The sequence below is a fragment of the Citrus clementina genome, unplaced genomic scaffold (assembly GCF_000493195.1).
Source record: "Citrus clementina cultivar Clemenules unplaced genomic scaffold, Citrus_clementina_v1.0 scaffold_2, whole genome shotgun sequence".
In the NCBI taxonomy this organism is placed as follows: Eukaryota; Viridiplantae; Streptophyta; class Magnoliopsida; order Sapindales; family Rutaceae; genus Citrus; species Citrus x clementina.
The window spans coordinates 23,726,281-23,862,465 of NW_006262688.1; the positions used below are offsets into that span (position 1 = coordinate 23,726,281).

Below are 136,185 nucleotides of genomic sequence, written 5' to 3' on the forward strand. Positions count from 1 at the left end.
AAATTTGAACTTTTTCAATTAGTAATCATCAGAAGGTTTATGGAATATTCTTGGTGTACGAATGAGAGCGAAGCGTGAGAAAAATGGCAATGATGTGGTTGGTTTTATGTCCATATTTAGTGCAAAAGGAAAAATGAGTAAATGAGTCAACTATTAATTCCAATTAATTAACTTTGTATTGCTTACCATCATTATATTTTTGTGAACTAGATCTAGTGGTATTGAGTGCCACACATACCATGAATTAATTTGACAGATTTCCCACTCAATTTTATTGATAACACTTTGGTCATTTAGTCTATTAGATAATTATTAAGGGGAAAAAAAAAATCGTTCATAACATTCTAGAACAATTAATCCATTATCTGCAAAGTCTGCAATGTGGATATCAAGCGTGAATATTACGATTACGTGCAAGACTCTTTCACCTAAAGTAATAATGCATTGCATTATTTAAAATTTGTATTTTAAAAAAAAAGTGAACATCCTTAGCTCTCTTATAATTTTATGATTAGTAATTTATATGTTTAATCGTATATATATAGTTATTCTCTAATGAGGACATCCTCACTTTATTAAAAGTTAGGATATCAGTAAAATATAAAAAAAAAATTATAAAATTCAATATATTAGAGACTGTGGTTGATGTTTATTAATAGCATCTTCATTTTGTTAAAATAAAGATAATTCACTAGAAAATTATTATTATTATTATTATTATTATATATTCACTTTTTTGACTTTGTTGATATTGCCTCTCCCTGTCTAGCCTGTATGCATGGCAAACTTTATATTTATATGCTCGAGCTAAAATTATTCTATTTTTTAATAAAATATTTCTTTTGTTTTTTTGACAAGAAGGTCGATATTATATTAAAAAAAATAACAATAAGAATCACACATTCGTTTTAGCCACCAAAACATTAAAAGGGAAGGCCAAATGGAAGTACTATATTGAAGAAACATTCGCAAATAATTAAACCCAAATAAGATAGGAATTTATGACACAATATATATTAGATGTGATATAACTACAACACAATGTTAAGTTATAACCAGATACGATTGTAGCCTCAAATTTTAATATTCAACTGTACAGATGTGGCACCAGAGAGCTACTGATAAATTTGAGTGGAAGAGAAAATTGACAAAACTTATAATGAATAAGGGAAAAATATACTGTTAGAAATTAAGAAAAAGTTTTGCAAGATTTTTTAAGCTTTAAATCCCAAGCTTTTCTTCGTTTTCTCTTCTAGGCAATCATAACTATAATGTAGCTAGTGGAATAAAAAAGTTGTAGTAACCAATAATAATTCTGAAAGTACCAATGAAAGAAAGATACCATATCAAACAAATCTCTAAAGAAAAAATAGAATGCATTAATAATAAAGTACCTTTCTGGAACTCCTTTCAACTTTCACTTAATATGTTGTTTTGCTTAACCAACAAGGCTTGGAATTTGCTAAGCTTTAATTCCCACAACACTTCTTTTTCGCACATTTTAGAATAAAGCTGAAAATGACAAGCAAATTAAAGTAAATTTTCATTGAGTATTGAAAATGACTGACCAATAACTCATCGAAGAGTACAATTATATGTAAATGTAATCATATAATAATTACATTTTCCAAATATTGGTGCTGATAATAGCTTTATTTTTTTAATGTGTTACGTTAGTCCACGCAGACATACAAGAAAGTCATTTAATCCAAGAACAAAATTAAAATCTATTCAATCATTATTACAAGCATATGCATACATATATATTTATATATAGAGAGAGAGAGAGAGAGAGAGCTGATCTGGTCAGGATTTTAAATTTTATTGAAGTTTCAAAAAATTATTAAACTATATAATTTAATAATATAATGTTATTACACTATTAAACTATATGGTTTAATAATTTTTTTGGACATTAATGAATCTAGGATTTTAGATTGGGATATATATATATATATATATATATATATATATATACCAGAAGGAAATAGGATTGAATGATGGATGTGTTTTCGTCAAAACTCTTTATTGTTTACTTTTAAAGAAATAATTGAATCGCGGTTGGTTTATTTTAAAGAAGCTTTACCAGGTTTGATTATGGAGTTCTTTGGATCATACAGTGATCAAACAAATTTGAACGCGGTTGGTCAAATTTTTAATAACTAATTGGTACGTGGCGTTGTTAAACCAGATCGATGCTACACAAAGTGAAGCCTTTGGACCCAGATCTGACTTAGAACAGATCAATAGTCCGCACGTTCGGGTTTCCAGCCGATATACCAAATCAGTTTTATTTTACCAAATAAAGTTAAGTTGCTTTAAACGTGGTTGATTCTTTTTATTGGGTTACTATCATATTTAGATTAGGTTCTTTTAGAGGTTTGGGTACATACACAGTACCAGATCCGGAATCCCGGAAATGGTGCTCTGAAGGAATGGAGGGAGAAGAGAAGATTTACAACTGAGGATCGAGATCCGGTCTCTTTGCCTCAGAGGAACGTAGAAATTTTATGGCAAATCTGATAAAAACCAGTCTGCAAGCATGCTTTGATTGTTGGGAACTTCCAAAAATTTCTAAGTAAGCGCCTTAAGTGGTATCAGAGCCAGCCAGGGTTCGAAACTCGGGGGGGAGGAATGGGCTTAATATATTATCCCAGTACTGGAACTGGGGCCCGCACCCTTGTGGTGACTCCTGTAAGGCCGATGTGGGGTCACGATGTCGTGGCATAATGTGGAGACGTTACCTGGTTTGGTCCGGGTGGCGCTTAAGTATAAAGTAGCGCCTTCTCCTAACAGCTTAAGCTTTTAGGACGAGTGGTAAGCGCCTTAAGTTTTATATATATATATATATATATATATATATATGTATGTATGTATGTATCAATCTGCTGACTCTCTCTCACGTAAAGTCAATAGCTCACCCATCTTGAATTTTTTCCCACTCTGTATATTGTGTGTTTTTTTTTTAAATTTAATTATGACATCTGATGTCAAAAAATTTAACCTGATAGAGAATTTTGTAACCAAATGATAATAACATCCACATGCATATCTATTTTCAAAATGTTCGGACTCTTATAGATGATGACCATTGCTTGCATACGCATTAAAAATGTACTAAAATTAACACAGACAACAAAATAACAACCACTGAAAGTTGATTTACCTCTACAAGAAGCAAATCCTCTCTGGAAGACAGAGATCTTCATGAGGTAGGAAGCAGCCCTTGAAGTACGACCAATGGCCGGTTTTATGAATCAATCTTAGTATTTCCTGTATATTCTAACGGAAAATTCTGTAATGCTTTGATTAAAATTATAGCATCAATGTTGTGATAAATATAAATTTTATAAATTATACATAAAATTAAAAAAAAAGGTAAAATAAGTAAAATAACATAAGAGTAGTAAAATAGTGTTTTAAAATTATAAATAAAAAAAAAACACTTACAAAAATAACATAAAACTTCTAAAGTAACATTAATCTTTAATTAAATAAAAAAATTTATTCATTTAATTTAATTATAAAAATTATTCATCAATTGCAAACAAAAAGGAATTATGTATGACAAAGAAAAAGACCAAATCTTTCCATAAATAGCTACTCACTAACAATAAAAGCTTCATAGTCAACCCATCGAAGTCAACAAAATCGATGGATACTAAGCATTGAAATGTTTACAAACGAAGACAGATGGAATCCTTTGGCCGACTCTTATGACTCTTAGTTGCATGCAACTTGAAGGTTCATAGTAATTAAGTTTTATCATTTTTTTTTTGTAAATAATGTGGCATTATTTGATTGGATTAAGTGATAATTAATAATTAAATTTTATTATTTTTTATTTAAATGATGAAATTTTATTATTAGCGACACATCAGTTGAGATCTAAAATAAGTATTTCAACTAAGGAGAAATTCTAAAATATATCCGAGATTCCATGTTATAATTTGATGTGGAACTACCAACAAATTATAAGACATGTGACGATATATGTTAAGAAAATTATAGAACAAAAGTTTTAAATTTTCCTCTTCTCATTATCCTTTAATATTTTAAAAGTTAAAAAAAAAGTAAGAGATAAAACATTAATGTTACTCTCTCTCTCTTACCTTATTCGCATTCGAAGTCTTTTCTCCCTGTTCAATTTTTATCTTTGTTTTGTGCCTGCCTTTTTTTAAACCTAGTAAAGAAGAATAATATTTTTGATGATCAAGATGATGTTGGCCCCCTTCACACATAAAGGCTAAAGCAAGAATGGTTTTGTGAAAGATGAAACATCTGTGGCTGCCATTGTTTATTTATTTATTTTTTATAGTGGCTGTCATAAGTTTTCTTTATTTTACTTTTTGGTTAGCCAATTATTTATTGACATTAAGAAATAATTTATTTTAATAAGCATCTATAAATTAATTTGAGGAGATTTCTCTTTCAATAATAGTGTGGCTTTTGAATTGGTACATATTTTTTTTAATGGTGAATTAGTACGATCTAAAGTACCTTTAACAATTCTACCAAGGTTTGGAACATATCGGTAAATCTTTATTCAATTTGTTCTATATCCTCGATACCATCAAGTCTTTATATTTTGTTAAGTAGCGATAAAATTCAATCACTCAAAAAGGATTTTCAAGAGTATACTATATACAAAGATGACACAACATAATCAATGCAAAATTGGCACTGAAAATAGATCCATTAATTTTAAATAGCATAATAAAAAATGTCCTCTTAGTAAAAATAAAACTAATGCCTTAATCACACAAAACTGATAGAAGGAGTATATTATACTAATGTAATCAATAAATCATATGTGAAATTTTAGAGAAAGGTTAAATCGACGGTAAACTGAACAAGCCTAATTAAACTGACCATTACATGATATAACATCTTTAACTCTAATGGAGAGAAAATATTGACAACAATCAAAAAAAAAAATTCATCTTTTTTCTTTGGTGGGCAAGTTCATGTCCCAGTAGATTTGGCTATTGATTCCCCTCTCTCATGGCCATACTTTAATCTATGATGACTTGAAATAGCATTTTACTGGGAGTTTAAATCTTTGATTCAAACACTGATGTTAAGTAAATAAAAGCACCAGGTCGGCCATGCTACTATTTCCGCCCCGGCATGGATCACCTCAGCCAAGTGGTATGAGCAGAACACGGGGATAAACATGAGCCAACTAGAGACGAGTACCGGCCAGGGTAATATACCGACCAGAGTCATATACTGAGCCGATACCAATTCCCCAAAAAGCGGGAACACGATCCCATAAAATCACGGTAGTTGCGCTTTTCTCAGAACCGTTGCGGGAGACGCGAGATCCCACGTTTGCCCACAATGTAGCAGTTAAAGTCCCATGATGGGCTGCCACTATCCGAAAAAGGGGGGATGAAGGGTAAATGGAAACGTGGGACAACGGCTATAAAAGAAGAAGAAATCGATGAAGAAGGAGACAGAAAAAACGGAGAGAAGGAAAATGATGCCAAATTGCAACCAGGTAATTTTCTTACAAACTTTGAATAAACTAGAAACCATTCTTAAAACCAAATTGTATTGTTTTCCTGTAAACACCTTGTGCTAACTTAGGCATCGGAGGGTTTACGCCGGCAAAACCACCGGTGTCTCTGATCCGTTTTTGGTGAACGCATGTCTAGTAAGAGAAAGGAGGGTGATTTCAACCCCAGTGGTTCGAGCAACAGTTGATAACATAAACGTTGGTGAAAGAATCTGGTCGGTCAAAGGGCGAGCAGATTTCAGCATCAACATTTTGGCGCCGTCTGTGGGGAGCTGGATAAAAAGCTACCACCGAATTAGTAGTTACCGGAGAAACAACGAACGATTAGACATGGATGTGCCAAGGAAGGACGCTTTGAGGGAGGATAACGAAGCTGGGGAGACAATCACTCTTCGGGAAATTACAAATGAAGCCCGGGAGAGGATGATGCAAGATCGATTGGAGCGGATGGAGAAACAAATGGAGACTCTCGCGACCATACTGTACGAGCTGAGGGATGAGCGGAGAAGGGATTGTGAAACCCTCGTGGGGAGAGATGATGTTGGAGCAGAACCCAGCCTCCGGAGGCATAGAGTCGAGGAAATCCCTCCGCCGGCAGACCAACCTAACGGGGTGCATCCCCACAGAAGCATTGGTCGGGTTCCAGGAGAACGAGTAGATGAATGGAGGGACCAACCTCTCCCCGGACGGGTACTGGAAGTCAATGGCCGAGGGGCCAGTGTTGATGAAGGAGAGCTCAGACAGCGGTTGCACAATGCCGAGCTGGAACGAGACCAGATAGCTGCACGTGATCCTGACCGTGCCGTAGAATTGGAAGGGGAGGTGCACAGATTGGCGCAGGTGATGGAGGAGATACAGAGCAAGAATGCTGGATGAAGAATCTTCGTTATCAACCGAGATCATGGGTACAGTAATCCCAAGAGATTTCCGCTTCCCCGACCTCAAATACTCCAGTTGAAGTGACCATCTGGTGTATATTGAGCGTTTCAACGACATGACCGGGGTGCAGGGGTTGACACCAGCTCAAAGGTGCAGGGTGTTCCCGTTGACACTCGAGGGGCGAGCCCGAGAATGGTACCGCAAGCTGCCCCGAGGAGGTATAAAATGGTACGAGCAGATGTGCCAAGAGTTGGCCGAACAGTTCCAATGGGCAGTAGCCCCAGAGGACGACATGATGGAACTGATGGGGATGAAACAAGAGGAGCATGAGTCCCTTCAGGATTTTGTAAAGCAATATCACCGGGCCGTGCTAGATTTGGGAGCTTTTAATCACCCACAGGCGTTAAGGGGATTAAAAGAAGGTGTAAAAATCGGTCGATTGTGGTATAACTTAAGAAGCCCCCTAGTGCAGAATTATTCAGCGGGGTATGAACAGGCGAGGCGAGATAGATTGAAATTGAAGAGGAGAAATCGGTAAGGATAAAGAGTGAACAGCTGGAAGAGCTGAGGCGAAAAGAACGGAGAGCCCCGAACAGGAGCAGATCGGGAAAGCGAGCTAGGGAATCCTCAGTTATGGGCTGAATATCAGCTCGGTCCTGCCCTTACCTCATAGCTCAGAGACCACAACAGTTCCAACATAGCCGGGCCCAACCTTCGCGCACCCTGTTCCCAGAGCGGTAACGAGAATTCAAGCAGATGGCTGCCCACCCTTATCACAACACTCCTAGAGCGTTACATGCAACTAGTTCCAGGGCTGGACGACCAGATCAGCTAGCGATTATACCAGCCCGAGATGACATTTATGATAGCCGAGCAGTTCAACTGGTAGACTAGAGCTTGGCATATAGACAGTACACTCCATTAAAGATCTCCATGGAGGAATTGTATGAGAGGATCGAGGGATAAGGCATGTTGTACCCTCCAGCCCCTATAACAAAACCGGCTCACCGACGGGATAAGAGCAGATTCTGTAAATTTCACGACACCCACGGTCACACTATCAGCCAATGTCGTGACCTGAAGATTCAGGTAGAGGATTTAGTGAGAAATCGATACTTGGATGAGTATGTAGATGGAGTGTCCCCTGTCATTGAATCACAGTACACGTGGGATGAAGGAGTTGAGAAGAGTCTGAAACGTGAAAAGCCGACCATCCGTGTGATAGCAGGAGGGTCAACATTGGCCGGGGATTCGAACAGAGCACGGAAGAACTATGGGAGATACGCCATGACTGGCAAAGAGGTGCTTCTCAATTTGCCAGCAGCCAAGAGAGTAAAAGTGTGGCAAGTTCCCATTATGTGGACGGAGGATAACGAAGAGGATATTTTGTATCCTCATGAGGATGCACTGGTAATTAAAGCATTGGTGGCTAGTACAGAATTGCGGCGAATACTGGTAGACACGGACAGCTCAGTCGATATTCTGTTTAAGTCGGCCCTAGATGATATGGGGATTTCAGATCTAAAGCTGGAGCGGACGAATACATCCTTGAAGGGATTTGGAGGAGGACGGTTAACTCCCATGGGGATCATTGAACTCCCGATTACTGTGGGGACAAAGTCGTTTGAAAGAACGATGATACTGGACTTTGTCGTGATAGAGGAAAGAAGCCCTTACCAAATGATATTAGGGAGACCGTTCATGAGGATAAGCCAATGCGTTATATCAACGCATTACTTGGCACTGGAATACAGAGTAAATGGAGTGGTTGGCGTAGTAAAATGCGACCAGAGGATGGCAAGGAGCTGTTATGCTACAGCAGCCAAGGAGACACTACAGGTTACTTCTCTAGATAATGCTGGAGATTCTAAAAAGGGTCGCCAAGAACCTATTGAGAAGCTAAAAGAGATTGTGGTAAGTAAAAGCAACCCGAGCAGAGTGATTAAGATCGGATCAGGATTGGTCGGGACAGTAAAAGGCGAGCTGGTAAAGTGCCTACAGTCCCATGCAGATATATTCGTCTGGTCTCACGAGGACATGCCAGGAATTGATAGCAGGGTAACTTGCCACAAGTTGGCAATCAAGAAGGGGGCGAGGCCGGTGATATAGAAAAGGAGATGCTTTAACCAGGAAAGGTGTGATGCCATAAACACCGAAGTGGAGAAGCTGTTGAAAGCAGGATTTATAAGGGAAAACAAGTATCCGGAATGGATTTCCAATGTAGTACTGGTAAAAAAAGCCAACGAGAAGTGGAGAATGTGTGTGGACTTCACAGACCTCAATAAGGCATGCCCGAAGGACAGCTTTCCCCTACCTAAAATAGATCAGCTGGTGGACTCAACAGCAGGTCACAGTCTGCTCAGTTTCATGGATGCCTTTTCTGGATACAACCAGATACCCATGGACGAGCAGGATGAGGAAAGCACCACTTTTATAACTAACATGGGTTTGTTTTGCTATATGGTAATGTCTTTCGACCTAAAAAATGCATGAGCCACCTATCAAAGGTTGGTAAACAGGATCTTCAAACCGTTGATTGGACACACTATGGAGGTGTATGTGGATGATATGATTACAAAGTCCAAAGAGCCAAGGGATCATGTGAAGCATCTAGAAGAGACCTTTGAATTGCTGAGGAAGTACGAAATGAAGCTGAACTCAGACAAATGTGCATTCGGGGTCAGCTCAGGCAAGTTCTTGGGATTCCTGGTAAGCCATTGAGGCCAACCCAGAAAAAATACGGGCGGTGACAGAAATGAGGTCCCCACGGACAGTTAAGGAGGTGCAGAGCCTTACATGGAAGTTGGCAGCATTCAACCGATTTATCTCGCGGGCCACAGATAAATGCCACTCTTTCTTCCAAACCATAAAGAAAGGGAGAAAGATGGAATGGACATCAGAGTGCGAGAAAGCATTTGAGCAGCTGAAGGAATATCTGACCCGCGCCCCGTTACTATCGACTCCGAGAGAGGGTGACCAGCTGTTTCTGTACTTGGCAATCTCTAAATGGGCTACCAGCTTGGTATTAGTCAGGGAAGAAGAAGGAAAGCAACACCCGGTATACTACACAAGTAAGGTCCTGGTAGACGCAGAAACTAGATATCCATTGATAGAGAGGTGGGCACTGGGTCTAATAACGGCAGCACGAAAACTCCGACCATATTTTCAGGCCCACCAGATTGTTGTGATGACTGACCAGCCCCTTTGGCAAACACTTCAAAAACCAGATGCATCTAGTCGGTTAGTAAAATGGTCCGTGCAGCTAAGTGAATTTGACCTCTCCTATAGGCCCCGAGGAGTAATCAAAGCCCAAGCTTTGGCAGAATTTATGGTTGACCGAGCTGAGCTAGGGGAAGAAATTCGGGAGGAGCAACCAATAGAGCAGGAGAAAACAGAGGGGGTGTAGTTGGTAATGGTTGACGGATCATGTAGTGAGCAAGGATCCAGAGCGGGAGTTGTAATACGGAGCCCAGAAGGAACCGAAATAACGTATACAGTGAAGTTCGAATTCCAGCTCACAAACAACCAAGCTGAATATGAAGCCTTTATCACCGGGCTCGGACTTGCACACGCTTTAAGAGTAGAGAAGGTAGAAATTCGATCAGATTCCCAATTGGTATGTAATCAGCTCAATGATCAGTTCCAAGCAAGGGGAGAGAGGATGGGTCTTTATTTGAAGAAGGCGAAGCATATGGTCGGGCTTTTCCAAGAGGTGGAGGTAAAGCAGATATCCCGAAATGAGAATTACTGAGCGGATATGTTGGCTAGGATGGCTGCAATTGCAGATCCGAAATTACCTAAGTCGGTTCCATTAGAGGTAAGGACCTCGCCAAGTATAAGGGAGGAAGTAGAGGTGATGAGAGTAAGCACTGGTGAATCCTGGATGGACCCGATTCGCGCATATGTGCGCGATGGAGTTTTACCAGAAGACAAAAGGCAAGCAAGAAAATTAAAATGCCGAGCAGCGAGGTACACGCTACTAGATGGAATGCTGTACCGCCGAGGGTTCACCTTGTCCCTTTTGAGATGTTTGGATGACGAGGAGACAGATTATGTACTAAGGGAGATCCATAAAGGAATATGCGACAATCACTCGGGAGCAAGAACTTTAGCCTTCAAGGCACTCCAGTAAGGATACTTCTGGCCGACCATGCACCAGGATGCGAAAAAGATGGCAAAGAACTGTAAAACCTCCCAAAGCTTCTCTGAGATTCCTGCACAACCCCCAGAAAAGCTGACCACTATGACATCCCCGTGGCCTTTCGCTCAATGGGGAATCGACTTGATTGGTTCGTTACCTAAGGGCCGAGGAGCGGCGACACATGCAATTGTGGCAATAGACTACTTCACCAAGTAGGTAGTAGTGGGAGTCCTCAGCCAAATCACGGAGAGAAAGACAACGGATTTTATTTGGAAGAATATCATCTGCAGATACGGGATCCCCTATGTCGTCATTACAAACAATGGGAGGCAATTTGACAACAGTAACTTCAGGGAATTTTACCGAAATTTGTGGGTGGACCTGAAGTTCTGCACCCCCGCACACCCCTAGGCAAATGGACAAGTGGAGGCAGCCAACAAAGTGATAAAAAAACTCTTGAAAATTAGATTGGGAGAGAAGAAGGGAGCTTGGGTTGACGAACTACCAGGAGTATTATGGGCCTACCGGATAACTCACAAAACCGCCACAGGGGAAACCCCCTTCGCTTTAACTTTTGGTCATGAGGCGGTAGTCCCAGCAAAAATTGGAGTGGGGACACATTGAACGGAATATTTCACTGAGGAGCAAAACGACGAGCAAATATGCTTAAGCCTGGACCTGCTTGAGGAGAAAAGGGAAGGGGCCTCGCAGAAAGTGGCCCAGTGTCAGCAAAGGGTCATGTGTTATTATAACAAGAATGTACGCGTGAGGCAGTTTCGAGCAGGAGATTGGGTACTTAGAAAGGTGAACCAAAACACCAGGGATCCCAACCATGGCGTTCTTGGTCCGAAATGGGAAGGCCCGTACAGGGTGATACGGGCCACTGGACCAGGAGCTTATAAGTTAGCGTACCAAGATGGACGAGACGTGAAGAGGTCGTGGAACGCCGAGCACTTGAAGAAGTATTTCCAGTAAGCAAAGTGCTATATTAAATCCTCATTTTGATAAGTTATTTCTGTTAACTACATGATGGCTTGTTGCGCATGTATATATCATGTATTTTTGTAATACATTCAAAGTTCAAATAAAGATGAATTCAGCATGAAATCCCCCTGCTAGCGAGCCCAATAACAATTTCCCTTAGGCAAGTAAGTGCCTACTTCTGCTCGGTCAACGAAAGACCAACAGTTAATTTTATGAGAATTTTACTAAGGCAAGTAAGCGCCTGCTTCTGTTCGGTCAACGAAAGACCAGCAGTTAATTTTACGAAAATTTTGCTAAGGCAAGTAAGTGACTGCTTCTGCTCGGTCAACGAAAGACCAGGAGCTAATTTTATGAGAATTTTACTAAGGCAAGTAAGTGCCTGCTTCTGTTCGGTTAACAAAAAACCAGCAGTGAATTTTACGAGAATTTTACTAAGGCAAGTAAGTGCATGCTTCTGCTTGGTCAACAAAAGACCAGCAGCTAATTTTACGAGAATTTTACTAAGGCAAGTAAGTGTTTGTTTTTACTCGATCAACGAAAGGCCAGCAGCTAATTTTATGAAAATTTTACTAAGGCAAGTAAGTACTTGCTTCTGCTCGGTTAACGAAAGACCAGCAACTAATTTGACGAAAAGTTTACTAAGGCAAGTAAATGCCTACTCCTGCTCGGTCCACTAAGGAACCAGCAGGCAAAACTAGATAAGTTGTCCAATTATTTTTCAGAAACAATCTATGAGCAAAAACCAGACAAGAAAGCCAATAGAGAGCATCTAAAAATTTATAAATGTTCAATTATTTACAAAACAAATGCGAGTTTATACAAAAAATGAACTTAAAGATTAGGAGAGTCAACGGCTCCAGCAGCTGAAGGATCAGCAGTCTCAGGAGGTGGGAGATCAGCAATACCGGGAGGAAGAGGCACGGACCCTTGACCCACTTCGAAAGCACGTCCCCCAGCTTCCCCCTCCTGCACCCCATCCAAAGGAGCCTCCACCTACTCCTGCTCACCCTGCTCCTTATCTCCCTGGCCGGCCCCAGCCATATATCTCTCCACCCCAACCTCCAGCTTGCTCATGTCGAGCTCAGGGTATTCTTCCTTAAGCATAGACATGATGCATTTATAGCTGAAAGCAACCCCGGAGTTATACTCGGCATCCAGCCGATCATCCACATCAGCGGATTTGCCTTTCTCCTCAGCCAGCTGTTCATTCAGGGATTTGATCTCTCCCTCAAGGGCGGTCCTCAGAGTATCTCTTTCACTTTGAGTAGCCTGAAGATCGGACTTCAGATCACCCAACTCACCCTCAAGGTTGGAGGAAGTGGACTCAGCAACCGCAACTTTCTCCTCCAGCTCCGTAAGCTACTTGTTCAGCTCGGCCAGCTTCTCCTTGGAGCGATCAGCATATTCAACTTTCTTCCTCAACTCCTGATTGTCAGCTTGAAGCTTCCTCTCATGGCGGGCGGACCCGGTCTTGTAACATGAAACCATGGTGGCCAGCCTGAAGGAGACCCTTTGAACAGAAGCAGCTAACTCGGAGAGGTTCATACTCTCGATGTCCTTCACCATCTTGGGCCCCACCGATTTTTTGTAATCCTTCTGATACGGGCTCAGGTAGTCACCTTGATCCCGAGATGGTAGAGGAGAAGATCGGTCCCCAGACTGGAAGCTGACCTCAGGACTCTTGTCGGAAGTTTTCTCCCCACCACTCTTACGGGGTGGGGGAGGGGGTAGAGCAGCAACAGGAGCCTTGGAAGGACCGACGCTGGTTTTCTTCGGAGGAGGAGGAGGGTTGCTGGAGTTGCTTGGAGCCCAACCACGTGTTCTGCTCATCGCGCTGAGGATCTTGTTATCCATTCCAGCAGCAATATCTACCAAGCCCGAACCGACCAAGTTTGTTAGCGATAGGAGGTCTTGGCAAGTAGACGCGTTCACCAGAGCAGTTTCCACCTGAACCAAAGGTTGGTCTTCAAGATCCTTAATAAAACCCCACGATTCTGAAAAACAAACAAGGTTAAAGAACCCAATAAGTGGCAATTGGAAAAAAACATAGGCAAAAAATAAACGACCTTGGGTGACAAAATGCGTTGGAAGGTAAATATCACCACCCAACGAGTGGGCCGCTGGACACCAATTTCCTCCAGCAAAGAAGAATTTGTTCTTTTGATTTTTGCACGAGGAGGGGAAGTCGGTGATTGGCTTCCTCTTCGCAGAGCTCGACACTGATCCACACCTCTCCCATAATACAAACATAGCTGAGAGAACCCTCCACCCATTCGGATGTAACTGACCTGGGGCCAAGTGCATACCCCCCAGTATCTTGGCAAAATAACGCTGAAAGGGCAGCCGAGCTCCTAGTCTGAAACTCTCCAGGTGCATTGTCACATACCCCCGCGGAGGCCGACTAGGAACATCACCCTTCCCAGGGACTACAAGGAGAACCTCCTCAGGAATGTCATAGAGATTCCTAAGCTTGAACAGATCAGTTTGGGTGGTGGCACAGGCTATGTAATCGATTGGATAAGAATCCGTCTCCACCCTATGGCCAAGGTTTCTTTTCTGAGGAGGTCGGGTCGGCTTGGAACTGCTTCCCTCACCATCACCCACTTCTTCAGGGACCTCTACCCCACCAGAATTGTGGTTCTCACCAGAGCTCAACGCAGGTCCACCTCTATTCCCTACAAGCTCTAGTTCGGGGGAGGGAGAAACAGCCAAAGGGCGTGGGTACTCAAGAGTATCCCTGCCATGGGAGGGGCCTACACTACCCAAGGGACGTAAGAAATCGGTGGGTATTGACAAGTTAAGGTCTGAATCCCCTGCTTCTTCGTCACTCTCATCGACAATTAACCTCCTTTTCCGATTTGACATATCGAAATCCCAAGAGAATACAAAGAAAACTCGAGTATATGGACACAAAAAGGGCAACACAGAACCCAATCAACAACAACCAGAGGAGAAGTTAAAAGCAATACCTAGATTGAATTGGCACTGATAGCGCGGCCGTGATAGAGAAAAAACCCAGCAAGTGGATACTCCAGACACGAGGAGTGTAAGCAAAGTTCTGAGAGGGGGTTAGTTAACAACGGAAAGATGAATAACAAAACGATGAAGATGTAAGTCTAGGGATTTGAAACGAAAAGGGGAAAATGAAAGCATTTAAGTGATGAGGATGCCAGCTCACTCACCAAATATCGAGGTCAGATAGCCCGTCGTTTCAAATTTCAAATACGAAGAGTCTGGAGATGCCACGTCACTAACCGTTACAAGAGGCCAGGATAGATGTAAGCCCAGATATGCAATGGACATGCTCATTTAGGCCCATGCTCAGGTCGGAATCTCCCCAGAAGAAAAATGGTACCTCAGCCCGTCCCAGTAAACAGAAGATCAGATGAGAAGCTCCCCGGGTTGGTGAGATTTGACTATCAGTTTATACTATTAACTCATTTCACTCGCAAGACCAGAAACTGGGGGACTGGTGTTAAGTAAATAAAAGCACCAGGTCGGCCATGCTAATATTTCCGCCCCGGCATGGATCACTTCAGCCAAGTGGTATGAGCAGAACACAGGGATAAACATGAGCCAACCAGAGACGAGTACCGACCAGGATAATATACCGACTAGAGTCATATACCGAGCCGATACCAATTCCCCAAAAAGCGGGAACACGATCCCAAAGAATCACGGTAGTTGCGCTTTTCCCAGAACCGTTGCTGGAGACGCGAGATCCCACGTTTGCCCACAATGTAGCAGTTAAAGTCCCATGGGGGGCTGCCACTACCCGAAAAAGGGGGGATGAAGGGTAAATGGAAACGTGGGACAGCGGCTATAAAAGAAGAAGAAATCGATGAAGAATGAGACAAAAAAAACGGAGAGAGGGAAAACGCTGCCAAATTGCAACCAGGCTATTTTCTTACAAACTTCGAATAAACTAGAAATCATTCTTGAATCCAAATTGCACTGTTTTCCCGTAAACACCTTGTGCTAACTTAGGCATCGGAGGGTTTACGCCGGCAAAACCACCGGCGTCTCTGATCCGTTTTTTGTGAACGCAGGTCTAGTAAGAGAAAGGAGAGTGATTCCAACCCCAGCGGTTCGAGCAACAGTTGATAACATAAACGTTGGTAAAAGAATCTGGTCGGTCAAAGGGCGAGCAAATTTCAGCATCAACAACCGATATGGATTGTTATACCGCATTTAATATTGGCAACAAGGCAAAGCAATGGGTGCAGTATTCCCAATAAAGATGCAAATTGAAACAATGGAGCACATTTTATTGGTTTTATCGGGAGAAAAATCATCTTCATCATGAAAAAAAAAAATCTTATTCGTCTTCATTAGTTTTCAAAAATGGCAGTCACCAAAGCAAATATGAAGAGAGAGAGTAGCATTAATGTTGTATCTCTTACTTTATTGAAATTCCAAAATATTCAAAAATAATATATAGAGGCATAATGAAAAGAGGGAAATTTATAATTTTTGTTTTAAAATTTATTCAATATGTATCGCCATGTGTCCAACTATAATTAATTGGTGGTTTCATATCAAATTATGACATGGAGTCTTAGATGTATTATAGAATTTATCCCCAATTAATTATAACATTACTCTTCATTTAATATTGTTATTCTCCAAGAGATAACATACTTTTTTTTTCCCTTAATAGGAGAATAAACAAAGTCAAAATCAATTTTCTAATTTCCTACGTTCCTAAGACTCAAAATCGGATAATTAGCCAAATAATATTGTTCGAAAACCACCTGGTCGAGCACCCATGGGTCCCAACTTAGGATATCTGTTAAAATTAAGCTTTTGATCCCAAGTTTGCTCCAAAGTTGCTATTTGTCGTCCACATTGAGTTCAGTCTTCTCTGTCTTTGCTCAAGTTCAGCCATGCTGGTTCTTGCTTTTTCGTTTCCTTTGATATAGTGTTGGTCCTCATGGAGCCAATTTTATCGAATGTGACCGGCCGAATTTTAATAACAATGATTCATATAAAACTTGTGGTGGCCCCAGAAGCAGTAAAAGCGACTAAACAAGGATGAGAAAAGTAGGGGAGAACAACGGGAGATTGCCTTAACAGTCAATAATTCATCGGGATCAAAGAGGTGTGAGTGGTTCTTCCGTCTCTAGTAATTAGCTCCCAAATTAATACGTTATTGTCTGAGATGATGGGGATTTGAGTAACAGCATTCAGTGAAATTATAAACTTGCTTATAAACAATGTAATGAAGATTGTTGACTCATGCTTGATCAATTTCTGCCACTAGATCAAACTGGATTGATCCAATTGCCGACGATCAACATCCGCATAATTTTACAAGTGTGGAATTATGCGCAAGAGAAGCACTATGTGCACTCATACACACACATGCATATGAGTTAGGTTCCACTAAAGAATCTTGTACTTCAACTCAATTACAGAATCCAATGGTTTAATGGAACCTAACTCTGTAAATATATATACAATAAACCTTTAATGAATTAATAATATTGACACTATGAAAAGTTTATAAATTTAGTGAATATTAATATATCAATAAATTAATTATTCACTTGTGATAAAAAATTTTATTTCTAGAAAATATTATCACATTTATAATTTTTTTCTTTAATTTAGTATTTATTGTGTTTTATTTAATAGTAGTTAATTGTCTTACACCAGTAGTAATCAAATTATTGTAGAGCTAGAAATGATATTGACTTCTAAATTAATTTCAAGAAGCGACTAACAATACTGAGAACATATTTTACAAAAGTCACTTGACATATTATGTAAATTTAGTTTCAAAATTAGTAATTATTACCTTATATAGTAGGTAAGTCTTACAAGAAAATAGGATTTAAAAAAATCATTATTTTATAATTTATCAAATTATTAATTTATCACATTGACCTATCCCGAGTCACAAACAACAAAAATTATTATTTAATTGAAGTTGTCAATTTAGCAAGTGCTGCTATCATTGTTGTTGTTACGCTAAAAAAAAAAAGACTCAAAATGTAATTTTTGATTCATCAATTCCCAAAAACCTAACAGCTATACTCGTTGATTTATATTTAAAAACCTTGGACAAACTCTGGTTAAGATTTAAAAAAAAAATCCATTAATTGAGTGTTAAGCAAAACTTATCTCCACACTTAATACTAATCTGATAGATGCATATGCAGAAAAAGAGGGAGAGAAAAAAAAAAGGTGTGTAATATTGTGACTAGCCAACATTTTCTTTTTAAAAAACTAACTAATGTTTGTTCTTTACCAATTCATCTTGTGCAGGAAATATTTGCGGAAGATTAAAAAAAAAAAAGAATAAACACTAAAAATAGGAAATAAATTGAGCCACTGAGTTACGACAATAAGGAAAGGGGGCATAAAATTAGCTAAAGATTTGGTTGAAAATTTTTGTGGCATGAGCTTCCCTGAGTGCACTATAAAATGTTATCAGGAAGAAGCAAGATTTCATGCAATTCATCCAAAATCTCAAGTTAATTAAGAAATTAAATAAGTGCAGCTGAAACTAGAACATGGCGAAATCGAATATCCTGGCTTTGTTCCTATCATTACTGATGTTATCGGCTGCTGCAGCTTTGGACGTCGATGTGACAAAACACGGTGCAAAGCAAAATGCAGATATAAGCCAGGTAATAACTGAGCCTTAATTTGATGATTTGTGAGATTGAATATCCCCACTAGCTATGATTTTTTGATTTTTTTTTCTTTTTTAAAATTTAGCATTTATAAATAATGTTCTAGTCATCTTAATCAAATAATGTTTGTTGCTTCTTGTCTTAATTAGGCTTTAAGGGATGCTTGGAAAGAAGCCTGTGCAGCAACAACACCAAGCAAAGTGTTGATCCCGCAAGGGACGTATCAATTAAGTCCAGTGACCATGGAAGGCCCATGCAAGGCTGCTATTGAGCTTCAGGTTAAAGGCACCCTTAAAGCCCTAACAGATCCTGCAAATGTCAAGGACGCTGGCAGTTGGGTTTCATTCAATAAAATCGAACATCTGACGGTATCCGGCGGTGGAACTTTTGATGGCCAAGGAGCCGTCGCTCCTTCTGAATGTGAAAAGGATGATTATTGCAAGAAACGTCCCATTGTAAGTGTGTGTTTTCAATCCTGACAGGCTCAGCTTTATTTCTTTTACATTTATGTGCGTGTAGCATTTTAATTCACCATAGCTAGCTAACCAGAATGTACGTAATTAACTTTGTCAGAATTTGAGTTTCAACGCCATCACAAACTCGGTGGTACAAGACGTGACTTCACTGAACAGCAAACAGTTTCATATTAACGTAATTGGCGCCAAGAACTTCACCTTCCAGAGAGTTACCGTGACAGCACCTGAGGAGAGTCTGAACACGGATGGAATTCACGTCGGACGATCCAGTGGAGTGACGATTACGGATTCGAAAATCGGAACAGGGGACGATTGTATCTCGATTGGCGACGGCACCCAGCAAATGGAAATCAACAAGATTGATTGCGGACCCGGTCATGGAATCAGTGTAGGAAGTCTAGGAAAGTACCAAAATGAACAGCCTGTAGTTGGAATCAGGGTCAGGGAATGCAACATTAGCAACACCTCGAATGGCGTGAGAATCAAAACCTGGCCAGCTTCATATCCAGGCACTGCATCTGACTTGCATTTCGAAGACATTAAAATGAATAATGTCAGTAATCCTATCCTCTTGGATCAAGTGTACTGCCCCCACAATCAGTGCAATGCCAAGGTACATACGTAATACCTATTATGTACATGTTCTTTAATTAATCAGTTAATTAATTAAATTTAATGAGATTATTATTAATTATTTTCTTCAGGTCCCATCGCGTGTTAAGCTGGACAGGGTAAGCTTCAAGAACATACGAGGCACCTCAGCGACGGCGGTGGCTATAAAGCTGGCTTGTAGCGGTGGCGTGCCATGCGAGGGCGTGGAGCTTGCTGACATTAGTCTTACATATACAGGACCCGAAGGACCTATTAAATCCGAATGCACAAATATTCAACCCAAGACTTCTGGCAAAATGAACCCGCCTCCCTGCATCGCCAGCGCCACTCCCTCTGGCTCCGCCATCCCTGGTCGCCGCCGTCTTTCTTTTAATTTCTGATGCTGCAAGAAGGAGCAATATTCTTCTACGACCCCTTCATGTCTGGGTGCATGATGAGTGGTGGTGCGTGAAGTTTTTAATTTGCACTAGATCTAGTTTAACTGTTTAAGTTGATGACGGTTTCTCGCAATTTTATTTCAGAATAAGCTTGAATTAATTTTTCCAAGGGAATAGACATATTGTTTTATTTATTTCCTTTTATTCTTTAAAATTTTTCAATTTATTTATTTCTCGAACATTTTATATATCCGTTAAGACTTTTGCATTTTTACAATTCAACATATTATTAGGGTCTTTAGTGATAAAAATGAATTTTGAAAGAAATGAAAGTACCATTTACCCGATATTAATTCTCAATCCTACTTCAAAATCATTTAAATTTTTTTTACAAAAATTATTTTTCTAATATTGATTAGGATAGCTGAGTATTTGTTGAGAATACACCTAATATATTTTAGTATCTTCACACTTCTCATTGCACATGATTTCATCACTCATCCTCAGAGCAGAGTACATATATATATATATGATAAATATTTGTATGAATGTGGTTCATGTAAAGGAGTAAATATATAATAATTATCTAGAGAGGGCATCCTCATTTTAACAAAGTGAAAATGTCACTCATAAATTTAAAAAAAAAAAAACCCAGATTTTAATACACTAACAAGAACTCAAGTAGGGACTCAAATTTAAGGATCTCTAGCATTATTGCTATAGGTTAAGTAAAAGACTTCCTTATTATAAAATTACTCCTAACGACAATAATTTCAATTTATTTAATAAATATATAATTGAAATATTTTATAAAATGATTCTCCAACTCTAACTAAAAACAAAAAACAAATTGAATTGGGGACATAGGTGAAAATTTAAAAAATATATTCTTTTATGAAAAATTAAGGGGTATAAGCTAAATTTTCTTAAGGCGTTTGCAACCAAATTATTAAATATCTCACCCTTGAAGAAGTAATAGGTTAAAAAAATTAAATTCTTGGAATTAAATACAATTATTATTGTTAATTTACACAATTATAATTTAGGGTAACAAAATCCAAGTTATTGAATTTGAAGAAAGATTAAGAAAAAGAAGAAAAAAGATTACTTCAGCAATAATTTGTTCTCTAATTTGCATTAAGTTTGAAAACAGAAAAAATAAATAAATAAAGGGTCCAGTTATGTTGCAATTGGTCTAAGGTAGAACATGTCTTCAAAACTACACGATCAAAGTTATAACGTATTTTTTATTATTTATCACTTTGCGTGTGTGACCGTGATTTTTGTTCTACCTTAGAGCAGCTTCGAGATAGTCATTGCCCATAATTAAATCTTTGGCCAATATTGTGTAACATATCATTAATAGTTTCTGACATAAATTACATGTCGTACATGTTTATGATATATGTATGAATAATTGTTATATATTTAGATAAAATGTGACATGTCATACAAATTTAATTCCAAAGTAAAATTTATATGTCGTGTCTTTTTTCCCCCTCTCTCTTTCATAAGGTCTGTCATGTCATTTTAAGATAATTATATAGATGAAATCGCGTACAGTTACAGAAGTGGTATGACATAAACTTTACTCCCTCCAGATAAAATTTGTATGTGTTGTTTATAAATTCATTATAGAGATGACAAATTGAAATTTTTTTATGGATATTGTATGACTAGTCGTTTAATTTAATTAATTATTAAAATCAATTTTCATTTAATTAAATACTAATTTAAGTTTAATTATTATTTACTTATAAAAAATTTATTTGTATGGTATTATTTAATATTCAGATTATTAGCTAGATAATAAAGTAATCAAATATCTAAATTTTAATTTAAAATAATGAAATCATAAGTATATGTGTTCGGGGGGAAAATAGATGAAAATGTATGGATGCAACCTATCATTACGAACAAGGAGCGGTTGAGTATTAGGGGGAGCTCGGTTACCCCAATTATGCCAAGGATAAGTGAAATATTATAAGAAATACAGAACAGTAATATAAAGTCTTGGTTATAAAACCATGACCAGAGGAGCAGTCAAAACATCACTTTAGATATTATGACCAGAGCTGAAAATGCCCATAAAACCATGATGGCCTTGATCAAGCCTGGAGCTTCAAAGATGGTTAAATACTTTGGGTGGAAACCTCCTCCTGAAAATGTCTTCAAATTGAATACTGATGGGGCCTGCAAGAAGATGAACATGGCAGCTGCAGGGGGCTTGATAAGAAATGCAAATGGGAACTGGATTGCTGGATTCTGTGCGAACATTGGAATTAGTTCGGTTACAAATGCTGAGCTTTGGGGTCTATTCTATGGTCTTGACCTGGCTTGGAAGATGGGAATTCGGTCTTTGTTGGTTGAAGTTGACAGCAAGTGCATCACTGAGCTTCTTGCAGACACGAACAATAACCCAAGCAAATTTTCTTCTGTGATTCAAAGTATCCGAAGGCTCATAAATAGAGAATGGCATGTGTGCATTAGCCACATTTACCGCGAAGCAAACTTTGCAGCGGATTTTCTTGCAAATTTCGCAATGAGGCAACCTCTTGGTTTTCATGTCCTCCACAACCCTCCTAATGGTATTGTTAATTGTTTAACTTATGACATGTACGGGAATGCTTTCCCACGTTTTGTTTCGGTTTAGCCTTGTTTGGCTCCCTTTTATATATAAAAAAAAGTCTTGGTTATAAGTGCAATGTAAAAAGAAAATTAGATTATTCAGGATCACGTGAGAGGTTGTTATCACCTAAAGAGAATATTGTCTCTCTAGCTAAAAATGGGGAACTAATGAGTAAACAGACTGCCAAAAGGTTTGGAGGCAATAAAGGTCTACCATGTCAACAACTATAGGGCTGCTCTCACAGAGCTGCCGGGTTCTCTTACAAATTACATTAATAATGAGCAAAATTATTCTTCAAGTATGCTCCCTCCCAGGGTTTAAATGTTTGTAAGTATAAAAGGACAAGAACATCCTTGGCTAGAGAGGAAAAGTGCCATAAAAAACAACATTAGGTGGCATGGTGATCATAGGAATACCCCAAGCGCACTGCGTATATAGAAAATCATGTTTTCTCTCTAACTAAGCAACAATCATACACTAGAAAAGGTGGGGGCTAAGGCTCGTCTTCAACCTTGAGCTCACTTCATTATTGATGGTTGGCTAATTAACACGAAGGCGTAGTTAACAGAAATGGCGTCGCACTAGCCAAGAATGTGGTATTAACAAAATGGACTAGACTAGTTACAGCTTCAATGAAGTGCCGTAGCAGAGACATTGATATCACATTCTAGATATTTTCAAATAAAGAACTATGTCTCTGTTGTTTCTTGTTTCTGTAACAATACATTGACTCTGCATAAAAAAAAATACAGAATCAAATACACAATTCACCAATCACCATCACTCATTATGCAAGTATGCACGAAGGGACGCTTGGACAGTTTTTTTCTAGCATGAATATGAATAATATCTTGGACTACTACTTGGTCAGCATCTGAGGAAGCTCATGTATTCTTGAAGCAAGCACGCGGAACCACTCTGCCGGAAACTACAGGCCTGACGTTGGTACATTCTGAGAAGGCAGTGCCTTGTGGGGTATATGTCAAGTGAATGTTACCAATATGTACGTTCCTGCATTGTATGCCTGCACTACAAGCAAGCTTCACCTGCTAGATGAGTCACCGATGTTCCACTAATGTTGTTGAAGTTCACGTTGCTGATCCTAACACGAGAGGGTGCCTAGATACAGGATAGAATTTATCAATTCAATAACTTAATATGATTTTTCTCTTAATGCAATTTTAATCAAGGAGTTATTTAAGTATCTTAGCTTTGCATTCACCATAAGGGCAGTATTTTTGGTCTATTAGAATAGGATTGCTAACATTGTCCATGATGATGTCCTCAAAAGTCATTTCTGACGCAACACCACTAGGCGAATCTGGCCAAGTCTTGACTCTAACACCATTCATTGTGTTTTTGAGAGTGCAATTTCTCACTGTAACTCCATTAACGGGTTGCTCATCATGGTATCTCCCAAGGGTATCAACACTGATGCCATGGCCAGGGCCACAGGTCACTTTTTCAATGCTTATTTGTTGGCTTCCATCGCCAAGTGAAACACAATCATCCCCAGTTTTAATGTCTGCATCAGTGATGTGGACCCCGTTTGATCGACCAATGTGGATCCCAGCAGTGTTTAGGCTGTTTGCTGGTGCATTGATGCTAATATGCTGAAGGCTCAAGTTCTTGCAATTCAAAATGTTAATGTGAAACAGCTTGCTGTTAAGTGAAGTTACGTCTTGCATCTTCGAATTGGTGACTGAAGAAAATCTCAAGTTCTGTTTTCAAATAAAAAAACCATAGTCATAACTCATTGCATTAGCATTAACATGAGTTAAAAAAAAAAAAAATCCGGAAGCAATGTGTGTGATAGTGGCAAATACTTACTATTGGTAAAGAACTGCATTTTCCAGTTTTCCGGCAATCATTTTTAGCCCAAGCAGCTGATCCTTGACCGTCAAATGTTCCTCCTCCAGAGACTTGTAACCCATCAATGTCCTGGAAAACGATCCATCCGTCCTGTGAACTGAGCCTTTCTAATTCTACTGGGGCCTTCAGTTTTCCTTCAATATGAAGAGTTATAGGAGATTTGCAGGGTCCTTTGAACGTTACTGAACCAACCATGTAGTTTCCTTTCGAAATTACAACAGTGCTCAGATTTTCAGATGTGCATGCCTCTTTCCAGGCACTTGCAATAGCCTAAAGAAAGAAAAACAATCGGACAAACCAAGAAAACTTATTTGAAATTACTCAGAATTATAGAAATGTTTACACCTTACTATCATCTGAGTTGCCATCGGCCTTTGCTCCATACTTAAAACATAAAAAACTGCACCTTGTGATCGCGCGGCATCTGGTTCAGGTTGTCTGACAACAGTTAAAACCTTTTGAGGCCTCTGCTTCTGAGGCCTGTGCTTCAGGTTTTTGGAAATCCAAATTTGCTCCTTGTGACTCTATGACTAATGTCAGCCAGCACAAAAGCAATGCACCCACTACTTTCATCTTGGAAACTCTTTTTAATCCGTTCGTTTTTTTTTTTTTTTTTTTCAAATAAGGCCTTTTGAGCTTGGATTATCTTTTTTATTAAGACGAGATAATCTCTCAAAAAATGTTCATTTATAGTGAGATTAAGGGAACTTTACACTACAAACCTCCACCTAATTTTAGGTGGCTCAGGGTCAAATATTTGAAGAACCAAAAATGTTGACGGGAGATTCAGCTTTCCTGGAGGACATTAAACTCTAATTAGGGTAAATAATAATAAATACTAAACGTATTTGCTCACTGAGCAATTTTAGCTCGAACGCTCCATTCATTCACCTGGACGTGCAAGCTATTTAAAAGTAAACATTTCAGTCGTTCAGTGAAAGCTTTTTAGACGACTCCACAAAATATGAAAAATTCGAATTAATGCTGGTTTCAAATCAATGCTATATCAGAAAATATCATGTGAACAAAAGGACCCAAACCATGTGAACAAAAGAATCCAAATTTCAGACCGTGTGAACCTACAAAAGAAATGCTTCAACAATCACAGAAAAGGAAAAATGAAAAGGGATATCTTGTTGTTCCGAAATATAAATAAATTTAAATTATGCCGCAATCAAACTTTGACTTGATATAAGCAATTTCTGTTACAACCTCGACAGACATTTTCTTTGATAAACAGATATTTATTTGCTTATTAGGAAAAATAGAAACTAAAATTATTGTACACAGGCTACAACCATAAATTAGAAATATTTAGTTTCTCAAGTAGATAAATTTACGAGTAAAAAAATGTCGCTATCTAATGAAAATCGTATGTATTCAAATCCCTGTAAAAATATCATGTCTAAGAATTTCAAAGAACTTTACATTGTAGTTCTGTTTTCAGTGGCAGACTTGATTCTGCTGATAAAATCATCAACTTTCATGGTCCCAAGCTCTCCACCAAACCTAGATCTGACTGTAACAGTTTGTGCATCAACTTCCTTAGCTCCAACGACTGCCATTAATGGAATTTTCTGTTTCTCTGCATTTCTAATGAGCTTAGGCAGGCGCTCACCATGGCAAATTTCAGCTCGTATACCATTAGTTTTCAGTTTTTTTATCACCTCATTACAGTACTCAAGCTGGATAAATGCATCCAATTAGTTATTTTATAGCAAAGATTATATAAATCTTAAGTCACTTGCAAAACCGTAAATAGATTCATAACAATGGAAATCTGAGGTTCATAACAGAAGTAGCCATGTATACCTGTGTGTCTGTAACTGGTAAAACACGAGCTTGGATTGGAGAAAGCCACAAAGGAAAATCCCCAGCATAATGCTCTATTAGAACTCCAAAGAAACGTTCCAAGGATCCAAGCACTGCTCTGTGGATCATGATGGGACGCTTCTTTTCTGAGTTTGAGTCAACATACACAATGTCAAATCGCTGTGGTAAATTGAAATCAACCTGCTTACATTGAGAAATAAAATGTCACTCAATCAAACAGTTTTGCCATGGAAATAAATGAATGAAATCAATATGCCTTGATATGAATGAATGAAATCGATATGAATTGATATGAAGTTTTTTCAGAATCACTACAGCATAGAGAGAGAGAGAGAGAGAGAGAGACGAGGGCTTGTTACGAATGTAAGGAAACAGGACATGAGCTATAATGCAAATATTATAGCAGACATATTCTTACTTACCCAGTGAGAATCCATGTCAAAATTAGATATGGTATTTAAAGATATTAGGACTTGCCTGTATGGTTGAGCACTGCCACTTCCTTCCAAGAGCATCCTCAATCTTAAGATCAATCTTTGGACCATAAAACGCACCACCACCTTCATCAATTTGGTAATCCCATCCCTTATCATCCAAAGCGTCTCTAAGGGCAGATGTTGCCTTCTCCCATATATCATTACCTCCAACAGCTTTCTCTGGTTTAGTTGAGAGGTTCACTTCATATTTGTTGAAACCAAATTGTAGTAATATCTCTTCTGTAAGATCTAAAACAGCCCTAATTTCATCTTTTATTTGATCCTCTAAACAAAATATGTGAGCATCATCCTGCAAGAGCAAAAAGGGTGAATTTCATTCTGCTTACCTTGATTCAAGAACTATAAATATAGTGAACAATATACTAAAACATGTAGAATCATATACACACAAAGCTACCCTTAGTGTCAGACAAATGATGCAAAATTATAAGGCAAACCATTTCTACCTTGTCTCATAGCTAAGAATGTGTATAAACTTACCTGGGTGAAACCTCTTACACGGAAAAGGCCATGTAAGCTTCCAGACAACTCGTATCTATATACTGTTCCCAGCTCAGCAACCCGGATTGGAAAATCACGATATGACTGAAGCTTCCTCTGGTAAACCAAAATATGGTAAGGGCAATTCATGGGACGGAGCTGATAAAGTTCGTCTTCAATGTTCATCTGATCATACATATTCTCTCTGTAGAAGTCCAGATGACCACTAATCTTCCAGAGGTCCGCCTTGGCCACATGGGGAGTATATAGCAAATCATAACCATGTTCTATATGTGATTTCTTCCAAAAATCCTCAATGATGTGCCGAACAATTGAACCCTTTGGATGCCAAAATACTAAACCTCCACCAGCTTCATCCTTCACAAAATCATATCCGTTATATACAGTTATAGTATGCAATATAGCAATTATCAGTTTTGAAAGAAAGCAACCTGTATTGAAAATAAATCAAGATCTTGGCCAAGGCGCCTGTGATCCCTGCGTTTGGCCTCTTCTTTAAAGTGAAGGTAAGCTTTTAACTGTTCTTCATTCTCCCATGCTGTTCCGTAGATCCTCTGCAGCATTGGTTTTTTCTCATCTCCTCTCCAGTATGCCCCCGCAACAGACTCAAGTTCAACAGCTTTCTTGTTTATTTTACCAGTAGTTTCGACATGAGGTCCAGCACAAAGGTCCCACCATTCCTCACCTTAGGAGAACAAACAAAATTAAAATTTTTGTAAATTTGAATTCCCCTCAAAATCATTCCACTTTATTACCCTGGTCACCTAGGATGGAACACTATATAAACAATAAAAGAGAATCAGCCTGTAGCAGCATTGTTAGAACGACTTTAAACTAGCACAAATATTAACGACTAAGCAAATATGAAACCATAAATCAATATCTATAATCACAACCTAGACTTTACAATGTAGTTCGCATAGAAAAAATTCCAAAATGCAGAACCAAATCACAGAAGAATCTAACAGCTATATTAATGATGGTAATAACAAAATAGAGTAATAAATCTAATAATAGAGCTAGAAAATACCAATATGATAGATAGTGATAGGATCCTCTATGATACTTTCCAAAATCTCCATTTTGTAAGGTTCTTTAATAGCCATTATCCTGCTTTTAGCTTCATCTCTGGAGACTTCTTCTCTCACAAGTGGTAAATTTCGACCAATGATGCGATCCTACAGATGATGTAAGAAATAAATTCTGTACCCTGAAATCATAGGCCAATAAGCATTTTCCCAATCTCATGACCTTCCCCTACACTCGAAATCTACAACAACATTACTACTGAAGGACCAAGTGTACTCACCATCTCTTTCTTGATCCTCTTCAGATCCTTATCAGTCAAAGGCTCCATATCAAAATCATAGTAGAACCCATTTTCTATCCAAGGCCCTATTGTCACTTTTGCATCTGGGTATAGCTTTTGAACAGCCATGGCCATCACATGAGCACACTAGACCAGAAACAACATCACTTAGCCAGAAAAAAAGCAAAATTGAGTACATAAAAATTTTTCAGTTCATACACCAAAAGAAGCTCCTCAAAGTAATTTAAAGAATTCAATGAAATGATAAAAAATTAAATTGCAAGACTAATAAGAGCATTTATGTAGCTTCCCTGCGGCTTAATTTTGAAACACAGCAGATAAAGTAATACCTGAACACTCATTTTACTTGATAGCTAATGCTTATTAAACAGAAACAGCTAAACCCAACAGCTAATGATTTCATTTTACACCAGCTATGGATTAAAAGTAACAACAATTCAACCCCAACAACCAAGCTACAGGATCATATACGATATTAAAATTTCAAATTAAATCTCCTTTTTCTTCACAAATACCAAAACTCACCGTGTGGCGAATTCTCAAGAGCTGCTCATTGGACTCATTAGTGGGAAGCACGACTTTTTCAGTCTCAGAAGTCATCTGGGCCTGCTCCACCTTGCCGTTTTGAGTCACGGATGGTGTCTCAGCTGGCTCAGTGGCCACTGAAGTAGCAGAGACCACCGCCCCATATCTTTGCCTGAACTGGGCTGAGCTCGAAACGAATTGCTTTACAGGCAAGTGAAAAAAGAGTGAGGATGGTGACGGAGGCTTGGAGATGAAGAAAGAAGATGACAAGAGAGAAGCTGTGGCCATTCTCTGGACAATGAACCACATGGTTGCCGGCGCCTCACGGCCTCTTAACCAAACAACAGATGTTGTCTTGCTTTGTTATGTGGATGAGGTCGTTTGTTCTTAATTCGGGTGGGTTTTTTCTACCCGAATTTCATTGAGTTTGGATTCGGCCCATTTTGGGAAATACATTCCCGATCCAATACAGTTGAAATCTTTTTTACAGCCCATAACATTGTATCCGCATTGAAATTTGAAATCTTTCGTGAAGCATATCGCGTAGCTTTATTCGAGTTACAAATAGGGTTGGTAATTGAAGGGCTTGTGCCTGAGCTAAAGTGTAAGGACAAGGGTTTGGGTCAGGTTAACTGCATGCTTGGATTGAACTTGTTTTACTTATTTTTTTAAATTTTTTTTTAAATTGTTGTAAACTTTAAATGAGTTAATAATAATCAAGTTTAGGGATGGCAATAGATTGGATTTGATCTAATATCCACGTGATCCAAATCCAATCAGATCGAATTTATGTCAGTTTAAAATGAATTTGGATCGAATTTGGATATTGATGTGCGGATATAAGACGGATCTTGAGTAAGTCTGGATATATCTTAATATCTAAATCCATATCCATATCCACCCATATGTTTATTGTATTTTATTTATTTTAAAAGTTTCTTAACAATTGTGGAATTATAATGATAATAAATTTTATTCATAGCATATTAGTGGTATTTATCATTCATTTAAATTCTTAAAACTTAAAGGTTAGTTTTGTAAATTTAAAGGTCAGTCAGCCCCAAAGCATGTACATGCAATATTCAAATTGCGAGCCAAGTAATACAGCCTAGCAATTTATTTTATTATATTGACCAAATAATTTTTAAGGAATATAATTATTCATATATTTAGTCAAATATGGTCATAATAAAAATAATAAAGCATTGAATATAAATTATATTTAATTTATATGTCATTATCTAATGTTGTAGGAATGAGACTGGGTGTGCTGTGGATATTATAATGATAAAGAAGACAATAAAATATTAGATTGATCTTACTCCTGCAATTACTTTTGAATGATATTTTATTATTTTTCTTATTTGTTGTTTTGGTATAAAAGTATAAACTACAATATTTATTATATTTTTGAGAAAAATTATATAATTTATTTGTTATCAATACATTTTAACCTTCATTTTTTATTCTAAAAAATTATTACTTTTTATTGCTGAGTTTTAGAATTAATGATGGATCTAGAACATATTTGAATTTTAATTTCTTTTTGGATTTGGAGCATATATAGATATATATATTTTTTAGATTTGGATATGGAACGAAAAATATAGATTCATGACAGATCTGGAGCGGATACGGATTTTGATTTTTATTGTGGATCTGGATCTGGAGTAGGGTAGATCCAACCCATATATGCCCCATTGCTATCCCTAATCAAGTTGTTATAATTAACAATGAATTAAAGAAAATAAATATTTCAAAAATAAAATAATAAATAAATAAAATGAAATAAATAAAAGTTTAGAAATTTATTTTCTTTTTACTGAATTCTCTAATTCATGAATTCTCTAATTCACGAACTCTCTTAATTAATTAATATTTAAAAAAAAGTTTTGTATTACAATTTTAAGTATTTTGATTCATTATTGATATATAAATTAGGAATTAAAGCTTTCTTTTATATTTTTCCAGTATTTTTCATATTTGAATTTATTATTCTAATTTATAAATTTATTTTTTTTTTAATTAGAGGGCTTGGGGGCTCGGGTTTTTTTTTTCCTAAACTATTGTCCAGGCCCTCATGCGAAAGGCCCGAGCCAAAGCCCGTAGGAATGAATAAGACCAGCCCAGTCTTTTTTGCTATTCCTAATTACAAACATAACTTTTCATTACCAAAAAAAAAAAAATGGTCGTTGTTAAGGAAAGAAATAAAATAAAACAAAAATATTTTAAATAATAATCTTCTAAATAAACTCATGGTAGTTATTTATAAATAACAATAATTAAGAATATTAAAATAAAATTTTAGTTATCATTGATTGAACAAACTTGATTTGTGTAATTTGTTTAGCCGTATCAGGATTTATTTCATCAATCAAATAAAAATTGATTCAAATGTGGAACTAAATATGGCATCAAATAAAAATATTCAATAAAATTATACAGCAGTTAAAGAAGTATTAGGATTTAAGAAGAAAGATTTCTCTCTCCAATTTTTCTCTCTGAAAAAATTTCTCAGCAGACTCTCTCTTAAAACATTCATTTCTACTAACTCTCTCTTAAAACATTCATTTCTACTAACTTAAATTATAATATAAAATAGAAAGCCAAAAAAAAAAAAAAGAGAAAAGGCATTATATATAGATTGCATGTGATAAGAAATTATAGAGTAATTGATGTATCGTGGCAGTTTATATCAATTAAGTGTAGGTGTAGCCTCCATTCCGATTGGCTTTTGATATTTTTTTTTTTAAGAGGGATTTTGGATTAAAAAAGAAATATTTTAAAAAAAATCTAATTCCCATGGAGTAAAAGAAAAATTGTTGATAATTGAAGTTGTGCATTTATAAGAAAAACTAAACAAGGAAAATATTTGAATCCAAAAATAAATAAATAAAAAAGCAAAAAGCAAAACTTTCAAATGGTTTACAATATAAAAAGAGAGAGATTATTTAATTTGGTTAAAAAAGATTTTTTTAAAAAGGACGTAAACATAATTTATCTTAATATTTATAAACAAATTATAAATTAGAAATAGTACAAGGTTCCAAATGACATTTACCAATAGAAAACAAATTTTGGTGGACGGTACCCAGGTGGACCCTCTCATCCAGTATGGGTAACCTTCAGGATTTCAGGCATTCATAAAAGAAGAATAAAAAATAAAAAGCAAATATTTTTATTTTTTCAGCTGCAAAAAAAATAAAAAAATTCAGGTATTTTGACTCAATTTTCTACCATTAAATGAGGAAATTCGCCATTGCAAAAAAATATAACAATCAATTTAAAGATATCAAGATCCCGAATTCCAGATTTTAACGATAAGAATTTGAATAGAATTTTCAAAGTTCTGAAAATCTGGTATTTAGGGAAAAAGAACCAAAAAGTGGAATTTTCTTTTATTTTATTCTAAAGAGAAATTTTACCTAAAATAAAATCTTATAATAACACGTGTCAACCAGCCGATTGAGTTAAAATAAATAGTTATTGTCCTCGTTTGTTTATTGACTGTAAACCAACCACAAATACGAACTCATTTGAGGTTAAAACTCAAATTTTGACCGCTGTGTTACGCGCTCTCAAATCAGAAGAAACCGCCTCTGAAATCACGCTGACGTGTCTCCATTCAACAGAGAGTATACTACACGCGCAGAAGGATGAGAGTGGTAAAATAATCCTCTCTATTTATAACCAATCATCATGCTGTATGGGAGCAGCGAGCTTCTGTTGTTGTTTCATGGTTTTTGCATGAAACTGCAATTCTTCTTCTCCATGATCCCATTTTGCGGATTGGGTTCTGAAGTTTCTCCTCTTCTAAAACCCTAATACATAATCCAATCCTGAAGAAGAAATAGAAATAGTTAAAAAAAAAAAAAAGAATTTATTAATTAAAGAGATGAAGAAAAGAAAATAAATTTTAAAAAATTATTGTTTTGGAGGTCTGCATTTTGGAAGAAGAAAATGAAAGGCCTGTTCAAGCCCAAGCCAAAGACGCCCGTCGAGCTCGTCAAACTCACTCGCGAGCTTCTTCTTTACGCCAACCGTACCACCGAGACCCGCGAGAAGAAGCGCGAAGAAAAGGTTCATTTTTATCATTATTTTTAAAAAAATATTTTTTCTTTTTGAAAAAAATTAATGGCTTATGTTTGTAATATTGATATGGTGATCATAAGGAGGGACATGCTTGGAAATTTTTTTTTGTTGGTATTTTCAATTTGTTGTTTTTATTTGGTTTAAAATAAATTGATTTTTCCCCCCTCTTGTTGGTGCAACAAACCTTACGCATGCAATGTAAATGACTGCAAATTTTAGAACTTGCTATAAGTTATTTCTATTGATAAATATTAAAATTTTAAATAAAATACAATGGATTTTTTTTTTTTTGGGCTCCTTTTTCCCTAGAGCTGCTATGGATACTAATGCGAGAAAGTTTTAATTTTGTATTTATTGTTTAACTTATATAGAAAATATGTATTTAGTTTGGAATTTGTGGTACAGATGTCTGAGCTAAGTAAACTATTATTGGAGATGAGGACAGTTCTTTTTGGCTCTGATCAGTCGGAGCCAAATGCAGATGCTTGTGAACAATTGACCCGTGAATTCTTCAAAGAAGATACTCTCCGTCTTCTCATAGCTTCTCTTCCAAAATTAGCAATGGGGGTAAGCTCTAAATGAACTAATCGGGATGGTTTTATATCTAATCTCCTATTAACAATTCACTGATTGATGTCTAAAGTCAATCTATTTCTCTAATTAGTATCATGTGGGTTTTTTGTGGTTTGATGTCATGATCATGAGCATTTTTCGCTTGCAGCCTCGACGAGATGCGACTCATGTGGTTGCAAATTTGCAGAGGCAAAGGGTTGACACAAAGTTGATTGCCTGTACGTATTTAGAAGCAAACTTCGATATTATGGATACTTTGATTCTTGAGTAAGTTTTCTTCCTTTAAGTATGTTCAATGAATAGTGTTATATTGCTCATGAGACATAGGATTTTGGATGAGTAATTTACAGTTTTTCTTCATCAGTTATGAAGATGGGGATGTTGCTTTGACTTACGGTGCTATTGCAAGGGAGTGCATTCGTCATCAAAGTGTTGCAAGGTAAGCAACTTAGTTCAGTTTGAGTTGTTAAATGTTATCTTAACCAGTATTGAAAATCTTTCTTGAATGAATATTTCACAAACCATAAGTTAATCAACAGGAATTCGATTCTTTTATGATTGTTGGAAAATGATTCTTGGTCTAGTGTACACTATTCACGCTCTTGTCTACGAATGTTAATGCTCATTTGATGAGCTACTGAAGGTTAAGGACTTGCTAGACACGGACTTATTCCTTGTCACTTGTCGACATTTTGTTGTTAATTAAATTTGTTTGATTTGACAGATATGTGCTGGAATCTGAGCATATGAAGAAGTTCTTCAGCTTCCTACAGATTCCAAATTTTGACATAGCCTCAGATGCCCAAGCAACTTTTAAAGTTAGTAGCACTGACTTAAAACAACTTTATTCTTAGTATTCTTTTTCAAACTCAATTCTTTAAGACAGATATAATTTTTTTTAATTTTCTTTTGTACTTTATATGAAAGTATAGGAGAGAACAATGTACTTTCCTGAACCTTTATGAACTGTTCATATCATGCTTATGCTATGCTTTTTTTTTTTTTTACCCTCCTATTTTGATACAACTACTACAAGCATGAATTCTGATAGCACGAAGATTTACACAGGAGCTTTTGACAAGGCATAAATCAACTGTTGCTGAATTTTTGTCTAAGAATTATGACTGGGTAAGCATTGGAGTAATTGTCTATTTCTGTTGTGTTATGCTGATGTTCATCTTTGGTGATAACTAATTCTGGTAATAAATGCATATTGGGCTGATGATTGTACAATTTTTTTATTTTTTAATAAATGATTATTACATTCCATTTTAGCATGTTGATTCAAAATTCAACAATTCCTGAGGCCATGGTTGAGTGACAGATATCTTCATGCTATTCATATCTGGAAATTGATCTCGTAAATATCATTCATGATTGATTGATCCATGGGAACTTTATGCTAAAGTTTGCATTTCTTTAGGACTTGTTGCTGGCACAGCAATGGCCCCTACTCGCTTTCAAGTTTCTTGCTAGAGAAAGAACTTAGATTTTTAGATGACTCAAAAGTCTCGAACACTGCCCCTTTTGGTACTTGTTAGAGATTCCTGATCTTTATCTGAAGCCTTTTAATTTGTTTTTTGGTTCCAGTTTTTTCAAGAATACAATTCACAATTGCTGGAATCTTCTAGTTATATCACCAAGCGGCACGCTGTCAAGGTATAGAACAACAATGCTCTGTCTTTGATAAAAGGAACTACTTACCTCTAAAAGTTTCCATTGACAACATCACATTTAGTTGTTCAATCATTTTAGGTGTTCTAATCAGCATGCATTTGTTTTCTTTGTAGCAGAAGAATCCCATCATGAACTCTGCAGTTTTGCATTTTGTTTCGAATGTCAATATGGAATGTTTCACCTCACTGATTCATTTCTCTTTTTTATCAAAAAAAAATGAAAAAGAAAACATTTCTCTTTAAATTTTAACCACCTCAATCTATCAGCCCAAACCAAAAGGAATCAATTAATTTATAAAAAGAAAACATTTGTAGTACTAATTTTGCTGACATTCTACTATACGTCTTAGCTGCTGGGAGATATTTTGCTAGATCGTTCAAATTCTGCTGTTATGGTTAAGTATGTGAGCTCATTGGATAACATGAGGATCCTTATGAATCTTCTGAGGGTATTATCTCTCTCTCCCTGTTTGTTTTGGGATGATTTTTGTGCAATTTTTTCATTATAAGTCATCCAGTTCACCAATTTGCAGGACTCGAACAAAAATATACAGTTTGAAAGCTTTCATGTCTTCAAGGTATAGTACATAACCGTGACCTATCTGGATATTGCAAAATGCAAAATATTGCCTTTGATCTAATGTGGAGAAACTTTCATTCTCTCCTTTTTATTATTGATAGCTGTTCGTTGCAAATCAAAATAAACCTCCCGAGATCATCAGTGTCCTGATTGCAAATAGGAGCAAGTTACTCCGTTTCTTTAGTGACTTCAATATTGATAAAGGTAGATGACATTTGTTTACGAATATGAAATTCTTAGAACTTTTTCCTTTGAATTGTGATTGTGTTACTAAATTATGTTTTGCTACAGTGAACGAACAATTCGAAGCAGACAAATCACTGGTTATCAGAGAGATTGCTACTTTGGATCTAAATGAGACCCCATCCACCTATGGGGATGACGATGATGGCGAGACTAGTCCAAGTTAATTCTTATATGCTTATTTATTTTGTCCATTATTGTATAATACCTAAATGCTTTTTTTTTTCAGTGTATGTTTAGGAAAGTGTAAAAGAATACGGGCATAATTTTTCTGTGTAAATAAAGTTCATAGACCGCATTGGATTTGATATGGATTGCCAGAGCTTTTCCAAACAACTGCTTCAGGATATGCTGTTGTTATTTGTCAATGTTTATAAAAAACTAGACATTTTCTTAACATTCACATCAAGTTTTACTGGGATATAATAATAGTCAAGAAGAAACAAGAAGAAAGTAAATTTAAACGCTGTCCATAAGTGTGTATACATAAAAAAAAATTACAACCTAGCTATGCCAAAATATAGCAGTCTCCTCACAAATATCTAAGTATGAGTAACAACACAACAAAAAATAAAATACTCTCGCCGATGACATATAGGACTGAAAAGAATAAATGGTATAACACAATAGCAGAAATCCTAGAAAGTATAGTATACACAAACTAAGCCCCCTGCTGTGTTCTGGCACCATAGCCATTGGCTCCGTTAGCTCCATTAATGCTGTGATGGTGTTTCACAGAATTGCCATTTTTCCTCTTTAAAACAATAACCCAAGTTATGGCTTCCAACAGAGCAGCAACAGCGCCCAGGAATATGAGAATGCCAATGTATGCCCTCTTCCATTTCTTTTCAGGATCCAAGATATCGAAGCCTTCAAAGATGTTGATAATGCTCAGGACTATGACACTGTAACCCAGGCTCCAGTGATAGATGTTCCAATATAGTCTGTATTTGTGATCAGGTTTTGGCCTCAAAAGCATTGCAAACATCTGCATATCAAGCAGGCAAAATTGTCACAAAACTATATTGACAGAAGCCTTGAGGCAGAGGTAACTTGACATTCCTAGCAAGTATTAGGCTATTTGGGCAAATGGGTAAATTACTCTGCCCAAAACAGAGTTGGTGAAGAAAAGTTGATGATTCTAGAATGTGCACATAGATCTTGACTTTGGCACAATAATTGTTGAATGTTTTTTTTATGCTTCGCCTCATAAATATTAAAGTTGACCAGCACAAATAATTGACCGAGATTCACGTTGTCCAATTGTCAAGTTTCAACAACATATAAATAATTCAACAACGATAATGAGAAGACAAGTTAGGTAATGATTACGAGAGCGGGGAAAAAGAAAGAAAGAATAGTTACCTGAAGTGTTCCAATGGCAAAGAGGGCAATGCCAATGTTCCTGTGTTTATTATACTTAATTCCAGGACTATCATTTCCAAGCTTGATACCAGTTCCCCATCCTGCAACGCCAACAATATAGCCAGAAGCTTGGCAAGCAACATGGAGATAAAACCATGCTGGATTTGCAGTCTTGAACACCTTAAGGTACCTAGCTATCATGGCTCCCATTGGCATGAGAACTCCCCAACTCACTGCGTTTAGTACTCCATGAGTCTGCAAAATCAATGCAATCACATTTAAAACCCAATCTAGGAATAGATATGTAGCCAATACGGTTATCAAGATTGAGCTTGCTTAATAGAAAGATGCCGATCTACTTGCTTCGCTGTGTGTGTATACATAGATAGATGGAAAGATAGATAGATATATACATATTTTTTTTTCAACCATGGGATAGATTTCCCATTTCTAGAAAAGCACAAATACATCAAAACTACTAGTCAAGATATTAGAATGAAAAACCGTATTTGTCTCAAGCCAGCTGCCTGCATGAAGTTTTCAAACCTAATTGAAATTTCAAAATTATGCAGCACATGCCAATCATAAAAATCCGACCAACCCTATAAGTTGAGATGAAGATGATATTGATGGTGATGAACATATGTAAATGAATATGTATAAGAATTAAGGGCTCTGTACATGTAACCAGTGAATTGATCAATTGAAATATGTTTGAATCCAGCACTTACATTCCTCCTCCTTCTCCTGGAGTCGGAGCTTCCACCACCTGCTGTGGTCTGTCCGGTTCTAAAATCAATGGTACCAACTGATCTTGCATTATCACCGCTCATGGCATGGGCGCCAGGAGTATCACCGTTCATTGGACCTTCTTGCCAAACTTGGTTAGTTGACAACAAATTGTTAGTAAGCTGCAAAGTTGCAAAAATAGTCCATTGATTTCCCTCAAGAGTGGCTGAAATATTTGGCACTTGGAAGCTCAAACTACCCGGTTGCAGCGTCGGCGAGCCAGAACCAATAGGAGTAGTATAAGCCACGGGACGCCCAGTTGAGTTTTGAAAGGCCACAAGACACTGTGAGCCTGCCATTCTTTGGCCTGATGGGTTCAGTGCCCATGCCACCCATCGGGATGAGCTCGTGGTCGTGTGCCGGAAGGCGAGATCGACGGTGTTTGTTGACTGATCATAATTCCAGTGGAGAAATGAATTCAGCACGGGAAGATCTGTGCATGTACTGTATACTTTGTTGTTGTTGAAAGCCTGGCGTCCGCAAGTTTGTTGTGCATATGATGAAGCAAAAAGAGCAGCAACGAAACTAAAGAACAAAGCACATGCTATAGCTTTGTTCACCATGTTGATCTAGAGGAAGCAGATCAAATCCTTGAAATGAAAACAAGTTCCCGAAAGCACTGGAAGTGTTTTCCCAAGGCAAAATGTTTCCAAATGAAGAGTCTGCGGTTTGTGTAACACAGATGTTAGAATTTATAGAAGTTATATTTCTTTTTTCTTTTTTCTTTTATGGGTTCAAAAGGCTTTGTCATTGTTGACTTATTCCTCTAACAACTCTGTAATGGAAGCATGCAAGAAAGTCCAGATGATGGGTGAATCTTTTTCCAAGTCTTTGTTTAGTTATTTTTCTTAACTTTTGAAAGATCAAGCTGAGTCTCCATTTTCCAACTCTTCTCTTTGTTCACACTTGCTTTTTTTTATTTATAATTTTTTCTTTTTCTTGGTCATCAATCAAATTTCCAAAAAAAAATTGGTCTGTATTCCCATGACCACCTGCACACACGTCATGATAAGAAGAAGGTTGGCATAATTGGTGAACGCATGTACGAAATTTTCAACTAACAATACACCTAATTTAATTCTGAAATTTGGAAATTTATTTGGTACAACTAAAGAATAAGATATTGCCCTGATTAAAAATATTGTTACGTGAATTGCTAGCATATGATTTTTAAAATTCAATAGTGTGACATGTCACGTAAGTAAATATGTTTTGTATTTTTCTTCAGTCATAGTTACCTTTTGACCAGAACTCTAGACAGAATTATTGTATAGTTTCTTAAATTCATCTTGATGCATAATCGTGCTGCCTAAATTCTTCATTGACCGAAGCTTTGGTCTCACTATTTTTTGACCAAGCTATAAAATAGTATTCACTAGTTATCAAATGAAGGATGAAATTAAAAAGAAAAAAGAAATGGTATAAATTTAAAAAATGTGAGAACGTGTCTTCCTCAGGCCCTCAGCCGGGTCAATATTGCTCACTCGAGGAGTTAGTTTTTTTTAAGAAAAGAATTTTGAAAAAGAATTTATTTTTAAGTTATTTCTTCTTGTCTTCTCTTTTTTGGTTTAAGGTATGGAAAATTTTTTGGGGAAAATTTTGAGAAATAATCGGACCCAGTAATTTTTTTTACCTTTTCTTAATTTTTTTATGCCTCTTGAGGAATATAAGATAAATTGAATTTGCATTTTCTCTTTATGTGAGATTATCAAATCTATATTTAGCGTGAAAGAAAAGTAAATAATTAAAGAATATGGGAGAGCCCTTCCAATAACTGTGCATTTTTTTTCTTTTTTACATTGAGATTACAATAAGATTATAATTCATATTTCATGAGATTTATACTGATATTTATTATTAGACTATTACTGAGATTAGTTTTCATTATTACTATTGATATTTACAATCAAACTATTATTGGTACTAATTTACATTAAATCTGTCCAAATTTTTTACCTTACTAATATTCGAGAGACATCTATTTCATTCACATTTTATAAAGAGGAAACTACCTCTATTTAAGTATACAAAATAATTAAGAAAAGAATTAACCTTCACAACGCATTTGTAGGCGCTCTAACTACAGACCCCACATTGTGGGGGTAGAAGCTCTGAGCAAGATCAAGTGACTGACAATAATTCTGCGATAAAATTGATGATACCAAAGTGGCTTTTCAATACACTTTCTCTCGTCTTTGATGATGATACCAAAGTGGCTGTAATTTGATGATGATTACAAATTTTTTACTTTCATTAATATTCGAAGACATCTACTTTATTTATATTTCGTAAGGGAGGAAATTACATCTATTTAACTCTGTAATATAATTAAGGAAAGAATTATCCTCCACAATGTATTTGTGAGGGGTTTAACTGAGTCCCCCGCATTATGCGGGTAGCAGCTCTGACCAAGGGCAAGTGACTTTCAATAACTCTGCATTAAAATTAATAGTTGGAAACTAGAATACCGTAGAGATAATTTTCCATTTGTATAAAATATTCCATAGTTTATGTTCAAATGACTAATTTACCCAAGTAATCTTGTGTTTTAACCATCACAATTTCAAGAAGGGAATATTTTAGTATAGGGTCACTGGGTCGGGGACGCAGTTGATATAAATCGACATAGTATATCCTAATTTGGTAATTTCATTTAAAAAAGCACCACATATGCTGCAATACAAAACTTGTAGATGTGAAAGCATTTTCACTTTTCACTAAGAATTTAAGAAGCCAAGCGAAACTCAAACTAAAATTCAGGCTTAAAGGAGTTACCATCACCAAAACTTAATCCAAGCTCTAAATTAAAGAATGAGGAGGAAGAAATTTACTGAAAAGAATGAAATACAAATACACTTTGACAACGGTGTCTTGCATCTTTATTTGCAGTGAAGAATTTCAATCTCCAGCAACACTCCTCTCCTCACAAACTGAAACTTCTATTACAATTTACACATTAAACTACACCTCTGGCTCTAGCCGTACTGTCCTGGCAGCATGACCATTTGCTTCATTTACTCCATTGGTTCTCTGATTTTGCTTCTCTTCATTTGCCTTCTTCCTCTTTACAACAATTGTCCATGTAATTGCTTCCAAAGCAGCTGAGATGATGCCCGATGATATGGCAGTGACAATGTATGCATGCCACCATTGAATCTCAGGATCCAAAAGGCTTAAACCCTTCAACACATTAAACACACTCGTAACAATTATAGCATAGCCAAACAGCCCAATGGTAGACATTCCAATACAGTCTGTACTTGTGATCTGGCTTTGGCCTCAAAAGCAATGCAAACACCTGCAAATAATATAAGAAGCTTAGCAAACAAGTAAATAACTGAATATGCTAAACGAAAAGTGAGTTATTAGTATCCACCTGAACTGTCGCAAGGAAGAATAGGGCAATGCCAATGTTTCTATGTATATAATCGCGATTCAGTGAACTAATTCCGCTGCTAAGATCGATGCCAGTTGCCCATCCTGCAACACCAATGATGTAGGCCGAAACTTGGCAAGCAACATGAAGGTAAAACCATGCTGGGTTTCCAAACCTGAACACTTTAAGGTATCTGGCCATCATAGCCCCCATTGGCATTAGAATGCTTCAACTCAACGCATTTAGAACCCCATGAACCTTAAAAATTGGTGAAACTTGCAGCTTAAGCAAGGCATGCGAAATGTAATCATCATCAAATAAAAATTCAAAAACTCTGTCAATCAAGCACTCACATTTCTTTTCCTTTGTCTGGAGTCGAAATCTCCGGCATTTGATGCAATCTGTCCTGTCCGAAAATCAATGGTTCCAACTGATCTCGCGCTGTCTCCAGTAATAGGATGCCTGCTGCCAGGAATGTTTCCATTCATTGGACCTTCCTGTCAAACTTGGTTGGTTGATAACAAATCACTATAGAGATGCAAACTGGCAAAAATAGTCCACTCATTTCCCACCAAAGTGGCTGTAATGTTTGTAACTCTAAAGCTCAAAGAACCCTCTTGCAGCGTGGGTGTCCCAGAACCAATGGGAGAGGTATAAGCACGAATGGCTTCGGTTGAATTCCGAAATGCCACGTGACACTTTGAGCCAGCCATTCTTTGGCCGGAAGGGTTCAGGGCCCATGCTACCCATTGAGATGATGGGGTGCTGCGGCGGAAAGCAAGATCAACAACGTTTGTTGATGGATCATAAGTCCAGTGGAGAAATGAACTCAATAATACAGGTTTGTTGTGCAAGTGACGATGATGCAACAAAAAGGGTAGCTAAAACCCAAGCGGTAAAAACTGATATAAAATATTTATCCATAGTGGTCATCAATTTCTTGATATTTTAATTGTGAACTGGTGCTTGTGTTTTGGACTTTAAAAAAAAAAAAAAAATTATGTTTGTTTTATATGAGGAATTCTAGAACATATCAAAGAATACATCAGAGCTACAGCAAAGTTGAGAAAGTAAAATGGGAGTGGTCAAGAAGAGTGGTTTGAAGAGTTTGAGGAGTTGACTGTATAGACAAATTATAAAGTGAGGTGCTTTGTAAATAATTAAATTCAGCAAAATGATCAAATTTTTTTTTTTTTTTTAATAATTCAGACTTTAGCATGTGTTGATGCTCCGTGTCCACTACGAAATTGATTATTCTGCAGCTTGGAAGGAAACTGCTTCTATACATTTGTTTAATAAAATAAACGAAACTGATTTACATTCTGTGAGTCTACACATTTGTTTAATAAAATTACAGGTTCGGTTTCAAACTAATTTCAATTTTTTTTCTTGCAAAGTGTTATTATAATTAATATTATGGACAAAACTATCTTGCCCTGATTGTGCCTTACCCCAGTTATATTCTGAAAATAATAATGATTATGGGTTTCCGAAGTTCAACATATAAACCCTAATTTAAAATTTATTTTCTGTCTCTTCTTGTCCACTCCCCTCCTGCTCTCCAAATTTTTTTTTTTTTGGCTCTTTTTCAATCTCGTTTCTTATTTCTTCTCATTCTCCATCTTTTTCTAAAAGGAAGAGTGGGAGAAAAATTGTACCATAGATGTAGTGATAAATTCATAATTACTTTATATAAAATAAATTGATGTGGTATAAAAAGATTAGTTATATAAAATCATGATAGCCCATAATTTATGGGTTTATATAATTAAAAAAATAATTATTAGTATTTTTCATGTCATTCTAATCAACATGCAAATTTTATACAAAAATGATTCTAACTCTATCTCCATTGCAAATGCAATGGTGGGAATAGAATCTTCCTTTGACCGAAACCTTTTACGTATGAAAACGACGTTGCATCGGATCCAGTGGGGTCCATCTCTTGCCGTGTCTGCTCTGCCATCTTAAACTCAACCACACGCATAAGTCATAAAAAAAAAAACAAGAAGCAAACTCAAACCACACGTCCTCCTCCCACAACAAAAGGTCCACCCATGTTTCTTCTCGAAAAATCTCTTTTATCTTTCTCAAATATGGCCAAAAAAAAAAAAAAAAAAAGTTTCAATATTTACTGATTTAATAGAAGGCAATTATGCCCATCACTACAAATCTACCGTATTCATTCAATAATATTATTGGGAGGGAATATACATTCCTTCCAGGAATATTCAAAGCTGGAAAAAGTCAATTATGAGGCCTGATTTCATGGGGATCCGGCATATATTAAAGAATTATAAATTGGTATAAAATACCTACCCCTATAAAAAGATTTTTCTTTTCTTTTCTTTTTTTCTACTATGCATGCAACAAGCCAACCATCCGTCTTGTTTACTGGGAAAATATGTAACATCGTCGTACTTACCGGTTTAGTTAAAAGTCAAGACGACCAATGGCAATGAACGATCCCTTCTTTCACAAACAACACGGTTTCATCTTCATGCTAGCAGGGCTTGACCTTCATCACCCCATTTTCCTTCCTTAAAAGCACTGATCAGATGGGCAATCGATTATTAAATTTGATTGCATGCAATGATGAAGCAAAGAAAACTGACGGTGCTGATTGAAAGTATGTTGACAGACTGACCCCTTCTTCAAAAAGGGTTTTTAAAAGTAATCATTTAGCAGTATCAAGATTTGAGACGGCATCAGGCCACAAATTAATTAATTTCACTTCTCAAAAGATCCCCCCCCACTCGGCCAATCTATATTAGGACCAAATGGCAGGTTGCCAAACTCTAATTATGTTAATTTCGCTTGTGGTGGCGGCTTTAATTATGTTATAGCCCGGATTAAGTTTAAATGTAGTTGTGATTTGGCTACTTAACAACAAACCTGAATTCTCTCTCATTCGCCACTTTAGACACTTTTGTTGTAGAAACCATTTTTTGTTTAAATTAATTCCACTTAATATTATTTATCTTAAAAGCACACACACACACCGAGAACAAAAATAAGATCCGTCCGTCAACTTTCCCCGAATTTAGACAATAAAATTTTACTGTCAAGAGCTTTTCTACATTTCTCTTACTCTCCATTAAATCTTCAGAACCTACTACAAAGCCAAAACACCAAGTGACCAAGTCCAAAATTTTAAGTTTGTGCATCTGTTTAGGGCACGAGCAGTCTTCGTAGACCTTTCATTGTCTAAACCAACCATTATAAAAAGTACAATGCTTTCTCTGCAATACATGGAGTACAGAATAGTCTTCAAAACTTATTAGAAAGATTCAAACATACCCACCAAATTTCTCTGAACCTATAACTATAAGCCACCTAAACTGAAGGACAGAAACATTTGACTTAATACTTTCCATATGATACAAGAAAGATAATCAATCACTTAGATAATACACGTTAATCCTATTATGTCGTTTAATCACGCTAAAAGAAAACGTGTTCCAGAGGGAATCAATAAATTCCTTGTCAAATAAGAAAAGTTTCTGTTTCTTTTATTGGGTAAAATATCTCTCTTTTCTTTTTTCTTTTTTCTTTTTTTCTGGGGAAAACTAATGGCTTTACTGACGATATTCTGGGATGGTTCAAACCAAGAGACAACACATGCTTCAGCAGCTTTTAAACCTCCATAATTTCTTCTTCAACTAGTGTTTATTAGTTGGTTCATCTGCTGATGACTACTTCCTAAACTCTAACCAGTCACTTATATAAAGTTAGAATAGAAGTTGTTAGTCAGTAGGAGAAAAACAGAACCAAACAAATCATCATGAACCAAAAAAATTGGGGAAAACTTTCATGACTAATCTATCATGAACCAGGAAATAAAAAATGGAGAAACTTTTGTGACTAATCTATCACGATCCATTCAGCCAATAATACGATTGCAGTAATCTGGAGTGGCAGCCATCACTTCTCTATAAAAAGCCCCATTATTACTCTCTAATTTACAGACGATTGAATTCACACTCCTAAAAATCATCCCTTCAAAATTAAGCCTGAATCAAAAAAAGATAGAATCCACTTAGAAATACTCTACCGCTCTCCATTGTCACCCTCTGCTCAACTACTCATTTTCTAACTTTTTAAATCTAACAGTTTCATTTATATAGGCCCAAAAGCCCAAGCTTCGAGTGCAACCAGGCTCAGTTTGCAGATTCTGGGAACATTGTGAAAATTCAGGTTCTCGACAAGGAACTCTTAACGCTTCTGCTCTGTTTCATTCTGTAAACATCAGTTTTGACCTTTCATTGCCCCACAAAATCTTCAAATCGTTCAAATATCTCCATACATAGGCATCAGTAACCCTTCATATATCCAGTATTAAATGGAAGTAACCTCAGAAACTATCTTCACAATCAGCATTATTCTATCTTTATTCCTCGTTTCCTCAGCTCAAAGCTGCAAAAACTATACCTTTGCAAGTAAACAAGTCTTCACTTCTTGCAGTGAACTTCCTGTGCTACAGGCCAATCTCCACTGGAACTACATTCCAGAAACAAAAAGTGTTCATATAGCATACAGAGCCAACCAAACACCTACAGAATGGGTAGCATGGGCAATCAACCCAACTGGAACAGGCATGGTTGGGTCACAAGCTATAGTTGCTTTCAGATATTCTAATGGGACAGTGGCTGTTTATACCACACCAATAGACAGCTACAACCCTTTAATGCAACCTGGAAATTTAAGCTTTCCGGTTTCCAATGTATCTGCCACATATACCAACAACGAGATGACGATATTCGCTGTTGTAGGTCCGTTAGTTAATGGAACTACTTTCAATCATGCCTGGCAAGCAGGTCCAGTTTCAAATGAAAATCCTCAGATTCATTCAACCTCAGGGCCGAATGTCGAATCAACGGGCACATTGGATTTGTTGTCATAGGAACAAACCTGTGAGAAAAATGTTTAGAATGTGTCCAAACTTGCCTCCCTATGTCCCAAATCCTTTACATTCACGCATGAGTTCAGTTATTACTCTTGTAATTGTTGTGTCATCATTGTAATCATTATGCATCATCATTGCCACTCACCAGAATGATTAAGTGGTTGTTTAAGTAAGCCTTGCAGATACCAGAACAGCTACAGCAATATTTTGTTCACTGTATTCTCCAAATGGCGGAGAGATAAATTGCAGACATGTTTGGCCTTAAAATACAAAAGAATATCAAGATAATAATAAAATAGCAACAGTAATGTGTCTCCATGGGTTATGAGTTCTGGTAGTACATTGTATCCCTTAAGACGAAAGGCTGAATTACCAGCAGTTCTGTGGTGTACAAATAACATATGGGATACAACAAGATGAATAAGGTCAACAAATAACACAGCCCACACAACCTCAGCTTCTCATCATAAACACAGAACAACCATGGGGGAGTTTCTTTTAGGGCAATAAATAAAAACAAGTAGCTTTGTTAGGATTATGGATGTCGAACCACGTTAGCAGTTAAAACAAGCAGCTCCTCTCGCTTGGCATTTTCCACTGGCAATTCCAAAGTCACCTGAGAATACATCCCATTAAAATCGAATAAAATTGAAAAAATAAAATAAAATATGAGACAAGCTACCTGACACTGACGTAAACGAGCTCTTCCAATATGAAAGTTTACTAAGTGTTATTCAACTAATTTGAACTTCCCTTGCTCTAGGACATAATTTACAAGCTGTCCACTGCCTGTACTAATTATACCCCACTGAGTTTTATCAGTTAATTGAATCAGACAGTAATTAAGCAGTCACAAACGCTTATAGTTAAAATTTCATAATGGACTCCAAGGTAAAGATATTGGGAGGAGGAATTAACCAACAGAAGCATGTGCACTAATACTCTTGATGAATGTAACTACATCTTCTGATGGTTAAAGACGTAGTTTGCTCACCTCTTTGAAGATTTCACTATAGGAAATATCTTCGAAGCCCTACACCAACCATAAATATTAGTCAATACAATCTTGATATACACACACAGCCACATAAATATAGAGAGATTGAGAGAGACCAATTTTTGAAATAAGCGAAGAGATGCTCCATTTGATTCTCCAATCTTAGCACGGAAGACGTGGATACCAAAATTCTCAACTGCATAGGCCATCATCATCAAGACAGCATCCTTTGCAAGTCCTTTACCACGGCTAAGCTAGCAAGAACAAAACAACAAATCAGACTGAAAAGCAAACCAATATCTCTCATAAATTCAGGCATTTCTCAACTTGTCTATGAAAACTGATCAAAGGAGTCTGTTCAGCATCTGTCCTATACTAATCCAACATATCTCTGAGCACAATGCTAATACAATATGGACAGTAACAACAATAACAGAATATCCCGCGCCAACAGAAGAATCTTAATGACAAATAATAAGAAATAGCCTCTACAATCAGTAGATGCTGCTTTTCATGAACTGATAGTAAATAAATAAGCCTTTTTTTCATCAGAATTCCCTGTTTCAAAAAGCAAATCCAAAACTTATTCAAAGAAGCACAGGGCTTTTTATAAACACGCACAAGCACAACAAATACAAGAAGTAACTTCTCCAGCTAACGTGTTCGTTATTAGAGAAGAAGAAACGAAGGTACCTTTTGGGTTCAGCAATCATTATCTCAACCTCCGCTAACTCCAAATTATCCAAGTCATTCATGTAAATATTCACATCACCAACCATGGCTGCAAAAGAACTCACCATTACTTTTTCATGAATGATAAATAATACAACACAACACATTAAGCGAAACCTCATACGACTGAAATTACAAGTATCCCAAACTACTATCTCTCCAGCAGTTTCAACAGCTGAAGTGTGCAGATAAAAAAGGGGCAAAATGCAAAAATTTGAACTGACCTTCCACGTGGGGATCTCCATGAACAAACGTTCCCTCTACCAAATCCTTGTCCAAAACAATGAAAGTTTTCTCTGAAAAAAAAATACAAAAAATAAAATTGATTAATAAAAAATAATACGAGTTAAAAATTAAGCACAAGCAAAACCCAGTTGAGAGAGGGAGGGTCGGAAGAGCGAGAGAGAACTGAGGGGGTCTTGGCACCAGGAGAGATGCATTTGGTACTCTTGCTCGAGGGTGAGAGGCTCGGACGCCGTCGTTTCAAGGAGAAAAGGGTCTTGCATCCACTGGTGGTACTTTGGCACGTGTTCTTTCATGTAAGGTACAAGTATCACCTTCTCTCCCTCCAAGCTCACTCCCACCATTCTTCACACTGCTTCTTTAATATGTATTTTCGACTGGGAGACGAAAAGAACACAGAGCTTCCGTTCGATGGCTGACAGAAGCAAAGAACAGGCGTCCGTCTGGTTAAAATGAATAAATAAATAACTCAAAATTAAATAAGAGAATCAATTATAGTGGTCCTTTATGTAATTTTCTTTAAGGTTAAAATAGTCAATACAACAGTGGGGTTTCGAGAGAGTTATTGAGGGGTGCCGATAGCTCAACTCAAAGGTAAATAACTAAATAAATAACAAATTAAAAAAAAAATTGAAAAGCTTGACATAAACGCAATTATTTATATTTGAATGTGGCGTCCGTTTATTACACCCAAAGAAACAAATGTGGCGGCAAAAAATTTTCCCGGTAAGAACTGGGAACTCTGACTTTAAATATTTTTCTTATTTTCTTCTTTGGAATTTCTTTGTTTTTTTTTTTTTTTTTGTAGATGATAATTCGTTTTATTTTTTTCTTTTCATTTTGCCGGGATCTTATGCGCTTTCAGGGAGATGAAGATTCTGATCAAAGCATTTCTGGTAATTTGATTGACATTTCATACAGGGTTGCCGTTATTTTTGAAATACTCTTATGTTATGTATACACTAAACACTGTACGCGTTTTAAGCATGTCTCTGTTTTTAAAATTTTTTGATTCGCAGATGAGGAAGATTTTAACGTCGATTTACGAGATAATTGTGTTTCGTTGGGTGGGCCATCGGAGAAAGCGGTCAGTTTTTAATTTACCAGTTTAATTGTCATTCGATTTAATTGTTCAATAAATTTTTATTAAAATTTACTCAAATGTTTATCCATCACGTAATTGATGTGATGACGTTGATTTTGTAAATTTAGAGGCAATTGTTTTACTTATTCATGCTATGATTTTTGTAAATTGATAGGAAGTGGTACAACTTCAATCGCGGCTAGACATACTGAAAGGTGCACTCTGAAACCGTAGTATTATTTTGTAATAAAATGTTTTTTCACGTTAATGTGGTTGTTTATGGTGTTCATCGAATATTCATGTTTAGTTTCCAAAGCACAGATTTGGTTTCTGACATACAGGTACTGATGGAGAAACTTGTGGAAGGATTGCTGGCAGTTTATCACCAAAGGCAAGTGATTGAATTTGAATAGAATTTTCAATTTCCGACCAGTTTTCTTAGGAGAAACTGACATTTGCGTATGTCGCTGTAACAGAAGCAAGTAAGTGTCTTTGTGGAAGATGAGGTTGAAATGCCTGAATTTCCTGATGAGGTTGGTTTTATCTTCTCGCCAAGGAAGGCATCAACATGTACCTCAGATGAAGAAGCAATCTCTGCTAATGAGGTATTATATCCAATAAGGTTTAGGATTAGCTATTATGTGTTGACTGCGTCTCTGTAGCTATCTGCGTCTATCTTTTCATGGATGCGCTGCTTCCAAGTAAATTTTTGTCCTTGTTACTTGACACAAGAATTATTTACGAGTTTCTTTTTATTTAGAAGGCCAATGCACTCCCAGAATTTTCACGCACTCCATTCCACAAAGATGGATTTCATGATTTTGGAAGTGCAAGGCTAGATGGGGAGAACACGTGGTCTGTAGTAAGTAAAGAAGCTAAGGCACTTGTCCACTTAAATGAAAATGCTTTATGCTCATCATCATCACAGCCCACCTGCAAAGCAAACAAATCTGGTAAAGGTACTCTATGATTCTTTAATGGTGTCTTGATAATGTTTTTCCTTTATAGTTTCTGTACATTTCTATCTAAAAAATTGTCGTGCCACTTGTTAAACCAATAAACCTATTTAAATATAGTAGTTTGCTGACATTTGAATTGTCTCTAAATATATGTAATGTTTTAGTTCTTTAATGTTTGTATGTAAATTGTATATCTCAATGCAATCCATGCCAGATGCTCAAAAAAGCCGCAGTCCCAAACTAATTGCCGTCAGCTGCAAGAATGTCTACATATGGAAGTTGGATTTCACCTTCTGAGTTGGAGCTTATTCTCAAAAAATTGCTAAAATAAAAGCTAAAGTGAAAAATGAATAAGACACAGAACAGTTAATGTGCTTTGAGCTATGTGATGCTCTGTTGTTCACACATATGTGCTCCACCATTTGTGAAATACTAATGTAATTGTTCTTTATTGGATGAATAATGTCCAGATGTTAATCCAAAGAGATATCTTATGCATGAAATCACTCGGGTATTTAATTTGTATTGCTGGAGTTCATTCATGTGGCTGTGGAAAGGACAATCAATTATTTCTTGCCTGGTTCTTTATGCTCTGCACTCTGCAGGTATCCAAAGCAAATCCAAGCCAAAATTTTCATTCCGCTTTCAGCCACGCAGGGAAGGACTCTTTTCTCCTGTTTCTAAGAATGATAATAGTATTCCATGCAAAGTTGATGAATTATCTGAAAGGATGGAAACTGTTGATTGCGAAAAACATTCAATTACTGGGCTTCTCGGCGGCTTCCCTGGAAAGAAGGCAACGCAATCAGAAATGGTGCCTGATGAAGTAGAAGATCCTCACTGGTGTGATGATCATTCAGTGGCGGAGCATTTGGATAGCCTTCGGGATAGCTCTAGCTTGCTGAGAAGAAACTCGAAGATGGTAGCTTTCTTCTTTGATCAATGCCTCTTTCCCTGTACTGCTCTCTATACCCAGTCTAATCAAATGTCTAGTGCAGAATAGCAGAACAAGAGGGAAAAGGATGCAAGTTTTTTCAAGGAGAAGTATTTCACAACTGGGAGACAGAACTGTTGACTGTGAAGACCTTGAACCTGTGGGGAGTGGATCATCAAGTGATAATGAGGTACTACCTGATTTCAATAGCTTTATTATGGTGTATCTTGCTGAATTCCTTAATTTTGTGTAATCTTATCTGCATGAGCACTTAGGCCAATTATCAAAACCCAAAACCTGCTATCCCAGAAGTGAAGAGGCAAACAATTGTGGATAGGTTTCAGGAAGCCTTGGGTACTACCTCAAGAGATGAAGCCGCCTTTGTTGCTGTACCTAGATCATTTGGGTAAATGACAAGACTAGATTCTTCCTTCAACCCATGCCTTAGATGATTGTTAAAGTAAATCTTTAACGAGTAACTATATACCAAATGTGCTTTCTCAAACCACAGTGTTGGGTTATTTGGGAAGTTGCAGCAGGTTATGCAGAGTGAAAAAGAGACAGATTTGGAATTTTTGAAGTTACAGACCAAGGCCAGCCCAAATAGTAAGACCCTGCAGTTGTTAATATTTCTTTTTCTCTTTTGTAGAAAACATGCCTGCTCATGGAAATGGAATTGCGGTGACTCACAGACTATTTTGTTGTGCAAGACAAAAAAGTTTGTGCTTGTTTACCATTGCTTATTCCTAGTGTTTTCTTCATATGTTTCCTCAGATGAACCAACCTGCCTCAATGTAAAAATCCTTTCAAGATACTTGGATGCAAAGTTGATAGTTTGTCACGTTTCTCCTAGCAAGGACACTGAGGTCAAGTTTGAACCCATATCAAGTTGCACTTGCACTAACAGTTTGGAAATTTTTCTGTGATATTTTTCACATACACACACTCTTTCTGTTTGTAAGTGGATGTTTTGGAGAGAAGATTCCAATCAGGATCTAACAGCATCTGTTTATTAACTGCAAAAGCACTTCTGTTCATGTACCAACTAAAGGAAAAATGAAGGTGCATTCTGCTTCTACAGGAGCCCCAGTGGCCTCAAAGTAACCAAAAAAGGGGGAATGGAGGAAGAGAGAGGACAATTATTTTCAATCCAAGAGTTTGCTGTGATGTTGACCTTGAAGTTGGAAGTTCAATTCGTATTCACCCCCCCTGGTACGCACATCAAAGTTGAAATCTTGTTTTAGTAATTCGTCTAAATATAACAAGTATACTCGTGCTTGAATAAGTGATCTTAAAGAACCATCTGGTGAATTAGTTAGAAAATCACTAGTTGTCTTCTGGGCTATTTAATGGAAGTAATCTAGTTCAATAATATGTTCTTTCCGGTAAACTTTTCTGGGCAGGAAAGAGGTTCAGGTGGGGGGGAATGGTGAGAGCATTATTTTATCTACGTATTTCTCCCAAATTTCAACATGATCAGTTGGGTTTCTTTCTGGAGCAGAGGAGCAATTACTCAATTCCCTGAACAAGTGTTACTTGGTGAATTGGGATTGCACCACTTGATCAATAATTGTTTATATAATATATATAGTCGGGAGGTTGTGAATACTTATGATGATTGTATCTTCCAAAATTACGAGATTAGGACACGACACAGACTGATACCTAGTGGATGTTTCAATGAGAGTTTGTTTGATTCTTGTCACTAAGTTATGTTTACAGTAAAATTTAAGAAATGGATTTTTGGTCATGTGATGATTTACATTCGTTTGCTTCTTGTTACTAATTTCTGTTTATAGTAAAATTTAAGAAATGGATTTTGGTCATGTAATGATTCACAATTGAGCACACCTTCCATTGTTTACACCCCCAAGATTTCACTGTTGCAACTTAGCTTAAAAGCCAAGCCCCACTTCAGCTTCCCCACTCAAACACTCTTCCATTTTCCAATAGGAAAAGGCCAACACAGATAAGAAAATTGTTTAATTAAAGCAAATGGTCCATACATATCTCCTACGAGATCATGCGCCCACTGTTTAAAAACAATTACAGGTTTAATTCACTTATTCACATCTACCAAACAAAGACATCATGTTATCTTGCCTTCAAAGCCAAGCACAAGCACAATTTTCTTACAAATGCACAATGGCAATCATTACCCATCATTTTCTTTTGCATAAAAAAGAAACATTATTATCAAACACATAAATGTTAACAAAAGCATGCCACTTCTTTGAACCCTAACCAATTCCTCTCCTTTCTTCTTTCACCCCCAATATGTCTCTCCTATTCTTCTTCTTTCTCTACACTTCCCATCTACGCGTTGTACTTTCATCACATTGCTCTACCATTACTGCCACAAAAACTTTTCAAAAATGCATGACACTTCCCACGCAACAAGCCTCACTAGCTTGGACCTTCCATGCCCACAATGCCACCTTAGACCTTTGCTTCTTTGGCACTTTCATTTCACCCTCCGGTTGGGTCGGTTGGGGCATAAACCCCAGCTCCCCCGAAATGACCGGGACACGAGCCCTAGTCGCCTTCCCAGATCCAAACTCCGGCCAATTGGTCCTTCTTCCTTATATTTTAGACCCAACTGTTAAGCTCCAAAAGTCTCCTCTTCTCTCAAGACCTCTCGACATCAACCTCATTTCGTCCTCAGCTACCCTTTATGGGGGTAAAATGGCAACTATACACAATGGTGCCTCAGTCCAAATATTTGCCACGTTAAAACTTTCACCCAACAAAACCAAAATCCACCATGTATGGAACCGTGGCCTATATGTCCAAGGCTACTCCCCAACTATTCATCCCACGACATCTAACGATCTTTCATCAATTGCCACCATTGATGTCATGTCTGGCTCAACTGCAGCGCAACACAGCAACATCAAAACATTAAGAATGGTTCATGGAATCATAAACGCCGTTGCATGGGGAGTTTTGCTTCCCATTGGAGCTGTCACCGCACGTTACTTGCGGCACATTCAAGCACTAGGGCCATCATGGTTTTATGCTCACTCGGGGATCCAACTCCCGGCATTTTTTCTGGGAACAGTTGGTTTTGGCATTGGAATTAGGCTAGGGGACCTGTCACCAGGGGTTGTTTACGGACTGCACCGTAAGCTCGGGTTCACGGCATTTTGCTTGGGGGCACTGCAGACACTGGCATTGCTGTTTAGGCCGAAGACTACGAACAAGTTCAGGAAGTATTGGAAATCATATCACCATTTTGTCGGGTATGCTTGTGTGGTGCTCGGAGTCGTGAATGTGTTTCAAGGATTTGAGGTGATGGGAGAAGGCAGGTCTTATGCTAAGTTGGCTTACTGTTTGTGTTTGTCAACATTGATTGGTGTTTGTATAGCTTTGGAGGTGAATTCTTGGGTGATTTTTTGTAGAAAATCTAAGGAAGAGAAGCTTAGAAGAGAAGGATTGATTGGCGGGTCTGATAAAGGAAGTGGAAACCACAGTTTTGTAAGTTATAACTAAAAAGTCTGAATTGCTTCTGTAATAGGTAATCAAGGAATGAACATTTTGTGTCAAATGTATCAAGTGCTTTATTTTTATCTGCTTTTTATCGCTGATTACTGGAAAGCCAGCAAATTCTTTTGTTGAAATGGGATATGGTTTTTTCTGTAATCCAATCATTTCTTTGTTTTTGTCCAATATGAAAGCATTATTTAGAAATTAGAAAAATAAAATCAGGTTATGTCAAGAATGGGATTCGAACCCATGCCCTTTCGGACCAGTACCTGAAACTGGCGCCTTAGACCAACTCGGCCATCTTGACTTTGTTGTCGATGTGCTGCAGAGAATTATTTTGAAGAAAAAAAGCACAACGGCTTTAACGTACGACCTTAACGTACGTGCATGCAGCCATGAATATACAATTTCCAATTTACGCGAAATCTCTTAACTGGCATAGGCATGGTGTGAGTGTCAGCCCTTTCTCCTACGACGGACATGTCAGTGCTCTTGCTCAGGAAAAACAAGAAGCTAGCGGTAATCCTCGTACTTCTATATAGTATGTAAGTGTGTGGACATATATGTTGTTCGTTGCCGACATCCGATAATGGCTTGAAGCACTGCCGCCTTGAAGGGTTTCGCAGACACTCCAACTCCGCAAGATTTGACATAACCTAGGCTTGTCTGTTGTCACGTGAATAAAAAAGTATGTCTATTTAGTAAAATATAATTTCGGAATGAAAATAAAATATGTGGATTCCACATAATTTAAAAATAAAAAATAGAAATCACATTCTCACAGGGGGTTGGGAATGAGGATTCTCATTCCCTGTACTGACTTTTGTATCTTTATAATTTTTTCATATTTCCTGAATTAACATCGTTTAAATCACAATTAATTTTATTATTTTAAATATCATTATTATTACTATTAAATTTTATTAACTTTATTATTTTAATTATTATTAATTATTTTTATTAATATTATCACTATTAACATTTATTATTATTATTAATTTTATTTTTTATTTAATATCATTTTTATAATAATATTTATACATGTATTTAGTTAATGAAAATTATATTATTTATACTATGGATATTTTGGTAAATTGATTCTTATTCTCATTTCTCATTCCCATTTATTTTACCAAGTAAATACATCAATGGCATTGCAGCACATTTTCATTTCATTTATTTTTGCCAAATAAACATTGAAATCTCATTCTCATTCCAGCATATTCTCATTCTCAGCCCATTCTCATTCCACCTTATTTCCATTTTATGAAGTAAACGCACCATAAAGTGTTGGGTAAACGTTAACTGCTCTAGTTTGAAAGCTATATTAATATAATTTTTCACCTATATAATATAAAAATTGTTATTTCTTTAATAATTTTGTCAAAATTATTATTTAAAATTTATATTTACTACATATTATTAATTTTGATTTCATAGTTACAATTTTTTTTTCACAACAGATGTATCTTAAAAAGTATAACACCTCAATACCAAATAGGACCTTAATTTGACAACTGGCGAAAACATTCTGAAATTCACTCTATATTTTCCAATTTTTTTAAATTTGAAGAATCGTTGTGGCACTTTGTGTCGTGGTTGCGCATGATCGTTCTTCTAGGTCAAAATTCAAGCAACTAATTGTTGATTGATAAATGGAATATAAAGATAACTAAATCTTAACCATAAACTATAATTAAAAGACACATGACATAAAATAATGGGAAATTTACACCAATAACCATAAAACTTTTGGTTTTTTCCATCTTAACCCCCCTAAACAAACTTCTATCAACATTAGCCATAAAAAAAATCTTTGAGACCAAAATACCCCTCTCTCTCATCTCTCCCCCAACAATCTCTCTTTCACCCATCTCTCCCAAACCGAAGAAACTCCCATCGTCGACGGCAACATCAGCCTTCGTCGGCGGCGGTTCCATCCCTCATCGGCGTCCGATCTACCATCTACAACCTTCAACAAAACCTAGGTTAGCCATTTTATTTATTTTCATTTATTTAAAATGAAATTTTAGAATAATAGTGGTCGTAGTTTGAGAATAATGGTGGTGGTGGTGGTGGTGTTTGTGGTGGTTGTTGTTATTTTAGGAGTGTGTTGTTTTGGGAATGTAGAACCGCTGCCCAGCAAAGGGCGTTAGAGCGCGCGCACCGCTCGCCCAATCAACGGGCACTAGCTCGCACCCGTCGCTGTGCTGTCGTACCAATTTTTAGAGCGACAGCCAATTGGTGCGACAGGCTGCCTGTCGCACCTAATTACAATGGGTTTAATATTTTTTTTCTATCAAGTCAATTTATTTTATTTTTGTTGTAAATGGAATGTAATAATGTTATAAATATTACAGATACATGGCGAAATCAGAATTATCGGATATCGAAGTAGGCATGATGTATTTTCGTTATGCCAATCACTTTCCGGGTCGAATTTCGAGCATGTGTAATTTATCTTCGGTCGTAAAAGCCATCGAGGAAAAATTAACAAAGCGGGAGTTGAATTTGTTCAAAAAGGATATATTTGGGCATTTCTTGGAGTGCCGAAGCTTTCCATTTAGTGGGGTAATTTTGCACAATCTTTTACTGAGACAAGTGGCCCATGAAGAAGATAACTGTGAGGATCAGTTATGGTTTTAAATTGGTGAGCATTTGATTCGTTTGTCAATTGTAGAATGGTGTCTGGTTACTGGACTTTCATATGGTGTTGATACCGAACTAAGAAATAACCAAACGATGCATAGGCTACGGAATACGTATTTTGATGGTGTGCATCACAAGATCAATCTTAAGGAATTCGATGCATTATTTAAGAAGTTGAAATTCGAGGCAATGGACGATATAGACGCATTAAAGATTGCGCTCTTTTATTTTGCGGACAGAGTACTAAATGTAAGAAAAAATCATTGTCAAATCAATTTCGATTGGCTTAACGAAGTTGATGATATACAGTACTTCCGAAACCGTCCATGGGGTCTTTTGTCGTGGAAAATGATATACGAGAGTCTTGACGATGCATTGTTCGAGAAATACCATAAATTTAAGACGACTTGGTTGAAAAACCCAGATCATAACATTGAAAAGTACAATCTTTACGGCTTTACGTCCGAGGTTCAGGTGCGTTGTTTTTTTGTTTATTAATAAGTTTTATAGTATTAAATATTTGATAGTTGTTTTAATAGGTTTTTCACTTTGGTTGTTGCAGGCTTGGATTTACGAATCGATCGGAGGTTTGCCGTCAACATGGGTCGTGAAAACGAAGAAGAAGATTCTCCGCATCGTTCAATGGAAGCCCATGGCGTCTTCGAGCATCAACTTTGTTGAGGTTTATTTGTTCTTCAACGACGAATCTCATCTTGTAAGTAATATTTATTAGTTATTTTTTTAACTTTACTTAATTTAAGTTATGTATACTAACTTAAAATTTTGGATTGAATTTATGGCAGGGAGACATTTTACAAACCCTTTAGCCGAATTCAAAGAAGAGTAGCAGAAAATATTGGCTCACTGTGAATGATTACATGCCAAGCATTCCAGACTGGATTCATAAGGTCGGTATCCTTTAAGTACTATAAATTTTTTAATCGAAATTTTTGACTTTTCATTTACTAATTTTAAATGATACTTTATACAGCATCAACCCTTAATCAACGCGATGTTGTCTGTTACAAGGCAATCAGACGAGCATGACGACATACCAAACCCAACACCAGAGCAGCGTTATGACACTTCTGAGGATGAGGTGGCTGTTGATGACCAGCAGGAGCAGACAAACAACTCTGATGACTCACATGATTATGAGATTATAAATAATATACGATATTCTTCATTTATAAATCATTATTGTTTTACTATTATTCTAAAGTTTTACTTATTTTCTTTTGTAATAGTCGAGGACAAAGCAGTTTAATGATTACATGCGATGACGGCTAGATAAGATTGATCGTAACGTTTATGAATTGAAGTCAGAATTAAAAGATTTTAAAGAAATCGCGGTTGGATTTATCGACACATTTTCTAAACGTCCAAATAAGGATTCTCCCACTGGACGCTCGTATGCGGTGAGCAAATTTAAATTTAATAATTATGTTCGTTTAATTTTTAATTTGATAGTTGTTTAATATGTTTATCTTAGCGAATGGACAGGCTCCGAATGACTATGTAGTGTATACTGACGTGAGAAATCAAAATTTTTCTATGCCCATGTCATTGTATAGTTTCTACGGGGATGTTAGTGGGGAGAGCGTGCAGGCATTCACTGAGGTGCCTCCGGGCGTTAATAAGTTTGGCCACGCATACATACCATCGTATGTTTATAACAGTCCTTACATGATTCCTCCACTCAGGCGAGGAAAGAACGTTCGGCCTTTAGCTCGACCCCAAATCATGGACCATGAGATTGACATGAATACGAGTATAGATATAAATCTACTAAGAGGATTGGAGGATTCTAGTCTGTTTGCTGAGTTTGATCGATGGTTTGCTGGTGATATGACAGTGGATCGGAGAGTCCAGCACCTGTGGTCATTCTTTCAAATAATTTTGGGTTTAGCTTCGATGGGATGGCTAGACGATGAGGTAATTATATTTTCGAAGTTCTTTGAGTGTTGTGGATTTGTGTATAAATTTTTTCTTTTAAATCGTAATGTTTCTGCTCCTCCATAGCATATTCACGAGTATTTTCGCTTGATTAGTGAGAAACAACGGCAGTATCCGAATGCCTTAGTTCAACGTGTCACACATAATGACACATTTTTTTGGGTAACGTGCTAACAAAACTTATAAATACATTTTATGTTTTTTTTATTATCGCCTTTAAGTTTTGTTAATTTATGCATTTATTGGTTATCTATGTACTAGGTGTTCTTAAATCAGTTATGGAACAATGGGGATTATGCGGTCAATTCATTAGTATTCGACGACTGCTTGAATTGCTATCTTTGTGGGCGACAACACACAATGTCCAAATCAATGACGGATGTCGATATGGTATGTATTTTATTGCATTTCACATACTCCATAATGAAAATATACAAGTTGTCGCTTTTTCTTGGTTGTTTTTCAATTTCATATATAACGAACATGTTTTTCAATTTTTACATACAGTTACTCATCCATGTTAACTTGGACGGGGCGCATTAAGTACTAGCACAGGTAGACTTTCGTAAAAAAAAAAGTCTTAATTTATGATTCATTACTCACATTTCGCGACGACAAAAGATACAAGTTGAAATTCAAACCACTTGAAGTTATCTTCCCCCGATGGTTGGAATATGTTGGCTTCTACAACATCCGACCTGAGTTGCGGAGTGCTGACTCCTGAAAAGTTATCGCAGTTAAGAGCGCGCCGCAACAAGAACCCGGAACTGGCCATTATAATGACGTATTTAATGTTCGGGCTTAGATTAGAATTTAACGCTAGTCATGTCAAGTACTTTAGAAAGAAGATTACAATTGACATATTTAATGACGATATTGTATTGTAAACCGTTGTAGTAATTCGAATGTTAAAACTTGAATTTTTATTCTAATTTGCGCACTTAAGTTTATATAATTTTTTTGCTCACATTTTAATATTAAAAATAAAATAAAATAAAATTTCATGACATATAAGTGTACAATACACAAAAAACAATAACAGTTTTAACCAACGAATCATTGAAACAATATAACTAACTTTGAGTCGACGCAATGAGATTCTTACATCGCTTACGATTAGGCCCAGTTCATGACATCGCCCGCATTTTACAGTCCACCGGTTAACGTCCTCGCCAGCCGATGGTATTCTGAGCTCTTTACGACGGCCAGGTGGTGGTGTCTTAACTAGTGGGTATACTTGCATCTATTGAATTTCATCTGGAACTTCCCAATTAGCCACGTCGCCAACTGGCTCCACTGGTTGTGCATAAGTCATCGCCAACGATTCTGTAGTGTAAAAGTCCGACCAAAGGTTAATAAAATCCACCTGGCGTGTTAGACACGCCGCAATTGCATGAGAACATATAAGCTGATCAAGTTGAAACACTCTGCAGAAGTAAGTTTTCTTTTTCAAGTCAACCAAACATTCCTTAAGCCCACCACCTATAACTTGAAATCGATGCGGAGATACCGGCCGAACTATCATTCTTTCAGCTATAGTTCTCCTCTCAGTGACTATTTCATCCGCCCATGTTATTAGTCGAGTACTCATTGATTCAACCACAATTTTTCTATCATAAAACCATTGCTGTAATGTTTTCCTAAAGTGATCAACAAGATGAGTAACAGAAAATTTCCGCGGTTCCCTCATGAAAGAATTAACACTCTCTGCGATATTGGTGGTAAGTATGTTGTACCTCCTACCTTCAAACTGAGACCTTGCCCAATTACACGTACCGACATTATTTTCTAAGTAATCAGCCGCACCCAAGTGGATCATCCACAACCCTTCAAGTTGTCTTTTAAATTTCTTGTGGCCATATGCTTTTGCTGCATTAATAAAGGCAGGCTCAAATTCATCTCAAAGAGCTTTGGACATTCTAAACTGACTTAATGTTACCTTTCAAATGGTAAAAACAAACGCCATGAGTTGCATTGTGAAATACTTTAAGAACGGCTCTCCTTATGGCAGTGCATCGATCAGAGATAATTACCAACTCAGGTCTATCGCCAATCACTTTGTGTAACTTCATCATAAACAATTCTCAAGCATCATTATTTTCTAAATCCATGACCCCAATGGCTAACGAATACAATTGATTGTTACCATCAAGACATGTTGTCACGAACATGCTTCCGCGATATAGCCCCTTGAGATGAGTACCATCTACAGCAATGACAGGCCGAATGTACTGCATAAAATCCTTGATGGAAGATCCGAGTGCTACAAAATAGTACAAGAAATTATCATCTCCATCCTACTCGAGGTGAGTGACTGTACCCTCATTCGTTGTAGTTAGTACGTGAGAGTATTTAGAGAGCAAGTTGTATAACTTTGCAGGGTTGCCTCAAACTATTTCAAGACCAATTTCTCTCTCCCGATATGCCTGCTGGTATGTTAACTGAACACCGTATTCATGTTGCATATCTGCTCTTATGTCATTCAGAGTATAAATCCTCTTGTCTTGAATATATTTTTCTACGATAATATAATTGACAACCCAACTCCTTACTTGATGACATCCATAAACCAATACATCATTATGATAAGTGTGTACATTGTCAATTCTCCGCACCACCTAAGGAACATTTTGCTCGTTCAAACTTCTAGTTGCTCGAATACGTCATTTACATGATTCCGAACAACAGTGAGCCTCGAAACGTGTCGTTGTAGACCGTGCAATCTTGAAATCAAACTTATCCCTAAAGGCAACCTTGCGTAGTTGTAATATAAACTCATTCTTCTCAGCAAATAGCTTACCCACACTGATATCATTTGAGTCACAACTGCTAACAAAGCTTGGAGCAACTATGTTCGAAGGTAAAATTAGAGCAAGACTTGTGAGGGGGTCAATTCTCCTTCTCGATCGAACCATAGGAGGAATATATCCATTGCCTCTGTTATTCACAGGAGTATTATTTTCACACTCATTCTCATGCTAAAACGACGGAATATTCGAAGGACCGACTCCTCCATCATCACCATCATTATTGAAATGAGTGCCCCCCCATACTATTAGAAGGTTCTGCACAAACATTATCCCCCTCTGTCTCATCATGAAGATCATCATTGTCCCGAAAATCATTGTTGTGATACGGAGAATATCGTTGCTCCAACGACGTCATTATTGGAAATACCGTTGCTCCAACATCCTGTAATGTAATGCCGTTATCATCAATGTTGTCATAATTGTTGTGGATTAGCGAGTAATATTGCTGCAACGATATTGTCCTTGGCAATACCTCTTCTTCATTATCGGGGCCAGATATATTTGCTCTAAACGAAGTTTCTGTATCGACATGTGGCTCAATACCTTCGCTCGGAACTCGAGGTGATGTAGTCACGAATATAGGAATGCATCTAAAATTAGCTACATCAGATGCCACATGCAACACAACCCTCACCATTTCATTATCAAATAAATCCATGGGCAGTGCACATATACGATATAATGTGTTACTAGACCTTAAAGTTGTTTTCATTGTGATACTATATTCATTAGGGTTTATTTGTAACACCTCGTATACTCTTGCCAATAATTGATCAAACAGACAATTTTTCCCAACCAAAAAATCTCTATTTTTACCATTCACATACTCCATACGACCATCCTCTAATGTCTCCCACCAACCATCGTAACACAATTCAAGTACAACTGAATCCATTAAGCCTGAAATTATAAAAAAAATAAATTATTTGAGCCCTATCAAATTAATAGTCAGTTGCAATGAATCTGCCTCTTCGTGCGACAGGCAACATGTCGCTAGATTTACCCACGACTCGTAGTTCACTGAAACTCTCGAGCAAGTTCAGAAAATAACTCATACCACTATGTGATGCCGATTAGTGTTGGATCCGAATAGATTATGATCGGCTTTCACTTTTATCGTTACCTTTTGCTGTCGCCGTTGGTTGATAATTCAAGAGTGGAAAGCTGCCTTTGTTTTGACGAAAGGAGAGAAAGAAAGTTACTTTTAGTTTGTAAAGAAGGGTAATTTGGAGAGAAAAATATGTGTTTGACTAATGTTGATAGAAAAAAATTGAGAGAGTTAATTGTAAAAATAACAAAAGTTTTATGATTATTTTTGTAAATTTCCCTAAAATAATATGCTCTGTTAGAGCTCAAGAGATCTCGAATAAATATATTTGGCCCGTGCCACAACTGAACTGATACGAAAATAGGTTCCAAATCTGCACCCAGAAGTTTTAGAGAGTAGGAAAAGTGTTGTGTCGCCCCTTGCAACGTTCGCATTAATCATGTGTTTCTCACGGTCAACACAAACAGCCTGTAAAGGTTGAAACTTGAATGTAAGTTGATACATCTCATCAACCACACAGAGAATCAGAAAGCAAACAAAATGGAGCACGTTCCACACCACCCCCCTTTATCTACTGCTTTATTTTCTTAGTTGTTGTGCTTCGATAGTCTACTAGTCTCTCCTCTTCCAATCCCCATCCGAAAACAAAGCTAATGAATACAGCAGACAAATTGGTCTCACTTTAAGCTGTCTCTATATACACATCATGAGCCTTTTTCATTACAATTATCTATATAGGGAAGGGAGCTAACCTCCTTGCTGTACTGAACTTTCACTCTCTCTTTTTTTCCCTGTTCATGACTTCAATAATCGTCGACGTGTACAGAGTCTTTTAACACCTTAAATTTGTAGCAAAATTATTTGTAACTGATGAAATAGAAAAGAGATTAAATACCAACATAAATGCTTCATCCAAAATTTATAGGGTCCTTACCCGTAAGAGTTATCTATCAATCGACTGCTGAGAGAAAAACAGTCCAACACAAGTAATTGTAATATAACAAAAGAAATTTGCCTGAAGAATAGCTAGCTCAGGCTCTTAAAGGGGAAAAAAAAAACATGATTTCAAGTTTTAAATCATTGTGACAATAGCGTTGTGGCAGCACATTGAAAAGAAAGAAGAAGCATTAAATCAAAATTGAAAAGAAAGGAAAAAGCATTAAATGGAAAATGGAAAATCCATTCAAGTAGAGTCTATTTCACAAACAAATGAAGTTTCTACTTGTTGCATAAAATATTCCAAGGGAAAAAAGAATCAGAATATGGGGAACTTATTGAGAGGGACCCTAGATGGGTATCCCCTTTAATGTTTCACACTAGTAATTCAATAAGAACCTCAGGTACAATCTGCTGAAAAACAAACCCAGATATTGGGATGATGAAAAAACAAAGCATACCTGACAAGAACCCACAATATTTTGCCAGAGCCGTTACAGGACATAAAAATCTAAAAAAGAAAAAGGAAAAAAGGAAAAATAATAATAGTCTATATCGTTACGTATTGCTGCCTCACCGGAGATGCATAATACATTTTTTGACTATATGCCGCAATCTGATTTTACATCTCACTCAAATACCAAAAACTAAAAACCTAAAATTGTAACTCAATACTCAAGCCTCAACAGAAAATCCCTTTCAACTTCTATCAACTCAAAACTCAAGCCTTACACAAAATCCCTTGTAACATCTATCCCTAAGTTTAATTCTTCAAAAGAGGCACCCCAGTTAGCTCTAGATGAACAATTTTCTTCTAACTGAAACATATTTATGAAGTGGATGTGGGAAATTCACAGTTCACCTGCTTCACATGATTATCTTCACCTATAGTGTTGTGATGACGTAATCAATCCTCCTAGGTAGCAATTCCTGAAAAGGGAGACAAATATAAGTATCAAAATTAGATCCATAGTTACAGAATTTTTCATGACATTTCAAATATAAAATATGTCAGTGATGTGCAACAGCCAAAAAATACAAGGAATTAAGGTGGGACAAACAACTTCAAGCCAAATCAGTAATAGTAGTAACAGCATCACACCTAAGATTCCGCTTACAATTAAGCACATAAAGTCATTTACCTTCTGCTGATACTAAATATACAGGGCAATCATAGAGAATTAACACATGCTTTTACATGCCAAAAACAAGGATACTGAACAAAAGGTAATTTAATTAGCCAACACATTGGTATTCTAGCAAAACTTAAGAAAAATCTGAACAGACTGCAAAAGAAGCCATTAAGATGAATCCTACATGAATCAGCAACATAACAAGATTTAAAAAATGTGATTGCATAAAATACTAATAGGCAGAAAGACAGGTTTATCCCTTTATCCAAAACCAGGCACCTCCAATATCTTCATTTTTTATTCATAAAGAACTAACATATAACAATTGTTTAATGAGGCAAGCCCTTTTATTCCTGGTCTTAGAGAAAAACATTAGAATTGCAGCAAGATGGGTAAAAGACCAGACCCATGAATTATGGATTTGATAGGAGGAACAAGTGTCTGTGAGTTTTACTCAAATACAAAATTCTCAGTCTCACTACTCATTTAGTATTCTCCCATAATCTTAGTTGCAGGATCCTGACCAAATATCTATGAGATTGAGCTTTTCCAGCATGGGCCAGTGCCCACATAATTAGATGTTTTCTTGCCAATACCTCGAGCATGGTAAGTGAAATAAATAATAACAACAAATCTTAAATTTTTATGACCTCAGAGCCAGCCAACCCCATGACACACTGTAACAACCTGCGCAAAAGCCAGGAAGCAACATGTGAAAACAAATCCCTAGGGTAAATCTAAAGTTAAGAATGATCCTCCATTCATACTTCTTCAAATTTAATGAACCCAACATCTTCCCTTCTCTATGCATTTTGTTTCTTATATTTTCAGGGAAGCATCCATGCCCAAAATAAGCAGACACATTTTTAGAGTAGAACTAAATCCTACTTAATGCAATCACTTACACGACCACAGAAATAGGAATTTGGAGACGAGACAGTGCTTTGTAGTTATGACTTAATGATACTGAGATTGCATTGAGTCCTTCATCATGGCACCCAAAACAGATGAAAGACACTAAGTCTAAGAAGAAGAAGAAGAATTCTATCTTTCGTTATGATAATTATTTTCTTCACTTTATTGCTGAAACATTCTCCAGAGCAACGGCTGTAATTTTAATCTTGAAATTTTATATGATCACAATCAGTTCAATAAAATTTGACCACTGAACCAATAATGAATCGAAGGGTTATTTTAAAATTCAATCAAACTAGAAATATTTCATATAAATAATCGTCTTTCAGTAAACATATCTGTTCTATTATCATGGCAAGTAGAAATTCTCAGTTTAACGGAGCATCATTAAAAGAAGACAGAGATAAAGGATAATGCACTATCAGAGATACAAATCTAAATAAGACAATGTTAAGCAATAGGAAATAACTGCCAACTCGGAGATAGAGGTTCAAAGAGGCAGAGCTTCACGAATACTTAAAAAGTCCACAAGGCAGGACCAAGAAACACATTAAGGAATTCGTTGCATCAGAATCATGTCTCGCCTAATGCAGAAGAGGTTCTCAGCTGCAACTATGAGCTACACAAGTAGGATAATATTATCATTAAATTATATTTAACAGGACCAATCATCAACTGACCTAGACACTTGACAACAACTCTTGGTAGGATGATAAAATAAAAACTTAAAAGAATTCTTGGAATCAAGATCACGATTTATCTTCATATAAGTCATCAATCCACTCAAATTTTTCATAGAGAGACAGTCATCTCAAACTAGTGAGCAAAAATGGAAAGTGCAAACTGAAAACAATATAATGAAACATAATAATAAGAAAAATTGCCAAGTTTTTTAATGTTCTCCGACAAAAGCATAATTTTCTCAAAGATTCATAATGTTCTAAAAACTACACTATCTCAACTAAAGTTTCCTACATTGATAAAGTTCTGGGAGGCACTAAAAGGAAAAGGAACAAGCAAATGCAGGAAGATGATAAACAGAAACCCTTACCTCTATTTGACTGTCTCTTATTAACACTATAACCACCAACAAAACCAGGAGAATTTTTAGCTGAAACATCGGCAGTGCCACTACTGAGTCCATAACCAAAAGAACCTGAACCATCTCGTTCAGATGATGATGATCTCCATGTTGGATCCCCATAAACAGAACCGCTACCGCCGCCAGTGCCATATAGGTCTGCAAAGACTCCATCATAACCACCATTTGAAGCTGCAAATGATGATGATTGAGCCAAAGTAGTTCCAGGATTTCTTCCATATCCTCCGGCCCCCAAGCCAAAACTGTTATCTCCACTTCCATACCCAAAATTAGCATTACTGTTAGAAACATTATTACCTCCACCTTGAGCAGAAATTGCTGAAGAACCCCAATTGACTCCAGTATTGCCAAAGGTGTTTCCTCCAATGGTCCCACTTCCCGATCCCATATATGCATTGGAACTAGCACTGTTCGAGTTATAGTTAAGGCCCCCATTTCCCCACAAATTTCTGGTGACTGAGCTGAAAAAGGAAGTGTTTCCTCCATTACCTCCATCATAACCAAGAGGACTACCATACCTATTCGGATTCCCAATATAATAAGGACTCAAACCCCTTCCATAGCTGAGATTGCTGTTAAAATTTGCATTAGCTCCAAAACTTGGGTTCAATCCTGGCTCAATCATACCCATTCCATAACCGGAACCAAACGGAGGAAACCCACTTCGTCCACCAGCAACTGGACTGAATCTACCATCCATTCTAAGTCCATAGCCCCCAACTGTGCTAGGAGTATATCCCTGAGTGTAACCATTAAGGAAACTATTGACCCTACTTAGACCATAGTGATATCCTCCAAGCGGGCTGCGAGTGGGACCGGGTGATAGCTCTTTGGGAACTGCTCTCTTAACCTCAACCATTTTTCCATTCAATTCATGAAAAGTCTTAAGCAATACCTTGTCCACTGCCTCCTCTGAATCATAAGTAATGAAACCAAAGCCTCTTGGCCTCTGGGTGTTGTGGTCGTACATCACCACAACATCTGTGATAGTCCCAAACTGATCAAAGTACTTCTTAAAGTCACTTTCCGTGACGGTGGATGCTAAACCTCCTACAAAAATCTTTCGTGTGCGGCCTGGACCAGGAGAACCATGAATGCTGCCACTGCTTCTATTGAGCACAATCTGGTCATCCCTAGGAACAGCCTTTTTTGCCTCAACCTGGTGGCAAAGAATTCACATGAAAACCAAGCTCAAATAACAAGAGATCATCAAACTCTCGGAATCAACCTAAATGAATAAATTAAAAAATCCATCAATTAAGAACATAATTGATGTCATTTTAAAAATAAATGAATAAATGCATAAGAGGAGAAGGCATGACTTTTACTCTTGGCTGAATTTGAAATTTAGTTGAACACAGAACCAGAATTAAACGAATGCCTGCAATTACAATATCGGATTCATAACTCCTATAGGAAATGAATTCCATCCTACATGAGATAATGATCAAAGATGATGACATAGTAAAAAATTTAAAGGTCTGCTCAGAAATTAATAACTTACCATTCTCCCATCAATGTTGTGCTTTTCCTGAATGACAATCTCAGCAACAGCAGGATCAGCAAAGACAACAAAGCCAAATCCACGGGCACGCCCTGTGTTCCGATCCTTCATGATCACCGCCTCCACCACCTCACCATAAGTACTAAAGTACTCCTTGAGACGCTCCTCATTGGTGTCCCAAGATATTCCACCAATAAATAACTTTCCATTATCAGATTGCATTTTGTTTCTGCACTCAAAATGATTAAAAACACTCCATCAATACAAAATCTAGCAAGTGCAAATCATAGTAATACTGAATTCATTATAAAAACAGACTTTTTGATACAATCAATCTCCTGCTTCATATTTTACACTGGATCCAATCAGAAACTCACAATTCTATCACAATTTGATCAAACAATGGAAATGATAAATCAGAAGTAGAGAAAAGGAGGTGTAATGCTAATGTGCAATCAATCAAGTAAATAAAAACAATACCTTATTGAATGAACAACCTGAAACACACAATTTATATTGAGTTACAATACAGATATCTTCTGATTCAATTTACAGTGAACAGATCCTTCATCGATCAATCAACAGACTCAGAATTAAGCACCAGCCTGGAATTACATCAATCAAAAGAAAATTAAAAGCAAATAAGAACAAAAGCCCGGAAACAAATTCATTTGCAGCATTAAAAAAAAATGACAATTAATCAAAGATCGAAACTTGAACCGAGATTCACAATAACCCACCAATCAAAGCAAACCCAGATGCCCAAATCTTGCAAAAAACTAAGATCTGATAAGAGGAGGCATGTTCATCCTCCTCTGAGAAGCCACCCAAACAATCTCAAAGTTCAATTGTGTTTGATTTTTATTTTTAAAAAAAATTTTGGATTCAAAACAGATGCAAATTCATTCACCAAACAATTTGCAATCCAAATATAAGTATCTAAATTGATGATGTATTGGTTTTTAGAGAGAGAAAGAGAGAGACATGTGACAGATAGAGAGAGAAGGTTAGACAAGCTTTGGTGTTGAGAATATATAGAGAGACTCATTTATTTTATTTATTTTAATTTTTTTGTACAATGTGTTTTTTTTTTATTATAGAGTTTTATGGAAATTCATAATTTTGAAGCGAAATGCTTTTAAAAAGTTAAAAATGGAAATTGATTTTCTTTTTTTCTTTTTTTTTTTCTTTTGGATGTGGTTGATAAATTGGAAAGTAGTTGTTTAGCTTTGTTCTCTCATTTTGTTACTTTTTTATACTTCATTGGGATAAAAATAAATACGACGCAATGCATGCATGCATAGAGCTTCAGGTTGCATGCAACTAAGAATTAGCCATTGGATTCCATCTATCTTTGATTGTAAACTTTTCAATGCTTGTTGTCCATTGATTTTGTTGACTTTGAGGGGTTGACTATGAGCCTTTTGTCGTTGGTGAGTAGCTATTTATGAAAAGATTTGGTCTTTTTCTTTGTTATAATTCCTTTATGAAAATTTCATTTGAAACAAATAACAGCAGATTTGAGCCTTGCTCATTTGGTAGGGTTAAAAAGGGTTTAAGGTTAAAAGGGGCTAAACGGCTAAACCCCACATTTATTAATTGTTAATTTTCCACTGTTTTCTTTTTCCCCCTTTTATTTAAAAAAAAAAAAGTTTTGGCAAAATGATTCTCACTTGATGCCATAAAAGGTTTCAATAGTTCAAATATGGTCAAATTTCAAATTTTCTTAAAGATTACGGATTTGGTTTTACAATAATACCTTGTCTAAATTTTATGATGTATATCTAGTGGTAACATTATAAATTATTATTTGTCAAGCAATGTGTGAATATTTGTTACATTATTTTAGGTACACATAATAATATATATGAGAGTCACGTGTATATCACATCAGTTGAAATTTGAAGATTAAATTTTCACTTGGTAAATGTATTATTATCCAATGCTCAACTCTTCAATGTATGCTTAAGCATTTATACAAGATTATTATTGCAAGCTACCCTTAAAGCCTAAACACTTTGGATTTGTTTTTGATCTATCATGGGCCATGGCACATTTTATATTATCACCGAGCCATGTGTTTCATTGTAGAGGTCTACATGATAGTCATAGATTATTTTAAAACAAATGTTGTTTTTGTTTTATATTATGTTGCCCTTTTCCCAATTTACTTACCTATCTGCACCATATATATATATATATATATATATATATATATATATATATATATATATATGAGCAAAGATACACCATTTGAAGTCACACAATCGAGATTATTTTTTTAAATTGATAAATTCCTAGCAATGAATGTAGAGCTAAAAGTTCAATTAATTAGATTATAACTCAGTTAATATTTTTTATTTAAAAAAAAAAACTTGTATGCTTTTAAAATTTACAATTTTTATCAATCTATTTTTTCATGCTACTTATTTAGTATCATCATGTTTTTCATGTAAATTTCGGTTATACTGAAAAAGGTAACAAATGAAATGTAGGAAGTTTAATAGTATGTCAAATAATATTTTTCACATATCCACAATGGGGACCACAATCTTTGAGTGAGCATCATTTACAATAATATTGATTACTAATAGGTGTCAAAATGCAAAAATAATTATAATTTTAAGATCAAATTGTAAAATAATAATTTGTCATTTTTTATATTAATATCTTTTTTTAAGAGCAATGTTGATCATATTACAGTAATATGTGAAGTTGTAATAATTAGTTTACAGGATCATAAATAATTGTCACAAGATTTTGTGCAAGGCCGACTTTAGAGTATTTGGGGCCTTAGGCGCGCTTTTTATTTTATTTTATAAAACCTCTTTTTATTCTGCAATTTCAATATTAAAAGAAAGATAAAGGGCTCAAAAGTAACTTCATCTTTAATTCTTAAATTTCAACAATAATAAAAAATCCTAAAAGTTTCAAAAATAAAATTTCAAAAAATAGTCAAGAAATGAAGAGGAAAAGGAAATCCTACGGGTTGGATTGCTCGTGTGTCCACGGGACAAAATCCTATTTGAAATGGATGGTGTGAGTTTGTCAAATGCTCGACAAGCCGCTACATTAGCGGCGCATAAACCATGTTCGTGAACAGGAAAAGGAAATCCTACGGGTTGGATTGCTCGTGTGTCCACGGGACAAAATCCTATTTGAAATGGATGGTGTGAGTTTGTCAAATGCTCGACAAGCCGCTACATTAGCGGCGCATAAACCATGTTCGTGAACTAAGTTTGTTCAGTGGTTGTAACATAAATGGGATTGAGATACTCCCAAGCTCCACCAGCAAGCAGCACTGGAGTGAATCGTAACCTTTCGATCTGTTTATAAGGGGTCAGTACTCGTTCAGAGACGAGACGTGTATATATATATATATAACAAACAAGTAAACAAGAAAAATATTATTTTTAAATAAAATATTTAGATTGGTAGTATAGAGAAAGTTGAGATAATAAATTGATGATAAGATAATAGAAATGAACTTGTATTTTAAGAAATTAATTTTTTTTAAATGAACCAATAAATGTAATAACTTTTCTTTGTACGGAAGTGAGTAAGAAATTTTTTCATCCACTAATTTTTGAGATTATAAGGTTTTAAATAGAAATTGAAAGGAATACTAAAAGTCAAAGATTCTAACGTTAAATAATTAAGTTTTCTTATAAAACTGAAAAGGTAAAGAATTTAATTTTTTTTCTTAGAAAGATCAATAATGAATAAATCTATGGTTGTTTATTAATTATAGAATTATTAATCATTCTTAAAATTTGAAACTTTAAGCCACTGAGTTGTTTACTTATATTTAAAGCCACCTTTGATTATGTGAAGTTGAAATTGAGTTTGAGATAGATTACAAAAATAAAATTTAAGCTCAAAAACAAAAATTCATAATAATAAAAAATAGATGCTATCAAACACATGAGAATATTATTGCAGCAATGCAAGCTAATGGGGATCGTGCAATCCACGAAAGGCACTTTGGTCTTTCCACTAGATAGCTGTCTTAAGATCCTCCAGCTATATCCTTTCATTTTCCCATTTTCTAAATTTACATTATCCAAAAAACCCTTATACAAATCATGATCACACGACTAACCCAAGGTTAATTTTGTCATTTCGAATTGATAGCTACAAATGCTTAGGTTATTTTGGACATTTTATTTATTATCATCCTCTGGCTTAGGTTAGTGGGTTGGCCTCCAGCCTACCATTAGTCGTGATCGGCCATCGAAGAATTGGGCTCTTATCACATGCAAATGCGACACACGTTCATTAAATTAAAATGCGAAGGGAAATGCTTTTGTGTCCCCTTGATTCTCATCGTGCAATTATATGATTGCTTTAAGTTTACTTTTGGTATCTGATCGGATGGCACACGTACTTTGATGAATGTCTATGCTTTCTAATTTCAACTTGTGATTGCTAGAAACAGGAAGTCATCTTGTGGTTTTGTACTACGTGTGTTGGGTATTTTTGTCATCCTAGTTATACACTCTCTGTCTTTAATATTAAAAAGTGATTTTTATATTATTAAATAATATTTTATTTATTTATTATATTATTATAGAGAAAATTTTTGACTACATTATTGAAAAAAATGAAGGTAATTAAATTTGGTAAAAAAATTTAATTAAAATAATATAAGCTTATTTTTATTTGAAAAATATTTTAGGAAACAACTTATTTTTTCACTCTTCCTTTTGTGATATAGGTAACTAAGTAAATAAGTATTTAGATAGTAAAATTAGATGAGTTTTTTGATGATGCATTAATTATATAATATTTACTAGCAAATTTCACATAACACAACAAACCCGTTAACCCAAAAACCAAATTGTTGACTTTTACAAATATGTTTACATTTTTTTTAATAAGAATAGTTGTTATTCAAATAAATTTAAATTAATTTAGAGAAATCTAATTAGGTATATATTGTCATTGAACATTATTGTCTGCAATAGACCACGTGTTATGAATTTATTGGCTACATCCTAAAGCGCAAATAATGAAATCTTGACATGTGCGGAATGACATGCACCTAATCACAATTTCATATATGTATAAAATATAAATTATGTATAAAAAGACTTATTTATTTAATTTGGCTCCCAATAAATTATTGGCCATCTCCAAGGTTTCTAAACATGCGAAGAGTGAATGATGAACTCATCATATTTGGCAAATGACAAGACATGGCACTTGAGAGAAGTGACAAAATATTGTTCAATAATTAAAAAAAAAATCATAACAATGGCTTCATTCATCGATAAATGTAAATAAAGTGCCTTTTTATGCATATAAATGCATCTAATTGAGCACGTAGGTTATTGCTAATAAAATGAACTAACATATATATAATATTACACGCAATTTCCAAAAAGGGAAAAATCTTTAATTTAAAAGCATGCGTGGGCTTATCGACTTCTGATCCTTGAAGCCCATGCATTTAAAATACGTGTCTCAAAACGACGTCGCAGTTTATGTGCCGTCTCTTACGCTCCCTCCAATTAAAACAAAATTTATGTTCCCTCCAAAGTTTAAAACCAATCAAATTCAAACGCCCCGCTCGCTCTGAATACAAGAACAAAGCTTACGCGACACTCTTTTAGAATCTCCTATTTAAATCAAACTTCAACGACTCCTTCAAAATCAACCATCTCCACTTCTCTTCGCTATTCAATTCTCTCCCTTCTCGTGACCCCGACACGACAGCGTCGTTCGCATCAGCATGGCGGCCTCCAACCTCAAGCCCGCAGCAGTTACCACGAATCAGGTCAATAGTGGCCGCGACCGTGTGGGACTGCCCCACCGTAATTCCGGGGAGATCCACGTCATCATGGGTCCCATGTTTGCCGGAAAAACCACGGCGCTCCTCCGTCGTATCAGATCCGAAAGCGACAATGGCAGGTTCGCCATTTTAAATTGTTAATTATATATTTTCTTTGTGAGTTCTGAGTTGATTTTCTTTTTTCTTTTATTTTCTTTTCAATAAATCGGTTGTGTGCAGAAATATTGCGATGATAAAATCGAGCAAGGACACGAGATACGCGATTGACTCGGTGGTGACTCATGATGGGGCTAAGCTTCCGTGTTGGGCTCTACCGGAACTGACGTCGTTCCGACAGAAACTCGGAGATGATGCTTACGCGAAGGTCATTTTAAAGATTTTATATTAAAAAATTTATTCACTACTTTTTTTTAATTGTATTGCTGGATCTGATTAATTTTATGATTATTTGAGTATTAAAAAAAAATTAACAAGAGTGTTTTTGCCACTCACTTGGTTATGTTATTGTGTTTGATTTCCCTTTAAAATTGTCTATGGAATTTTCGAATAAAATAGTTTTAGTTTGAGTTTAGTGATGTTCAATTCTCCGCTTATTTTATAATGCTGGTGATTTTTTAAAACCGAATCTGAATTGGATTGTTGGTACTGGGTTATAAATGCCCTGTTTTTTATAATCTTCTGGGCAATTCATTATTCATTAGATAGCGGTTTAAAAATCTGGATTCTCTCCGGAATTTGACATAAAATGGATGTTTCTCTTGTTTTGGATGTGGACAGCTTGATGTGATTGGCATTGACGAAGCTCAATTTTTCGAAGACCTATATGAATTCTGCTGTAATGCCGCAGATCATGATGGGAAAACTGTAGTAGTTGCTGGCCTTGATGGTGATTATTTGAGGTGCAGTTTAATATTGATGATAAAGTTTCCAATTTCAGTTCTTAGCAGCCTTTTGGTTCGTTTGTTAACGGAAACCCACACTTGCATTTTGCAGAAGGAGCTTTGGTTCAGTTCTTGATATAATACCCCTTGCTGATACCGTAACCAAGTTGACCGCTCGCTGTGAACTCTGCGGCAAACGGGCATTCTTTACTTTGCGAAAGACAGAGGAAACAGAGACTGAAATTATTGGTGGAGCTGATGTCTACATGCCTGTTTGCCGCCAGCACTACGTCAATGGCCAAGTGGTCATTGGAGCTGCTAGGAATGTCCTGGAATTTCATAAGGTTCAGAGCAAATCCTGTGTTGAGGCAGCAGCTGCAGCTATCTAACGAGATCAGTTGTAGCTTATTTACAGCTTTACTATATGAAGTTTGGACTTGCTTGTAGTGTCAGTAGTATCCGCAGTAATTATTACTTTTCCAACATGCTTAATTTGAATATTTCATGTTATGGTTTTTTTTTTTTTAATTTAATTTGTAGTTTCTTTTCAGTGTAATACTTCTCATATATGTATATAGCATGAATGAAGCTTGTTTCAAAAGATTGGCTTAGTCAAAGGAAGGAGTACATTTAGATGTAAGGGTATAATTGTAATCGCGGTACTTATTTAAGTTTTTTTGCAGTTATAATCCACTTTTTTTCAAAAAAAAATTCATAATTCACAATTTTAAAGTCCGGCGTAGGAAGGATATAAAATAGAATAAATCATGAATTCTTATTTTATTAAGTTTATTTAACATTTGCTTCCGTGTTACATGAAGTGTGTTAGAGCTTTTCCTTGTACCAAGTAGTAGAGCTTTCTTAACACCAACCAACCATCCTCCATACACAAAATCCTTCCTCCACCCTCCATTAAATCCACCAAGCGAAAAAAAAAAAAAAAGGTAAAAGCTCGTTTAGTCTCTATATTTTAAAGTTAGTGTCCGTTTAGTCCCTATATTTTTAAAAATACTTCAAACTATTCCTATCATTAAATTATTGACAGTTTTGTCATTATCTTTTGTTCCTTTTAACTTATTTTTATAATATTGCCCTATTATAATAATTTTTTAGACATTATTAAAAAGAAAAAATAACCCTATTATAATAATTTTTTTAGACATTATTAAAAAGAAAAAAATAAATTACCAGTTTAACACCAAAAAATAAAATAAAATAAAATATATATATTAATTTTTGTGGAACACACTCTTGAGTTAAAATATTAATTTTTCTAAAAAAATTGATAATGTAATTTTTTACGATATTAATTTTTTAGACATACGTGAGCTTCTACAAAAATTAATATATACTTTTTTTGTTTTTATTTTATTTTTGAGTTTAATTTGATAATTTAGTTTTTTATTAATATCCAAAAAAAAATATTATTGTAAAAATATAATATTGTAAAAATAAGTTAAAAATAATAAAAAATAATGGCATAAGTGTCAATATTTAGTAGCAGGGATATTTTAAGGTGTTTTTAAAAATACAGAAATTAAATAGACACTAACCTCATAATATGGAGACTAAATAAATTTTTACCCAAAAAAAAACAAAAACTCGTTGACTGCTGCCACAAACAGCTGTCACTGCCACTATTCTTCTTTTACCGTAGCAGCCTAAACACTACCCAAATAGCCGTTAAACCACCACCAGGAACACTGCTCAATTTGCTACCCTCTGCCATGATTCATTAATGTTCGCCACCACCAAATTACTTCCCATCATTAGACTTTTCTTTCCAACTAAGATCCGCTCTGCTTCACTGTTGTTGGAAACGAAACCAAGACCAACCACAATTTTTTATTCAATTTTTCGATCAATTCATAAGTCAAGCCATCACCACCACCATCACACTTTAGCACCATCAAATCTTCCAGATCTACCCTCGCCCCTTTTTCCAACCACCGTCATCGGCAACACCATCTTTTACTTAATTATAATTTTACCCAATACTTTCTTTAGTTTCATTATTGCCCTCTAAGTTTTCTTTTCTTATAAAAACCCCTAAAAAACCAAAACAAAAAAGAAATAGAGAGAAAATTAAAATTAAAAAAAAAGTGGTACAATGAGATATAGAGAAGATGATGATGATCTTTTCTATTACGATGGATTTATTAATGCTGAGGATATTTTTTATTGGATCTTCAAAATTGAAGATATTCTTGAAATGTTTGTCCACAGGGTAAACATGTCAAATATGTGCCCTTAAAATTAATGGGGTCATCCATCATAATGGTGGGCAAACTTTACAGCAACACGAATTTGACATAAAGAGACAAGATTCGAACTTGGTATGGTATGAAAAGCAAGATAAATGCTTATTTTATTCTTCCTTAACATTTTCAGACAATCCATTGTAAGTTTGAAAAGTGTGAACAAGGTACAAATTCTGTTCAATTCTATGAATCTTAACTTCAAAATTATCGTTGTTGTGTGCATATTTCTGAAGATGATGAAGATACAATTTCAAAATTTGTGAAAGGATTAAGTGCTGATATTAAGAAACAAGTTTTATTACAAATTGTTGCCACTCATGAATATTAGAATGTGATTAAAGTTGCTTTAAAAGTTAAAATGCAAATGAAGAGACACAAAGAGAGAAAACAAGCACTAAAGAGATTTGAACGAGTGTAAGAGCATCATAAAAGTCAAAGAAGAAAAGATCGGTAGTCTAATAGATTCATTCTACCAAAATTATAGCATGAGAGTTCAAAATCAAAGCAAGATCCCATCAAGGACTTCTCCTTGCAGAATAATTTTAATATCTAAAAGCGACCGTTTGATGCCAATAAAGATCATAACTCACCATTTGGAAGAAGATACTATACTGGATTCTAAAGTTATCGAAGATGTTTTGATTGTTTATGATTCAACCGTTACACTCCCCAGTGACAAATAATTTATCCAAGATTCTGAAGTTCAAGATTTTAGCATGGAAAAACAATTTTTACTAGTTTCATCATGAGAAGAAAAGAATGTCATGAAAGCCTCTTTTGAAGAGATTTCAAATGAGCCTAATATTTCCAATAAATAAGTGCAATATATTCTTGACTTGAGTTTTATATCTAACAAGATAGTTAAAATTGTCAAGAAGATCGAGGTGAAAAGGCACTAATTGTTTTTAAAGATGGTAAAGTTGATATGATTTTACCAATTATTCATGAAACTGAGCAAATCATTCTTACAGATCTTTAGATAGTTGATATGATTATGCCTATCTATATGAAAGATAAACAAGTTGTACTTGAAGAACACCTAGCTCAAAAGGAGAAATTGAATGTAAAATACATAAAGTAAGATGAGGAAAAAGTTAAAAGAGAACTTCTAATAATTTGTTTGTACAAATCTACAATTTTTTTAGAAGAGTCATACTTAAAAGTTAAAAGCAAAAAGAAATTAAAGTTTTAGTACTTTCGAATTTCAAAAAACGTTAATACAAAGTGCTACATGTTCGCATTTCAAGATCAATTAATCATTCACTATAAGTTTCATCCTCGAATTATCTATTGTTTTTAGCAAAACTCAAGTATATTTTTTTTTAAAGAGGAAGAGATTGATGTAGGAAGCATGTAAAGTAGAATAAATTAAGAACTCTAGATTTTGAGTTAATTTGGTATTTAATATTTTATTAGAATTTATCTTATTTTATTAAACTTACTTGAATCATATTTGTGATTTTAGTTTAATTAGGATTTTAGATTATTATCTTATTTGAGAAGGATTATGATTAAGCAGCTATTAGTATATATAGATTTGTTATTCATAGTTTATGGTAATATGTTTAAGATTTTCATTAATAATATTTTGGATTATTCTCATTTGGGTTTATCTTCGTCGTTAATTCGACGTTTTCTCTCTTTGAAAGTTATTTTTTCTTGAGTTTTCAAATCATACACTAGACGACATCTAATATCATTTTTACGCTGCATTAAAGTTAACTTTGCTTTTGTTTTAAAATAAATTATTGTATGTACCATAACTTAGAGGCACAAAACTACGCCAAGTGTAAAAAAAAAAGAAAGAACTTGTTAGCCTATATGGCTATAGATATTGATTTAGATGATAACAAACCACATGTATTGATTAAACAAAGATTTATGAATTGTGCTTTTTAAGAAAACGATGTTATGGAATGAAAGTATTTTGGACTAACATGAAAGTATTTTAAAACCTTTGATCTTGTTTTAAAATTACGGAATTGGACCTATTTGAAACTATTTAAATATTTTGGGTCATTTTATAATTTCACATAATTTGGGTGAAATCATAATTTCAAAAAGTTTTGGGATTGACAAAAATTTATTTAGAAATTCTGAAATTGGGTTTATTTGAAAGTTTTCATAACGTTTTGGGCCATACTATAGTTTTATAAAGTTTTGAGCTCAAACTATAAATTTAAAAAATATTTCACTGCAGCAGTCACTCTAGCAAGCGGCTTACCGGATATGGTAAACGGCAAACTGGATTTTGGGCAGTAAGCTTCTAGAGCATAAACGGCTTACCAGATTTCGCAAGCGGCAATCCAGATTTCAAAAGCGGCTTGCCGGATATGAAAAGCGGCATGCCGAATATTCTGAAATTCAAATTTTTGCCTTAACGGTAACATAAAAGCGGCTTACAGGATTCCTAAACGGCAAGCCGGTTACGACCAAAATGTGCATAACGGCTAGTTTTTGAGCTCGTACTATAAAAACTCAAATCCAATTCATTTTCAAGCTCTCCAACAAGCAAAAACAAAAAGCACACGGGATATCTTGAGCTTTCAATTTGTAAATCACAAAACATTGAATCATTTCTTGTTCTTCATTTTTGAATATCTACTCTTTGAGTGAGTTTTATTATAATTCATTTTTTCATCTTAATTATAAGAGTTTGAGTGTGTGACACTTGAGTGAAGAGATTGGGAGATAATCTCTTTGTTGTAAAGGTTCATTAACACTTTGAAGTCAATTGTAAACGGTTGAAGCCTTGGAAAGGCTTGGATAGTGAAATCATCAAGCTTGGATTGCTTGGAGGCAGGGATTGCCGAACCACGTAAAATTTTGTGTGTTTGTTTCTCTTCTTCCTTATTCATTAGTTATTGTGCTTTTATTGAACTTATTGCTTTCAATTTTTATTAAGACATTAGATTGCTTGTTGTGTGGATTTGCTAGGATAATTTTTAAAATTCCAATTCACCTCCCCTCTTGGGTTGCACACTTATATTTTAAAATTATCCCAAAAAATCAAATAAGTAAATAAATTATATTCAATCTATTTCGGAGAAAGTAACAATGGAACAAAATTCCCCTGAGACTTACGATAATAACTAAGAGTAAAAAATGATTCTAATTCGGGGATTCCGGAGCCTGAGGGAACCACACCCAAGATCATAGGAGTAGGGAAGCACATAGGCACAGAATAAATGACGTAGGTCCAGAATAAATATATTTATTTCCCTATGAATAAGTTCACGTCCACGTGTGCAATAATAGTTGGTGGCACGTGTCATCAAGGAGAGAGACCAAGGCAAAGCCCTAGACATGTCATTCATCAACTATAAATAGAGACCATCTCACCAAAAAAAGGGGGATCTCTCCTAAGCCAAAAAAAAAACTCTAATCTTGTTTATTGTTCTTACTTCCATTAGACTTTAAAATCAAACACTGACTTGGGCGTCAAAGTGCCTTTTTCAGGTACCCACCACGCCGGATTCAAGTTCAACACGTGTTACAAGTTCTCCACAAATCAAAAATACGTGTGAATGTAAATTTGTGCTCCTTCAATTACGATATTGATGGCTATGTGAAAATTTAAAATAGAGTAAAATTTCAATAAAAATAATGTTGTAATAGTCCGAATAATATTATTTTAACAAGGTTATCTATTTATTAATGAATTAATAATTTATTAATTTATCAATAAATGTATTTTTATTAATTTAAGATGAGTTTTATATTTTAATTACTCGTATCACCTTAGTACATATGCTATTTCTTTTACTAATATTTAAGAATTTCAAAAGTTATCATATATATATATATATATATATATATATATATTATGAACTCATATGTAGAAATCTAAAAATGAATGTAAGTATAATGCACAAACACCGCGTTTGTGATTGATATTGAAACTCAATAAGTTAGTTATTTCATAATTTTCTTCATTTTAACAGTTGTCATCAGCATTTAAAAGCATGTAGGGGTTGCTTTTCATAAATAGTTTATTGAATAAGTTACCACACCTTTTTAAATTTCTTATTATAAACTTAATATTTGAAAAAATAATTATGTGTTATTTTTCCATACACCCTAATATATAAACCATTAGATATTATATTACCACCACAATCAAATTACCAACACAACTACTATATATTCTCTCCAGTATCAAAGTATTAATCTAATAAATATTTTTTATATTTTACTTTACTTTAGTATTATAAGATTAAAAAAGATTGACATATAGTTATGTGCTTTTTTTTTTAATTACGAATAATTTCACATGAAAATTAACCATAACTTTTATAACCGATTTCATAACCCTGGCTTTTAATGTTTGATCTATTTATATTTTTTCTATTGTCATGATGTTTACTGTAACAAGTTTAATGTGAATTTAATATATATTACTTTTTTATTTTATTTACATTATGTATTAGGATGAATTTTTTTCATATTTTATATAACAAATTATGAAGTTCATTAGATTTTATTTAGTTGAGTTTTTTTGTCAATTTATGTAATTTTATGTGATTTAAAAAAAAGGACATGTCTGAGCATTATTAAATATACTAAAAAAACAATTTAAACTTATATCTATTTTGGTCATTATATAATAAAACAAAAATTTTGTAATCAAATTAACCAAACACATATACATTAATTTTCAAACTCACAGCAACTGCAACAATATAGTCTACCAAACATCCATCTATTTTTCTAATCAACAATTTATTGCATCCACACAGCAGAAGCAACTTATAATTGTAATCCCAAACTGGCCCATAGATATAAAATTGATGTACATGCTTTTTAGACTTAATGCCATATAAGATAAAGTGTTTCAAATGCTTAAGTATACAAAATAAAAACTCTACAAATACATTGGTCATTAATTTTATTTTTAGTCTCAAATCATTAGATGCATACTTTAAAAAGTGTTAAATTTAGAAAATTGAAATCATTAAGAAAAACTCCTTAATATTATAAATTTTATGAATTATTTGTTATTAGTACTTTTTGTACTTGATTAATTATTAATTTTGTATTTTCTTTGTTGCCAAAGGAAAAAAAAATTATTATCTTATGCATTTAGCAAGATTATTAATTCATTACATTGGCTTAAGTTGGAACCGAAAATTTTCTTATTTCATCAAGGTTATTCATTTACCAAACATTCATTTATGAAGTGTTTATGGTAGTTGTTAGTTAAATATTTTTAATATGTTTACATTAAATAATTATGTGCTTTGGAAATGCATATTTAAGACTTGTTTGAGGTTGTTTTCAAGAGACTCAGACATAATTTTGAAAAGTTAAAAGTTAATTTTATTGTTTTAATAATTTTTTAAAAAACTGACTTTCGGCAAAATTAACTCATCCTCCAACAAATTTTAGAAAGTAAGAAAATAATATCTTTTCAAAATTTAATTTTGGGATCAAGTTTGTACTTAATACAATCTATAGATATCCTTATATGTATTATGAAAATCTAAAGCTATCCTCATACAATTACAAAATCAAATCAATAAATGGAAAGAGATTAGTCTCATTATTAATTATATTAGGATAGGTGAAAAAGCGTAGATCGACATGCCCCACACCCACAAGCTTTGATCTGACCTTCCATATGAGGGTTTGAAAAAGAGCTTAAGAGGGAAAAAAAAACGAGGCCAGGCGTGACCTTTTTATTTGGAAATTTTTTTTTTACAAATTAGAATTTGAATAAAAACTTAATTCCTAATTTATAAATCAAGAATGATTCAAAGTATCTAAAACTACTGTGCTAAACTCTTACTTAAACACTAATTAATAAAGAGGCTGCCAGAATAGAGAATCCAATATTAGAAAATTAGATCTCTAAATTTTTATTTCCTTCATTTTCTTTATTTATTATTTTATTTTGAAATATTCATCTTCTTTAATTTATTGTTGATTATAACAACTTTTTGATTATTAACTCATTGTAAGTTTACAATTAAAAATATGGTAAATGCTTGTTTAATCTTTATACTTTGAGTTAAACATATGTTTAGTCCTTATATTTTGAAAAATATCTCAAGATACCTTACTATTAAATATGTTATACTCTTATCCTTATTTTTTTTCTTTCTTTTTACAATAATACTCTTACAACAATATTCTTAGGGATATTAGTGAAAAGAAAAAAAATGATAATTTTTCAATATTAATTTTAAAAATAACATAAAAACTTTCACAAACTTTTATATGATTATTTTACTTTGAGGATTGATTTGGTAAAGTAATTTTTTATAAAATAATTATAAGTAAAATTGTTGTAAGGATATTAAACGTTACTTTAAATTGGCTAATATTAATTTGTTTATAATTTTTTTTAAATGATTGTTGGCTAGGTATAAAAAATATTAGTTATTTTGAACTGTTATTTATTGGTTAATTTGGTAATTTATTTTTTACACATAAGTCCATTAATGTCAAAAATATTGTTGGAAGGGTATTATTGTAAAAGGAAGGAAAAAATAAGAGTAACAATGTAATATATTTAATTACAAGAATGTTTTGAACTATTTTTTAAAATATAAATATTAAACGGACACTTTTAAGAAATATAAAGACTTAAGGAGCATTTACTCCTTAAAAATATAAGTGAAAGCCTAGGTCTGCATTGGGCCTGACCCTTACTTCTCCCAAAATGAGCTTGGATTTTGTCTTGAAAAAACCCAACCCAACTCACATTTTGTCATCCTTAAATTATATTGAGATAACAAAATTTAAAAAATAAAATTAATAAAATAAAATAATTTATTTTGGTTATTAGTTTTTATAAATACATAATAAAAAATATTTATATAAATATTTTTTAATTTTATATAACATCATTTCCATTTTACTTATTTATGATTTTACAGTAATTTAATAATAAGATTTACTGAACACATAACTGCTTTTAAAATTCACAAAACTTTTAAAAATAAATTTTACTAAATATGTAACCGATTCTTTTTTGCAACTAATTATTTTTACAGCTCTTTTAATAGTAATTATTTTTGTATTTTAAAAACTACACCACTACGAAACTGACCATAGCATCCTTTTTGTTTAATGGGGGAAGAATATTATAATATATAAATCTTAGTGGGTATTTAAGTGCAGTAATGTTATAATCTCCGTTTAATATTCACTAACAAAAGAGTTTGGAATGTTCATTTTTTTCAAAACAATAGGAATCTCCTGGATGTCCATCGAAGCAAAATCTTGAGAATCTCTGATTCGTACCTTTGGCGAAAGGAAGGGGTCTAAAAGGCCCATTCCTAACTTTGAATTGAAAGAAAGCCCATTAATAATTTTATCTAATTGGGCCGATACAAAGGTCTTAGCCCAATCTCTTAGATAACGCCACGTACGCCGGGTAGTTTTACAAAATGGGGATTAGGTTTTCCCCATCTACGCTTCCTATTGACCCCAAAACTCATCGTTTATCATTATCTCTAACGACGCATTCTTCGTCGTTTTGAGGGTTTTCAGATTCAAGCTAATTTTCTCACACTTCACCGCAAGGACGCGCAATTTCAGTGCTCTCCGTCGTCGTTTTGATTAAAATCCTCTTATTCAGGTTAGTTAATTTTATTCCTCTCATTCGTTCTCCCCTCCTTCTCCGTCGTCGTTTCATCTTAAATTAACTCTGATCTTCGAACTCCCTCGCAAAATAAAGCACACAACATTATTAAAACTTAAAACCGAAAATTTTCCTTCCGTTTCCTTCATTTTCCTCGGCTTTCTTGGCAACCAAACAGAGAGATTACTAAAAGTTTTACTGGACTTGAGCTTCTTTGTCCGAGTAAACTCGCTCTAACTAACTTGCATTGGTTTTGGATCAGCGGTGATAATCAGTCCCCATTAATGGATACTTCAACGACCAATCCTGGACCACTTGATCCTTCTGTGCTTTATGATCAAGAGAAGCATGTTTCCTCTGCTGTTTGGGAGGGCCAGGTTCATTTGATGTAAATTTTTGAATTGAATTATTAATAATGCTACATTTTATGATATGATTTAAATTTTGAATAGTTTTATTAATTTGTCTAGGAGCGGGGCGCCCTTAGATGTCATGAACACACTTCAAAGTTAGGAGAATGGAAGTTGACACCGAAACAAATTGAGTTAGTTGAAAGAGCTGGATTTGGTTATTTAAGAAAGATTCCGGCAATAAGTTTAGACAATCCGCTGATATCAGCATTGGTTGAGCGATGGAGGAGAGAGACGAATACATTTCATTTCACGGTGGGTGAAATGACTGTGACTTTACAAGACGTGGCGTTATTGTTAGGATTGGCAATTGATGGCAAGCCTGTGATTGGAACGACACACACTACTTGTCATTCTGTTTGTCTTAAGTATTTAGGGAGTTCGCCGGAGGCAAAGTATGCGAGTGGCGGGATGGTGAAATTGAGTTGGTTGAAGGAATTTTTTTCAAATTGTCCCCTGGATGCTTCAGTTGAAGTGATTGAGAGATACACTAGAGCTTACTTGTTGTATCTTGTCGGAAGTACGATATTTTCTACTACTACGGGGAATAAGGTGCCTGTCATGTATCTTCCGTTGTTTGAGGATTTTGATGAAGCTGGGAGGTATGCTTGGGGTGCTGCTGCTTTGGCCTTTTTATATAGGGCACTCGGGAATGCCTCTGTGAAATCGCAAAGTACAATATGTGGTTGTTTGACATTACTACAGGTTATTCACGTTTCCCCTTGTTTATTTTATTCTGTTTTGTTCTTTCCTACCAGGAAGGTAATATTAATTTGTGAAGCTTTTGTTAGAATACTGGAATGATAAGTCGTATATTTTGTTGTAGTGTTGGAGCTATTATCATCTCGATGTAGGCAAGCCCAAGCTTAATAAGGATCCAATGCATTGCCATTTTCCATTTGTACTGTCATGGAAGGGAAAACAAAGTGGCCCAACAACTAACCGGGATGTAGTTTTTTACCGTAAGGCGTTGGACTCCCTGAAACCATCTGATGTAAGCTTTAGTATGTGTCTTCATTTTCTATTCCTTTTAATTTTCTAGAAAACTACAATATGGTTTATATTGCTTGACATATAGGTTCAGTGGGTTCCTTACACAATTAAGGACGAAACAGAAATACCATTGAATATCAGAAATACTCTGATTCTGGGAAGATCAAGAACAATGTTGATATGCTTTGACAAGGCAGAAAGACACCTTCCCGATCGCTGCCTAAGGCAATACAAAATGCTTCAAGGAATTCCAGAAGATGTACCACGATGGGTGAGAAAGAGTCGTGGAGTTGATGGTGGGGTGGATTTGGCAACAAAAATGGAGTCAGAGCTTAATGAATGGGCAGACCGTAGACTTCAGATTGTCGAAGAAGATGATGATGCAGATGAAAGTGAATACATGCATTGGTACCTAAGAATTACCCGTAGAGTTGTTGGAAGACCTATATCCCTCTCATCTGAGTTTCAGAGAACGGTGGGACTAAATTTAACATGTTATTTGACATTTCTTAGCCATGGCATTTTACAAATAAATTTAACATATTTATCATTTCTTACCGTTACAGATTTCAGGTTTAAGGGATATTGCATACTTAGCAGATACATTCTCAGACAAAGGTTTGGATGCTCAACAATTTGAGTCAATTTCTAGGATAAGGTGCATTGCTCAGGAATGTTTGAGAGACCAAGTTGAAAGTCCAGTTATGGTATCGGTGACCCCACAAACTGAACTTGGGAAACGGGCCAGGGGGAAGGAAAGAATAAGAAGAAAGGGTTCTGGAAAAAGGAAGCGGGACAATGATTTTGTGGAAGGTCCGGTAGCCAGTGAGGATGAATCTCAATTTGGTGGAGCAGTTGTTGAGGTTCATCAGATGTTACGTCAAGCTGATGGGGAGGCAGAACATTTACAGTTAATTCATGCAGTTGGTAGTAGTGATGATGCACGCCTGGGTCTTGCTGATGCTATTGACAAGGTTGATGACACAGAGTTCTGCGATGCAACTAATGAGGTTGATGAATCTCAGCTCTATACTTCTGAGGTCAATGGATCTCATCTCTGTGATGCACCTTATGAGGCCCATGACTCCCAGCTCTCTCATGTTGCTGCAAAGAGTGACCTCCAGTCAGTCAAAGGTTCAGTGGAGGTTGTCACACAGGCATCTCAGCTACATGATGCTACTAATGAAGCCAATGCTTCAAAAGTTCGCCATGCAACTGATGAGATCAAGGTCTCGCAAATGTCTGATGCAGCTGATGAGGTCAAGTATGCTCAGATTCCTGATGCAACTGATGTGGTCAATGACGCACAAACTTGTGATCAACCTGCACATGTCAATGACACGGAAATGTATGATACAACCGTCGAAGTCAGTTACCCACAGCCTGAACATGTTGCTGGTGAGAATGATGCTCTTACTGCCAAAGAGGAGGAAGAGGTTATTCCACAGTCATCTCTAGAAACTGTTGAGGATATAGGAAAGCAGGGTGATAACAGCATTGTAGCTTAGAATTAACGCATCGTTGTCCATTCTTACAAAGGTAATATTTTTATAGTTATAATTTGTACAATGGATTCAATTTCTTCGAGATGCTAGCCTTGCGTTTCCTTATTGTGCTTAAATTCAGTTTCCCATTTTGTCATGACAGGCAGCAGAAGACTAACTTAATGAGTCTTTATATGTGGCGGAGGCAATCAAGCTGCCTGAAAAAATTTTTTGTATAATGTTTTGAGGATCCAAGCCTGGTCGTTTTCGTGAGATCCTCTTTGGTTTATGGATGTGGCGTTTTGCGATGTAGAGACAATTGAAAGTTTCCTTGTAAAGATATTGAAATTGACATGTTAGCCACTTAGTAACTGCTGTTGCTGCCATGTTGATATTAATCTTACAGAATGTACCAGTGTATACATGTAGGAAGTATATAAATATCTGCATATTTAATTTTTTGCTTCCTTTGTCATAGACTATGATATCTCTCCCACGCCCCCGTGGCATCAGATTAGCAAAAGATTCGTTAGTCTTGTACGCAAGTTTCTGAATTTGATTTCTATTTAGAGGAGAAAAAGAAATGATTCCTGATATGAGCTCATTTAAGTTTTTGACTCCCATGTGATTGTGTTAGAAGTGTGACTTCAGACGGCAAACCCACCTAATAAAATGTGCAGTGAAGTAATTGTAGCACCTTTACGGTGGTTGAATATTAGGATAAATTAGTTAAAACGTGTTTATTATGAACGAAATGAACCAAGTTAACCCTCTGTTATGGAAATTATTTTGGAGAAAAATTGGTGGTTAACTGAAGTGACAAGATGCTCTCCTTGAATACTTGAAGCTTATCTCATGTATGACTAAATATTTTGCCTCTGTATCAGTCAGCAACCCTTTGTCAGAACTCTGCACTTGTGAACCAAAAATTTAGGACCTCCCAATACATCATTCTTATTTTGTTCAGTTTTTGGTAAATATTTTTCTGTTTCCTTCACTTTAATACACACTGCTTGGAAAATATTTGGATTTTCGTTTACAATGCATAAGATTTTGCACATCTTTGAAGGGATTCTGCGTGATCTGCAAATTTTTGGGGCCTATACTTATTCTTCTAGATTGATTTGGCCCATTCACCAGACGCACCTGACTTTCTCTTTGATTTTCTGCTTCCAAAAATGGAAATCCGACGAAAGACCTTCAATAGCTTCCTAGCGTATTTTCTCTGCGAAGCAAAATTCACAGAGCCAATGCAGCCAGTCACTTGTCCAAGTGGGTTTCTCTTCTTGCTCAATGATCGACTTTCGCGACCATAGAATTTCATATTCTGTTGTTTGGTTGAAACCGATTCTGTTTTCTTTGAAATGTTCTGTACAACACTTCTCTTCAGGGACATGAGCTCTTGTTCCAGATTCTGAATCCTGAAGCTGGTGGACTCATAATCCGTTCTTGAAAGCTCACAACTTTTCATTGCTAGGTCTTTCGTTGGTAAGAAGCTAAAAGGTCTGCTGCCAGGTTCTGCTTCATCTGTAAATGAGCTTTCACTCTGATTCAGGCTTTTGGAGTTTGGACACCTTCTGCTTGGTAAGCTGCCAGAGAACTCTCCACGATGCATGTACCTAAATGACTCAGAGCAATCTTTGAAAGCCTGATGTGTGTTCAGCTGCTGAACAAACAGAGCCTGGACAATTAAGCGTAGTGGCATCAACTCATTTTGAACTGCTTCAATGCATGCCTCTTGTGACAGTTTTTGGCAGTCAAGGTATTTACATACTGACCCTTTCTCTTCTTGGGATAGATGCCTGTGTGCCTGGGGAATATCAATAGAACAAAAACCTTAAGCTTAATGTGTAATTGGCCTAAGTTTTAGTGGTCCAAACTAGTCTTTAATCAATTGGAATCGAGTCCTAAAAACAAGCAAAATTAACTTTCACTGAACTTCAGGGTTTTCTTTTTTCATTTAATTGATAAGCTTTATTTTCTTGGATTGACTAACTGAAAGCTGAGAAAGATGAGATAAAGCTTGGTTGGTGAGATAACCAAGAAAAATTTATCTATGATTAAAGGGGTTAATTTTTGTTTCCTAACTCTGTTTATTTTATTCTGTTATTTAACTGGATGGCTAAAGCTTGAACTGAGTTCCTAGAATAAGGTTTGGACTGCTAGGTTACAAGGGAAATGAATTGGTTTGATGCTTAAGTTGACCTTTATATATTTTGCATATTTGAGTTATGATGAAGTTAATGAAGCTTACCTTGAGGAAGATAATCATTGCTCTATAGAGTTGATCATGGCTCTGTCTCCAAGAAACTGGAACAGTTTCAACAAGTTCCATGAATCTTTTGGGCTCCATTTTCGGGTCAGAAGTTATATGGCAGAGAAATGTGTCCCATAACTCTGCAACAATTGAGTTGCTTGCTGAAGGAGTATGGTTGGTGTCCATATTAAAGGAAACATATTTTGAAAATATGCTCTCCATTATAATCAACTCTAAGCTGGAAGAAATTGATTGTGTCCCAGTTGCTGGAAAAAGAAAATCCTCCACTTGAGCAAAGTGCAAAAGAGACGCAATTTGTTCTTGCAACTTTGCCCTACTGTCACTTCTCAAACCAACCTCTAGGGATCTAGAAAGCAATGCAAAGTAGAATCCAACAGGAATCACTCTGCTTGCCTTCTCTTGCAAAGGAAGTAAATCAAGAATTCCTTGCAAAATCTCTGAACACTTGCTATTTGTGTCCTTGTCACCACTTTTGTCATCAGAGTTTTCCCAGAATTGGCGTGTCTTCTTGTATAATAGCCATTTGTTTGCATAGAAAACGATGATGGGATTTACATACTTTTCTTTCATTCCTTGCCTTCTCAAGGATCCTATTATCCTTCTGAAGAATCCAAATGGTAGAGCTAAGAGATCTTTGATCCACAGCTCCTGGCTCACTATCCCCTTCACTCTTTCACAGCACCAGGCTTGGCTAGTCAATGCCTCCAATGTGACAACTGGTTTCTCCCGTCTCCTTTCCGGATCAAGAATCTCCATACAAGCCATGAAAGCAAGGGATTCAATGCAGCGGCTGACAATTAACAGCTCTTCAGTCGAGGGCAGCAAGGTTTGGCATCTTTGTAGAACAATCAGAGTATCATCCCAACTTTGGAACACTACTTGGTTTAAATATAGATCAAAGCGCTCACAGAGATTGCCAGAGCAGTATTCTTCTGTCATTTCAAGAAATTCTGCTGCACATCGAAGGGCTGTTACATTAAAAGGGTCAATCAATGTGGAGGAGCCATAGATGAACAACACAATCATCTCAAAGGTTTCTGGCCCTCCCGGAAAATGTTGTGGTAGCTCATATTCATTTGATTCATTCAATCTCTTCTTGAAGTATCCACTCTTTGAAAACAGTGGGAACTGCAAAACAGCAAAGAAACTCAGTTACAGTGGGCTTACTGATAAAAACAGTTTCATCTTCTCTGAAGAGTAATTTTTCTATCTTGTTTGCAGATTGCAGGCACGTATTCTGTTGTGGAAATTCTACTTTCTGCAACAAGTTGGTCTGGAAGATCTCGTAAGTCATTCATCTCATTCATACCTTGTGCAAGTTGAAAGTTATGTTGCCAACTCGAACACGAATGGAAACAGGCAAACCAGTCTCTTGGCTCCTGAGACAATGATCTCAGTTAACATCAATTGAAATAATTGCGAGATAAGATATGAAACAAAAATAAAAACCTTAACCAATCATCTTACCATGAAACAATCTTAATCTTCAGCAGCGCACTTATGTTAGGTGAAGAGAAAGGACTGGAAGCCACTGAACTATCTTTTGAGCTGACAACATCCATGATCAAAGCTCATGAAAAATGGCTTCAAGAAAGAAGCAAATAACGCAAGTGAAACTCGAGAAAGCAATCAAAGATAAGTAAGTGAAGTTGATTCTGTTGCAAGAATAGAAATTGCTTCTCATTTCATTGCCCGACTTTAAATGATTATAAATGCTTTGGAGCTCGTCCCAAGATTGCAGTAAAAGGTCAGTATTAGTTATTAGAGCATCTAGAATCTTGAAAACCAGCGGGAATGAAACCGATTGAAAGAGATAAAAAAGAGGTAGTTTAATCAGTTTGTCCAGATTATACTCGTGCATAGAAGTTTATTAGTCAAAGTCAAATGCACACGAGTGCTTAACTGAAAATCCAACTTTTAAGGCTTCAAAAACGTTCCTCGAGTCTAGCGAAGTTGAATTCTTGTGCTACTACTTGCCTTCCCACTGGCAAGTTGAGTTTATTTCTTCCTAATCCTTATCCATTATGGCAGAATAAGTAGCACAAGCACACTACTAATGATCGCTCCTCCTGATCTCACCGTCATGAATTGAACATCAATTGATATTTTTGTTATTTTGATTGGTTAATTTTGTCCATCTATAACTTCATTTATAGAAAATAAGGTCTTGGTAGATGTGGGTCTCGGTGGTCAAATGCGTTAGAAGTATATTGCTTCTCGTAGAAGGTATATAATTATATAGGAGATGTTATGGAGAAACGAGAAATGGGTGTGTTTGAGAAATTTAGAAAATAATTGAAAAGCAAATATAATATGATAAAGTTAGAGATGAAGTGCGGATGAAGTTTTCTGTGCTTTGTGGCTAATAGTAATACCAACACCCAAAACGGCACGGCTTCTGAAATTTCGGGTTGCTTTGAATGAAGAGGCTTTTGCTCGCTTTCTACCAGCACACTTCAATCCCCAGGATCACATCCTGATTATTTTCAATTAATGAATTTGCACAGATAAATATGCCAAGAAAAAACAAATACAAATACATAAATCACTTTCTGGTGTGTCCAATTACTAAAGGGCGCATAAGAAAAATTCTCTAAACTATGAGCTGTGTACATTTAGTGTGCAGGTACCATACAGAGTACAGCTTATATCCTTACAACTCAAGCAATACATTCCCTTTAAGCTGTAGAGACTTGTATTTTATTTTCACACATCAAGAGAAGTAATGCTTTGATTCTAAGTAAAAGTTTCATTTGCTCCAACGATTCACTAGATCTGCAGTGATTAGTGAATACAAAGAAAATTCTCTCTTTCAAATTTAAATAAATAAATAAGATCCCCACCATTCATTTTATAAATCAACAAACTATACTGGGATTCTAAATAGTTTCTCAAAGAAAACAGCCTCTAGGAGTAAACTCGTATAACCCACAGATTCTTTGTACAGAAATTTCCTCATGGTTGCCACACAAATTTTGTCTTGCAATCTGCATTAAAAATGTGTAATTTATTTTTTGATCCTTCAACACTACCAGCAATTGTCTCCCAAAGATTTTAAAGGTCCTCAAGAACAATTGAAAGAAGGACAAAATATCATGTAGGAAACAAATGACTTACATTTGAATCCAATCAACCATAATGGCAGATCAACTGCAGTAAACAGATGATACTAACAATGTGCTATTTATTTACACTATAAATGTTGGTACGAAATATCAAGTAGTGCGAAAGAGTTAAAGAGGCATACTGCTACGTGGAAATTGCCTATAAGTCTTATAGTTTCAGGAAAGAGAGTTACTGGGCTAGCTTTAGGAAAATGCTTCACTTGAAAATTCATCAAGGAGAAGGTTCACTGTCATCATCATTGAGTTCAGAGAAGAATGGGTCCTTGAGAAGTTCGGAAGCTGAAGGTCTGGCCCTCGGCTGTGCTATGCACTTCTCTATGAATGCCTTCACTTCCGGATCTTTCACTTTGTTCAAGGCTTGGGGTTTAACTCCACCTGTGACCTTCTTGTATATCTTGGCAACACTGTCACATTCGCTGTAAGGTATCTCCATAGTCACCATCTCAAGCAAGCACAATCCAAAAGAGTATATGTCCACCATCTCAGTGTAATCCTCTTCGTACAGCTCTGGTGCCATATACTCTGGTGTGCCAATGATTGAATGGGCTGCATGACTCCTACCCACTATTGCTGCAAAGCCTAGATCCCCTATCTTCACCTTCACAGGTGTTATAATGTCAATGTCATCACCAGGTCTTAGAACTTTCAGTTAAGAAAATATCAGCCAATTCGGAATTCTCAATCTTATGAATTAAATAATGCAGTATTCGTGGGTTATATGAATTCGGATAGTAAATTTTTCTGCTAGATTTTCAATTCTTATACTTAAAAATGCCGGGTCAGGTTATAAGCTAGGAACAGAATGGATCCAGGAACAGGTACTACATAACAAGCAATGGTAATCAGTAGTGTAACACAGAGTAGTAATGTTTCTTTGCTACTGAATTCTTCTGAGATTAGATTGCAGACTCTTCAAGAAATAAATGAGGCACATCATTTCCAGCTTTGTCTTTACATTTTGTGATAATTCTTCAACCAAATCCCAATTGCAGTACCTCATATTTTGCCGTGAGTACATTATATATCTAGATTAATTTTTACTAATCAATACTATATAAAAGCACCCCGATTTTTCTTCTATAAACTAAATGAAGCTTAAATCATAACTACAGCAACAATTACACATCTGCTTAATTATCTTATGACTCCCCAAAGTCGACTAGCAATTATGTTATTGAAATACTCCAACAGAAAATTAGGAATATTAATTACCTGACCAATGTTTCCATTGATAAAGATATTACTGCAATTGAGATCTCGGTGAATAATGCAAGGTTCATGCGTGTGTAGATACTCCAATCCCTCAAGCACCTGCTTTGACCACTTCTTTAAGGCCTTAATAGACACATGTCGATGCTTCTTCCTGTAAGTTCTCAGGTTTCCTGACGTGCACACCTCAGTGATAAAGTTCAGTGTGTTATGCTGGTCATCCAACCATACACTATAACACACAATGATATACTTGTTCTTCAACGTTCTCAGCAACTGAACTTCTGAATGAAGCCTATTCACGAGCACAGGATCTTCACTGAAATGACTCAATCTCACCTGATTCCATGCCACCTCTATACCTTCCTCCTGATCAAATGCCCTATAAACTTTCTTCACGGCACCAGAACCGAGCAGATCACTGTATCGCCCAAACCGACCAGAAGGATCAACCTCGACAAAGGGTTCTCCATCTCTATCAGACATATTGGAATTTGCAGCTGGCATCTTCAAGATTAAAACAATTAGATATTAGGTACTAATACAACATAGCGATCACCAAACACAAATCCGAATGTGAAACAACAATTTCATACATGTTTGATATTAGACATAAAATCTGAATTTTGATCCAATTAATTAACACGTTTCATTTTAAAAGAACAAATCATCAATATCTGATTGAAAGAACAAAAATCAAACAGAAATGATATAGATAAAACTAAAAATTCTCTTTAATGAAATTACAGACTCTTATAGATAAAATAAAAGCTACACATAGACTTAAACGAAATAAACAAACGATCAATAAAACTAACTCTAATCGACTCAAATCACGATAAGGCTTCTAATTATGCGTCTTCTTTCATTCAATTCACAAACAGAATGCTCGATTAAGCCAAAATTTAAAATCCGAAGTACCTAAAACATGAGAAGTTGAGAAGTCACTATCATTACTCGGATTCTATGATTCAAAAATCAAATTCCTCTAACAAAGAATTACCAAAGAGGATGCAGTTCCAAGCTCGTTCATAAACAAGGCTAAACGACGCAGTTTCACGTTAAAATTTCCTACGTTATTAACAGAGAGAGAAAGAGCAACAGAGAGTACCTTCAAATTATGAAACGACGATTGCAAGAACACGGAACGGAGCGTTTTACTCCGTACTCTTTTCTTCTTCGAGAAGTTTCCTAGTTGAATTGAATTCTGATGAAGCTGGGAAGAAACAAGAGTTTTGATTTGAGAAACGAAAATAAGAAGGCGAGCGACGAGTCGGATGTTATTTATGCGTGCCGCGAAACGGGAGTTTGTTCATTAAACGTCGCCGTTTGGGACTTTGAATTTTTAAGCCCATGCACCACGTCACGGGTGATATGTACAGGTTGTTACTTTGCCGCGGAAAATCCTCTACAATTGAGGAAGAGTGTGCGCATGTGGTATGTACGCGGACACCTTTCTGTTGCATTTTGTTTTTACTTAAAAGCAACTATTCCCTTTCAAGAAGGCAAAGGTTAAAAAAAAAAAAGAAAAAAAAGGGGCTTAAAAGCCATTATTCTTACTTTTTGTAAAAAGAAAATGTTAGTAAATTAAATTTTAATCGTATGTAAATAAATAGTTAAAAATTAAAAATCATACAATCCACTCAGAATTAGTTTTGGGAAGGTCAGGACGAGTATCTGGGGGGGCTAATGCGAAGATTTCTAATGAATGTGAAACCCGTGGGGTTGTTAAATAAAAAGGCATCAGATTCAGCTGAGCTGCCTGAATTTAATGCTTAATTTCAACTTCACATCCGTGATAAAGGGAGAGTCTTCGTACATCGGTGTTAAAAATCTTCTCAGGTACACTACCAGACATTCATGGGAAACCCGTGCCTGAATCAGATTTGGGATCACTGAATCTCAATCTGCCGCCATCATCATACCAGAAATGGAATGCCCTAAGATCTAAGATTGTCAAGTTGTCACGAACGATGCTTAGTGTCAATTGAATGCTGGCAAGATACATTACCTCCAGCCTGCCCCTTCAAAAAGGTCAGATAAAATAGATGTCTAGGGCAAATAGATGTCTGTAGCGTTTATAATGTTTATGTATGTATTGTATCATCCTTAATGAGAACAGTTCACATGATCTTAGTCTGATCTAGAAATGAGAGACAATTGAACTTATGAATTGATGAAGATCAAAATAAAAGTTCTCATGAACTTTGCTTTCCAGCTATATACATAGTTTTTACAGGTACACACAAACACAATCATCTGTCATCCCTTTGTTAATGTTCCATTCGCTCAATGCAAATGGAGAAAATATACACAGTTGTAAGAAAACAAAAAAAGAAAAAGAATTTGATCAAACATTTACAGCATGAAAAACTACACCTAGCAGCTACTTCTTCAGATCACATATAACCTTCCATTTCATATTTCCATATGACAGTAGAAACACACACTGTTTTGCATGCAAACTTGGGTGTTGTTATATCAGTCTCAAAAAGTCCAGCTACAGGAAACATGATAAAAATAAGTGAATGTCATGTAAGGAATACATCCACTCTTGACAGCCCAGAACAGTGTGCCCTCAACAAACAAACAAAAGGATCATTTGATCATGTAAGGAATACATTGGTACAAACATTCCAAAAGTTTAAATGGAAAACATCCATTACTGACTTCTCAAGCATATTTAATTAGTTTCCTAAGCAAGGAAACACAGTTATTCTCACAAGCCTAAAACATAAAAGGCAGTGCAAAATGTAAAAGAACAACCTCTAGCCAACAATATATTAAAATCACCTTACCTACTTCTCCAAAGAAGATGGGGAAAATAAGAGGGCATTCAATCAAAAGTATTAAGCAAAAACATAACATCACCAGAGAATTAGAAATTATGCATCTCAAAAAGGCATTGGGAATGATTTATATTTTGTGCTATTCATTAGCCTGAACTTATGAACACAGCAGATACATTTGTCTGCATATTTTGGTACAAGCAAGACTAGGTACAATAAACACAACCTTCAAGTTGTAAACTTAATAATAACATCACCAGAAATAAAAAACAAAGCAGATTACCAAGGGGGATTGGAACCCTCCCTAACAGATGGTGACCTGGAACTCAAGCTCACATCTCTTCCAAGCCTCGACACACTCCTTCCACCTTTTGGAGTGCCAGTCACAGGGCTTGAACCTCGGTAACTGGCACGAAGGGCATCATCAACAGAAGATGAAGACTTGGCCATTGCATTCCTCATAAACTTCTGTGCAGCAGGAGAAAGCAACTTTCCGCTTGGACTAGCACTTCCTGCTCTATATGGTGATGGCAGTGGCGGCTTCTGAAACATCTTTGACCTCTCCTTCAACTTCCTTGAGGCCTCCCTTGACAGCTCATGAGCCATCACATCTCTCGTGGGTGCACTAGGAATCTTAAAATGAGGACCATCACCACTGCCACCAATATCAATTGGCGTATCCTCAGTTTCCAACCTCAATGGCGTCCCTTCAATCTCACCCCATGTAATAAATGGGGATTCATCAGCTCCAGGGGCAGGCGACGGAGTCTTCACAAAACTATACCCATTCTCAGCTTTCTTCCCTGACTCCACATAAAACCTATTCGGGGTTTTCCTCATATCCTCCAAATCGTACTTCTTCATCTTATCCCCATCTCTATCAAACACTGGCCCTGGAGTGGTCCCAGCAACAGGGGTATAAAGCACTTCAACAGTGCCATCATCATTTGGCCTAGAGTCCATAATTTTACCATGAAAACGAGTATTTGTTTTATTAATTTCCTTAGTTAAACCTTTCAGTCTCACAGCCTGTTCCTCCTCTGTCAATGGAGCCTCACCACAATCAGCCGGATGATACATCAATAAATTCTTAGCAGTGTATTTCCACCCTTCTAAAGTACTGGGTGGCTGGTACGAGGTACCATAACCATCTGTAATTCTATCCTTTTTAACATCCTCAATCAAATTATTATTATCCCTCTTTTCGCCTTCTAATAAAAACTGATACCTCTCTTTTCTCTTCCTATTAACTTTCTCTAAAATCTTCGAAAAACTATCATTATCTTCACTCGTATGTTTTCTCAAAAACTCATCTAAACGCATCGACACATCAACCTCATCAGTACCATCTCTACAGACACCCTCACCAGATAATTCCACCCCCACTTTCGGAGTTGTAATATTAACATCAAATTCATCGAAAGGAGTAAAATTTCTTGCAAAAGTAGAACCAGGGGTTTCAGTTTGGGTCCGAATTTTTCCATCAGAGTTGAGACTGATTACCTTTTTGCCACGACGTTCCATGATCTTCAACTGGGCATCTCGAATCTGAACCGGGTCACCAGTTCGGGTCGCCTGGAGCCATTCATACCGATCACGGAGCTTGGATAAATCAGGGAAGTAATCGCGTTCGATGATGCTCTCGATCGCGGATACATACGTGTCCTCATCGAGTACTTTGGCTCGTTTCTTTGGCGGAACTTTTTGTGTGGCTGAAGCGGAATTATTGACATTTGTAAGGTAGCTTTCGGGGAACGAAGATTGCGATGGTGACGGTGATGGAGAAGCAAGGTGGCGAGGAGAATTGCCCGGAGAGAGAAGCATTGCTGCGTTTGTTTGATGAAATTAGGGTTTCGGATTAGGGTTTGATCGGCGGAGAAATTGATTGGGCGCAACTTCCAGCGAACAGTGAAAAGGAAAGTTGTTTAAACCTTCGTCAATTTAGGTAGCAATCTTACGACGTCGGTTTACCTTTATCATGACATTTGTGCGAGTCCCGAATCGGTATGTGCTTAGGAATCCTAAAGTTCCAAGAAGTTGCAGCGGTGCCCCTGGGGAGTAGGGTATAGTTTTATTTCCTCTTTTACCCTTTTAGTGTTTAGGAACTTTTTCAATGAACATAGTTGACCCAACAGCCCAATAATTCGGGATTTTTAATGATCTCATACCAGGCCCAAGCTCGAGCTCGGATCGACGTCACGTTTTTATTACCGTCATATATTTTATCTAACGGCTGCAAAAGAGAATAAATCACACGGGAAAGATCCAATCACACGCCCACACAACAAGAGAACACAGATGCTTCCCTGCTCCCCCTCACAACAAATCATTTCATCCCCAGCCTCTCTTCTTCTTCAAGTCCGTTTATGGATTAGACTTTCTATCTTGTAACATCAAAGCTCACCCCGCTCTCTCTCCCCTCCTCTGTTCTCTTCTCCTCTCTCACACACTCTAAAATTAACTAATCAACCTCTGTAGGGTTGACTCAACGCTCGAGTCTCGAGCCGCCGAGATCCGCTGCTGTGATCGAATCAAAAGTCAACGGTTGTACGTGAAATTGTAGCACGTGATTATGACCGTGTTGCTAGGGCTTGCTTGTCTGGTGCCTTGAACTCGACAACGAAGCTGGTACTTTTAATAGATACTATTCTTTATTCTTATTATTATTTTGTAAATTGCTTTCATTAATTAGTTATTTGAATTATGTAGTTACGCATCTTAATTGACGTAAATTTACTGTTTACTGATGAAATTGTGTTTAAAATAAAAATTGGGAGCTTCGCTAGGCCCTGTTTGATTGCTGGGAAAAGTGTCGGAAAATCATGCAATTTGCAAGTTTAGAGCTGTGTTTCTCGGAACTTTCATTTTCACGGGGAAATTTTGTTATTATATTATACAGAAACAATTTTTATTTTTTTTGGGGGGGGGGGGGGGGGGGTGGGGTGAATAAGTTCATTTTTTAAAGTAATTTATTTAATTGGTAGATGTTTGAAAAAATTTGATGCACAAGTCAATTGCCTGCTGAGAGCAGGTTGAATCTTTGACAAAAATTATTAGCCTTCATAGTTAACACTTTTCATCTATTACTCTGCAGCTGCTGTATGCATACTCTTTGATTTTTTGGTGAATTTATTATTAAATTTATATATCCTGAGCAGATTGAACATGTACGTGTACTGTAAGGAAGGAATTCAAATGTAATGCTTCATTGGAAGTGTGGAGATTTTATTGAGCTGCTATTGGCTCAACTGCTCTAGTTCAATTACCTTGACCTATTAAGAATGAGTAATGAAGCTTTGCCCTATAGAATAACGTTTTCTTATTCGTGTTGCTTTTTTCAGGTTTGGGTCACCAGCACTTCACCTTTATTTTCAGCCAAGGCGAATTCAGTGATGACTAACTTGAGCTTGAGTTGATCTGAACTGTTCTCTTATTGACAAAAAAATCTCCAAGTCGATATGGTTTCTTCTGGGGAAGATGGATTGGATGAAGTTGCTTCCGATAAATTGCAGCATGAACCAGGCCCTGTTAGTGAAACTCATGCATTGCAATCTGATCAAGGGTTCAGCACTCCAATACTATCAAGGAAAAGTCTAATGCTACCTGATACTGGTCACTTGCTGCCATCGGATCAAGAAAGAAGCATTTCTTCTATAACATCCGAGAAAGCATCACAGACTACTGACATCATCCCTGCATTACAAACTGGTCAGGAAGTGAGCACTCCTACAATACGTGAGAAAGTATCAGAGGATGGATATAACTGGCGAAAGTATGGGCAAAAACTTGTTAGAGGGAATGAATTTGTACGAAGCTATTACAAATGTACGCATCCAAGATGCCTAGCTAAAAAGCAACTGGATTGTACCCATGAAGGGCAGATTGTAGATACTATTTACTCTGGCGATCATTGTCATCCGAAGGTTCCAAATGTCCCACTAGCTGTTGGAATTGTTGTGTCTGTTGTTGAAGAGAAACCAGAAGTCTCTTCTATAAGTAGTGCCAAAGGTAAGAAAGACAGATAATTATTATTACATGGTTTAGCCATTTATTAATGACTTGATCTATTTCTTGTCTTCTCATGTTTGAAGACAAATCGTCCGACACACATGGGCAGACACCTCGTCAGACTGAACCAAATGACAACTCTCGACTTTCAGTTGCTGCAGCGAGTGATGGTATGAAAGATCCTTTGATATCAAATAGGATGAAAGATGAGGTTGATAATGATGATAGACCGGGATCAAAACGCCGGTATGTTAGTTCACTAGCTGTTTGAATTTCCGGTGTATTTATAGATGCTTGAGCTGATTTTTCATCAATTATCAATAATTTATGAACAGGAAAAAGGACCATTTTAATGCTAATGCATCTCCGGTGGAAAAACTGACCGGTGAACATCGTGTTGTTCAGACTTTGAGTGAGGTTGATTTTGTGAATGATGGGTACCGCTGGCGTAAATATGGGCAGAAATTAGTGAAAGGCAATCCCAATCCGAGGTTTGCATCAATTTGATATTCTATGCATGGCTAATGGCAGTTCTCTGTGAATTTTTGTGTTATATTGCTTCCCTAAATATTGGTTATGGATATCTGTATGCTGTTGAAAGTTGTAAGAAGAGATATATCCTTAACTCTTTTATGGAGACTGCAATTGTTGCATATGTATCCATATCTGATAGCCGGGTACTCTAGCTCATATTATTTTGTTGTCGAGTTTATGCTAAGTCGCTAACTGTATATATGTTCTCAAATTATGTAGGAATTACTATAGGTGCTCTAATTCTGGATGCCCAGCCAAGAAACATGTTGAAAGGGCATCTCATGACCCAAAATTGGTTATTACAACTTATGAGGGACGACATGACCATGATATGCCACCATCACGAACTGTTACTCCGAATGTAGCAGGCACAAAAAATTCTAAAACAGCTCATAATGGTGAGTCTGCAAAATTAGAAGAAATTGATGCTGTCTGCTCTGATACCGATGTCCATCGCAGTTCAGATACCCTGAGTAAGTCAACTGAGGGGAAAAATGGTGAGCCAAAAACTAAATCTGAAGCAACCGCAACTGCTAGTGTTGGCCTGGTCAAGTCTGAGCAATCTGCCGTACATCCTGAAAGCAAGTCAAGTGAGCCACAAAATGGCAATTCGAGGACCATTGAAGGAAGTGATGTTGCCCATGGTCGCTCGTGTCACAAGGGTATTTCAAATGACCAATCGAATTGCGAGTCAGAGACTAAATCAGAACAGAATGGTACTGCTTGCCGTGATAAAGTTATTCAGGCTACTTCATTGCCTGACGCTAATTATGGCGAGCAAGAACAAACACCAAAAGCCGAAGCTGTTCGAAGCTGAACTCATGTAGGTGGTTTGAATAATATAGTCAGTTATGTACCCGAAAGATGATTCCTATTAATGTAAGTACATTGTATGAGATAAGGATGCTCGGGGTACTTCAGTGTGTAAAACTATTGAAGCGTGTCGGATGGCTCAAAAATTTAAAGATGTAGAGTGTTCGAATTTCTTAGTAGAAGTATTTAATATACCACAGCTATTTACGGTAATTTTCCTTTTTCTCAGATGCTTCATGCTTTGATTCCTTTTAAGGGTCGAATTGACAGATTGATGAACATTGGAGAGAGTTGCAACAAAAGCAACACACGATGCATGACTTCTTTTTTTTTCCCAAGCTCAGTTGCTATTCGAAGGATTTGATCTGCTTGGAGGGGTGCATAAAATTTGATCAAGTCAATTTTATATCCGTTTTTAACTTCAGAGCGTTTTTTCAGTAATCATAATGGCCAGAGTATTGTTCTTCCAAACTTGCATTTAACTTTCTATTTTTGCGCCAAACTACTTGATTAGCACAACTTTCCAAGGATAAAGCACGCAATCACAGTCAAGAATTTGGCTCCTGTTGTGAACGTGACAGAAACAAAGATGTCAAAACATTGAAATGTTCTTGAAGAAACAGCCTAACTTTGATAATATAAGTACACAATTGATGGCAATTTCATAAGAAAGCCATTAGCAGCAAAAACGGAAGCATAGAAGAATCTGAGCTGCGCCTCAGCCGCTCCCAGGTCCCCAAATGATTCCGGTTATCATCTCCAAGCACAGGATGCAACCAAATCTCTATTCATCCAGCCAAGAAACAAAGCCCCATCTCTCTCTTGAAGTCTATATCTATTACAGTAGTTCTCTAGCAGTGTTTTGATTGTGGCATTAACTACGGAACTCAAAGGATATGGCCTAAACCCTGCCATTGTGAATCGGGACCTCCATTTGCCAAGAAGCTCATGACGTTCTATCCTCTCAGGTCCTTCACAAGCTATTATGTTAACAACATCCCTCGCTAGGCAATGCTGCTCAATGTTGATCCGCTCCTTATGATCCCTAGCAAGGTTCACATCAATTGATTCAAACATTGCCGTATAATAATTCAGTGCCTCGAGGAATCGTGGGTAGAATGCAGCAGTATTTGTGTTAGATTCCTGCTCAACAAGGGTCACCACTTTTGGTGACAACCTCTTAACTAGCATCAATAGTCGGTCACGATAGTTTTCAGTGCTGACACTCTCATCAGGCACATGATGCAGCATAAATGCGAAGTTCACAGCCACAGCCTCCCCTGGTTGCACCCCGAGATTCTCCAGCTGGACATCATAACCAGACATGTTCGCAGCATGGAAGTCAAATGGCACCCTAAATTGCTCTGCAAGCTTAGACAGCCGCTTCCCCACTATACCAAGTCCTCCTCCACGGGCATAAGCCGACATAGAATCATCGATACCTGTAATCCGTATGTGGGGTGGGCCACCAGGTCTAGCTGCAAATGCCTGGATAAGAGTGATCCATTGACTTCCCTGACCTATTTGGAAATCAATTATGTGAACTCTGTCTTCATCCTTCATAGCCTCTGCAATGGCTCCATTTGCAGACATGTACCCGAATTTGAAGTAGGGGCAAACCTCGTATAGAATGTGCATGTACGAAAGGAGATCAGAACTTGCTGGTTCTTTGCATCTCAAACTTTTGCAGATTGAGCTCCCAGAGGAATTTAGCCGGGCGACAAGCCCTTCCAACATGTATGCTCCCAGCCTCTGAATCGGCTCACCAGAAACTGACACCATTTGACGTAATTCATACATCAACCAATTTGCCAGCAACAACTCATTCTCTGATACTGCTTTTGCACAGGCAATGAGCACATGTTTCAAATCTCCTTTGGCAATAGCCCCAATAATTTGTCTCCCGCTGTCCATCTCTGGTGAGCCTTTGTTGGTCCCACTCTGATAGGTACTATCAATTCCATCGATAATATCAGAATCTGGTCCCAACATTACAGATTCCAGTTCTCTCAGCTTGTGCTTCAGGTCACTTGCATCATTGGTTATGCAGGAGGCGCTCATAGGAGAGCCATAGGCATTGTCAGGGGAATGGTGCAGATCAGGAGGGTATGACTGAGACTCCTGCTGTGACATTGGGCTTCCATTGGGAGAGAAAGTGACAGTTGACGGAGAATTATATATGGTGTAGCTACCATTTGCTGAAGACGATTCCAGAGTACAGTACTGTTCATAAGAATTCTGAAGAGAGAGATGGGCTCCTTTGCCACCGTCATTGTACTGCAGATGATGATCCACAGTTTGGAACTGTGGCAAGCAGTATGGCTCGATTTCTTGTATTGGTTGATAGTACAATCTGCCTGACATGCTCGAATTTATATGTTGCTATGATTCTTGCATTACACAGAAGTCATGATCTCTACTATCCTCTGCAGGAAACTTCTGGAGGATTTCCACAGCACAACGATAACCAACAATCTGGAATGAAGAGCCACTAGATCAGTGAAAGTGAAATCCTAGTAACAAGCATACAATAAAGGAATAATTTTCAAAATACAGAGGAAATTTCATATAAAAATCATAAAATTATAAATCAGTGGACACAACGGAGGACTTCTTGTCCATTTAGAATAGAAACAACATCAACCATAAGCCAAATTCCAGTCAATATTAATGATAACTCTTGCCTACAAAGATTCAACAAATGACATAGCATTCACAATCGTAATGAACAATGGTGGAGTAGTTTTCATAGCTATCCAACATATAAAAGTTTTTTTTGGAAAAATAACAATAAAAATAGGGCTCATTTCGGTGATCAGATCATCAGCGCCAGTATTCTTACAAAAAACAAAGGGCCTGTTGCTACATGGAAAAAGGAACGGGCTAATTTATTAATGAACTATCACAATACTAGAATGTAAATTATTTGCATAACCAGTCATAATCTCCAAAGGGAGAAAAACCCCAGCTCGCAAATACAAAGATTCAACAGCTGGAAAGCAAAACATCTGTAATTTTAACTGATCTCCAGAAATGGGAATCAAACATCAACCAGAAGCAAAGCAAAGCAAAGGAACATTGACATTCCTTCCACAAGAAAGCCATTAGCCACTACCCATTTGGAACCAAAATTCAATATTTCTAAACTTCGCATCACATGCAAGAATTATTCAAGGAACCAACAGAAACAAAAAACAAAAGGGAATCTCAAATCAAACAACTTTCACTGATTCATCATGAACACGTTTTCAATAAAATTAAGTCATGCATGATGAGCACAGAAGCAGGACCTCGTTCGTATTAGTTAAAAATAATAACATCTCTATCAACATCAAAGTCATTAGTTCTTTTACTTACCAAGACTTGTTTAAGGAATCTCAATTTTCGTTAAGTTCACTCCAAAAGACCAAAGCAAAAGCCTTTGTAAGTTGAAATAGGAAGAGAGAGAGAGAGTGGGGAAGAGAGCGAAGCATAGATAGATAGATAGATAGGAATCAGGAACTGGGAAGCAGAGCTCGTCTGAAGAAACTCTCAAAGTGTAACGTGGGTTATAATAATGTACTTGACTTGCAAAAGCCCTGTAATTACTCTGAAACTACACATCTGCCACTACTTTTAAATTTTCATTTTATACTAATTATTAATGTTGGCATCTTAATTTTTCGGTTGGATGGATTTAGTTTATTGACACGTGGTCGAATGGATCCACAATGAACGACTAATACTCGTACAATGGCACAGCACATTTATTGTTTTTGCGACAAAAAATAACACATACATTCTTTTGTGGGGTTAAACAAAAAATTTGATCGTAAATTAAATGAAGTAATTGGTTGGTTTGATGAGTACGAGCATTTTAATTCTCTCGGCATATGCATATTTGTTAAGAGTCTCATCAATTATATTTTCATTTTAGTTAATCAATTATAAGGTTATAATGCTTGTTAGGATGATCAGATGTCTGGAAAAAAAAAACTTGTAAAATATATAATATGGTAATTTTTCCTTTTGTTTTAATACTGATATTATCATGTAAAATCATAATGGCAAACATGTAAAACAATCGAAATTGAAGTGCAAATGTGAAGAACAGAGCCGATGGGGGATGGGGGGATCCACACGGATGATGCAGAGCCGTAGAAACACCAATGTTAAAAAGGTTAATTAATGACGTGGGAAGTAGTGCCTTCCACTTCAGCTAACATGGCATTTACATTTTTTAATCTCTTTTTTTTTTTCCTTTTTCCTTTTTCCTTTTTTTTTAAATTTCAATTTTGCCTTAATATTCTCTCCCTAAAGTGCCCCCCTTTTATGATCTAATCAAAGCTTCTATTCCCATCACGCTCGCAATATAACATGTAATCATGTGTTATCTAGGTGAATTATCTTTATGTTAATCCCCTTGTTTCTCTTTTGGCACTTACGGCCCCCCTCCCCTCATTTTGATGATATCTTCTTTGTAAAATTGTTGATATTTTATTAGCTTTTCCTTGTCTTGTATTGAGTTCATTGAACCTTCTTTAATTATGTATCACTCCATATCTAATGAATGCTATAATTAATTGTTTTTAGTAAGTAAATCGGTGGTGAATGATGATTTAAATATTTTTAGTGGTAAATCCATGATGTAATGATAATATTTAGTTTAATCTTGTGAGTGTTGATTAATTTAATCAGTCAAATTTTTGAGGTAATACTAAAATTTTATATATATATATTACTTATGTTGATTGAGAAGAAGATAGTGTAACGATAAAAGACAGATGAATAATATGAATAATAATAAACTTAAATTCTTTAATTTTAAATATATAAAAATAAATAAATAAGGAAAGTAAATGATATATTCAAAAAAAAAATCTTTCTTGATCTTATCAAAGAAATGATGAGAGATTATAGGGTACAAAAAGTATTTTTAACAAACCAAAATTTAGGATGGGGTTAGTGAAATGAAAGGGGATTAAGACAGCCTCTAGATTATGCAAAATCCTAGTGATTCTCACTAACATGCTTTAGAATCAAATTGCCTAAATACATTTCTAAAAAAAGGGTATCTTGTTTTTCTCTGTCTCCTTCAAAGTGTGTGTACATGATGGCCCCACATTCTTATCTTCAGTTAACCTTTATTGATGCCTCTGTTTGGCATTTTGTGCTTGATATTTGGACCTTTTTCGAGTTGATGTAGCTTTAAGCCTAAGTTAATAGGCAATTAAATTGGTGACATGGTTTTTGTAAAAATCTAAGGGAAATCACCATCATCACCTCTTTTACTTTTCTATGGCTTATATCATCAATTGTGACATCTTGAAAGCAACAATCACTACAAGTAGAACCCCAAAATTTGATCACCAATTAACAGAAAGAGAACTCACAACCCCACAATTCATCATCCTGATCCTGAAGAAGAGAATATGAAGTTGGAGTTGGAGCGCAAGAAAGAACATTAATTTATTCTCTCTCGTGCTTGGCATCAATTCTTGATATGATTCTATGATAATATAATATCATACTTCGTCTACAAACATTGTTTTGGTATCCCATGCAAACTTTTACACGCAAAATTTAACTCATTGGAACATAATAAACAGTGATTGCCAAGACAAAGTCATTTTTGTTGATATAACTGTCTATTTTTTAATATGATTTTGTCTATTTTTCAGTCTTTCAGATATCGCTCATATTCAATATTAATCAAGAAATGATCTAAATCAATCTTACTATAGCCCCTATCCCAAATATCAACAAGAGCACGGTCTAAAATAATCTCTACATAGATTAATTGGGACATAACCTATATCTGTCTTATTATTGTGTTACACTAAAAAGTTTAAGTGAAATAGATAACCATATGAACTAAAATCTCAAGTCTTATAGAAACAAACCATGAATCTAACATTCTAACCAGGACCGTTCAGAATCTGATCCCCGATATGCTTCGATTTTTTAGTTAATGGATTTGATTGAATTGAAAATTTAAAAATTCATAGTCGATGGATTAGATATGGATTTACTTTTATAAATCCAAAAAAATCTACAAATCCAAAAGAAACTTATTTAATTAAAAAAAATGAAACTTATGAATTAAGTCAAATCTACATCCAATCTGTTGACATATGAATTAGATTTGGATTGAATTTTATAAATTTATAGATTGTATTGGATTAAAAATTTTATAATTCGTAAAATTGTAAATCGAACATGAATTGACGTCTAATCCATAAGATCTGATCCACCGAATCGAACCATAATTATGGACAATATATAATATTTTAATGAGGTAAAAATGTTGTTAAATTTACAAATTTGAAACACACACAGCACAAGAAAGAAAGTAGTCAAGGCCCCAGGTGTGTCCCCTAACCCCCACAACCCAAAAAGTGACTGACTGCTTCAGTTCTTCAGTTGGACGCATAAAAATATAAAAATATCAATTAACGCATGGCATTAGGCATTAGCATATCGGGACTAAGGTGCCACAATTTCAAAGCATTACAAACATCAATGGAGCCAAAAATAGACAGAACAAAAGCCATTATGATACCTGTTGACTTTTCCATCCACACTTCATCGTCCTCCAGCCGACCATGTCTCGGCTTTTGGTGTGCAGATTTTGTCTTAACCTCCCTCGCTCGAAGTTAAAGGCCTTGTCCCTAAATTTGAACCCCCCACTTTGGTCCCTAGGCACCCATTTTGGTCTTCATTTTGGGTCTCGTTGGGTCCCCTCTGTACGAAACATGCATGATGAATAATAAATTAAAAGAATGTTCATGGGGTTTAGCTAGTGATTTAAAAAAAAAAAAAAAAAGTTTGGTGTTTTTGTTTTTGTTTTGGGTGTCTTCGGCAGCAAAGACCAAAGACAAATTGCTTTATAGCCTCAAAGTATTTACGAGAGAAAGAACAAATTCATTACTCCTTCAATCACGTTTGTGCGACAAAATCGTCGTTTTCTTATTTATTTATAAGTTATAACAAGTTGTCGTTTCTAGAAGACTGGAACATCATTGTCATTTGTTTATTTGTCAAACATGGCACATTTTTTTAATCTGGGATTTGATTAAAGTCTTTGTTAGATAGATTAGAGATCTTTGTTTGCTAATAGAATATATATATTGTTTTTTTTCGCACGTTGATACCGATGCTAGCTAAGCTAAGCTGGTTAGCATGCTCTGCTTTGAACTCGGCTTGCTTTGTCTCTCTCTCTCTCTCTCTCTCTCTCTGCGTGTGACTTCCACCCAAAAACAAAAAAAAATATATATTAATTATAATAATCAAATTATCAAAGTAAACGATTCAAGTTTCTAAGGATTTAACAATTCGGCGAAATGTTTCACAAGACTATATATTATTTATTAACACTGCACAAATTTTGACTTTTGTGTGATTCCCTGGCACTGGCCATTTGAAGAAATTAAAGTGCCATTCAAATTGGAAGAAAAGTTGACTGCTTGTATTAAACTGCACGTTAATCCTTTGATCAACTCGTAATAGACATTCTTCGGAGTCAGTCAGTCATGGAGAAAGCTAAATACCAAGAATTGACAAAGTGGAATGCAATTTGGAAGAAGAAAAATGGTGCAAATTTGGTTGTGTGCTGTGGAGGAAGTACAAAATTTGGGCTAATAATAGAACTACCCAATGCGAGAAACAGGCCCATATATAATAAATCTTTACTATTGGGCTACGATCCATCACTCGGCCCATATACAAATTTTAACTATTTTGGTGGGGTGCGTGGCCAACTCTTAAACGACGACGTGTAGCACTTTTGTAATGCGTCGTCATTCAACGATGAGTGAAGAAAGGCTGATACGGAGAGAACCAAAAGAGAGAAGAAGAATTATTATGATGGATCCTGTGATCTGGCATAAAATTGCTGCTGTATCTGGTGTGTATTACTCATTAACACAGCGAAAATTTCAATGGATTTTTTCAATCTTTGACACGCGTATTGTGATTTTACTTGAAACAGGAGTAGCTGCACTTGGTTTAGGCACCTATGGCGCCCATGGCTTCAAGCCCCAAAACCCCTCTTTCAAAGAGGTCACTCTTTCCCCATTTAATTTCATTTCCAGCTTCTTCTTTTTTTTCAATTCGATTTCTTTTATGGGCTTTTGCTAAAGTTATAATTTTTTAAACTTGTTAGTGACAAGTATTTGTTTTTTTTTTTTTTTAATTTCCTGATGGTGAAGGTATGGCAAACGGCTTCTCTTTACCATTTGGTTCACACAGCTGCTTTGGTTGCTGCCCCTATCACTAAAAATCCCAACATTGTGAGTGTCGTTGCTGGCATTTCTGAAGTACTGCTTTTGTTTATTGATAGTACCTACATTAGTCAAAATAGCGTGTTGTGTTGGCTCATACATTCTGATGAAATTATTTCTTTTATGTGTGAATATGTGTTGGATAAATAACAAAATTTGGTCAAGATATGTCAATAGTTATTATCTTGTTGACGGGTACTAGATTATCAGTTACATTAAGTTATGATGTTCTATATATATTTTGGTGTTTATGTATTGATGTAGGTGTTAAAAGTTAATCTTGATCCGAGGGATGAATGAGAAGAATATATGATAAGACCATGATTGAGAGTAATAAATTATAAAATAAATGACTAGCTTGTTGTTTCCAATGGATTATGTGATAGGGTGTCTCTACTATGCTAGTTTAACTTTTTTATGGATGCTATAGCTGAGGCATTATCCGTCCTCTGATGATTTTTATCCTTGAACTTATGTGATATTGATATGGTTTTGTTCTATATTCTGCTCATGTATTTGTGAAGTCTGTTTATATGTTTGATAATTCATGTGAAATGGAGAAATTATTTCTCTTCAGTGATAATTTCAACCATATGCTATGTGACCTTTGGCTCTTGTCTTTTGTCTCAGTTTGGAGGCCTTTTGACTGCCGGAATTCTAGCTTTCTCTGGGACGTAAGTGATCATTTCTGTTCTTTGATATTCATGTATGTAAACAGATTGTATGTGATGAAGTTTCTACTTCATTGATGCTTCTTTTGGGCATAAATGTGTTTTGAAGTGAGGTTTAGTTAGTGCTTTGAATTTATGTTTGCAAGGGTTTTGCACGTGGGCTAATTTACTCTCGCTCTTGGTTTAGCATGCAAAAACTATATTGTGTTGTGGATATAGCAGGCCTTTTCATTTTTTTTTAATCAATAGAGAAAATGATGTGTATATTTGGGGTTTGTAGGTGCTATACTGTGGCATTCCTTGAGGACAGGAAGTACTCTACTCTAGCGCCCTTTGGTGGCTTTGCCTTCATTGGAGCTTGGGCGAGCTTGCTATTCTAAGGATTTGGTCTTTAGCTACGTCCTGTTGCTGCTTTGGTATCAAACAGATGCTGAAGGAATTTATTGGCATCGGTCTCTTATCACTGTTGCTTCTGGTCTATGATGTGTATTATTTAACTATATTTTAGTATGCTCGAATGCCTCTTGTGTAACTTAATGGCCCTGTTAATGTCATATTTATTCCCAATAAAGTCTGTTCGTGAAGATGAACACAACTTATTGTAATTTGTAAAGCAATACTCGTTGTGTGACAGTGTGAGCACTGAAAAAACAATACATACTCAAGAATTTATATAACTTGTTGAACTGGGGAAAGAAGAAATTCACAACTTAATTCTCCCTCTTGACTCATGTTTTTCTTCGAAAAACCGAGTCAAAAATCATCTCAACCTGACTTTTGTATTCGTCATTTTCTTCTGAATAAAACTTATTAAAATGCAAAACCGGAGCAAACTTAAATGAGAAATGAGAATTTTCATCTTCCGAGTTCGTCGATGCAAATCTTGATGGTTGCTGATGAGTTAAGGTATGAACTCATATCGGCAAGAGTTGTGACCTGCATGCAGAAATTGGAACAAAGTTCATTACAAAGATAATTAGATAGAAACACAATCAAGTGAGGGAGGAAATAAGAATTGAGGTCATTGTTATGTTTGATTATTCACTAAGCTGCAATGGAGCTCATTTAAAAGTAGAATTTAGCAGACATGGTGAGTAGATCACACATGGGGTCAATGTCCTCGATCTATTTTTTCTCTTATCCAATCTCACATGGCCTATTTGATTTACATGCACATGGGACTGCTTATTATTCTTTTATATTGCATGAAAGGGATAAGATTTTAATTGCTTACAACAAGCTTTCCTCAGAGAATCTCTAGTTATACTAAAAAGTATTTTTTTTCAAGTGCTTACTGGGATCAAGTTCAGTAATCACGGCAGCTCCTTTAAAGTAGCAAGATCCGCCTTTGTTCTTGAACTTCTGAAAATAGCTGTTGAAAGCATATGAAGCATGGTCTCTTGTCGTGTTGGGATAATAGCAAGGCTGGTTCATTTGAATCTTGCTACAATCTGCACCATTCCCACAAGCCCAATCCATTGCAGCTTGCAACTCATCATCTGGCGTCTGCTCATCAGCTATGCACCACTGCTCATTCTCCCCATCTGATAAATGTAGGAGCGAATGTGTGTGTGCATATATATAATAACACACGAACAGAAAAATGCATATTTCAAGCCTTAGTTTTCTCACATTAAGATTCAGCAGCAAATGTAAAGAACATGGAAAGAACTTGGAAGTTTAAATTCTAAATCTGCTATTAAACAACACAAAGGGAAATATTGGTTAGAAGGCTTACTTGATTTTGGAGTAATTATAGATGTGGCAAGCAGAGCAAGCATTATCCTTAGCAAAACAATTGACATCTTCTTTCCCATTGAAGAGGGGAGAAGGACTGGAGGAGGGAGGGAGGGAGAAGATGCACAATAGCTGAATCAGCCTATCTACACAAGAAGTCTTGCAGCCACAACCAGTAAGAAGCTTCATATATAGTGTGAAAAATGCTTTAAAAATTGGCTGGTTTTTCTAAAGTGCTTTTAATTATTCAAAAGTAGTAAGTTCCATGTGGTATCAACCAAGATTTGGGCCTCCTTTAGGCTGTTTCTTCATACCTTTAACCTAGCTGCATGGCACTTCTGATTTTTTTATGGTATCTGAAGCTACATTATTTGCGTGGTGAAAATTTGAAGGCAGAGGCCAAATCAACTTTTGTTATGATCTACTTTTCACTCGAGCATCTTCTTGTTGGATGCCATTTTATGGTCTACTCTTTCCTTTTATTTTATTTTATTTTATTTTATTTATTTTTTATTAGTCTATATTATTATTATTATTTTGCAATATTATCAATTAATCAAATTATGCAACGGGAAGCATCAACTACATTTTTATTCTGATGGCTGATCATCAAAAAATAAATTGTTACGATGCTCATATCAGCATTTCTTAGCGGAGCCAAAAAGCTCCATATTGGTCAAGTATAGTTCATGAAAACAAACCAAACCACCAGAAAAGAACATGCCCGTGCTGATGGCTTATAACCATCACACACTACACATTATGTATATTATGTATGTGATTCAAAGTAGTTCATTACACATTGACTCTATGAAGGAAAAAAACAATATACATACAGCTAGGACACAAAGCCTAGCCATAAGATTCAACAAATATATAGAAAGGATACATAGGTTACAAGTTTCAACATACACAATATTCATCACTTATAACCAAACAGCATTATAGTAACCATCATCTTCATCTTCAAAACACATAACGCAATCCGGATGAAAACAAGATCTTTCGGCTAAGCCACAGGAGCACATTGTTCCATCTTCCAGGGTTTTCCTGTAAATGCTCTTGAGCTTTGCTGCTGCATTTAGCCCTCAAAATTAAGCAGACTTGAAAGAAAAATGGTATACAATGCCAAAATAGCCACATCATACTCTACTATGATGAATAATTCAAACAGTTACTCTCTCTTGGCATTATAGCATTTGATTCTTCACTGTCTTGAAGGAAGATTGAACAAATGTTGTAAAACAGGAAAGGCAATAGAGGGTGGTTGGTTTGGCAAATACAGAGGATATATACAAAACGGACACCAATCTATAAGAGATTGCGTTAAGTGAGCATAAAAGGCTTTGTGGATGTGTCAAATGGGCAAGCATATGATCACTCTGCCCCAGAACTTACACTTACTTGAATGCATCACATATGGTTACAAGCTCAGCTTCCTGCAATCAGAGAACCATTCAGTAAAGATTCATGATTGACTTGGGTGCAGAATACGACAAACAAATTCACATTAAATGATTCAGGCATGAAACAGTGGATAGCTGATGCCTACATCCATCTCCATCCAACCCAACTAGTGTAATACTCACCATATATTGAATGGCATTAGGGCTAATGTAGGGACTGGTCAATATAACCCAACAGAGCGATGATGCTTGCCATTAGTTCCTGTCAATCCAAATATAATGAAGACCAACCAGAGTGGGAACCATCAGCCTATAATCACAGCCATGTAAAGACCATATCAACCAGACATAAAGAATCGTGCCACTGCTGTATAAAGTTGCTCATCTTCAAAAGGCTTTGACACATAATCATCCATCCCACATTTCATGCACTGTTCATTTGAGGCCTGAATGACATCAGCTGTCATAGCTAATATTGGTACATGCCACAGACCCACATTTCCAAACATCTCAGCCGATGATTCACCAGATGCAATTTGCTCATTAATCTCATTCTCGAGGTGGCGGATTTGCCAAGTTGCTTGAAACCTGCATAACTTCACAGTGTCAAGAATTTGGCATGCTTAAGGGGTACCATTGAACGGGAAAACTGTGCCAGAAAATGCTTGATAGTTAAGAGCATTGATAGAACTAATAGTTTTCTTTTTTATTTAAGATTATCTGCCACATATTAAGATCAAAATGGAAGAAGTAAATAATACAAGTACGGTTCCCTAACAATTTCGATGAACTAAGAAATATAACAAATAGAGTAGAGTGAGACATTCAGACACTGGATGATATTTACCATTCTCAACATGTTTTGGACATATTAGATACAAATAAACATGCCTACAGAACCATGTAAATGCCCGATCAACTTCTAAATTTATTGCTTATGCATTAAAGTGGTTAAACGAGTTTCCATTGGATTGAATAAAATTACTCCAGTGGCCACATTAAAATCATGTGCAGATAGAAGTGTCTTTTCCTAGCGGACTAGTAGTATCACTGTAGGTTGAAGCCAAAGGGTTTGATTCTAGTCAAGCAACCAAAATTCAAATGGAACCAGCAAAAAAATTTTGGGATGATTTTTCTAGCTTAGCGGCTGACTAAATCTTTTATAAATTTCAACTGGATCTGCAGCACGCACTTCCTAAGTTCTTATCATGAAACATTGTTAGCACACCACTCCTACTTCCTTAGTTCAGAAAGAATAGTGAGTCAGTGACTAAATAGAACAGAACTATATATTATAACAGCAGGGTAGTTACCCATCCATTTCTGGCATTTGCAGATCCATGAAGCAGGCATCAAAGTTATGGGGTGGTGTAAGCTTATCTACAGCAGCCCTGCCGCAGTCCACACAAGTAACGATTGCTCCATGTTTCTTTAAAGCACCTTCTGCCACTCTTCTATTGACCATATTGTCATCCACCACCAAAATTTGTTTTCCTTTTAATAGGTGCCCCAGTGATGGCTTCTTTCTTTTTTGTTGCAACTTCTTAGAGCTTTCAGGGTCTTCTTGGAAGCAGCCAATCAAGACACTCAACCTAAGAGGTTTTGTCAACAATGTTACAATACCATCAGATTTGAGCTCATTGCGATCAGTTTCGCTAATGGAGGTAGCTAAGAGAAAAATCTTTGGGAGGTTTCTTGAGATTTCCAGGCCGCCTTTTCTCCTTTGCTGTTTCAGCATATAATGCAACACAAGACCAATTTCCTTATCCCAAACATCTTTGTCAATGAGAACCAATGCTAACTGTGGCAACACACTGGACAAAGCAACCAACCATGCATTAGGAAAATGTAAACAAGATTACAGCAGTCAATTTCTTCTATAATTTAAATTTTAGACAATAATTTCATTTTACTTAGATAAGACACTGCCATTTATGTCTTTGACAGTCATAAAATGGGATTGCAGAAAAGAGGCATCTTGTAGTAACAAGTAAGCCCATTAATTAGCTTGTTTGAGAAAAAGAGAACTTGAGATAAGTCAAGTTCATTAACAGAGACAGAGACAGAGACAGAGACAGAGACAGAGACAGACAGAGACAGAGACAGAGACAGAGACAGACAGAGACAGAGACAGAGAGAGAACTGATGAGTACAGAAACGTACAAACTGCTATCTGAAAAGCCATCGAAAGCTTCAGATCTCTCCCAGGTTAATGTTGATCATTTGTAAGCTTAACAAGGTGTGGATGTATTCCATGAGGCAGGTAATAGAAATACCAATAATTTAGTTTTATTGATTCTAAGAATTGAAAACAGGTACTTCTCAGTCAACCTTTAAATTTGTTAGTTTTAGTGTATAAATTGTAAAACATTGGAACTTTTTACCATAATTCATCTTCACAACTATTCTATCAAAGCAAATTATACCTGGTGCTGCATGTGTCAGATAAATAAGAGCATGCCAATTGCATACTGTTGGCTACATGCACAGCCATTTCCAATCTCTGAAGATGATATCTTGTGACCTCAGCTCGGATGCTTTTGTCATCAATTACCAATGCCCGTAATCCTCGGAACTCTGAAACATCTGGAACATACTGCTGCCACTTTGGATCCAGTGAATTTCTTTCTCCTTCTGTAAAAGTCACGGTGAATGAAAAAGTACTGCCAGTGCCAGGTTCACTCACAAACCCAATCTCGCCACCCATGAGTTCCACCAGACAACGGCTGATACTCAGTCCTATTCCAGTACCACCATATGTTCGTGAAGTGGAACTGTCAGCCTGCATAAAAGGAGTGAAAATTCGCACTTGTGCCTCTCGAGGAATTCCAACACCTGTATCTTCAACAGTCACTAGTAACTTAATCCTACCAAGTTGCTCCATTGTATTTGTGTTATCTAACATTTTAAAGTTTTCCCAGCTTTTCCATCTGTCAACTACAGGAAACCCACTCAATGTGTTATATACTTTGTCTGATTTGTGTTGAACTGAATTTAAACTTTTTTCCAGCACTTTATCCTTAACATCAACTTTGCTCCTTACGTCATCTGCCAAATGCACTGAGACAAATATATGCCCCTTGTCTTGTGTGAACTGCAATGCGTGAGGAAAAATTAGCAAAACAAACTTATTAAACAATGACATGATCATTCACGAGAGAGAAATGGCAAAGATACACTGTCATAATACTTGACCATCATTTCACGGATGTTTTTGGTCCAGAACTAGCATATCATGATAATTTAAAAGATTGGGAGGACCGAGAGCGGCATCCTCACACAAATACTAAGGGAAATGTCTAATTATTTGAAACAAATATACGCAATCCATCAAATAACAAACAATTGCCTGTGGTAATGGCTTCCTTCTTAAGTTAACAGGGCTTTTGTAACCAGTTCGTCTAAATATGAGACAAAAGTGAAGAAATGCAGGAGCAAGAAAATAACTAACCTTGATTGAATTTCCAACAAGATTTGTTATTATTTGCCGAAATCGTCCAGGATCACCAATGACAACTTCAGGAACCCTGTCGGAGACATATATGGCCAACTTCCCTCACACAGAAGAACACCTTATGTAAGAATAATATTGTAAATACCAACTGAATGGACATAGGAAAACAAAAAATGAGAAAAGAAAATAATTAGGTAATACCTCAATTCCTTTCTGATTAGCTTTGCTCGAGAAAAGGGATAGAACATTATCAAGAACATCGTGCAGATGAAAAGGTACAAATTCTGGTTCAAGCCTTCCAGATTCTATCTTAGCCTGATCAAGAACGTCATTTATTAATGAGATAAGATCCTTCCCACTATTATGAGCAGTCTGGGCATAGTCCAACTGGGCTGCATCAAGTTCTGTATCCATCAGCATTTGCAGCATACCTGGAAAATGATCATAAGCAGCAATCTATCAGTTAATCTTGACATATTTGGAGAAGCCTACAATAATTGAAAGACTCTTAACTTACCTAAGACACCGTTCATTGGAGTCCTGATCTCATGGGAAACAGTTGCAAGAAACTGCAAGAAAAAGAGAAACCTTGAGTGACGAAAGAATTGACTTATTATATATATAAATAAAAAAGAAGGTGAAATAAAATAATGCTAAAGATAAATTTCTTCACAGAAAACTCAACAAAGGAAGCCATGCTTCAACACTGAAAGTTTCAGTCAGGATGCCTCTATTTGTTAAGGACAGCAAAGAGTGACTCATCAATAGGACAAGGGGAGGGCACCTGAGATTTTGCCACATCTGCAGCTTCAGCACGAGCTTTGAGCTCCATCATCTCATGATAGTCATTTTCCACTTGTGCAATTCGATTTATGGCCGCATGGAAGATATGGCCAACAAGCAAAGTAATAACTACGACTCCTATTGATGCATTGATTGCCGTCCAAGGTACAGGAGGTTTTTGTTTAAACCTGTAATTAGAACAAAAAATAAATAAATAAATAAAAGAGAACTTTTGTCTGAATAAATATGTGATTACATTACCTTCTGCTGATTTGTACACTGAAGTTTGTGAGAGAACTAACCTGCAATGCATCTCATGCTTCCGTGATGGATCACCAAAATCAAGGTTGCTGACACGCAGCAGACCTGTGTCGGTGACATCAGGACCATACATGTTGATTGGAGCAGATGCATTTGTTGTGTCATAGACATTCACAACAATTGTCTGCTTACTGGCAAGTTGGTGCAGAAGCTTCTCCACTAGGGATGGGACATCATATGATGCGCCAAGATACCTTATGAAGTAATGATCTCAGTGAAAAAATCAACTTAATCTTTTTGAAGTGAAACATAGAATACTTCAAAAAGATAAAACATATATGAGAAATCAAGAATATTCAGGAGGAGATATAGTTACCCCAAAGTAGCTTCTATACGCTGTTCTGGTGTAGCATCTTGGGGTAGGTCAGTGTTGTAGACAGCAAATGTGAGTACAACACCAAGGTGGTTAGACTTTAACAGCTTAAACGGTGGTGTCAATACTCCCTTCCCAGATGCCCTTGCTCGCAAAATGTTTTCACGGTCTTCCTGCAGGAGATGCAATGGCATGATAAGCTTGATAGAACAAATTAAGTAATAAATATATTTTGAGGTAACTTGTGTCTTGGTACTAACATTTCAGCAGAAATATACTAAACAAATTTAGTGGATATTTTAAGAACAATTGAGCATATATAAGCAAGCACCAAAGCCTAAATAAACCCACCTTTCCAGACATCATGTCAATAGAGACAATGTGGGACACAGTTTCTTGAGAAAATATAACTGGTGCATATTCATCTTGAACAGGAGCAGGATCCAAATTTTCTGGTGTACAATCTTGCACAAGAGTCTGGTCCTCAGTTTCCATTTTCTTTATTTTCCATCCATGCTGCTTCTCAAATTGCTCTCTCTCTGAGTGAAGAACTTTCAAAGCATAAGCTACACCACTAGTAAGTGGTCTCTCGAAAGCTGTTCTCTCAGTATATTCACCAAATGTTTTCTGCATGACAAAAGAGGAAGAATAAATATCAACTGAAAACATAGCAGTAATGAATAAGAGTCCATAAGCTTAGACCTATGGTTTCATAAAATTATAATCTTGAGGTATAACAGAGTAGAAAGAGCTGAAAAGAAGACTACCTGATCGACTGCAGATGGATGTTTCCTATGGTGAAAGGTGGACACCAGAATAGCCAAGGCATGAACATGATTCATGCTCACATTAAACTGATCCTGGAGCATCCTCGCTCGCTCGTCACACATACTGGCAAGTGTCTCTTTCCTTCTCAAATGCATCTTTTCTTTCAAGTGCCAAAACAACCAGACGGAAATTGCAATACCAAGCAGAACAAAGACCACTAGGATCTTCATCCTCCACTTTCCAGCACTTCTAGGAGGGTGAGGAGTTTGCTGTTGCTGTTTCTGCTGCAGTATCATTTGACGCTGTTGGGGCACAGGCTGCAACTGATCATGCTTATGCTTGTGGTTCCTCCTTGATTTAAAAAGTAAACTGACAACAATGCAGATTACCACCATTCCACAAATGAACCACCAACACCCTTTAAACAAACAAAAGGATAAAATCTTGAAATGATCTCTCGTGCAGTTGCTCCATGTCCTTGCTTGGGAGATGTTCTAAACAGAGTCAAATCAACCACTAAGTTAACTAATCCATAACTTGTAGAAATTTTTGACAAAGACAACAAAATACCGTTCATAGAAATAATTAAGCCATACTTTATTTATGTAAAAAGACTTTCCAGGGCATAGAAACAAACTCTTTTAGGCAGTAAAAAGAAAAGGCTCTTGCCAGACCCATTAAGCACCGAGGAATAAAACCATAAATCACCATTACCTTTAACACTGAATGGTCAAGTTTCCAGGAGACATTCACATCTTCAACTGGGCATTGGTCCATTTGCTTTACATCTTCTGCAAGCCATATACTCTGCTTCTGAAACTCTTGCTTCTTGGAATATGGTACCTTCATAGCACAAGTGATGCCATTATGTAATAGCATTCCTGATCCTGGTTCTCTGGTACATTTGAGGGATGCAATCTGTAATACACACAAGAGAATGCAAGTATTTTAAGATTATATTCTGCCCTTCTATATTTTAAATAAACTTCTAGCATGTTTGGTTTTCTCAACATTAGCCATCAGTAAACAACCATATGACTTCCAATGCTTCCGAAACAGAGAACAGTATTTGAAGTACACTTATTTCCAAACTAAGCAGATATTAATAGTTTCGACACACTGGAGATTATACAGCACTATGGGTAATAAGCATATGAGTTGAATTATCTATTATATCAAAACCCATTTTCAGCTTCATCAATGCCCCAAGTTGCTGTCTAATTCTAAAGTCCAGGTAAAAACATATGTGACTCAGAACTCAAATGGAAGTAAATGAAATAATGAATTAAGCAAAACAGAAGTACATATTAAAGGAATTACATGAACCTCTGCAAGTTTACCCAACAACTTAACAACCCCCCCACACCCCAAAACAAACCCAAAAAAATGCAGAACCAATTATCAATATTGGCCACTACTTCAATCTACAAACGATTTAACCAAACCAAAAAGAAAAACAAGGACATTCCATAGCTTGTATTGTAAAAATGTGAAGTTCAAAAGATTTAGGCAGTACCTGATCTGACTCAGAGAACAAAGTAGCCAAAGCATGGAGCTGGTTGTGGCTAACGTTGGAATGCTGCAAGAAGATTTGAGCCTTTTTTTCACAAGACATTCGGCCTTCCTCCTCCTCATTTCCCACAAAAGCGCCACCATCACAACTTAAGAGAAAACAAATGCTCCCTACAATAACAAAACCCAAAAGCCAGAGAAATGCAAGCGTGCTCCTTCTATTGACGCGGTCCGGCCCTTGCAAAGGCTCGCTTGCCTTCTTCAGCTTTGAACTTGCTGATAATCTACTACTACTAGAGCCACAGAGCTTGCAAGTCATAGCCATAGTCATCTAAACAAGCACCCACTTGTCTTTACTAAGAGTCTTCGGAGCCGGCCAAAGGAAAGATGTAAATTTGCTTGAAAGCCAGCAAATTTTTCACCAAGTTTGGATCTGAACACATCAACATCATTGCTTTATGTGAAAACTGCATGAACCCCAGTTCATTTTCTAAACAGACGAAGCTCTAATTATACACCATGCAAGCAAATAATGTGGTCCAACCTCTTCGCTCTCTCCACTTAATGGCTCAAATACTAAGTTTCATTCACCTTAGTACGTGGACCAATAGATCCCATCTAAAATTCAAAACCACAGGCACAGCTCTTTTGAAGCAAACAAAAATGACCAATCAACATATCAAACCAGAAGCAGCTGAATCAAAAACAAAATCCCACTTGTAATTTGGCAACCTGTGAGAGAATTATTAGCAAGGTAAGAAAAAAATTGGCTTTTTTTTTCCCTCTATATCTAGTACCCCTCTCAGCATTAATCAGCTCTGCAAAGCCAAGTGAAGCATCAAGACAGAAACTTTATCAAAGCAACTCATCAAAACTAAAATTTGAAACAGACCAACTTCATTTCTCGGATAACACAACTGGAATCAATGATCAGAGTCCGATAAAAAAGACACTCCAATAATTTCTCTTTTTCACTGCCCACTTTTCTCTTTCTCTCTGTTGAGTCTGAATTTAGCATTTGAAATTAGAGTTTTTTGGTACATTAAATATTATTGCCTCATCATCTAAGTGGGGATGGTTTAAGCTAAAAGCAAATAAGCCCAAGATGAAGAAGAAGGTGACATTAAAAAACCATTATTATAATATGTAGTGGTGTAGTTAAAAGCTCTTCTAGCATTTTGTCTATTTGACATTTTCAGCATGATTATTTATCTTTAATTTATTTATTATTTTATTAATTTTAGTTGTTTTTGTTTTTTTTTTTTTGCTCTGAGCCGCTTTTGCTTTTGAAAGTGACTGCACCTTCCATTCAGCGATTAAAGATTGTGCAGTTATACGGACACAATCAGAGAAAAATTAGACAGAGAAACTGCTACCTAGTGGGAGGGTAAAATGGGCATTTAAAAAAAGACAGAAAAGGCTTGCGGTTTTGAGTCAAGAGTTCAATTATGAAAATATAAACAAAAGTAAAAGAGGAATCTATTCTATTTCTATTTACCCCAAAAAAAAGGAGAATTATCATCAAGGTCCCTATACTTTACAAATTCTCAAAAAGACATAGTTTGTTGAAATAATTTATCTCAGCTAGGTTTTTATTTTTTAAATGAAATGATCATATTACCCTTAGAGTGTTGGATTTTAACGGCAACATGTCAGTATCAATGCAAGTAGCTTGATACAAAAAATTATAATATTGAGGTCATTTTGATGGAGGTCGATAGAAATTGTAATTTTTTCTGATGGGATGGGATCCTGGATCCCTCTAGATCCCATCCTACTTAAGACGGGATTGAAACATATTTTTGTCTCATAAAAAAATTTAAGAGAATGAGGTATTTTTTTATCTCACTTACATATACGGGACAGGAGTAGGAATGATAAATTTCGTTCCATCATATCTCATTATCGACTAATAATGAAAATTTTTCCAATTAACATGAGATCCCACAAAATCTCATCTCTTTTGGGACGGGATCAGGACATATTGTTATTCCAAAAAAAAATATAAGGACAAGAGTGAAATATTTTTTTATCCCACTTGCATATACAGGACGGCACTGAGATTGGTAAATCTCATCTCATTCTGTCCCATTACCAACCTTAGAGGTCGAGGACATATTTATACGAACGGACAAAATATGTCCTTATTTAAGAGAAAGTAAGAAATTAAAGGATCCAAAGGACAAAATCTCATAAATAAGAAAGAAATATCGGGAATTAATCGGAGATTTTGTGATGGCAAACGTGAACTGGGCGATGAAGAATCTTTAATCGTTTGGAGAATTAGTGGTGAAGTGGCCATCAATGAAAATGTATGTCGGCTACATACCCTTACCCACCATTTCATTTAAAATTTGAAGAAAATGGGCATGGTGAGAGTTGAGAAGATATGGGACTTCCTAAAGCAAGGATTAAACTAACCACTTTAATCTAAATCATGATTAGTTTGACCATAATAATCACTATGATTTTTTTTTTCACCCTTTCGATTCGAGTATTAGAAACTTGGTATATTGTTTTTGTTGTCGTTACTGTAGATTGAAAATTTCTCGAGACTATTTAATTTAAGAAATTTTAGAGCAATTATAGATTAAGGTTAAGTGATTGTAATTTTAGTTATGTACTATAAACTAATATCAAAATTTAAATTAGATGAATTCTTCAATTATCATTAGTAGACATAATGTTGATGTAGGATGGTTGTGTAGGATGAGCATGCATCTTCCAGAGGTCATAATTTGGACTGCAGGTATCTGTTTTTTAGTGTATAATATGTTGTTTTGAAACTTGCGATGAGATAAATCAAAGCTTGGACTACTAATATTGTTATGTCCCATGATCGAGCTAAAAATTTTATTTCTTCCTAGTCGTTTTGCAGTTTTTATTTATTTTCTTATTATTTTCAGGATTTTTTATCTTAATTTTTTATATATCAGATTTGAAAGTTGCTTGTATTGTTCTTCTTATTTGGATTAGTAGAATTTTATTATAAAATAATATTTTAATTTTATTCATTTTTAGTAAATTCACGATATTTAGGGTTAATAAAAAAAAACTTCAAAACGTTAGTTTTATTCATTAAGGTTTCCTAGTAAAATTTTCGTTATTCAGCAACTAAGTTTTTCTTAATTATCAATCTTTTACATTTCTGCACCACCAATGGCTAAATGATGTGTATGACATTCATCTTATTTTTAGACTTAATATTTTGAAATTTTGCTGGCATTTGATTTGTACATGCGCCTAGTGGGACTTGCGTGACTAGCGAGTGGATGGATTAATTTTAGATCACTAATGGATTCTCAAATCTCAAGCAATTATCAAATAAATAGTACACAGACCATCATTAAGAGATGCTCACGCCCTGAGCTTGTCAATTCCTATTTCTTTTTATGTTGAGGGCCAAGGAATCTACCATTTTCAAAGTTATGTTGTTTTGAAAAATAAAAACGACTGCCCAATAAATGCTGGTGGGTGAATTTGGATTTTTCTCCCAGCAACATGTTTTCACTTTCTCGTCCTTGCTAGTCTCTCTATCACGTGTCCCCCTACCCATTGCCAAATTTATTAAGCACCATTATGACTCGAGAGTTAAGAGAGCACTTGCATTTGTTGAGCCAAAAAACAAGCTTAGTGTGTTAAAATATATATAAATATAACCACCATTTTGAATCTTTTCTCCTCACTAAAAATAATAATGTTTGTAGAATATGACCAATTAAGGAAGGCTCATTGGACTTGCAATTAATTTTGTTTTTTGTCACAAGCAAAAAAATGATGTTAATTTTATTGATCATGACCAATTTTTCTCATTTAATGGAGACCTGTAGCAAAGAGCATATTTGAATGTATCACTTCTACCTAAAATTCTTTGCAATCTTGAATTTGACCATTAAATTTATAAGAGTCGAGTGGAGGAGAGCCGTTGATGAAGTTTGTTTACTTTTTGTCTTGGATACCTTAATTAAGATTATTATAAATTTTAGGCCCATGACTTTCATCTTAAGCCACTTTATTATCATCATCTGTCAATTTGATTCCAGCATTTCATTTCATTTCACTTATAGTCGTGGGAAATAACAAGTACATGCGATAATTGCCTAATTGCATGGGCCATATTATGCAATAATATTTAGGGGTTCAATAATTACAAAATCCAGTTGGATAAAGACCCACCACCACTATCATAGATTATTCTTTCCCCCCCCCCCCCCCCCCCCCCATTGCAATTTCTTTTTTTTTTTCCCCCCCCCCCCCCCCCCCCCCTTCGTATGGCAAGTTCATTCTTTTAACATCTCAATTTTAGAAATCTGTTACTTTATTTCATAAATAATTCAATTCTTAAAAAGAAATGAGGCCAATCATAATATTTGCAACTTGTTGTGAAAGAAATGCTGCAATTGATTGTATGCAGCAAAAGCATGATTTGATGAGAAGCACTAAATGTGATTCAAAGGAATATGCTATTTTTATCATGTTTGCTTGCTTGCGTTTCCTTTGCTTCATGAAATTGACATATTAATCTCTCAATAATCAAACCCATTCCTCATAAGTCAAATTCCAAAGTAATGATGCAAAATAAGCACTTCTATTGATGTAATTCCCATATATATATATATATATATATAAAAGAGTCCAATAAAAAAGGCTGCAAACCCATCTTTAAATGAGCTTCAAAAACATACATAAAAATAGAAAAAAATTTGTGGTGCAACTGTTATACCGTATTACAGTTGTATCCAGCCGTTAAATATAAGTAAACCTTCATAATTAGAAAGCGCCCTCAGAGGATTGTACTAATTGCTAAATATCAGTACAACTATACAGTTAACCTAATCCTAAAAATGATAACACTATCTGTTTTGACCAATTGCAACTTTTTCTATTTTGCAAAAATCCTTTTTACCATTTTCTCGCAAAACAAACGCGCCATCAGGGGGTCCCACCACGAGTTAAAAAAAATCAAAATCGCCGAGTCCTGGAATTGCTCGAGAATCGTGACAGCTAAAACAGAAAAGAATGGGACCCGCAGACAGCTTGGATCTGACAATTCGCAGTTCCCCAATTTTCTTCTTTTTCCTCTCTTCAGCCGGGGCGATCAGCGATGGCAGAGGAGAAAAGGCGCGAACGCATCGGAGTGAGACACGTCATCGACGTCACTTGGGTCCCACGGAGCTTCATGATCGGCCGTAACCAGACGGAGCCAAAGCCAATGCAGTTGCTGACAGAGGGACCATGTGCAAGTAACTGTACACATGCTCAAGGACATGTAGGTTATATGAACTTCCATTAAAGTCCTCAAACTTTTGGCTTTGTTGCAAAGAGGTCCACGTATCCAATAAAAGTTGATGCGTGTATCCCATCACATACGCAACAAAACAAAAACGACAATTAGATTGAGTGATTGACTCTGACGTGAACCACAAGGGTTCTCATGTTGTCGTTTTGCTCCAGGACCCTAACTAAAAATACGAATTTTATACAAAAGTTCAAACTATTGTTTATTTAATAAATTTAATCTAGTTAATTAGATTAGAAGATTGAACAATTAGCAATTAGAAAGCGTCTAATCTAATTCAGATTACATTAAATTAATTTGAATTAAACTTTATTAGTTGTGTTTTTTTTTTCATTTAGAATTATTAGAAATCCTAATATTCTATATCGGAGAGTTCTTTCTAAAATAACATGATATTTATTAAGTGACATAATAAATAGTGAGGAGATGTGATTAATTGATTTAGAGTTCGTGAAAAAGTATCGATCGTTTTATGAGTGACGTATCATTTAGGATAATTTTTTAAAATATCTATATTTTTTTAATTTTCTTTCAAAATCATAGGATTAAATTTTAGTGAATATCATGAGGAACATTTACTTTTTATCTACAAAACCCACTATTGGGTACTTTGTAGCAAAGCCAGCGGTTGAGGGGAAGTCCCCATTTGTGCAGAGAATATCTCCACTTCTCCTCCATTAAGAGGTCTCAAAAAAAAAAAATAATAATAATAATAATGCATGATCATATCTGCATAGTGCATGAGGATCAAATTGGCAAATTGTGTTTAACTGTTTATAATAAGTAAATCTTATTCTACTTACTTTCTTTTATTTCCAAAGATTCATTCATTGCACTTTTTTTTTGCCCTCCCTAAAGACTTGCACAATTGCACTTAAAAGGACAAAACGAAAACACAAAAGAGAAAGTGGCAGAGCCCAGAAGCGTTAAAAAATGAATCAGATCATAGGGACTTTTGAAGTCCATGTGATATGGTTGAAAAAAGGAGAGAGGAGAGAGAGGGAGAAAAGGGGTGAGATTCTTTTAATTTTTAAAACAAAAAATATTTAGTTAATGATTGTGGAATAGACTTTCAACAATAACTAATTTATTTAAGGCAGGTGGTAAGTTGTATAATTACGTTACGTAACATATAAAAACTCAATAATTACTATGGTAACACTATTAAACACCATAAAAACTATACGTGTGTTACTAGTAATAATTATTAGATTGATGTATGTTGCGTAATTATATAACCAAACAAGCTTCTTTATTTAAATTAATATGTGTGAGTAAAAAAATCACTGCAAAATGAATTTTTTCATTACCATTTTATCTTTGACATCACCGTAGAATTTGAGTTATGATTTATTTATTTTATTTGATTCAAGTCGAGTCGAACTAAACAAATTTAAATTTGAAAAAAATTGATTCGTTTAATAATTGGGTGAATTCAATTTGATTAGCTAAATAAACATATCGAATCCAGGTTTGATGTCATTAATTTGTTTATCCGGTTAAAGTTCGTTTAATAAAAGGGTCATAAATGGATCGAATATTTGATTTATTCGTTTAAGATTCATTTTATTATCCATTTGATTAAATTACTTATTTCCCATTAAATTTTATGCACAAATTTAAATATATGGAGAATAGTTTTGTAATTATAAACTATAATGATAATTGTGTTTGTAAACAAATAAAGATTCAATTCAATTCTATTCTATTTGTTCTTAATTTTACATAAACGAATTGTAAATGAATTCAAATTCAAATCAATTCATTCAACTAAACAAATTAAATGAATATTCATTTAATAAACTCAATTCATTTTAGCTTATTCATTCATTTTGTCGCCTCTAGCATTATCACATGCGGTTTCATAATGGGTAAGAAGCATTTTTTGTCCAAACTTCTCGAAGCTATCCCATCTCCAAGCGATTTTGTCTCACCCTTTGATGAGATAAAATTAAAGGAAAAAAAAAAAAAAAAGAGGCAAATTTTAGAAAGTTGCTTGAGTGTATAAAATATGATAAATATCTAGGTAATGTCTGCGTAATAATAAAGACAAAATGTTAGGTGGGTAGAATGTTTTAATACTTGGGTATTGTTAAAGTAGGGGAAATTTAAAAGTACAAAATGCACATTCCTTGGTGATTAAAGTGCAACATTTTTCACGAACAGAACTAGTTGCAATCTCCAATTATATGCCTTTTTTTTTTTTTTAATTTAGGTTCTGACCCAACCTAATCATATGTATAAAAATATTTTTAGTTTGACCAATAAAAAAAAAAAAAAAAGTGTGCGAATTTGTCTCAAGCTCTAGAACAACTCGGTTGGAACAACCAACTAGCTACTTATTTATTTAAGAATGCTTGAGTTGAACAAGAAAGATGACAATTAATTTTTAATATGTTGTGGTTAGAACCTAGAAGTTTATTTTAAAGTTAATCATGTATTTTAATTTATACGTGTTTGTTGACGTAATTGAATCTTTAAAAGCGCTTAAAATATCAAAGTATTTTTCACTTGATTCATAATGTTTTAATTGCTTCTTGAAAAAGAATTTCCTTACAGAGAAATGCCCATCATATATACTCATTCGAAAGTGTTGCGTGAAAGTACAATAATGCTTTTTGAGAACATTTTCAAACAAGCCCTCGTTATTTTGTTTATGATTAAATTATCCCACTTAATAAACATGGTCCTCCAAGGCTCGAATTATGAAGAATCATTAGTTAAGGGCTGTTTGCTTTTGATTTAATGACTTAATTTCAATCAGTTAACTCGTTAAGTCTGTTTACTTTTTCAATTTAATAAAAAAATTTCAGTCATTAAGTCATTGAGTAACCAAGCCAATAAGTCCTTGATTAACCAAGCCAATCTTCTTAGCTTTTTACTTCATTTTTAAATGTTTGAATGATATCATTAAAATTTTTATCTGAAATATCCCTATCTAATTAATTAATTTTCATTCTCACATAAATAAAATTTCATAATTAACATTATTATCCATTTCTATAACTTGTGATAATATAGTGATAAACTATTATTACTTTTATCTTTTTATTTTCTTCAAATTAGTATTATTTATCTTCATAATTTTTATGAATATTTTTCAAATAAAAACATTATAAACTACAATAAAATTGATTAACATATACCAATTTAAAATATAAAATGGATTTAATTGAACATGATTTATATTATAATAATATATTATCTTATTTAAGTTATTTCAGATGTTTATTATTTATTTAATATTTAGAATTTGTTAGTATACAAATGTAAAAATATTAGTTTTTAGTTTTTTTTTTTTTTAAAGTTAAAAGACAAACAACTAAATATTTGTTTTTACCAATTTAGGAAAAACAAACAAACATATCATTCAGATTTAGATATTTAATTCTATTCAAAATTTATTTTATTTAAAATTTAGACTAATTTAAGTCTATTTAAATTTCTGGTAAAGAAAAAAAAAACACACCAATCTTAGTGTCAACTAAGGACGAGCTTAAGTGACAAAGATAAGAGATGGAAACACATGGGGACAAGGCAATTCACCCAACTAATTTCCAACAACTATTTTGAACTTTCTCATTCATGATCACAAGAATTGATACCAACATGAGTTTGTTGTCCATTACATTTTCATTTTAATGTCTTTTGTTTGTATACTTCCATGTAAAATCTTTGATTGTTAATTAAAACGTTTCATGGCTCAAATGAACTTGGCTGGCATTATTGTGACTAGATATTAAATGTGGGGCATGAAATGGTAACCAGTCCTATTCCGTATAGTGCAATTTGTTTCATTCAACCTCGCGAAGCCTTAAAATAAATGTGAAAAATGGTCCAATACATTAAGAAAATGCCCATATAATCTCTTTGAGGATCATAATATCCAATTCTGCCGCTATGTATGCATGTGGTCTTTTCTATTGGTCTTTGGTCTGTATTCAAAATTTGTGTTCTCAAATTGGATTTGGTTTGTATTTTCTTTTTCTTGTTTTTTTTTTGTCCTTCCGAAGCATGAAGTTGTGATCAAACTATTGAAAAAGATCAGCTTTCGAACTTCAGATGGACCCAATTCAATTTTGGATTATGTATAAGAAAATCCAGAACTTTGGATCATGTTATTAATGTTTGCTAATCGTAACTCACAAGCACAAAAATAACTCAAAAGCATAGGCTGCCAGCAATATTTCTAATCATCAGCTGCTAACCCAACGCTTAGGCATAAAAAAACAGCCTTTTACAGGACCAAATTGGGCACAAGTATTACAGTTTCCTCATGCATGAACTACTTGTCGCCTAAACATGTTGCAACAAAATGCACGCAGCACCTCAACTGCATAAGAACAAACCACCAAGCATCAACGCAAGTTTCTATTAAGGTTGTAAATTCCACTGCAAAAGTCGCCTCCGGCAAATATCAGTTTAAGAAAAACAACAATGGCACTTTGGTTTGGCATCCTTCTTCCACATTTTGTTGTTGTGGGAAAAGCTCAATTCATACATCAAATAAACCAGACTGATTTGGAGACGGCCGTGGCTGAAACGAGAGCAAAATCTTACCATGAGTTTGTAGTTCTTCTCAAGATGATTATCGCAAGCTCGAATCCACTGCAGAGTACAGCTGTAACTTTCTTGATGCCGAACGATGAGAAGCTATCTGAAGTCGTAGCGACTCCAGAGCATCTCCATGATTTCATTCTGAGTCATTCAATTCCCACAGTATTGCTGAACAACAACTTGCTGCATTTCCCCAATGGAACTTTGGTTCCTTCGTCTCAGCCGGGCAGGATGCTCAGCATGACCAACAGTGGAAAATTAGGCACGTATGTGAATAATGCCAGACTTGTTAACTTTAACGTGTGGATGAATTCTCAGCTCAAGAGCCACGGAATTAGCTCTTCGATTACTTGCAACAGCCCTATTTCTTCTTCTCAGTCCATGGCTTCTCTCAACAGGCATGGCCGAGTCTACCAACTTGAAATCCTGTACTACCTATAACTTGAAGATTCAGAGTTCATTTAGGCAACCGCTTTAATGAAGTGAAATAGAAGCGCTTTTATCATCGCAATATCTAACTGTGTGTACATGAAACAAATGGGAACAGATGCATCTATTAAGGACAATGCTTTCTGCAGATCTACGTACAAAAGCAACAGATAAAGAATCAGTTTCCAAATTCCACAAACTTTCACCGATTCTCCACCTTCACTTGTTAAGACACTACAAGGTTAAGGTCAAATGAAGCAAAATAGCATCTCATGCGCATTTCACACTAGTTCACATCGAAGTAACATCTCTAAAGTCATCAAGTTACTCAATGGTACAACATATTATAATCCAATGGTGAATATTCTTCTAACAGTTTGGGTGGCTTAGGGGTGACCATGTCTTAAATCATAAATTAAACTGCATCAACATCTGTGAAGGTTCATTCCACCACCGCTCTGTGATGCACGCGAGCTTTCCTGTAGCTTAATCTTCTCAAACAGATACTGCTTCTCAGCTTCAGCCTCACTCAAGCGAAGTTTCAGATAGCTGCTAGCATATTCTTCTTCTGACTTATCTGTTTTGGCAAGAGCAATCCTCTGCAGTCTCTCGGCCTCTCGCTTAGCTTCGTTGGCTTTAAGTTGGAACATATCAGCCTCAGCTTGTTTAAGCCTCACAATTTTTTCCAGCTCTTCTATCTGTTGCTTCTTTTTTGTTCTCTCCATCTGTAATTCTGTCACTTCACGGGCCTTGTCTTCAAGCTCACGGTCACAAGCATCAAGAGATAAACGAGCTTTCTTAAACATCCTCATCTTCTCATCAGCCACCATTTCCATCTTTCTTATAGCCTCCTGTACAACCTCTGCAATTCGGTTGCATGCCTCGTGTGGAGCAATCAGCCTACCAGCTTCTCCGTTTTCCAGGCTCTTTGGAGAGTCAACCTCAAGCTCTTTATAATAATACCAAGAGACAAAGGAAAGAATAACATACATTAATAATGAACCATATTCTCAAAGCATAGAAAGAGATTTAACATATTAAGAATCTGCTCCAAGTATAGAAGCATCCAAATAAAATCTAAGCCAGATGTCAAATACATTAAAAACTGTATACCACTCCTAAAGAGGCAATGACAAATGATGGAGCCAAAAATAACTTGCATCTAGAAGAAAAACATCTGATACCTCAGATTCAGATTCTGTAAAGTGGATAATGGGACATGCATAAAATTTTGTTGAGTGGTAAGGAAAAGTGCAGTCTATATACATATCAGGATGTCAAAAACAGAAGAGAATATGCCACCATGTCAACTGTTTAACTTGAGATGACAGGAGGTATGCATTTAACTTGAGAAGAGTGGATGTCTGAGTTCTCTTCCTAGCCACCCAGCAAGTTTCTTTTCAGCATGTTGTCATAAAGAATGAAGCATATCAGTATCAACTCATGAAGAAGACATAAAAAGGCGAAACTTGCCCTCCCTCCTTCCATTCCCATTGAAACCACGCAATTCAAGATTCAGATAAAGGAGAAAAGTAAGCTACTACACGTTCACATACAAATAGACGAGTACGTACAGCATGTGCACAGTCAAAAATCCCAAGTCCCAACTCCCAACAGAATAAACACGTCAACTCCAGTGAAAAATGCAGGGGACTATTTTGCCATATCTATTCAATTTCACACCATCTATTTTGCAAGCCAGCACTATTAGAATTTGTACTCACAAAGCAAAATATCAATAATTCATAAATATAAAATATACTCAGCTAACAGGAAAAAAGGAACTAAATCCTTAGTACGGTACATACCTTGGAAAAACAGCAATATTCCTCTGCAGGCCATTGACTCTGGAAGCCCACCCTTCATTTTTTCTAGAAGCTCCTCACACTTCCAATAGAGTTTCCTCCCCCTAGGATCTTCACTTCCACGAAAGATCCTACTAACAAAATCAAGTTCCCTCATAAGAGCTTCGCGGTCCCAGGCTGGAGCACAATGTTGAAATACATCTTTCACCCAGCCCAGCAGCTCAGACGTCCGGTTGCAAGCCCGGCACCTGAAAAGCATCTCAGAGGGACATGCTCCACTTTTGGCAGAAGGGCCCATGCAAATTTGTCCATCACGAATTGCACAGTCTGTGTGAGTCCAATGAGAACACAAATCGCATCCAATCCAACGGCAGGTGTTCACTTCAAAATCAAACTTGTTACAGATTACACACATGCAAAGATTGCAGAAACCATTCCTGTGGGTGCATATTTCACAGGTACAATCATCAGCTGGAAGCTGGGTTTGACATGCTATATTTCTGCACCTCTTGTATACAAAGACCTCAATGAGGGAAGTTTGAGATAGACTAATATTTGGATGCAAAAATGCCTGGATTCCAGAATTTATTGCAACAAGGATTTCCAGCTGTACCCGGTGGGCCCTTATCAATGTCTTTGCTGTTAAATCTGATCTACCCTGAACAAACCTTTGTAGAGTCAAAAACTCTTCCCTCTGATGTGAACCACCATTACATTCAAGAATAGCCCGAAGGCCATTCTTTAGTTCTTCCAGAAACTCTTCAGGAAGACGATGCATCTTTTCCGAGACTACATCAACTCGCTCTCTTGCTATCTCCCGGAGAGATATCTTATCTGCACTTGAAACACGACGAATTACCGATTGTTCAGGGCAGTCAATCTCACTCTTGCCATTCTCCATCTTCTTTCCATTGACAGTGTCAGCAGTAGGCCAAGTTTCCCGTGAGCTGGCACTCTCAGTTGGGGACTCACGAATATTGTCTGAGTTGGATCTGGGTTCCTGTCCATCAGGGGACAGCATGGGGTCGGAAGTCACAAGGGATAGCGAAGTTTGAAGTCCTCCAGATCGTGGCTGCTGACGTGGAGGTAGCATCTTTGATGAAGGTTGGTTGTGTATGTTTGACCCAGACGATGTACCCATCAACTATTCTCTCCTACACTCTGCATATCCCAAATGAAAAAATTCTACTCATTATAAATAACATACAACTTGCAAGAAATCAAGCAAGTTTTTGGAAACAAAATATATACCCAATGGTTAACGGACAGCAACAGCTCTTAGCATGATATCTAAATTGTAACCAACGTTTAAACACACTATAACGTAGGCAGGCATTCCTAATTTTAAATTAGGCAGTGCGTGGTTATAATAGATAAACTATCTGGGCAGTAGCAATCATATGCCCAAATAACAAAATCAATATATATCTATAATTTTATTCAAAAGATGAATCTATAACCTCTCAAACCACAGATTTTTATTTCTTAATTAATTAATTATTATTTTTTTTCAAATGCAACTTTTTTAATTTTAAAAGTAAGTTTTCTACCCATGCAAATATTTCATAAATCAGTATCAGAACAAGCAGTAAAACCAGATCAAGCTAAACGCAGCAAAATAAAAATGAAGAATAAAAGAGCAAACACAAATGAAAATAGATTATTTAATTAATCAATGAACTGAAAACACAGGAGCATCGCCGGATCAAAAAGGAAAATACAAAACACAACGAAACTAACTAAACAAATCTCTAATCGCCTGTTTGGGTTCTGAGAAAACGCAGGAAAACATAAGT

The 136,185-nt window shown here is 35.9% G+C and overlaps 25 protein-coding genes, 1 non-coding gene and 1 pseudogene across 39 annotated transcripts in view; 12 read left to right on the forward strand and 15 right to left on the reverse strand.

Moving 5' to 3' along the window:
* Positions 1-6,515: 6,515 nt before the first annotated feature.
* On the forward strand, positions 6,516-6,938 carry LOC112100991. The gene has a single exon (XM_024190871.1). It carries the CDS (start codon positions 6,516-6,518, stop codon positions 6,936-6,938), a length of 423 nt encoding a protein of 140 aa, XP_024046639.1.
* Positions 6,939-7,369: 431 nt separating this feature from the next.
* LOC112100992 lies at positions 7,370-8,509 on the forward strand. The gene has a single exon (XM_024190872.1). The coding sequence runs from the start codon at positions 7,370-7,372 to the stop codon at positions 8,507-8,509; it is 1,140 nt and encodes a 379-aa protein (XP_024046640.1).
* A 3,847-nt stretch (positions 8,510-12,356) lies between these two features.
* Positions 12,357-14,390, reverse strand: LOC112100993. Its single transcript, XM_024190873.1, has 3 exons — positions 12,889-14,390; positions 12,585-12,783; positions 12,357-12,491 (listed from the first exon to the last, which is right to left on the reverse strand). The coding sequence occupies exons 1-3, from the start codon at positions 14,388-14,390 to the stop codon at positions 12,357-12,359; spliced, it is 1,836 nt and encodes a 611-aa protein (XP_024046641.1).
* A 3,608-nt stretch (positions 14,391-17,998) lies between these two features.
* On the forward strand, positions 17,999-19,797 carry LOC18051374 (exopolygalacturonase). Its single transcript, XM_024190188.1, has 4 exons — positions 17,999-18,160; positions 18,316-18,621; positions 18,740-19,255; positions 19,347-19,797. The coding sequence occupies exons 1-4, from the start codon at positions 18,044-18,046 to the stop codon at positions 19,632-19,634; spliced, it is 1,227 nt and encodes a 408-aa protein (XP_024045956.1). The 5' UTR covers positions 17,999-18,043; the 3' UTR covers positions 19,635-19,797.
* Positions 19,798-22,867: 3,070 nt separating this feature from the next.
* On the reverse strand, positions 22,868-24,515 carry LOC18051375 (exopolygalacturonase clone GBGA483). The gene is given in 5 exon segments (XM_024190874.1): positions 22,868-23,306; positions 23,308-23,379; positions 23,526-23,981; positions 24,091-24,402; positions 24,498-24,515. Coding segments are annotated over 5 exon segments (1,020 nt in total). The 3' UTR covers positions 22,868-23,144.
* An 845-nt stretch (positions 24,516-25,360) lies between these two features.
* Positions 25,361-29,175, reverse strand: LOC18051376 (threonine--tRNA ligase, chloroplastic/mitochondrial 2). Its single transcript, XM_024190186.1, has 8 exons — positions 28,819-29,175; positions 28,273-28,419; positions 27,994-28,141; positions 27,395-27,648; positions 26,943-27,320; positions 26,443-26,751; positions 25,945-26,145; positions 25,361-25,817 (listed from the first exon to the last, which is right to left on the reverse strand). The coding sequence occupies exons 1-8, from the start codon at positions 29,125-29,127 to the stop codon at positions 25,557-25,559; spliced, it is 2,007 nt and encodes a 668-aa protein (XP_024045954.1). The 5' UTR covers positions 29,128-29,175; the 3' UTR covers positions 25,361-25,556.
* A 3,347-nt stretch (positions 29,176-32,522) lies between these two features.
* Positions 32,523-36,290, forward strand: LOC18051133 (putative MO25-like protein At5g47540). The gene is made up of 11 exons (XM_006447661.2): positions 32,523-32,898; positions 33,316-33,477; positions 33,632-33,750; positions 33,848-33,922; positions 34,208-34,301; positions 34,552-34,611; positions 35,074-35,142; positions 35,510-35,608; positions 35,693-35,737; positions 35,841-35,943; positions 36,031-36,290. Exons 1-11 carry the CDS (start codon positions 32,779-32,781, stop codon positions 36,147-36,149), a joined length of 1,065 nt encoding a protein of 354 aa, XP_006447724.1. The 5' UTR covers positions 32,523-32,778; the 3' UTR covers positions 36,150-36,290.
* A 121-nt stretch (positions 36,291-36,411) lies between these two features.
* Positions 36,412-38,941, reverse strand: LOC18051134 (cytochrome b561 and DOMON domain-containing protein At5g35735). Its single transcript, XM_006447662.2, has 3 exons — positions 38,079-38,941; positions 37,348-37,602; positions 36,412-36,970 (listed from the first exon to the last, which is right to left on the reverse strand). The coding sequence occupies exons 1-3, from the start codon at positions 38,697-38,699 to the stop codon at positions 36,644-36,646; spliced, it is 1,203 nt and encodes a 400-aa protein (XP_006447725.1). The 5' UTR covers positions 38,700-38,941; the 3' UTR covers positions 36,412-36,643.
* A 2,021-nt stretch (positions 38,942-40,962) lies between these two features.
* Positions 40,963-42,436, reverse strand: LOC18051135 (annotated as a pseudogene).
* Positions 42,437-45,367: 2,931 nt separating this feature from the next.
* LOC18051136 (cytochrome b561 and DOMON domain-containing protein At5g47530) lies at positions 45,368-46,634 on the forward strand. The gene has a single exon (XM_006447664.2). It carries the CDS (start codon positions 45,855-45,857, stop codon positions 46,413-46,415), a length of 561 nt encoding a protein of 186 aa, XP_006447727.1. The 5' UTR covers positions 45,368-45,854; the 3' UTR covers positions 46,416-46,634.
* An 80-nt stretch (positions 46,635-46,714) lies between these two features.
* Positions 46,715-48,846, reverse strand: LOC18051137 (N-acetyltransferase 9-like protein). Of its 5 annotated transcripts, none has more exons than XM_006447665.2 (6): positions 48,557-48,846; positions 48,372-48,443; positions 48,109-48,196; positions 47,532-47,664; positions 47,413-47,451; positions 46,715-47,034 (listed from the first exon to the last, which is right to left on the reverse strand). In XM_006447665.2, the coding sequence occupies exons 1-6, from the start codon at positions 48,732-48,734 to the stop codon at positions 46,954-46,956; spliced, it is 591 nt and encodes a 196-aa protein (XP_006447728.1). In that variant the 5' UTR covers positions 48,735-48,846; the 3' UTR covers positions 46,715-46,953. The 5 variants fall into 5 exon arrangements, 4 of the variants coding, with proteins under 4 accessions (XP_006447728.1, XP_006447732.1, XP_024047564.1 ...); XR_002907276.1 differs by adding an exon at positions 47,101-47,207 and having other exon boundaries at positions 46,952-47,034; positions 47,413-47,664; XM_024191796.1 differs by lacking the exon at positions 46,715-47,034 and adding an exon at positions 47,107-47,207.
* A 194-nt stretch (positions 48,847-49,040) lies between these two features.
* LOC18051138 lies at positions 49,041-53,089 on the forward strand. Of its 9 annotated transcripts, none has more exons than XM_024191713.1 (14): positions 49,041-49,116; positions 49,256-49,286; positions 49,410-49,477; positions 49,650-49,689; positions 49,816-49,865; positions 49,951-50,079; positions 50,238-50,433; positions 51,039-51,355; positions 51,432-51,557; positions 51,643-51,773; positions 51,879-51,973; positions 52,118-52,233; positions 52,449-52,579; positions 52,771-53,073. In XM_024191713.1, exons 1-14 carry the CDS (start codon positions 49,093-49,095, stop codon positions 52,841-52,843), a joined length of 1,527 nt encoding a protein of 508 aa, XP_024047481.1. In that variant the 5' UTR covers positions 49,041-49,092; the 3' UTR covers positions 52,844-53,073. The 9 variants fall into 9 exon arrangements, with proteins under 9 accessions (XP_024047481.1, XP_024047482.1, XP_024047480.1 ...); XM_024191714.1 differs by having other exon boundaries at positions 50,235-50,427; positions 52,771-53,072; XM_024191712.1 differs by having other exon boundaries at positions 50,235-50,433; positions 52,771-53,071.
* Positions 53,090-53,139: 50 nt separating this feature from the next.
* LOC18051139 (cytochrome b561 and DOMON domain-containing protein At2g04850) lies at positions 53,140-54,926 on the forward strand. The gene has a single exon (XM_024191721.1). It carries the CDS (start codon positions 53,645-53,647, stop codon positions 54,857-54,859), a length of 1,215 nt encoding a protein of 404 aa, XP_024047489.1. The 5' UTR covers positions 53,140-53,644; the 3' UTR covers positions 54,860-54,926.
* Positions 54,927-55,079: 153 nt separating this feature from the next.
* TRNAL-CAG lies at positions 55,080-55,160 on the reverse strand. The gene has a single exon. It is a non-coding gene; the product is annotated as a tRNA-Leu (tRNA).
* Positions 55,161-64,577: 9,417 nt separating this feature from the next.
* Positions 64,578-69,889, reverse strand: LOC18051141 (heterogeneous nuclear ribonucleoprotein 1). Its single transcript, XM_006447675.2, has 5 exons — positions 69,647-69,889; positions 69,387-69,511; positions 68,907-69,135; positions 67,352-68,561; positions 64,578-65,182 (listed from the first exon to the last, which is right to left on the reverse strand). Exons 3-5 carry the CDS (start codon positions 69,126-69,128, stop codon positions 65,169-65,171), a joined length of 1,446 nt encoding a protein of 481 aa, XP_006447738.1. The 5' UTR covers positions 69,129-69,135; positions 69,387-69,511; positions 69,647-69,889; the 3' UTR covers positions 64,578-65,168.
* Positions 69,890-74,469: 4,580 nt separating this feature from the next.
* On the forward strand, positions 74,470-76,198 carry LOC18051142 (thymidine kinase a). Its single transcript, XM_006447676.2, has 4 exons — positions 74,470-74,819; positions 74,920-75,064; positions 75,478-75,599; positions 75,694-76,198. The coding sequence occupies exons 1-4, from the start codon at positions 74,641-74,643 to the stop codon at positions 75,968-75,970; spliced, it is 723 nt and encodes a 240-aa protein (XP_006447739.1). The 5' UTR covers positions 74,470-74,640; the 3' UTR covers positions 75,971-76,198.
* A 9,083-nt stretch (positions 76,199-85,281) lies between these two features.
* LOC18051143 (protein MAIN-LIKE 2) lies at positions 85,282-88,909 on the forward strand. The gene is made up of 7 exons (XM_024191781.1): positions 85,282-85,427; positions 85,693-85,807; positions 85,901-86,545; positions 86,667-86,834; positions 86,919-87,308; positions 87,400-88,372; positions 88,481-88,909. The coding sequence occupies exons 2-6, from the start codon at positions 85,715-85,717 to the stop codon at positions 88,339-88,341; spliced, it is 2,238 nt and encodes a 745-aa protein (XP_024047549.1). The 5' UTR covers positions 85,282-85,427; positions 85,693-85,714; the 3' UTR covers positions 88,342-88,372; positions 88,481-88,909.
* A 231-nt stretch (positions 88,910-89,140) lies between these two features.
* On the reverse strand, positions 89,141-92,331 carry LOC18051144 (BTB/POZ domain-containing protein At5g48130). Its single transcript, XM_024191472.1, has 4 exons — positions 92,063-92,331; positions 91,905-91,974; positions 90,572-91,723; positions 89,141-90,127 (listed from the first exon to the last, which is right to left on the reverse strand). The coding sequence occupies exons 1-4, from the start codon at positions 92,155-92,157 to the stop codon at positions 89,432-89,434; spliced, it is 2,013 nt and encodes a 670-aa protein (XP_024047240.1). The 5' UTR covers positions 92,158-92,331; the 3' UTR covers positions 89,141-89,431.
* A 1,136-nt stretch (positions 92,332-93,467) lies between these two features.
* LOC18051145 (probable serine/threonine-protein kinase WNK11) lies at positions 93,468-96,191 on the reverse strand. 2 transcript variants are annotated; one of them, XM_024191670.1, is made up of 3 exons: positions 96,041-96,191; positions 94,933-95,429; positions 93,468-94,318 (listed from the first exon to the last, which is right to left on the reverse strand). In XM_024191670.1, the coding sequence occupies exons 2-3, from the start codon at positions 95,413-95,415 to the stop codon at positions 93,932-93,934; spliced, it is 870 nt and encodes a 289-aa protein (XP_024047438.1). In that variant the 5' UTR covers positions 95,416-95,429; positions 96,041-96,191; the 3' UTR covers positions 93,468-93,931. The 2 variants fall into 2 exon arrangements, with proteins under 2 accessions (XP_024047438.1, XP_024047437.1); XM_024191669.1 differs by having other exon boundaries at positions 94,933-95,436.
* A 1,639-nt stretch (positions 96,192-97,830) lies between these two features.
* On the reverse strand, positions 97,831-99,753 carry LOC18051146 (splicing factor ESS-2 homolog). Its single transcript, XM_006447681.2, has one exon. It carries the CDS (start codon positions 99,540-99,542, stop codon positions 97,998-98,000), a length of 1,545 nt encoding a protein of 514 aa, XP_006447744.1. The 5' UTR covers positions 99,543-99,753; the 3' UTR covers positions 97,831-97,997.
* Positions 99,754-100,000: 247 nt separating this feature from the next.
* Positions 100,001-103,267, forward strand: LOC18051147 (WRKY transcription factor 1). The gene is made up of 5 exons (XM_006447682.2): positions 100,001-100,346; positions 101,060-101,726; positions 101,810-101,972; positions 102,062-102,217; positions 102,480-103,267. Exons 2-5 carry the CDS (start codon positions 101,177-101,179, stop codon positions 103,075-103,077), a joined length of 1,467 nt encoding a protein of 488 aa, XP_006447745.1. The 5' UTR covers positions 100,001-100,346; positions 101,060-101,176; the 3' UTR covers positions 103,078-103,267.
* Positions 103,268-103,679: 412 nt separating this feature from the next.
* Positions 103,680-106,579, reverse strand: LOC18051148 (scarecrow-like protein 21). The gene is made up of 2 exons (XM_006447683.2): positions 106,431-106,579; positions 103,680-105,548 (listed from the first exon to the last, which is right to left on the reverse strand). Exon 2 carries the CDS (start codon positions 105,435-105,437, stop codon positions 103,827-103,829), a length of 1,611 nt encoding a protein of 536 aa, XP_006447746.1. The 5' UTR covers positions 105,438-105,548; positions 106,431-106,579; the 3' UTR covers positions 103,680-103,826.
* A 4,260-nt stretch (positions 106,580-110,839) lies between these two features.
* Positions 110,840-112,682, forward strand: LOC18051149 (transmembrane protein 256 homolog). Its single transcript, XM_006447685.2, has 5 exons — positions 110,840-110,958; positions 111,043-111,113; positions 111,263-111,343; positions 111,965-112,008; positions 112,286-112,682. Exons 1-5 carry the CDS (start codon positions 110,844-110,846, stop codon positions 112,383-112,385), a joined length of 411 nt encoding a protein of 136 aa, XP_006447748.1. The 5' UTR covers positions 110,840-110,843; the 3' UTR covers positions 112,386-112,682.
* Positions 112,683-112,760: 78 nt separating this feature from the next.
* Positions 112,761-114,015, reverse strand: LOC18051151 (PLASMODESMATA CALLOSE-BINDING PROTEIN 1). Its single transcript, XM_006447684.2, has 3 exons — positions 113,744-114,015; positions 113,301-113,549; positions 112,761-112,941 (listed from the first exon to the last, which is right to left on the reverse strand). The coding sequence occupies exons 1-3, from the start codon at positions 113,820-113,822 to the stop codon at positions 112,907-112,909; spliced, it is 363 nt and encodes a 120-aa protein (XP_006447747.1). The 5' UTR covers positions 113,823-114,015; the 3' UTR covers positions 112,761-112,906.
* Positions 114,016-114,448: 433 nt separating this feature from the next.
* On the reverse strand, positions 114,449-123,503 carry LOC18051150 (histidine kinase 2). The gene is made up of 14 exons (XM_006447687.2): positions 122,304-123,503; positions 121,502-121,705; positions 120,787-121,281; positions 120,371-120,646; positions 120,023-120,192; positions 119,688-119,900; positions 119,387-119,573; positions 119,120-119,171; positions 118,804-119,033; positions 118,600-118,698; positions 117,575-118,242; positions 116,462-116,962; positions 115,332-115,736; positions 114,449-115,181 (listed from the first exon to the last, which is right to left on the reverse strand). The coding sequence occupies exons 1-13, from the start codon at positions 122,628-122,630 to the stop codon at positions 115,487-115,489; spliced, it is 3,672 nt and encodes a 1,223-aa protein (XP_006447750.1). The 5' UTR covers positions 122,631-123,503; the 3' UTR covers positions 114,449-115,181; positions 115,332-115,486.
* An 8,202-nt stretch (positions 123,504-131,705) lies between these two features.
* Positions 131,706-132,610, forward strand: LOC18051152. Its single transcript, XM_006447688.2, has one exon. The coding sequence runs from the start codon at positions 132,036-132,038 to the stop codon at positions 132,594-132,596; it is 561 nt and encodes a 186-aa protein (XP_006447751.1). The 5' UTR covers positions 131,706-132,035; the 3' UTR covers positions 132,597-132,610.
* An 81-nt stretch (positions 132,611-132,691) lies between these two features.
* Positions 132,692-136,185, reverse strand: part of LOC18051153 (OBERON-like protein) — a 3,832-nt gene continuing 338 nt past the window's right edge. The window contains 3 exon segments of the mRNA XM_006447689.2: positions 132,692-133,030; positions 133,033-133,533; positions 134,393-135,550. Coding sequence (XP_006447752.2) covers positions 132,993-133,030; positions 133,033-133,533; positions 134,393-135,530 — 1,677 coding nt within the window. The 5' untranslated portion in view covers positions 135,531-135,550 and the 3' untranslated portion in view covers positions 132,692-132,992.

What these genes read in the sequence shown, in the direction of transcription:
- LOC112100991 (XM_024190871.1), top strand. Translation starts at nt 6,516, where the DNA reads ATGACCGGGGTGCAGGGGTTGACACCAGCTCAAAGGTGCAGGGTGTTC.
- LOC112100992 (XM_024190872.1), top strand. Translation starts at nt 7,370, where the DNA reads ATGTTGTACCCTCCAGCCCCTATAACAAAACCGGCTCACCGACGGGAT.
- LOC112100993 (XM_024190873.1), bottom strand. Translation starts at nt 14,390, where the DNA reads ATGTCAAATCGGAAAAGGAGGTTAATTGTCGATGAGAGTGACGAAGAA. An exon ending in AAGCTGGCCGAGCTGAACAA is followed by an intron (nt 12,784 to 12,888) that starts GTAGCTTACGGA and finishes GGCTACTCAAAG; the next exon opens with TGAAAGAGATACTCTGAGGA. An exon ending in TCGACATGAGCAAGCTGGAG is followed by an intron (nt 12,492 to 12,584) that starts GTTGGGGTGGAG and finishes GATGGGGTGCAG; the next exon opens with GAGGGGGAAGCTGGGGGACG.
- LOC18051374 (XM_024190188.1), top strand. Translation starts at nt 18,044, where the DNA reads ATGGCGAAATCGAATATCCTGGCTTTGTTCCTATCATTACTGATGTTA. An exon ending in AAAATGCAGATATAAGCCAG is followed by an intron (nt 18,161 to 18,315) that starts GTAATAACTGAG and finishes TGTCTTAATTAG; the next exon opens with GCTTTAAGGGATGCTTGGAA. An exon ending in ATTGCAAGAAACGTCCCATT is followed by an intron (nt 18,622 to 18,739) that starts GTAAGTGTGTGT and finishes TAACTTTGTCAG; the next exon opens with AATTTGAGTTTCAACGCCAT.
- LOC18051376 (XM_024190186.1), bottom strand. Translation starts at nt 29,127, where the DNA reads ATGTGGTTCATTGTCCAGAGAATGGCCACAGCTTCTCTCTTGTCATCT. An exon ending in AGAGGATCAAGAAAGAGATG is followed by an intron (nt 28,142 to 28,272) that starts GTGAGTACACTT and finishes CATCATCTGTAG; the next exon opens with GATCGCATCATTGGTCGAAA. An exon ending in TTGATTTATTTTCAATACAG is followed by an intron (nt 27,321 to 27,394) that starts GTTGCTTTCTTT and finishes GATTTTGTGAAG; the next exon opens with GATGAAGCTGGTGGAGGTTT.
- LOC18051133 (XM_006447661.2), top strand. Translation starts at nt 32,779, where the DNA reads ATGAAAGGCCTGTTCAAGCCCAAGCCAAAGACGCCCGTCGAGCTCGTC. An exon ending in TTCCAAAATTAGCAATGGGG is followed by an intron (nt 33,478 to 33,631) that starts GTAAGCTCTAAA and finishes TTTCGCTTGCAG; the next exon opens with CCTCGACGAGATGCGACTCA. An exon ending in ATGCCCAAGCAACTTTTAAA is followed by an intron (nt 34,302 to 34,551) that starts GTTAGTAGCACT and finishes AGATTTACACAG; the next exon opens with GAGCTTTTGACAAGGCATAA.
- LOC18051134 (XM_006447662.2), bottom strand. Translation starts at nt 38,699, where the DNA reads ATGGTGAACAAAGCTATAGCATGTGCTTTGTTCTTTAGTTTCGTTGCT. An exon ending in CCAGGAGAAGGAGGAGGAAT is followed by an intron (nt 37,603 to 38,078) that starts GTAAGTGCTGGA and finishes TTGATTTTGCAG; the next exon opens with ACTCATGGAGTACTAAACGC. An exon ending in TTGCCATTGGAACACTTCAG is followed by an intron (nt 36,971 to 37,347) that starts GTAACTATTCTT and finishes CTTGATATGCAG; the next exon opens with ATGTTTGCAATGCTTTTGAG.
- LOC18051136 (XM_006447664.2), top strand. Translation starts at nt 45,855, where the DNA reads ATGGAAGTAACCTCAGAAACTATCTTCACAATCAGCATTATTCTATCT.
- LOC18051137 (XM_006447669.2), bottom strand. Translation starts at nt 48,734, where the DNA reads ATGGTGGGAGTGAGCTTGGAGGGAGAGAAGGTGATACTTGTACCTTAC. An exon ending in TGGAGATCCCCACGTGGAAG is followed by an intron (nt 48,197 to 48,371) that starts GTCAGTTCAAAT and finishes GTTCTTTTGCAG; the next exon opens with CCATGGTTGGTGATGTGAAT. An exon ending in ATGATTGCTGAACCCAAAAG is followed by an intron (nt 47,665 to 48,108) that starts GTACCTTCGTTT and finishes TTGCTAGCTTAG; the next exon opens with CCGTGGTAAAGGACTTGCAA.
- LOC18051138 (XM_024191712.1), top strand. Translation starts at nt 49,093, where the DNA reads ATGTGGCGGCAAAAAATTTTCCCG. An exon ending in GCGGCTAGACATACTGAAAG is followed by an intron (nt 49,690 to 49,815) that starts GTGCACTCTGAA and finishes TCTGACATACAG; the next exon opens with GTACTGATGGAGAAACTTGT. An exon ending in GATCATCAAGTGATAATGAG is followed by an intron (nt 51,558 to 51,642) that starts GTACTACCTGAT and finishes ATGAGCACTTAG; the next exon opens with GCCAATTATCAAAACCCAAA.
- LOC18051139 (XM_024191721.1), top strand. Translation starts at nt 53,645, where the DNA reads ATGTCTCTCCTATTCTTCTTCTTTCTCTACACTTCCCATCTACGCGTT.
- LOC18051141 (XM_006447675.2), bottom strand. Translation starts at nt 69,128, where the DNA reads ATGCAATCTGATAATGGAAAGTTATTTATTGGTGGAATATCTTGGGAC. An exon ending in ACAACATTGATGGGAGAATG is followed by an intron (nt 68,562 to 68,906) that starts GTAAGTTATTAA and finishes CTTTGCCACCAG; the next exon opens with GTTGAGGCAAAAAAGGCTGT.
- LOC18051142 (XM_006447676.2), top strand. Translation starts at nt 74,641, where the DNA reads ATGGCGGCCTCCAACCTCAAGCCCGCAGCAGTTACCACGAATCAGGTC. An exon ending in TCCGAAAGCGACAATGGCAG is followed by an intron (nt 74,820 to 74,919) that starts GTTCGCCATTTT and finishes GGTTGTGTGCAG; the next exon opens with AAATATTGCGATGATAAAAT. An exon ending in GAGATGATGCTTACGCGAAG is followed by an intron (nt 75,065 to 75,477) that starts GTCATTTTAAAG and finishes GGATGTGGACAG; the next exon opens with CTTGATGTGATTGGCATTGA.
- LOC18051143 (XM_024191781.1), top strand. Translation starts at nt 85,715, where the DNA reads ATGGATACTTCAACGACCAATCCTGGACCACTTGATCCTTCTGTGCTT. An exon ending in GTTGTTTGACATTACTACAG is followed by an intron (nt 86,546 to 86,666) that starts GTTATTCACGTT and finishes ATTTTGTTGTAG; the next exon opens with TGTTGGAGCTATTATCATCT. An exon ending in CATCTGAGTTTCAGAGAACG is followed by an intron (nt 87,309 to 87,399) that starts GTGGGACTAAAT and finishes TTACCGTTACAG; the next exon opens with ATTTCAGGTTTAAGGGATAT.
- LOC18051144 (XM_024191472.1), bottom strand. Translation starts at nt 92,157, where the DNA reads ATGGATGTTGTCAGCTCAAAAGATAGTTCAGTGGCTTCCAGTCCTTTC. An exon ending in AAGATTAAGATTGTTTCATG is followed by an intron (nt 91,975 to 92,062) that starts GTAAGATGATTG and finishes TCATTGTCTCAG; the next exon opens with GAGCCAAGAGACTGGTTTGC. An exon ending in TAACTTTCAACTTGCACAAG is followed by an intron (nt 91,724 to 91,904) that starts GTATGAATGAGA and finishes GCTGTTTTGCAG; the next exon opens with TTCCCACTGTTTTCAAAGAG.
- LOC18051145 (XM_024191669.1), bottom strand. Translation starts at nt 95,436, where the DNA reads ATGCCAGCTGCAAATTCCAATATGTCTGATAGAGATGGAGAACCCTTT. An exon ending in TCAATGGAAACATTGGTCAG is followed by an intron (nt 94,319 to 94,932) that starts GTAATTAATATT and finishes ACACCTGTGAAG; the next exon opens with GTGAAGATAGGGGATCTAGG.
- LOC18051146 (XM_006447681.2), bottom strand. Translation starts at nt 99,542, where the DNA reads ATGCTTCTCTCTCCGGGCAATTCTCCTCGCCACCTTGCTTCTCCATCA.
- LOC18051147 (XM_006447682.2), top strand. Translation starts at nt 101,177, where the DNA reads ATGGTTTCTTCTGGGGAAGATGGATTGGATGAAGTTGCTTCCGATAAA. An exon ending in TTCTATAAGTAGTGCCAAAG is followed by an intron (nt 101,727 to 101,809) that starts GTAAGAAAGACA and finishes TCATGTTTGAAG; the next exon opens with ACAAATCGTCCGACACACAT. An exon ending in AGACCGGGATCAAAACGCCG is followed by an intron (nt 101,973 to 102,061) that starts GTATGTTAGTTC and finishes ATTTATGAACAG; the next exon opens with GAAAAAGGACCATTTTAATG.
- LOC18051148 (XM_006447683.2), bottom strand. Translation starts at nt 105,437, where the DNA reads ATGTCAGGCAGATTGTACTATCAACCAATACAAGAAATCGAGCCATAC.
- LOC18051149 (XM_006447685.2), top strand. Translation starts at nt 110,844, where the DNA reads ATGCGTCGTCATTCAACGATGAGTGAAGAAAGGCTGATACGGAGAGAA. An exon ending in AAAACCCCTCTTTCAAAGAG is followed by an intron (nt 111,114 to 111,262) that starts GTCACTCTTTCC and finishes CTGATGGTGAAG; the next exon opens with GTATGGCAAACGGCTTCTCT. An exon ending in ATTCTAGCTTTCTCTGGGAC is followed by an intron (nt 112,009 to 112,285) that starts GTAAGTGATCAT and finishes TGGGGTTTGTAG; the next exon opens with GTGCTATACTGTGGCATTCC.
- LOC18051151 (XM_006447684.2), bottom strand. Translation starts at nt 113,822, where the DNA reads ATGGGAAAGAAGATGTCAATTGTTTTGCTAAGGATAATGCTTGCTCTG. An exon ending in TATAATTACTCCAAAATCAA is followed by an intron (nt 113,550 to 113,743) that starts GTAAGCCTTCTA and finishes TACATTTATCAG; the next exon opens with ATGGGGAGAATGAGCAGTGG. An exon ending in GATTACTGAACTTGATCCCA is followed by an intron (nt 112,942 to 113,300) that starts GTAAGCACTTGA and finishes TTCTGCATGCAG; the next exon opens with GTCACAACTCTTGCCGATAT.
- LOC18051150 (XM_006447687.2), bottom strand. Translation starts at nt 122,630, where the DNA reads ATGACTATGGCTATGACTTGCAAGCTCTGTGGCTCTAGTAGTAGTAGA. An exon ending in CAGATGTGGCAAAATCTCAG is followed by an intron (nt 119,172 to 119,386) that starts GTGCCCTCCCCT and finishes TTTTTCTTGCAG; the next exon opens with TTTCTTGCAACTGTTTCCCA. An exon ending in TTGTTGGAAATTCAATCAAG is followed by an intron (nt 118,243 to 118,599) that starts GTTAGTTATTTT and finishes CACGCATTGCAG; the next exon opens with TTCACACAAGACAAGGGGCA.
- LOC18051152 (XM_006447688.2), top strand. Translation starts at nt 132,036, where the DNA reads ATGGCACTTTGGTTTGGCATCCTTCTTCCACATTTTGTTGTTGTGGGA.